The following is a 111,040-nucleotide window of genomic DNA, read 5'->3' on the forward strand; positions in this document are numbered from 1 at the left end:
AAAGTGGAACTACGCACTATTAGAAATGAAACCTGTATTACTTGTGTGAGACCTATTACCGAGATTGTACACCTGTTTACACCATCAAAAGAGTGACGTTAAGAAACGTCAGGCGGGGAGTGTGACGCCACCGGAATTCTCAGTGCCGTTTTTGGTTCGTCATTTATCTTGCGCTGTCTTCTTCCGGTTTACGTTAAACTGTCTGGGGTAGACATTTTTTCCCGTGCGACTGGGTCGCAGTCCATCGACATTTTCCCCCAACAGCGTCTGGGACGCTCACTGGTTCCGTGGTGCAAAGGCGCAACGATGTATGTGTTTTTTCTTATTTGTAGAGTTTGTTTGTATGTGTATAAAATTATTTTCTATCATTTTTCGGAAAACTTTGACTAGGATTTTTGGCATAGTGTGTAAGATATTGTATGAGTGTGAATTCTAAATTTTCTAATTATAAGTAAAATATTGTTTTGTTATTTCAGTTGTTACCGTAACATCGTATCGTCGTTATACGTCATCATGCTACAAATTTAATAAAGTATGAAAACTGCTGGGCGTTTTTCTTCAAATCCTGTGGCAGAACAAATAGCGTAACTTTCAGTTTACATTTTCGTATAGTATATCAAGTAAATCATTCAAATCATTAAAAATTCCATATTTTTTCTAAACATGGAAGCAACTTTGGAGGGAGTTTCAGGTCCAATGGCCTCTAAATAATGTTCTTTTTTTTTTTTTTTTTTTTACATAAATCACTAACAGCTTGCATTGCTAAATACTCGTACATGTATACAGGGACCATTTTTTCTCAAATTTTGCCCTGCGAGATACATGCTGGAATTTTATCCTGGAAAATCAGAATTCGTTAAGAAAATCATAAGCGATGAGTGAATAAACGGATGATGGCATGCATCTTCTTTATGACATTAGCCTTGCGTGAATACTGCAAATGATCATTTTATAGTATGTGGACAAGAGAAAGAACTATCTCGTACATAGATCAGTTCTACTCCAGTAAGACGCTCGATATATAATTGGGACTTTAGAATTTGTCCAACTGCACGCACTGTGTGAAATAGGGAATTTTCCTTACAGTGACTTTTTGGAGGCTATTAAAATAAAGATTTGATGTATATACATGTAAATAACACACCTAAATATAATATATATCTGATGTATTATTAACCGCAATATTTAATATAATTTTTTTAAACAAATGTTTCTCGACAAATCAGACTTGATTAATTTACATGAAAGTAAGATCTCAATGTGCATGCTATTTAGAAGAGAAATTACAAGTTTTTCAAGCCCTTTCCTCGTAAATAAAATTCCTTAAAGGAAAAAAAAAATAAGTTTGCAAATTGTATACTTTGTATCGTCTTTATATTCATGTGCGTGTAGCTTAAGTTAGTCACTAAAATTTTTGTTTTTACATACATAGATGTATTCATATGCGCAGTCGCTATTTTTGAGAATATCACCCGTCGTCAAGCCATGTTGACTGTTGCTACGCTGGATGGCGTGGCTTCATTATTCAGCAGGTAATAGTGTTTTTTAACAAATGTTTCAGATTCAACTAATTTACATGAAAGTATAATATTAACACATATCAACTGATAACTATCTCTCTCTCTCTCACACACACTAGTACTTTTACTTAAATAACTTTTTTACATTAAAATTATTATAAGCCATTAATGTGCGTTAAGTATGAACATTTACCGGATGACCCATCAGAACAGCGTTTCAGGTCATTCATGATGGCCAGTCTTATGTTGGCCTGTTCCAAGATTCTGGCTGATTCAATGTGTCCATGTATGCTGCATTTATTAGATTTGGTTGTCTCTAGAAACAAAGAACCCTCCTGCTTTTCCGTAAAATTCGTTACAAAATCTACATTATATTGAGCTGCAAAATAGAATTAATAAAAAAACATTCTCCCAAGTTTTGTCAATTTCAATGTTAATTTACTTATGAAAATAAGCATAAAAACATAATATGCAACTTGATAGAACTCCAATATTATAGTTTGCAGTTAAGTGTGAAGTTTTACGTTACGTCACGATCTAGTTGACAGTTGCGCTGAAGACAAACTATACATGCCTCTTAACGCAAGCTTTACGACTGGAACTTTCTTCTTATCCCTGATAGGTTGCTCGTGCAACAGACTATTTCCGTGTCAATGATAATAATATAAAATGTTTTGACCAATCACGCGAATTGTTTACGCTGGATGCATCTGACGAAAAAGATCGTGACGTAATGCAAAACTTCACACTCAACTGAAATCAATAATATCTTTTTTCATGTAGTCTGGAAAACGAACTAAGTGATGTACCGGTTATATTACTCGAAAATATTAATAATTACACCAATTAACCAGATGTAAGAAAAGAATGTGACTATGAAACACTATACCTCCTGACAAACACTCAAAATACAAAAAAAAACCGTATTCTGTAAAACGTTGTATGATCTCTGCAGCACCCACAGGATCTTGTGAATTCATCCACAGATTTATGGTAATCTCTGTAGGTCAAAACACATTCGCTCTTACGATTACATTTTTGGGATACGTTGAAATATGATGTAAAATCTGCTCCCTTTTCTGAAGGAAAAGAGCGAAAACATGTTGCTGAAGTGGAGTTCTGGCACTGCTTCTCATCTCTCCGGTTATATGACCCATCTTCATATTTTGTAAACTGTGTAGCAATGAATATCCTTTCATTCGAAGAACATGTTAAACTGTGCTCCTTATGTCCTAATAACTGGCTCGATAAGCATTCAGTGTGCCGCAGTTCTCTGCTTTGGCATACACATGCCAATCCTACAATATTTATATAAACGTAATTCATATTACCCGGTATATAATCACTAATATTCAATAATCTTATATATTTCTGTTTACTTAGACTATAAACACGTATATCATTAAAATACTTACCCAAGGAAATAAGTAAGATAAAAATCACTTCCATCTTTAGAAACAGCAGAGAGTACTAGGAAGTAGAGAATTACATGATAGGCAACTGAAGGGTGAAGTGAGCTTTTCCTGAGAAAATAGAGCTACTTTTCTGATATGCCTAAGAAGACGATACATGATAAAGATATGTGCATGTTTGAAGTACATGTAGCTCAATATGTTAATTGTTAGAAACACGTCTGTTTTCGTGAATTCCATGAATTTAAAAAAAATGTGACTTTGACATGTCTAATACTCACTACAAGTATTTTAAATGTTATAGTCTTAAAGATGAAAAACCAGTTATTTAGGATACAACCGAGTAAATAATAATAAATTATCAGTATTACTTTGATGACGAAGTTGAAGTACCGGAACTGACTATCAGCAAATATGGAATGAAATAAGCCGAATTACAATGTTTCCCAAAGGGTACAAGTATTTTGATTGTCCTCAAAAATATCTCTTTTAATAAAGGTTAATAAAGGTAAAAAAAAAAAGGGAAATCTGATCCACCTCATCGTGAAGATATAGGATTTCTATGGTGTGAGTTTAGCCAGTAAAATTTACACTTTACGACATGCTAACTAGATTGTATATTTTGCATTTACCCCTATACAATAAATGGAATTTTACACTCTGACATATTTGAAATTTTCTAGACCCCGAGCAATGTAATACCGTTTTGAACATCACAAAAAGAACTTGTCTGGATTAAACCTTTAGTGAATGTAAGATCGTTGCAGTTTCAAATTTATAAAAGGGACATAAATCTCTCGGCTATACTGGGATATTGGTAAACATGGATTTCATTCAAATTTGGATTAAAAGTATAATTTTAGAAAGTTTTGAATACATCATGTTTTCTAATTTTTATTGTTTTTTTTTTCATAGGTAAACTATTTTCTTGAAATTCAGTAGATTAAAAAAGATGTCTAAGATGCTTAGATTCTCATCAAGTAATCAAACTCTAAATTTCAAGAAGTTCATTTTGTTTTTGACGGCATGGAAACAGTCGTGTAGATGTCTCCTTTTGGACCTGTAATTCGACTGTCTTCCAGATTGTCTCTTTTACACACAGAGGCATAAACATCCCCCGTCACCTCTCCTATGATCTGATTTCTATCTGTGTTGACACTTTCATTCTGTTTCGTTATGTTCTCTTTATTTTCTTTGTCGAACAAATTGTCATCTTTCAGGATGTCACTTTTTTCTCCAAAATCTGAAGCATTGATTAAGGAATACATTCCTTCCTGTTCCAGAAGTGAGGTATCTGTCATATCCATTTTCCCATCTTTCACTCTGTCATTTTTTCCTTCAAAATCTGAAGCTTTGCTTAAGGAATAGACCCCATCCTGCCCATGATGTGATGTGTCTGTTGTACTTGTGTTGTCATCTTTCAATTTGTCATTTTGTTCTTCAAAATCTGAAACCTTGATTAAGGAATAATCCCCATCCTGTACCGGAAGTAATGTCTCTGTCTTATCAGTGTTTGAAACTGCACGATTTGATTTAAAAGCTATGCTTTGTTTTTCAGAGTCTTTATTCTGACGTGAATTTTTCTGGACGACATCCTGGTGATTAAAAGTGCTCGTAGGTCTGACTTTCTCGTTTATCTTATGTTTGTTTAAATCAGGTCTTCTACAAAATTTCCTATCAATTAAGATTTGATATATTATTCATTATTATCAATATTAATTTTTCTTTGTATGAATTACTGAAAATCTGAAACACATTTTATTGCTTATTTCAAACAATTTTCAAAAAATCAATTGTATTTATTAGTGATATTTTTTCCCTTACTTTTAAGACTTACATTTTGACGACCACGAAAACGCAAATAGCTCCAGCTATCAGTGCAATCCCCACTCCTCCAAGTATGAAGACGAGATTCCTGCTAGATTCCCCTGGCGCCGGAGGCATCTCAGAAAAATCCTCTTCCCTACAGTCTATTTTCAGACGATCCCCTGCATATGATGAGAGTTTATAAATTTATATATATATATACAACATTTAAAACTCATAAATATAGTGAATTTTAATAGATATAGATGTAACATATGCCAGGCACATTTCTTTTAACTACCTTTTATTTCAATCCAAGACTTGTTGATGCATTGGTTTTCTTGACATCCACGTAAATTAAAACATCATCTAGTCCTTTTATGCAGGAAAATTCTTATTGTAATAAAATGCCCCACTCCATTCTGATACAATAATAATAAGGTTTTGTATTCAGTTTTCATTATTAAAAGAATTGCTACATATTTTAAGCAATTTACAAACAATATGATATTACACAGTATTTGGATCTTGTTTTTTTTTTATTGGTTTATCGCTTCTTTCTTTTTATTTATGCATTTTTCTACAACTTTTGGTCCAGAAATAATTAAAAAAAAACCGGGGGGTTAACAAGCAGTGATCGGTCTCATAAAAGTTATAAATAATATACATTTAATAATCGTGAACAAGGCATAAACTGAAATTTTAGAGGTGGGATTTGATAATAGAATATTATTCTCTTTTAGATTTAAGAAATCTTTTAAAAAGGTCAGTTTTATGTTCATTTGGTTTACTTCGTTACCTAGTTTGATTAGGAAAATTTATTGCCGGATAAGTGGAAATTTTAGCGAGACGCAAATTCAGCGATTTGTCCTTAAAAACTGGTAATTTTTTTTTTAGCGAGATGTTATAGTGATTTTAAAATGCACATCAAAGAAGCTATTACAAATAAAACACAATTAATTTTTAGTGATATTCAATTTTAGTGATCTTGGAACCCTCGCTAATAATGCCAAAATTAAATCCTCGTTAAAAAAATCTTTATACGGTATTGAATCGTTCAAACCATCAACTAAAAAGATCTATTTTAATTTAATTTGGGTTACTTCTTTATCAAGTTTGATATAGGAACTACTGAATGAACATACACACTGAGAAAAAAAACCCTGCATAATGTTAGAAGACTATTAAAAGCAGGATTTTTACAATAGGGAAAACTGCTTCCCACACACTAAACAAGCATGATTCAGAAAAGAAAGCTTTCCAAAATATGTGTAGCTCTATTCAATGTTTCAAGTCAACCCTATGTGTAATCAAGTCGATTATGAAACTAATGAAAGAAAACTTTTTTATCAACACTTTGGGTTGATTATATAACTGCATATCAACCAAATGTTTGTAACACGAACTTAGTCTGAATGCTGAAAATTCTATATGTATATACAAATACATCATCTCAGGGATAATATTCTGCGTGAAAGATTGAAAAGTAACCAATAAGTATAGTCCTTTTTTCATTTACAATGTAGGTAAAATATTCAATAATGAAAATAACAAGAGAAGGAAGAGAAATTTTTTGAGATACTAGTGCTTAGAACTTATGTCTAACCCTATTGAATGTATTTATTGCAATTAGACCTAAATATTTCAAATCAAGATGATTACAGATTCCATATAACTAGAAAATGAAAACATGTCCCCTTAGCAATACATTATCTGCTTAATAATAGTACTTTCTTGGTAAGCATAAACTGTAATTCAAATAGAAAATAAAAATAAATCAATACTGTTTTACTTGATTCTGATATCGCACCAAAAATACAATCGCATATAGTGTCATGATCAAGAATATTAATAGCAAATTTTGTTTTGATAAAAAAAAATTGTACTATACAAATACTCAATTTACATCTGTATTACTGCTTTTCTGCATTTGCCAGTGATGGAAATCCAAAAGTGTGCTTCATTTGGGGAAAAACAATAGAAAACCGTGACAATAGAGAGAATCAGAAAAATCTTAGTTTATTTGTAACAAAACATTGCTAACACTGTATGACATATGAACAAAAATTATTTTGGAAATACTGTTAAAAACCTACTTCAAAACGAGCTTGTAACAACTTTGTTGTGTCAAAGAACCAATGTTACCTGTGCATATCTGGTTGCTGTCACGACTGATCCTTAGTTCTACGTGGGTCTGCTCCAAGATTCGTGATGCGTTAATCTTTCCTGTGACATGACACCATGTCTTTGTACTCACTATTAGATACACAGTCCCTTGTCTTGTGACTGTGATATTGCTTTTGACGTGAAAAACAGCTTTAGCTATGAATAAAAATTTTCTTTGAATTAAGTACTAGTATCACCTTTATATTTAAAAAAAAAATAAGAGGAAAAATTCATAATTGGAAATTCTCTTACTTGCTAAACATTCGTAGTTTGCCATATTGCGAACTTGTTCAAAATCGTACCTTCCCCCGAGTTCACATGAATCCAGAAATTTTCTTACTGAATTGTAGTAGTCGCTAAAAGTAAGGATGCACATCCTCATGCCATTACACTTTTGAGATATATTGAAATATGAGGTAAAATCTACATCAAAATCAGCAGGAATTGAACGAAAACATTCATTTTGGTTTCCATGCTTTTGGCATTCATGTTTGGCTGTTAATAACGGATTGACTGTACTTCCTTCGTATCTCATGTTTTGTTGAGCTATATAAATCATTTCACCAGGACTACATTCTATCTTTTGGTAGTTGACAGTGCGACGTAGAGTTCCCATAGGTATACAGTCTGTATGCTTTGTAGAATAGAGTTCACTAGGTTTGCAATGAAAGACACAGCCTACAATTGATATTTCACTAAAGTTTAAAGATTTTAAAATGGCGACAAAATATTATCTAAATAAATAAACTATGGGTACTTCGTCTTCGTGCAAAACTGACCCCCTCCATTCTCATATGAGTTATACGGTAAATTGCATTTCTTGGCATTCAGATGAGATTCTGCGAATATTCCGATGAATACCTTTAAGTTTACTGATAGGTTTAGGTGTACATGTAGTGTAATAAGTAATGAATAAGGCAATGGGCCTATATACCATTCAAACGTTGGTGTGACCTAGAATAATTGAACAGTCCAGGAGCCTCCACACCCCTGTTTGAATGGTATAGCCCTTGGCTATATAAACGGCTGCATACAGTGTGTACTTTTTCAGAAACCCGCAGAAGAAGTAAAAAGTTGAAAAGAAGATAATAGGTAATCTTAGAACAGAAGAATTAAAACAGTGAAATAAAATTAAGGCTAGGGTACAGAGCGCCGGTAAATGGTAAGCCAAGAAATTGTAGTGAAGTGCAAGGTATAGTAATCCTGAATAAGGGTGAGGTACCGAGTACTCATTACAATAAGAACTTGGTTTCAGAACCAGGTGCAGGGAGCCCAATCATACAGGTAGTTCTTGGTTACAAAGAACCTCTAATTGTATCCCGCTGTTTAAAAAAAGGGACAAGTGTCCCCTGAAAATAATAATCATTATTGTAAATAATTTTAGTTCCCAGTATGAATTATAGGCTCAGATAGAGCCAGAGGAAAAGTTCATATATATTTCAATAATATTAAGACTCCGTATCCCTGGAAAACGGACCCTTAGTTTACAGGCAGCTGGTAAAGGGATACAGGGTATATTTAATTGCTAAAATCTGCTGATTCAAGTTTATTTATTGGTGTGAACTGTGTTCTGTCACCGGGTTCTCGTGAATGCAGATCAGTTACTAGTACTTGGTTCAGCTACCAGGTACAGAGTTCTGTGTGCACTGTGTTAGGTAAGTGCACCACAGTAAGATTTAATATAGTTGAGTACCAAGTATTTTTTTTTTTTGGTTACTTGGTATATAGAAATTAAACATGAATAATGAACGAGAATCAGAACTTTGGGAAGATCTTGAAAAATTGACGTTAGACGACGACAATTTAGAGAAACGTTAGAAAAGTTAAAGTCTACGCCAAGCTCATTTAATGTTACTAGGCCCTCTCTAGTTACTGATTCCGGTGTAGACTTGAGGCAAAAGACTGATGACGACAGTATAGATGAGTTGATGGGTAAAGTTGACATAAACCCCACCACTAGAGCAAGTAATGTGAAAGGAGCTATGGGTGGATATGAAAAACATAACCCCAAGCTTATGATTTCCATGTTTCTGGAACCAAAGATATTTGGGACAGAGGCGATGTTTACACCACACCAAAGTCGGCGTACTCAGGAGTGTCACTGGGTAAATCAGCATAAACATCTCGAATTTCAATGCCGCATGTACACTGGAGTACGTTAGGTGTAAGCTCAATGTCAACACCCACAAGTGTTACATGGAGTCTTGCAAAGGACAGAGAACCTATGCCGACTGTACCAAGTACACCATTAGGTGCAGCGTTACCAGTGAATGAAAACAGTGGTTATTATCTTAGCACTAACACATTTGGTAAAACTGTGATGAAGCCTGCGACATTTGATGGTACGGGTCCTGGATTGATTACAAAGTTCATTTCGAGGCCTGCAGTAGCATCAACCTGTGGAATGATAGACAAAAGGACTTGTACCTGGCAGCATCATTAAGAGGCCAAGCACAGACAGTTCTTGTGAATTTGAAAACAGATAATGCTTGTGCATATAGAGATTTGTGTGAAGCGTTAGAGGCTAGATTTGCACCGACTAAAGACGGAACTATATCGAGCCATGTTAAAGGAAAAACATCAGTTGCCAAAGGAGACACTGCCAGAATTAGGGGGGGAAAGTATACGACGTGAGGACTAGCACATTTAGCGTACCCGACGGCACCACGTGAGGTTACAGAGATGATTGTTAAACAAAAAAAGACCAGAGGCCTGTTCAGTAAAGCAAACGTTCGCGAGCGCTCGCTAAAATTACTTATACCTCCAATAGTAATTTTGACGAGCGCTCGCGAACGTTCGCACTGCTGAACAGGCCTCAGTTCATCGACGCCTAAACGGACTTTGATATGCGTCTTAGAATTCAGCAGTCACTGACCAAATCTTTAAATGACGCAGTTCGGCTGGCCGTGGAGATTGAAGCTTTTTGAAGAGCTGAACGCCAGAGAAGACATGATGTTAGTTTTGCCAGAACAGCACATAGTGAATTAGAGGGACAATCGGAAGCTGATACAAAGGTACAGGAAGATTTGAGACAATTACGAGATGAACTTCGGTCGTCACTGCAAAACCTTGTGAACAAAATAGCCACTTTGTCAGAACGCAAAGAGACCAGTAGACAACAAGTTCGATACCAAGTTCCGATCAAACAAGGTTCCCTTTTTAAGTGCCATAACTGTGGTAGGCGAGGTCAAAGGGCTAAATACTGTTATCTTACAAGGAGAACAGAGATAAGTTGTAAAACGTGCAATGCATGCACGACATCCTCAAAGGAGACAGTAGAACAATCAAAGTACTGAAAGTACTGGGAAGCGCTAAGCATATTGAAATTTTAAATTCATCAGATTTTATTTAATTTAAATTGCCTGTTGTATTGGAATTTAAGCAATATCTAGGGCGAACACAGTTGTTTGATACATAATCAAACATGTGAGTCTTCCCGTTGGGATATGAAATTCAACATTGTCTTATGCTTTTTTATTTTAAGCATTTTACATTTTCTTCTTCTGTCAAAAGATCAAGCAATTTTTCAAACATGAAATTACAAGAAAATATTTCTTCGTTCCTTAAAAAAATATATATACAAATTAAATGACAGATATTAAGTCCAAAGAGCAATGCATTTCTCAAAACTATTTATAAAAAAAGAAAGAAAAAAACATATTTTCTTTCTCTATCGCATTACAGGAATCTATAAGAGGTATATTAGCGTATAAATCGCAATTTATTGAAAGGGGGATGGTCGACGAGTTTTCATAAATGTAGCCATAAATTTGCTGGAAAATGAACATGTCTGTGTATTTCTAAATTATTTTGAACACTTGAAAATGCCGCTGAAATTCCTTTCATTGATATGCAACAACGACAACTAAAATGTTCTGGTAATAATTTTTAATAATAATTAAATTCATTGCCTGTTTACGAGTGTTGCAAATTGGAGATTGGCTGTTGGTGACTGTACTTTAATTTGAGAAATTGCACTTGGAAAATAAAGATGTTATTTGTTTATTGCGTCGATGAAAAATTCATTATTGATATATTATTATTCATTACAGTTATGAATAAACAACTCAAAAATATCGAATACAAGTATTCTTACTAAATTAATTTTAGTATATCTCTTTTTATACATATTCAAAAGCGATGTATAAATTTACGATTTTCTAGAAAGAATTTTACAAGAAATACATCAATGGAGTGTGTAAGGTATGAGTGTGTAAGGTATTTACACAATCGCTACGAGCGTCCAGTATTTGAATAAAGATAAATAAAAATTAGACTATATGAAACATTTTGTTTTGAATGGCACCCGATCCTACCTCTGATGTTGTAGACACATCTTTACAGAATTAAACTATTTATTCCTAGTTTCCTAATACAAGTATCACCGTGTACACTATTGCTTACAATTTCATCGGCACCATTCCTGTCCAATGCTAAGAAAGTTTAATTATAGTTTTTGCATTTTTCTCCGTATTTTGCGCACTGTACACACAATTTTAAAGCACATTATTCTAACAACTACTTTGTTTGTCCCAATAACTTTCAGTATCTTTCATATATATAAATGTGTTTAAGAAATTAGTTTTTCTATTTGAGGGGATTCGTTGAAAACACAGCCACCACGTGCCCTACATTATATACCTACAGCCGCAAACTGCCCTTCATTGCGAATTATTTACATCATATTTCCTACCCATATTACAAGTATAGAGTATAACACAAAGTGTAGACAGTCCTTGAATGTATTCCCGTCTGTTATTAATTGATACTTGGATGCGAAAATCAACTTCATTGATAGCTCTCTGCAGGGTGCAAGGGTGATAACAGGAAGACTTGTTTTAGTTGCATTGGTTGAAATTAGGTTCTACGAGTAGAAGAAGAAATAATTGTTTATATGGACATACGTTATATAGAATGTACATATGTAAGCACATAGTTAATTAATTTTATGCGAAATTTTCTACAAAGTGACTCAATTCCAGTTCGAGTTTTAAATACTTTTCAAAATAAAATCTCAGTTTTAAAAATATCTACTTATTTGATCACTACATTAATATTGATCACTACATTGTACATGACATTTAATACACCATTTTTAATTCAGTATTTGCGTCATAGATGCAGCAATTGTTAGCTACATGGTACACATGTGATGAATGCCGACACGATTTAAAATGAAATACAATATAGAGATAAGCATGATAAGAACAGCCCTTACCTACTAACAGTGGGTTTTCATACAATGCACATGCATATCTTTACCTACTAATTAACTCTTATTATTAGAACTGCACGTAACTCAGTACTACACTTTAATAGCCGAAAGAGAGTCGGGGATTTCCAGTTGCATATTTTTAGAAAAACCAGAGGAGTTATCTAACTTGCTTAGTGGCGCTGGATCACGAACGGAAGTAGATTTACGGTGACAGAAAGTGCTTTGCGCTGCGCTTAGCGCTTAAAAAGAGGCAAACGAGGCTAAGCCTAAGAATAGGAAGTCTAATACAAGTTCAGTCACTCAAACAAGAGTTGATGTTCAGTCTGGTTTATTTATAACGGCTAGTGTTAATAAGGTGCCTTGTACATTGTTAGTGGATACCAGGGCTACACTGACGATTTTGTCAAATAAAGTATTTGAGACCATGCTTAACACTGAAACTATCAATCTGATTCCTGTAACAAAGAAAATACTAGTAATACTTGCCGATGGAACACTATTACAAGTGCAAGGTAAGTGCACATTCGACTTATTGTTGGGAAATCATGAGTTCACTTTTGAGGCAGTGGTAGCAGATTTTGGCAATGACAGCATCCTTGGTTTAGATTTTCTAAAATACTTTAAATGCTCCATAGACGTTTCTTCGGATAAAATGTATGTTGGAGGAATTGACCATGAGCTCCACCTTGAGTGACGTTTACCTAGGGTGTTTCAGAGTCTGTGTGAAAGAGACAAGAACGATTCCACCAAGGAATAGAAAGATATGTCCTAAGCAATTTCATGCATCTACGGACACGAATAAACGAAGATTCGAATGTGACAAGTGCGACAAGGCATTTGCTAAGCGTTCCCTTATAATAAGACAACAGAAAAGATTACACTCAACTACTGGTTTGCAAGATGGAGAAAGCAATGTACCATTGAACTCCAAGTCGGTAGTTGTAGATGGCCATGATAATGATTCTGACTGGCAAGAAGATCCAGCTGACCTTATTTATGAGACAGGCCTTAAAGTTGGTAAAACCATCAGGAAGAAAACTTCGCCCAGTCTCCCTGTAGTCAAGCGCAAGGCAGACGAACTTGTAGACAAGGTGCCTGACCAATGTGAAGACAAAGGTTCAACCCTGGTAGATGGTGGTAAGGATCATGAGGCGCCCATGGTTTTACATCACTTCCCCTGCTGTAAAGAACATGTTATTAGGTTGGATGTGAGCACTCAGACGGACAGAAGTCGCCACCAGAGAACAGTTAGAGTTGTGAGGAAGTACCAAAAGGATGGTGAATGTGTGGAGAGAGTTGAGGAAGACATTTGAAATGACTAATTATGGTGAAGTACTTATGAAAAGAAACAATGCACATGTACATAAGTCTATTGTTGTAAATACTTGAATAATTGTTTAACTAGGTATAAGAAAGGAATTCTTAACCTCGTTTTGTTGATCTTTTATATTGTCTAAAAAAACGTAACCAATGAACATGTGGGACGCAAGTATACAGAGGTGTGGGTAGTGTAATAAATATTTAATAAGACAATGGGCCTATACCATTTAAACGTTGGTGTGACCTAGAATAATTGAACAGTCCAGGAGCCTCCACACCCCTGTTTGAATGGTATAGCCCTTGGCTATATAAACAGCTGTACATACAGTGTCGACCTTTTCAGAAACCCGCAGAAGAAGTGTAAAGTTGAAAAGAAGATAATAGGTAATCTTAGAACAGAAGAATTAAAACAGTGAAATAAAATTAAGGCTAGGGTACAGAGCGCCGGTAAATGGTAAGCCAAGAAATTGTAGTGAAGTGCAAGGTATAGTAATCCTGAATAAGGGTGAGGTACCGAGTACTCATTACAATAAGAACTTGGTTTCAGAACCAGGTGCAGGGAGCCCAATCATACAGGTAGTTCTTGGTTACAAAGAACCTCTAATTGTATCCCGCTGTTTAAAAAAAGGGACAAGTGTCCCCTGAAAATAATAATCATTATTGTAAATAATTTTAGTTCCCAGTATGAATTATAGGCTCAGATAGAGCCAGAGGAAAAGTTCATATATATTTCGATAATATTAAGACTCCGTATCCCTGGAAAACGGACCCTTAGTTTACAGGCAGCTGGTAAAGGGATACAGGGTATATTTAATTGCTAAAATCTGCTGATTCAAGTTTATTTATTGGTGTGAACTGTGTTCTGTCACCGGGTTCTCGTGAATGCAGATCAGTTACTAGTACTTGGTTCAGCTACCAGGTACAGAGTTCTGTGTGCACTGTGTTAGGTAAGTGCACCACAGTAAGATTTAATATAGTTGAGTACCAAGTATTTTTTTTTTTTTGGTTACTTGGTATATAGAAATTAAACATGAATAATGAACGAGAATCAGAACTTTGGGAAGATCTTGAAAAATTGACGTTAGACGACGACAATTTAGAGAAACGTTAGAAAAGTTAAAGTCTACGCCAAGCTCATTTAATGTTACTAGGCCCTCTCTAGTTACTGATTCCGGTGTAGACTTGAGGCAAAAGACTGATGACGACAGTATAGATGAGTTGATGGGTAAAGTTGACATAAACCCCACCACTAGAGCAAGTAATGTGAAAGGAGCTATGGGTGGATATGAAAAACATAACCCCAAGCTTATGATTTCCATGTTTCTGGAACCAAAGATATTTGGGACAGAGGCGATGTTTACACCACACCAAAGTCGGCGTACTCAGGAGTGTCACTGGGTAAATCAGCATAAACATCTCGAATTTCAATGCCGCATGTACACTGGAGTACGTTAGGTGTAAGCTCAATGTCAACACCCACAAGTGTTACATGGAGTCTTGCAAAGGACAGAGAACCTATGCCGACTGTACCAAGTACACCATTAGGTGCAGCGTTACCAGTGAATGAAAACAGTGGTTATTATCTTAGCACTAACACATTTGGTAAAACTGTGATGAAGCCTGCGACATTTGATGGTACGGGTCCTGGATTGATTACAAAGTTCATTTCGAGGCCTGCAGTAGCATCAACCTGTGGAATGATAGACAAAAGGACTTGTACCTGGCAGCATCATTAAGAGGCCAAGCACAGACAGTTCTTGTGAATTTGAAAACAGATAATGCTTGTGCATATAGAGATTTGTGTGAAGCGTTAGAGGCTAGATTTGCACCGACTAAAGACGGAACTATATCGAGCCATGTTAAAGGAAAAACATCAGTTGCCAAAGGAGACACTGCCAGAATTAGACTAGGGAAAGTATACAGAGATGATTGTTAAAGACGACTAGCACATTTAGCGTACCCGACGGCACCACGTGAGGTTACAGAGATGATTGTTAAAGACCAGAGGCCTGTTCTGTGAAAGTAAAGCAAACGTTCGCGAGCGCTCGCTAAAATTACTTATACCTCCAATAGTAATTTTGTAACGAGCGCTCGCGAACGTTCGCACTGCTGAACAGGCCTCAGTTCATCGACGCCTAAACGGACTTTGATATGCGTCTTAGAATTCAGCAGTCACTGACCAAATCTTTAAATGACGCAGTTCGGCTGGCCGTGGAGATTGAAGCTTTTTGAAGAGCTGAACGCCAGAGAAGACATGATGTTAGTTTTGCCAGAACAGCACATAGTGAATTAGAGGGACAATCGGAAGCTGATACAAAGGTACAGGAAGATTTGAGACAATTACGAGATGAACTTCGGTCGTCACTGCAAAACCTTGTGAACAAAATAGCCACTTTGTCAGAACGCAAAGAGACCAGTAGACAACAAGTTCGATACCAAGTTCCGATCAAACAAGGTTCCCTTTTTAAGTGCCATAACTGTGGTAGGCGAGGTCAAAGGGCTAAATACTGTTATCTTACAAGGAGAACAGAGATAAGTTGTAAAACGTGCAATGCATGCACGACATCCTCAAAGGAGACAGTAGAACAATCAAAGTACTGAAAGTACTGGGAAGCGCTAAGCATATTGAAATTTTAAATTCATCAGATTTTATTTAATTTAAATTGCCTGTTGTATTGGAATTTAAGCAATATCTAGGGCGAACACAGTTGTTTGATACATAATCAAACATGTGAGTCTTCCCGTTGGGATATGAAATTCAACATTGTCTTATGCTTTTTTATTTTAAGCATTTTACATTTTCTTCTTCTGTCAAAAGATCAAGCAATTTTTCAAACATGAAATTACAAGAAAATATTTCTTCGTTCCTTAAAAAAATATATATACAAATTAAATGACAGATATTAAGTCCAAAGAGCAATGCATTTCTCAAAACTATTTATAAAAAAAGAAAGAAAAAAACATATTTTCTTTCTCTATCGCATTACAGGAATCTATAAGAGGTATATTAGCGTATAAATCGCAATTTATTGAAAGGGGGATGGTCGACGAGTTTTCATAAATGTAGCCATAAATTTGCTGGAAAATGAACATGTCTGTGTATTTCTAAATTATTTTGAACACTTGAAAATGCCGCTGAAATTCCTTTCATTGATATGCAACAACGACAACTAAAATGTTCTGGTAATAATTTTTAATAATAATTAAATTCATTGCCTGTTTACGAGTGTTGCAAATTGGAGATTGGCTGTTGGTGACTGTACTTTAATTTGAGAAATTGCACTTGGAAAATAAAGATGTTATTTGTTTATTGCGTCGATGAAAAATTCATTATTGATATATTATTATTCATTACAGTTATGAATAAACAACTCAAAAATATCGAATACAAGTATTCTTACTAAATTAATTTTAGTATATCTCTTTTTATACATATTCAAAAGCGATGTATAAATTTACGATTTTCTAGAAAGAATTTTACAAGAAATACATCAATGGAGTGTGTAAGGTATGAGTGTGTAAGGTATTTACACAATCGCTACGAGCGTCCAGTATTTGAATAAAGATAAATAAAAATTAGACTATATGAAACATTTTGTTTTGAATGGCACCCGATCCTACCTCTGATGTTGTAGACACATCTTTACAGAATTAAACTATTTATTCCTAGTTTCCTAATACAAGTATCACCGTGTACACTATTGCTTACAATTTCATCGGCACCATTCCTGTCCAATGCTAAGAAAGTTTAATTATAGTTTTTGCATTTTTCTCCGTATTTTGCGCACTGTACACACAATTTTAAAGCACATTATTCTAACAACTACTTTGTTTGTCCCAATAACTTTCAGTATCTTTCATATATATAAATGTGTTTAAGAAATTAGTTTTTCTATTTGAGGGGATTCGTTGAAAACACAGCCACCACGTGCCCTACATTATATACCTACAGCCGCAAACTGCCCTTCATTGCGAATTATTTACATCATATTTCCTACCCATATTACAAGTATAGAGTATAACACAAAGTGTAGACAGTCCTTGAATGTATTCCCGTCTGTTATTAATTGATACTGGGATGCGAAAATCAACTTCATTGATAGCTCTCTGCAGGGTGCAAGGGTGATAACAGGAAGACTTGTTTTAGTTGCATTGGTTGAAATTAGGTTCTACGAGTAGAAGAAGAAATAATTGTTTATATGGACATACGTTATATAGAATGTACATATGTAAGCACATAGTTAATTAATTTTATGCGAAATTTTCTACAAAGTGACTCAATTCCAGTTCGAGTTTTAAATACTTTTCAAAATAAAATCTCAGTTTTAAAAATATCTACTTATTTGATCACTACATTAATATTGATCACTACATTGTACATGACATTTAATACACCATTTTTAATTCAGTATTTGCGTCATAGATGCAGCAATTGTTAGCTACATGGTACACATGTGATGAATGCCGACACGATTTAAAATGAAATACAATATAGAGATAAGCATGATAAGAACAGCCCTTACCTACTAACAGTGGGTTTTCATACAATGCACATGCATATCTTTACCTACTAATTAACTCTTATTATTAGAACTGCACGTAACTCAGTACTACACTTTAATAGCCGAAAGAGAGTCGGGGATTTCCAGTTGCATATTTTTAGAAAAACCAGAGGAGTTATCTAACTTGCTTAGTGGCGCTGGATCACGAACGGAAGTAGATTTACGGTGACAGAAAGTGCTTTGCGCTGCGCTTAGCGCTTAAAAAGAGGCAAACGAGGCTAAGCCTAAGAATAGGAAGTCTAATACAAGTTCAGTCACTCAAACAAGAGTTGATGTTCAGTCTGGTTTATTTATAACGGCTAGTGTTAATAAGGTGCCTTGTACATTGTTAGTGGATACCAGGGCTACACTGACGATTTTGTCAAATAAAGTATTTGAGACCATGCTTAACACTGAAACTATCAATCTGATTCCTGTAACAAAGAAAATACTAGTAATACTTGCCGATGGAACACTATTACAAGTGCAAGGTAAGTGCACATTCGACTTATTGTTGGGAAATCATGAGTTCACTTTTGAGGCAGTGGTAGCAGATTTTGGCAATGACAGCATCCTTGGTTTAGATTTTCTAAAATACTTTAAATGCTCCATAGACGTTTCTTCGGATAAAATGTATGTTGGAGGAATTGACCATGAGCTCCACCTTGAGTGACGTTTACCTAGGGTGTTTCAGAGTCTGTGTGAAAGAGACAAGAACGATTCCACCAAGGAATAGAAAGATATGTCCTAAGCAATTTCATGCATCTACGGACACGAATAAACGAAGATTCGAATGTGACAAGTGCGACAAGGCATTTGCTAAGCGTTCCCTTATAATAAGACAACAGAAAAGATTACACTCAACTACTGGTTTGCAAGATGGAGAAAGCAATGTACCATTGAACTCCAAGTCGGTAGTTGTAGATGGCCATGATAATGATTCTGACTGGCAAGAAGATCCAGCTGACCTTATTTATGAGACAGGCCTTAAAGTTGGTAAAACCATCAGGAAGAAAACTTCGCCCAGTCTCCCTGTAGTCAAGCGCAAGGCAGACGAACTTGTAGACAAGGTGCCTGACCAATGTGAAGACAAAGGTTCAACCCTGGTAGATGGTGGTAAGGATCATGAGGCGCCCATGGTTTTACATCACTTCCCCTGCTGTAAAGAACATGTTATTAGGTTGGATGTGAGCACTCAGACGGACAGAAGTCGCCACCAGAGAACAGTTAGAGTTGTGAGGAAGTACCAAAAGGATGGTGAATGTGTGGAGAGAGTTGAGGAAGACATTTGAAATGACTAATTATGGTGAAGTACTTATGAAAAGAAACAATGCACATGTACATAAGTCTATTGTTGTAAATACTTGAATAATTGTTTAACTAGGTATAAGAAAGGAATTCTTAACCTCGTTTTGTTGATCTTTTATATTGTCTAAAAAAACGTAACCAATGAACATGTGGGACGCAAGTATACAGAGGTGTGGGTAGTGTAATAAATATTTAATAAGACAATGGGCCTATACCATTTAAACGTTGGTGTGACCTAGAATAATTGAACAGTCCAGGAGCCTCCACACCCCTGTTTGAATGGTATAGCCCTTGGCTATATAAACAGCTGTACATACAGTGTCGACCTTTTCAGAAACCCGCAGAAGAAGTGTAAAGTTGAAAAGAAGATAATAGGTAATCTTAGAACAGAAGAATTAAAACAGTGAAATAAAATTAAGGCTAGGGTACAGAGCGCCGGTAAATGGTAAGCCAAGAAATTGTAGTGAAGTGCAAGGTATAGTAATCCTGAATAAGGGTGAGGTACCGAGTACTCATTACAATAAGAACTTGGTTTCAGAACCAGGTGCAGGGAGCCCAATCATACAGGTAGTTCTTGGTTACAAAGAACCTCTAATTGTATCCCGCTGTTTAAAAAAAGGGACAAGTGTCCCCTGAAAATAATAATCATTATTGTAAATAATTTTAGTTCCCAGTATGAATTATAGGCTCAGATAGAGCCAGAGGAAAAGTTCATATATATTTCGATAATATTAAGACTCCGTATCCCTGGAAAACGGACCCTTAGTTTACAGGCAGCTGGTAAAGGGATACAGGGTATATTTAATTGCTAAAATCTGCTGATTCAAGTTTATTTATTGGTGTGAACTGTGTTCTGTCACCGGGTTCTCGTGAATGCAGATCAGTTACTAGTACTTGGTTCAGCTACCAGGTACAGAGTTCTGTGTGCACTGTGTTAGGTAAGTGCACCACAGTAAGATTTAATATAGTTGAGTACCAAGTATTTTTTTTTTTTTGGTTACTTGGTATATAGAAATTAAACATGAATAATGAACGAGAATCAGAACTTTGGGAAGATCTTGAAAAATTGACGTTAGACGACGACAATTTAGAGAAACGTTAGAAAAGTTAAAGTCTACGCCAAGCTCATTTAATGTTACTAGGCCCTCTCTAGTTACTGATTCCGGTGTAGACTTGAGGCAAAAGACTGATGACGACAGTATAGATGAGTTGATGGGTAAAGTTGACATAAACCCCACCACTAGAGCAAGTAATGTGAAAGGAGCTATGGGTGGATATGAAAAACATAACCCCAAGCTTATGATTTCCATGTTTCTGGAACCAAAGATATTTGGGACAGAGGCGATGTTTACACCACACCAAAGTCGGCGTACTCAGGAGTGTCACTGGGTAAATCAGCATAAACATCTCGAATTTCAATGCCGCATGTACACTGGAGTACGTTAGGTGTAAGCTCAATGTCAACACCCACAAGTGTTACATGGAGTCTTGCAAAGGACAGAGAACCTATGCCGACTGTACCAAGTACACCATTAGGTGCAGCGTTACCAGTGAATGAAAACAGTGGTTATTATCTTAGCACTAACACATTTGGTAAAACTGTGATGAAGCCTGCGACATTTGATGGTACGGGTCCTGGATTGATTACAAAGTTCATTTCGAGGCCTGCAGTAGCATCAACCTGTGGAATGATAGACAAAAGGACTTGTACCTGGCAGCATCATTAAGAGGCCAAGCACAGACAGTTCTTGTGAATTTGAAAACAGATAATGCTTGTGCATATAGAGATTTGTGTGAAGCGTTAGAGGCTAGATTTGCACCGACTAAAGACGGAACTATATCGAGCCATGTTAAAGGAAAAACATCAGTTGCCAAAGGAGACACTGCCAGAATTAGGGGAAAGTATACGACGACTAGCACATTTAGCGTACCCGACGGCACCACGTGAGGTTACAGAGATGATTGTTAAAGACCAGAGGCCTGTTCAGTAAAGCAAACGTTCGCGAGCGCTCGCTAAAATTACTTATACCTCCAATAGTAATTTTGACGAGCGCTCGCGAACGTTCGCACTGCTGAACAGGCCTCAGTTCATCGACGCCTAAACGGACTTTGATATGCGTCTTAGAATTCAGCAGTCACTGACCAAATCTTTAAATGACGCAGTTCGGCTGGCCGTGGAGATTGAAGCTTTTTGAAGAGCTGAACGCCAGAGAAGACATGATGTTAGTTTTGCCAGAACAGCACATAGTGAATTAGAGGGACAATCGGAAGCTGATACAAAGGTACAGGAAGATTTGAGACAATTACGAGATGAACTTCGGTCGTCACTGCAAAACCTTGTGAACAAAATAGCCACTTTGTCAGAACGCAAAGAGACCAGTAGACAACAAGTTCGATACCAAGTTCCGATCAAACAAGGTTCCCTTTTTAAGTGCCATAACTGTGGTAGGCGAGGTCAAAGGGCTAAATACTGTTATCTTACAAGGAGAACAGAGATATGTTGTAAAACGTGCAATGCATGCACGACATCCTCAAAGGAGACAGTAGAACAATCAAAGTACTGAAAGTACTGGGAAGCGCTAAGCATATTGAAATTTTAAATTCATCAGATTTTATTTAATTTAAATTGCCTGTTGTATTGGAATTTAAGCAATATCTAGGGCGAACACAGTTGTTTGATACATAATCAAACATGTGAGTCTTCCCGTTGGGATATGAAATTCAACATTGTCTTATGCTTTTTTATTTTAAGCATTTTACATTTTCTTCTTCTGTCAAAAGATCAAGCAATTTTTCAAACATGAAATTACAAGAAAATATTTCTTCGTTCCTTAAAAAAATATATATACAAATTAAATGACAGATATTAAGTCCAAAGAGCAATGCATTTCTCAAAACTATTTATAAAAAAAGAAAGAAAAAAACATATTTTCTTTCTCTATCGCATTACAGGAATCTATAAGAGGTATATTAGCGTATAAATCGCAATTTATTGAAAGGGGGATGGTCGACGAGTTTTCATAAATGTAGCCATAAATTTGCTGGAAAATGAACATGTCTGTGTATTTCTAAATTATTTTGAACACTTGAAAATGCCGCTGAAATTCCTTTCATTGATATGCAACAACGACAACTAAAATGTTCTGGTAATAATTTTTAATAATAATTAAATTCATTGCCTGTTTACGAGTGTTGCAAATTGGAGATTGGCTGTTGGTGACTGTACTTTAATTTGAGAAATTGCACTTGGAAAATAAAGATGTTATTTGTTTATTGCGTCGATGAAAAATTCATTATTGATATATTATTATTCATTACAGTTATGAATAAACAACTCAAAAATATCGAATACAAGTATTCTTACTAAATTAATTTTAGTATATCTCTTTTTATACATATTCAAAAGCGATGTATAAATTTACGATTTTCTAGAAAGAATTTTACAAGAAATACATCAATGGAGTGTGTAAGGTATGAGTGTGTAAGGTATTTACACAATCGCTACGAGCGTCCAGTATTTGAATAAAGATAAATAAAAATTAGACTATATGAAACATTTTGTTTTGAATGGCACCCGATCCTACCTCTGATGTTGTAGACACATCTTTACAGAATTAAACTATTTATTCCTAGTTTCCTAATACAAGTATCACCGTGTACACTATTGCTTACAATTTCATCGGCACCATTCCTGTCCAATGCTAAGAAAGTTTAATTATAGTTTTTGCATTTTTCTCCGTATTTTGCGCACTGTACACACAATTTTAAAGCACATTATTCTAACAACTACTTTGTTTGTCCCAATAACTTTCAGTATCTTTCATATATATAAATGTGTTTAAGAAATTAGTTTTTCTATTTGAGGGGATTCGTTGAAAACACAGCCACCACGTGCCCTACATTATATACCTACAGCCGCAAACTGCCCTTCATTGCGAATTATTTACATCATATTTCCTACCCATATTACAAGTATAGAGTATAACACAAAGTGTAGACAGTCCTTGAATGTATTCCCGTCTGTTATTAATTGATACTGGGATGCGAAAATCAACTTCATTGATAGCTCTCTGCAGGGTGCAAGGGTGATAACAGGAAGACTTGTTTTAGTTGCATTGGTTGAAATTAGGTTCTACGAGTAGAAGAAGAAATAATTGTTTATATGGACATACGTTATATAGAATGTACATATGTAAGCACATAGTTAATTAATTTTATGCGAAATTTTCTACAAAGTGACTCAATTCCAGTTCGAGTTTTAAATACTTTTCAAAATAAAATCTCAGTTTTAAAAATATCTACTTATTTGATCACTACATTAATATTGATCACTACATTGTACATGACATTTAATACACCATTTTTAATTCAGTATTTGCGTCATAGATGCAGCAATTGTTAGCTACATGGTACACATGTGATGAATGCCGACACGATTTAAAATGAAATACAATATAGAGATAAGCATGACAAGAACAGCCCTTATCTACTAACGGTGGGTTTTCATACAATGTACATGCATATCTTTACCTACTAATTAACTCCTATTATTAGAACTGCACGTAACTCAGTGCAAGTACTACACTTAAATAGCTGAAAAAGAGTCGGGGATTTCCAGTTGCATATTTTTAGAAAAACCAGAGGAGTTATCCAACTTGCTTAGTGGCGCTGGATCGCGAACGGAAGTAGATTTACTCTGACAGAAAGCGCTTTGCGCTGCGCTTAGCGCTTAAAAAGAGGCAAACGAGGCTAAGCCTAAGAATAGGAAGTCTAATACAAGTTCAGTCACTCAAACAAGAGTTGATGTTCAGTCTGGTTTATTTATAACGGCTAGTGTTAATAAGGTGCCTTGTACATTGTTAGTGGATACCAGGGCTACACTGACGATTTTGTCAAATAAAGTATTTGAGACCATGCTTAACACTGAAACTATCAATCTGATTCCTGTAACAAAGAAAATACTAGTAATACTTGCCGATGGAACACTATTACAAGTGCAAGGTAAGTGCACATTCGACTTATTGTTGGGAAATCATGAGTTCACTTTTGAGGCAGTGGTAGCAGATTTTGGCAATGACAGCATCCTTGGTTTAGATTTTCTAAAATACTTTAAATGCTCCATAGACGTTTCTTCGGATAAAATGTATGTTGGAGGAATTGACCATGAGCTCCACCTTGAGTGACGTTTACCTAGGGTGTTTCAGAGTCTGTGTGAAAGAGACAAGAACGATTCCACCAAGGAATAGAAAGATATGTCCTAAGCAATTTCATGCATCTACGGACACGAATAAACGAAGATTCGAATGTGACAAGTGCGACAAGGCATTTGCTAAGCGTTCCCTTATAATAAGACAACAGAAAAGATTACACTCAACTACTGGTTTGCAAGATGGAGAAAGCAATGTACCATTGAACACCAAGTCGGTAGTTGTAGATGGCCATGATAATGATTCTGACTGGCAAGAAGATCCAGCTGACCTTATTTATGAGACAGGCCTTAAAGTTGGTAAAACCATCAGGAAGAAAACTTCGCCCAGTCTCCCTGTAGTCAAGCGCAAGGCAGACGAACTTGTAGACAAGGTGCCTGACCAATGTGAAGACAAAGGTTCAACCCTGGTAGATGGTGGTAAGGATCATGAGGCGCCCATGGTTTTACATCACTTCCCCTGCTGTAAAGAACATGTTATTAGGTTGGATGTGAGCACTCAGACGGACAGAAGTCGCCACCAGAGAACAGTTAGAGTTGTGAGGAAGTACCAAAAGGATGGTGAATGTGTGGAGAGAGTTGAGGAAGACATTTGAAATGACTAATTATGGTGAAGTACTTATGAAAAGAAACAATGCACATGTACATAAGTCTATTGTTGTAAATACTTGAATAATTGTTTAACTAGGTATAAGAAAGGAATTCTTAACCTCGTTTTGTTGATCTTTTATATTGTCTAAAAAAACGTAACCAATGAACATGTGGGACGCAAGTATACAGAGGTGTGGGTAGTGTAATAAATATTTAATAAGACAATGGGCCTATACCATTTAAACGTTGGTGTGACCTAGAATAATTGAACAGTCCAGGAGCCTCCACACCCCTGTTTGAATGGTATAGCCCTTGGCTATATAAACAGCTGTACATACAGTGTCGACCTTTTCAGAAACCCGCAGAAGAAGTGTAAAGTTGAAAAGAAGATATTAGGTAATCTTAGAACAGAAGAATTAAAACAGTGAAATAAAATTAAGGCTAGGGTACAGAGCGCCGGTAAATGGTAAGCCAAGAAATTGTAGTGAAGTGCAAGGTATAGTAATCCTGAATAAGGGTGAGGTACCGAGTACTCATTACAATAAGAACTTGGTTTCGGAACCAGGTGCAGGGAGCCCAGTCATACAGGTAGTTCTTGGTTACAAAGAACTTTTAATTGTATTCCCCTGTTTTAAAAAAAAGGACAAGTGTCCCCTGAAAATCATAAATCATTATTGTATATAATATTGATTCCCCGTATTAATTATAGGCTCAGACAGAGCCAGAGGAAAAGTTTATATATATATATATATATATGGGTAATATTAAGACCCTGTATCTCCTGAAAACGGACCCTTAAATTAGGTTACACGTTACAGTAGTAATTTAAAAAAAAAATGATACCATATTCATTGAGTAAATGCAAAATTCCATGTTTAGCCGAGGGAAACTTAAAATATCTTTCCGATGGAAACGTGAAGTAGAAAGCGCATTGGCGTCGGAATCAAATTGAAAGGATGTAAATTGCAGTCGGTATTAAAATAGGAGTTGTGGATTAGAGATTGCTACACGTCACCCAAGAATGGTCAAGTGTATGGGAGGCCCCAACAAGTTGTGTACTCGAAACATAAAGCACGGTATGCATTATGTGCATGTTATAACAATTCTTCAAAAGTTGAAATGAAACATCGCATAAACATTTTCCTTATCAATGCCTACCTATAAAGAAGAAAATAATCCAGACAATAAATTTCATATTTGTGTAGATTTTATGGAGGATTAAATGATGTTCAACCAAACTACTCAGACGTACGTAATATAAATGGGTGACATCCCAGACCATAACAATAATTGAAAACGGAAGGAAATAAAAGGAAAGAGATACTTTGCTGAGAAGGGAAATTACGCATTGAATCCTAACAAATTCAACTGGAAAAAAGGAAACATTTCCTTTAACATCATTTATTTTAAGTTTTTAGGTCACCTGAGTAAACTCAGGTGACCTATTGCTATCCCTTTTCGTCCGTCGTCGTGCGTCGTTCGTCGTGTGTTAACATTTGAACATTTTCAGCTTCTTCCCTGCAACCACCCAACCAATTTCAACCAAATTTGGCATAAAGCATCTATGGGTGAAGGGAAACAAAAATTGTGAATTTCACGGTCCCTGCCCCCTCTGGGGCCTGAGGGGTGGGGCCAAAACCACAAAAATTAATGCAATCTTTTAAAATCTTCTTCTTTACTCCTGGACATCAAGCAGTCAAACTGTTAGCATGAATATAATGACCATTGAGTTCTCTACCAAAACTGTGAAATTCATGGCCCCAGGGTCAGGGGTTCTAGTGCTAGGGTGGGGCTCTATTGATTATATAGTGAAAATGCATTATTTCTTTAAAAATCTTCTTCTCTGCTCCCGGGTATTAAATAAACTAACTAAGTACATAGTTATGACGAGGAAGAATGCCTTTTGCAAAATTGTGAATTTTATGGCCCCAGGGTCAGGGGTTCTGGTGTTGGGGGGGTGGGGGCTTTATTGATTATATAGAGAAAATGCAGAATTTGTTTGAAAATCTTCTTCTCTGCTCCTGGGTATTCAACAAACTAACTAAGTATATAGTTATGATGGGCAATAATGCTTCTTCCGAAATTGTGAATTTTATGGCCCCAGGGTCAGGGGTTCTGGTGTTAGGGTAGGGCTCTATGGGTTATATATAGAAGAAATTGTTTGAAAATCCTCTTCTCTGCTGCTGGGTATTCAATGAATTAACTAAGTATATAGTTATGATGAGCAAGAATGCTTCTTCCAAAATTGTGAATTTTATGGCCCCAGGGTCAGGGGTTCTGGTGTTAGGGTGGGGCTCTATTGATTATATAGTGAAAATACATTAATTCTTTGAAAATCTTCTTCTCTGCTGCTGAGTATTAAATAAACTAACTAAGTACATAGTTATGATGAGCAAGAATGCCTCTTCCAAAATTGTGAATTTTTATGGCCCCAGGGTCAGGGGTTCTGGTGTTAGGGCGGGGCTCTATTGATTATATAGTGAAAATAGATTATTTCTTTAAAAATCTTTTTCTCTGTTCCTGGGTATTAAATAAATTAACGAAGTACATAGTTATGATGTTGAAGAATACCTTTGTGAATTTTATGACCCCAGGGTCAGGGGCTCTGTTGTTAGGGCGGGGCTCTATTGGTTATATAGAGAAAATGCAGAAATTGTTTGAAAATCGTCTTTTCTGCTCCTGGGTATTACGCAGATGATCTACCTATATAGCTATGATGAGCAAGGGCCATTCTTCCTGAATTGTGAATTTCAACGCCCCTGGGTCAGGGGTACCATAGAGGGGGGGGGGCTCTACTTATATACTGGAAATGAATTAATTGATTGAAATGTTCTTTGTATTAATCAATTTTTTTTTATATGCAAGGGTGCCTTTTCCAAAATTGTGAAATGTGTGGACCAAGGGTCAGGGGTTCATGTGTGGTAGTGGCACTATACTGATTATTGCTGAATATTACTGATAAGTCGAAATGCATTTTTTGTTCCCCTATTCTGTCTATGGGTATTCAGTAACCAAACTAACATGTAGTTATGACAAGCAATGGTGCCTCTTTCAAAATTGTGAATGCCATGACATCTAGTTTAAAACATGAACCAAAGTCAATCGTTGTAAAGTTGTTGCATGATGCTCAGGTGACTTATAAGGCCCATGGGCCTCTTGTTAATGCTCGCATCTTCAATGTTTCTTTTTAAACAGGAAGCTCTTTTCAAAAGGAAAAAATTTTGGTCCCGGACAGCTTTCGGTGTCTAAGTGAATGGGATGCTACATGTATTATTATCATTTTACAAACAGCGTGACAGTTTGCTTGATGGGGCGAGCTAAATCTTTGTGTGCTGGTTATCTTTTTACTCATCGATTGGATAAATGAAATCAATATTAATTTGCATAAAACTCGGAATACAACAATTCCCTGATAATACTGGCCAATCACATTGAAGGGTTGTTTACTAGTACAGCATTTGTAGTCACAAACAACACGTGGTCAGTCAAAGCCCGTTTCGTTTTCTGTCCTCAGAAAAGCATGTATTATATTTGTTGTGATTTGACCGTGTGGGTTTTTGAATACGTATAAGAAAATTTTAAGAATGGAATTAGTAAGGCTACTCTGCTTCTGTTGTACTATATATGTACGTAGCTCTATCAATATCATCATTATAGGAAGTATTGATAATACTTATGACAAATTGTGTCAAATATGAACGCCTTGTCATATGTCGTTCGAAAATAATCATTAAGGTTAATTTAAAAAAAAAAAAATAAGTAAAACATGAAGAACAAGGTTTAAACATCAGGGCATGATCGGAAACATCTTGTTAACTTACAGGTAATGCACATAGTATGTCAAATACCAGTATGAAAGCCCTATCTCTTCTAAATCAAAATCTATAAGGAAAGATATCATGTTTGAAAAGTGGGACAAACGTCAAGATCAAGGTCACAGGGTAAAAAATCATAGCATATTTAGAAGGGCCTTGTCACAGGTATTTTACATGTACATGAGTAATTTGGAAGCCCTAAGAAGCTCTACTGGTTTGTACTTATAACAATAAAGGAAGACAAAAGTAGTCCTTGATTGAGTTTCTTTTTGTGGCCAGATTGCAATAAGACAACAACTGTAGGAGTAGCTTTAAATAAAATTTTACAAAATTTACAACTTTAGCTACACTGGCAACATCATTCATTAAATCAAAGAACAAAACAAGGCACTTATGTATCTCATTGTACCAGTAGTCTATTTGTATGCCACATTATATTAAAGTCCGACTAAAACTGCATTTGGAGTAGCATTTTTAAAGTGTTTCAAAGAAATTTCTATTTTCGTAACCACGGCAACAATGTCCATTGAAATCGAAAACAGATAAATAGAATTATATATCTTTGTGTAGTCTACTTGTGTGCCAAGTTATATCGAAATTAGACCAAAACTGTAGGAGGAGTAGCATTTTGAAAGTATTTCACAGAAATTTCCATTTTTAGTAACCACGGCAACACCATTTATTGAAATCAAAAACCTATACAGACTTATGTATCTTAGTTTTGTCTAATTGTGTGCCAAGTTATATTAAAATCAGACTAAAACTGTAGGAGAAGTAGCATTTACCATTCATTGAAATCAAAAACCGATACACAGAATAAGTATGTATCTTAGTGTAGTCTACATGTGTGCCAAGTTATATTAAAATCAGACAAAAACTGTAAGAGAAGTAGCATTTTGAAAAATTGATTACAGAGAGACGGACAGACAGACGGACGCTGGACGCATTACTATCGCATAAGCTCTTCTGGTCTCTGAACAGTAGAGCTAAAAATGCCAACATTTTTTTAATAAAAGAAGGTCAAAGTCAAAATCACGAGGTAAAAATCGTAGGATACTTAATAAGTTTAATGTCCCCTAGCTTTTGCGAAAGCGGGGAGACAATAAAAGCAGTTTTGTTTTATGCCCCCGTAATCGAAGATTTGGGAGTACATGTATATAGTTTTTGCCCTGTATATATATTTTTCTCCGCAAAAACTTTAACCTTCCCCGTAACAGTGGCGGATCCAGGAATTTCGTAAGGGGGGGGGGGGGGGGCAGTAGAAGGCAGGGGATCTTGTGGCTTTACTGAAGCCCCCAGTGGGTCTAAGACAAGGTCCTTTTGGGGGGTTCGGGGGCGAAGCTCTCGGAAGGTGACAATTTATTACAAATAAGAGATGTTTTTCCTTGATTGTAGGATAATGGACATACAAGTTTTATATACAAAAATTTTCAAACGGGGGGGGGGGGGGGGGGGAGCCACCCGGCGCGCCTGCCCTGGATCCGCCTTTGCATAACTTTTGGCTGGGGGGACTATGACTTTTATATGTCACATGTGTACTCCTTTTGACAAGGTCTTTCTTTGGATACCACCAACTTTGACCCCCTTACCTTGTAGTTTGGCCCACTTTTACAAAATTAAACCAACTTCTGAACAGTTAGTGCTGGGGTTTTCATGCTTCACATGTATATTCATGAATTGTGACTTACTGCACACACTTGGAAATTTGGCATAAAAAATAAAATAACGTGTATACATGAACATGATAAAAATTCAAAATCCATATTTTGACGTTAACATGAAATAAGCGTTACGTCAGACCAGTCTGTGTGGCTTGCATATACCACAGGTGTTAAAAAAAAAAAAAAAAAAAAAAAAATCCGGAAAAAATTTCCCATCCTCAACAAAAAAATTCCCACCCTCAACTTAACAAAAAAATTGTCGATAAAAACTTCAGACTCCTGAGCATATACAAAGTATTCGCACATAATTTATAATGTAAAAGCCTTTGTATATTTACTAAATCTTGGTCTATATATATCAAGTTTGCGTCTTGCTATATTTCCAATTAAACGGTAATTTAACAAATTTGTTACAGCGTATTCTTGCCCAAAAACTATCATTTATATTCATGGAAATAATTAGGAAATGACAAAAGTAATGTTGCTATCATTACAAAGCAGATTATCATCAAACTTACAAATAAGGATGAAGCTCTGCTGTAGATTAATATTTTCCAAGGCATCATCCTGAGAAAAAGGGTGTGATCTCGAGGTCACTTCAAAGTTGACCAAAAATAATGTTTTCTAAAAACACTGACACAAGGCCCCTTTGCCTCCTGTTTTGAAATGTTTTTAATGCATTTTGCTAAAAATACCCATCCACCTTCTTCATTGATTTATTGATGTAATACTAGTACTCATTATGTGGAAAAAAACATTCTCATTCTGCTGAGAAGTAAATTATCAAAAAGTTTATCTATTTTCTGATACATAAAGATAAAATTATCTGAACTAACTGTTTACTACCGGCAACAAGTCAAGTCCTTATTCAAAGATATTTTATAAAAATAAAATGCAATATCCAAATTTTATACTTTATTGAACTTAAAATTGAGAAGAAAATATTAGATATATGTGGAATTCACAAAAGTATACAAGTCATGTATATTCCTAACATTTACAAGAGCATAACTTTTTAACTTGAAGAAATGAGTAATTACAGTAAATTAAATTTGCGTCACCACTCTTCATACTATATAGTTATTATACATGTACTTATTTACAAACTGATCAACTACATACAGTAAAACACATTTATAGTGAACATGTTTATAATGAATTGACGCTTATAGCAATATCATTTTCTTTCCCTTGGACTTGAAAATATATTGAATATTTTAATGGATATAATGAAATTAAGCTTGTAACGAAGCAATTTTTCCATCTTCAGCACTTCGTTATAAGTGTGTTTTACTGTAGAGTGGCATAACGGATAACAGGTATACTGTACAAGTATTTAACCAATATCAAGTTGCTGAAAAGTTTTAATACATATTGCAGTACATGTATGTGTACCCCTAAAAACTTAGATGATAAAGGAATGCAACCAGCAAATTACAAGCACTAGCAAATAAATAAACAGAATAATGTAATTCATAAACTCACAATCTAACTGGCATACCTTTTCTATCATTCACTGCCATAAAAGATTCACTTTAATACAACTGTATATAACAACTGGTCCCCATGCTGCAACAGAATTAAAATAAACATACATGTATGTGTATATACATTGGTTACAATTTGTATTATGTATATCCAGTATTAAAACCTAAATTATAAATATTCCCAGTCTGTACAGATATGTCACTTGATATTACACAAAACTGAAAATTTACACTTGGAATAGATCAATGGTATAACCTATTACATTTTCAAGAACTTAAAAATCAATACTATGAATAAATACAGATACACCATATTAAAACAATTTTTTTTCAGATGTCAAAGGTTTTCTAATTTTGCTACTATTACTTCACTCAAAATGTTTGAGTGCAAAGTGTGAAATTTCCCTCTAAATTGTTTAACAGTGTGAAGCAGATATTAAAAAATAACTTTTAGTGGTTTTAGCAAACACAAAATGAACTGTTTTAGAGACAAAGTTTACAATCTTCATGCTCTTATTTACTTTTTTTAATGAAAATTTTCAAACACAAACTGGACTTTCAGGGAAAACTTTTACAGTGTATATAGGAATTGAAAGCAGGAAGTCTCTACTGTATTTTGATGCTTTCTACTAGACATAAAGTGTGAGGCATATATTTACAACAAGCAATTTTACAGGCAATCAGAAACTTTATATTACAATTAACTTAACATTTTACTCCAAAGCAATGAATAAAGCATCACATGTACTTACTCAACAAAAGCTAAAAATGACAAATATCTAGAAAATAAATGACACCCAAATTAAATGAAAATGATAAATGTAATTATATATATAGCAGAAGTGCAAGTCATCACCCAGATAACATACACCTTGCTCGTTACTAAATTTATACAGCAAACCCTTGTTACACGTACAAATCAGAAATACCAAACACTCCAATAAACAACTCCTAGTCAATTAACTTAATTAATAAATACAAAACTATCTTTCCTTATTTTCCCTTGTCTGAAAAAGCATTCTACACAAGCAACAATCACAGTTGATCTTTCAGACACAGTCGAGCAATTTAAGTTCACAACTCTTGAGTTCCCAACTCTGCCTGTCTGGTGATACAAGAGCATCAAGATGAGGATGGCAATACAATTTTCTTGTTAACCGGTTCCATCAGAGATAATCACTGCATCTTGTTGACTTCATATCTGGTTGTCATCATTTCCTCATCTGAATCCAGGAGGCTAGGAAGAGCTCTGTTAATGTAAAAATAATTCTGGTTGCAACAAAACATCTGATTGGATAGAAAATAAATATTTATATCCTATCACTTGTGTTGCCTGCTTCACAATATAATTTGGACCCAAACTGTATCAAAACATGTATTACATCTTAATTTTGTACAACTTAAATTCATTTTTTAAAGACAATTGTTTTATATCCTTAATAACTTGTGTTGATAGAAAATTTAATCATACAAAATAAATGTTATAGTTATCAAAGATATACTTGTCATGTATTACCTGGGTATATATAGCTTATGCTACATGTATTTTATGAATAAAGAAAACTGAACTTTTTATGATTTATAAGGCATAAAATGGTCCTGAACCAAGTTATAAAGTAAATACATGTACATGTATATGGTAGCTGGTTAATACATGTACACTCTTACATGATAGAAAATGCAACTGCAATTCAATTTATTAGCAAATTTGACTGCAGTGTTCGGCTTTTCTCAAAGCATCACAATTATGAGCAATAAATCAGATTAGCCTGTCCTCAGTAGGAGATATTGAACACTCCTAAGAAATCTCCCTAAGCTTACTTGTCAGTGAGTGATGTTGGAATGTTCTCTTCAACCCACTTCAGGTCTTCATCCTGAAAAATCAGTACATCTGTATAAACAGTTTATGTTACAACTTACAGGATATTCTGTCTATGATGCTTTCAAGTCAGAAAGTCACTTAAAAAGATACAATTATGTTTAGTCAATGCATGTTAATTCAAACACTGGTGAACAACTCAATTTCAAATAGGAAAGAGAAATTGAGATTCCTTTCATTATTTACAATACCTACCACACTTTTTCGACTTTTAGGTGATCCATTTGCTGCTCCCTTCACTCCACGCATTTTCATTCCATCTATCATCAAAGAATTACATAAATTCAAGATGTTAAGGATTTTTTTCTTTTAATTTCTAGTCATTCATCCTCTCAAAGATGTTTTTCCCTAAAATTTCTTATTGGTAAATCAACCAGATATTTTTCTACCTATTTCTTTTAATGATAATGTACATGTAGCTCATATTCCCCATAACCAAAATCCAAGCATCTTTAATCATTATGAAGCATCAGTAATAAAATTTCAATCTAATTGCAAACTAGATATCATTGAGATGGTGGCCATCTCAAAGGGCCCCGCTTTCAACAATGAACATGAAAATGTAAGGTAGTTTAAAAGGGTTTATTTTGAAGAGGAACATTTGTGTACTACAGTAAAAGTAATTTAGTACGACTTCACGGATATTGCAAATTTACAGATATACATGTATATCGAAGTTATCTTGTATCCCCAGTTATATAAATTTACTGGAATTAAGGGGTATATAAAATTATGCACCAAACAAAGATTTAAAACAGAGAGGCTAATTCTGATTTATGACCTAAAACTTCGACCAAGGTCACTGCACATCCATTGACCAGTGGCACATTGTGAGTGAAGTATGAGTCAGATTGGTCCAAGGAGAGAGAAGATATGCTCCGGACAAGGATTTTTCATATAATTCTGCTATGACCTTGACCTTTGACCTAGAAATATCCGAAGGCATCTGTGGGTGAAGTATGAGCCAGATTTGGCCAAGGAGAGAGAAGATATACTCCGGACAAGGATTTTACATATAATTCTATGACCTTGACCTTTGACCTAGAAACATGGTTCAAAGTCACTGCACACCGGTTACCCAAAGGCACTCTGTGGGTGAAGTATGAGCCAGATTGGGCCAAGGAGAGAGAAGATATGATCCGGACAAGGATTTTTCATATCATTCTGCTATGACCTTGACCTTAGATCTAGAAACATGGTTCAAGGTCACTACACACTGGTTACCCAAAGGCACTCCGTGGGTGAAGTATGAGCCAGATTGGGCCAAGGAGAGAGAAGATATGCTCCGGACAAGGATTTTTCATATAATTCTACTATGACCTTGACTTTTGACCTAGAAACATGGTTCAAGGTCACTGCACACCGGTTATCCAAAGGCACTCTGTGGGTGAAGTATGAGCAAGGTTGGGCCAAGGAGAGAGAAGATATGCTCCGGACAAGGATTTTTCATATAATTCTGCTATGACCTTGACTTTCGACCTAGAAACATGGTTCAAGGTCACTGCACACCGGTTACCCAAAGGCACTCTGTGGGTGAAGTATGAGCCAGATTGGGCCAAGGAGAGAGAAGATATGCTCCGGACAAGGATTTTTCATATAATTCTACTATGACCTTGACTTTTGACCTAGAAACATGGTTCAAGGTCACTGCACACCAGTTACCCAAAGGCACTCTGTGGGTGAAGTATGAGCCAGATTGGGCCAAGGAGAGAGAAGATATGCTCCGGACAAGAGAAGGACGGACGTATATCGGTATATATACTCGACGGAAGGACGGACGGACGGATAGACTGATCACTATAGGGCGCCCGCCAAGTGGGGCCCTAATTAAGTATCTTTCCAAGAATTTATGCCATTTAAGCATTTTCAACCACTTTTCAAGAACCAAATCAAAATTCAAGAATTTTTCAGGGTTTGTACAAACTCAGAATTTTTAACACCTAGAGAAAGTATTAAAAATTTAGTAAACACTTTGAGTTGGAGCTTTTTATATTGCTTCTGTTTGTGGGGGGATTTAATAGAAAGGAAAAAAATCTTTTAAAATTTGTACAGTCTGTCCTTACCAAATGCATCGTTCATTAAGCTCTCTTCCTCTTCTTCATCAGCAGCATCCAACAAGGGAGAGAATGCATATCTAACCAGATATAAATACAAGGAAATGTTAAGCAAATTTCAAGATTCTGGTCATATTGAATTAAAAAATAAAGATAATATCTACCCAGTTAAACAAATGATGCAAGTGCTTGGCATAAATTACAACATGGTCATTATGAATTGATGAATAATAGTAATTTTATGCAGTAAAGGCCATTAATCATCTTGAAACTTTCTGCAGATCATACAACTGTAGCCTATGACACATGTAAATACACACTGCAGAGGGATGATAAACCCTACCTCTGATTGTTTGCTGAGGGTCTCCACAGAACCATTATGACACACAGAATCACAGAGAATAACAGGTGCCAGAAAGCCTCATCTACCCAGATTTCTCTCCAGTCCTACAAAACACAGTCTCAAATAAACCACAAAGATAAGACACACGACATATTGCACATGTGATGAAGGCTTTTCCCTCCAATTTTCCACAAAATTGAATTTCTTCCTCTTGTTGTATAGTGAGGCACAGAAGTTTTTCTAAAGTTGCACTGTAATTTACTGGTACTTACTGTTATGCATGTCTTCAATTTATACTGTGTAAATGACCAGATCATAAAAGCAATTGAAGCTGGAAAAAAAGAGATTTTTTTTGTCAACGTCATCATATTAACTACCATAAAGATTATTCTGTAAAAAAAAAAATGTACTGGTGCATGTACATCTACCACAGTTACATGTTACATGCAAAATTACAGCCAAGACAATGTAAATTCAAGCAAGTTTAACAATGAAGCAATGTGTTGAAAAACAAACATGATACATTTATCCTTTATATAAAGTAGATGAACAATTGAACATTATCTCAAGTATTAAATGTCTCAACACTTACCTAGAACAGCAAATATTAGAGTATTGGTAAAATGTCTATACAGTGAGAGCTTGACAACATTTCGTCGCAAGCGCAGGGTTCTGGTAGTTTGTATAAGGCTGGAGAATATGTGAGCTCCAGTTAAGGCAAAATACATGTAAATGTTAATATCTGTTTACTTTTGTTTTGTACAAATGATTATTTATCATACTGCTCAAACTAACTGAGGACAAGATTTTTAATGTGAAAGTTGGTTTAAAAAGGATATCCACCAGCATATTGAGGCATCAGTAACAGCCAATGGGACAAGTGCTAACATTGTGTCTGTTGAATTATCTTCCTTAGGCTGAAAAAGAAAGAACTCTTGCTTAAAAAATACTAATGAACTATTCATATAAGAAAGGTACAAATATGGTTTTCATTTTTTCCCCTGAATTTTTTCAAACCATCTGTATCAAAACACATGAATAATCAACTCACCTTCAACTGCCTCATACAACCCTCTATTGAGGCTAAAATGAAGAACACCGTCCCCATGGCTACAACTTTGTGGAAAGTGGTACCAAGTCGAGGTCTACAAGTCAAAATTTTACTATCCACTCAATTGTTCATATACAAAGATTCACAGCTTGAAATTTAGAGGCTAGACAACTCCTGATATTGCATGTAAAGAATTAACTACATGTATTGCAAAACATTTTTGCACGAAGTGACATACTTGACAATTCCAAATCCCAGGCTAACAATAATGATGAGGATTCTGGCCAGGGCTCTTTTGAGGCAAGAAACCAGCTCAGCAAAGATCACAGCTCCTCTCACTAAAAGGTGTACATGTGAGAATTGATAAACATGTACTACTATCATTATACATGCTCAGGCACATTTAATCTGAACATTGGAACTTATGGGGTCAGAAATAAGCCTACGTGGGTTTTGTATAAAGCTAGGTTTACATATCATTAAGCATGTTTGATCCTGTACATATTTCTCTGACAAACCTGAGTGGCCTTGAGTGGTGATACTTTGATATTCAGCATAAAACACAGCCTTCTCCAGCATGCCTAGCAAAAAGACAATAAAATCAAATGTTTGCCTGAGCATTCAATACACAGTTGACATTCAGAGTCTGGTTCACCCAGAGTCTATGACACTGATATGTCAGATACCATATGTTTGAAATGGAAGTCCCAACCATAATGTTAGATTGACAAGTACTTTACTGCCCATACTAAGTTCAAGACAATGGGTTTGAACTGTAAACATATAATATTAGTAAATTACCCAATACAATAACTCCTCCAATCCAGAACTGAATTCTCAGGAGGTCCTTCCAACTACAGGCCAACAGAACCAACCACACCAGTCCAAAGATGATGTATACAATTCCCATCACTCCGTAAAACTGAAATGAAATCATGTACATTTTATGAACATTGTAAAGAATTACTTCAAGTGAATTTTCTCCTTTCAATAAAATATGATATCATTTTTTTAAAGCACTGGAACATACTTACTATTAGGAGGGGCATATCCACAGCAGAAATGAATCCATATTCCCCATACATTTCCACATCCACTGTTAAAGAGATTAGGAATAAAATTATTTATTGTTTACACACAATGTTCACAGCAGCAAAAATTCCTTTATATTGTAATATTTCTGTACCAAATAAGTATTAATTTGATGAACCATTCAAAACTTATGGGCAAGGTTACAGTTTTTCAACAGAACCTACATCAAACTCTAAGGTCAGCACCAACAGACAAAAGGGAAAAAAAATTGTGCTCATGTGGAGGTCTTGTCACAAAGCATATGCATGTTAAAAATATGTTTAAAATACAGGTAAACTTCGTTATCTCGACATCGACGGGACAGTCGGAAAATGTCGAGTTATCCGAGGTGTCGAGATATCAGAGTTGAGACTCTACGTCCTTAATTTAACTGTAAAACCATAAGTTAACCTAAACTGGACATACGTGTAACTACAGGTACCTACATGTCTTCAATTAGACAGTAGCTCGTTTATTTCAGCCATCCCTCTTTATTTATTAATAGAAAATCTAAAAGTTATTCACAAATATCATTTACAAACTGCTTTCTTTTTTATCGAAATCTCATTTTTTAAAAACCGTTTTCCAACCAGGATTCGATCCGAGTGCCACTAGCTCTGTCAGAACAAGATACAAAATCCGCTCTGTAAACTCGAAACCGGAACGGTACAATGTCGACTTCCGAGATACGGAAAAAATCAAAGCGTATATTTTTAAAAATTATTTCATTTCACTTTTTTTTAAATTTCATAATCATTCATCATTTATTTTCCTTTCATTTTGAAACCAAATTTAATTCGAATTGCGCAAATAACAAGCTTTATGCATTCATATAGGCTGATGCAATAGTCGTGCATGTCGAAGATTTGATTGATTCCTGCCGATTCCTGTTGAATGCATTTTTACAATTTCTAATTTAATTTAAATTCAATGTGTATATTGTTCATTATAATTCAGTAACTTGTTCTTTTATAACATGTTTAAGTTTTGTCAGATTTCGACATAAATGAATTGACGGTTTTACATTTACATGGGACCTATATACTAGTGTATAGGTCCCTGCATTTATGCAGAATAGAAGAGAGTTATCAATGAAATAACCCAAGCTGAACATTAAATAATTAACGTATTAAAGACGCCGAGGGGGCTTGGGATTCCACTACAAACGCACAGAGCAGTATGTAGTCAAAACATGGGTGTGAAAGGTGTGAATTTCTGACGACGTCGAGATACACGGAGTCGTCCGTGCGTGACGAGCGACCATCTGACAAACAATTAGGTTACAGTAGAGCGGAAAATTGCCCCGATGTCGACATATACCAGGTAAATTTTGCTTTGGACCGTGAAATACGTCGAGAAAAGCGGGGTAGTCGACATTACCGAGGTCGACATATAGTTTTTGCAAATCATTTAAATATAGTAAATAATGCCGGGAAGGGATGTCGACATATCCCAGGTTGTCGACATATCCGATGTCGAGATACCGAAGTTTACCTGTAAGATGATTTAGTCAAGGTTCATATTGTAAAATTTTGCAAAAGTGTGGAAAATATTCAAATCCAACACCAAGAGGTCAAATATGTTGATACCAAAAGGAAAGTCTTGTCACAAAAAATACACAGATGAAATATGAAAGCTGCAGCACCAAGAAATTAGAAGGTAGGGGCAAGGTATACAGTTAAAGATGTTAACTTATCTAAATATGACAGAATATGCCACTGCAGCAAGCAAGATAAGAAAGAGTTCTCTTAACATCTATTATCTTTTTCTGCTACAACTGTAATCAAAGCTGGGAGTCTACCCAATCACCCAAGTCCCCTTTTGGATGCATTTCTATCATGTCCTCTAACTTTGTACTATGAAAAATATTTTATTTACCTTCTGCTTGGAAATTTTCCGTTTTTGAATTTGTAATGCTCATAATAAAGATAAAGTAGCCATCTCTCCATGTTTTCTGGAATGCTGGTCTTTCCTGAAAAATAGGGCAAGAAAAGGGCAATGATTATCATGAAGTGTGTGAAAATTTTTCATAACCACAAGAATAATGAACAGAAATAATCTACATAATGAATGAAGATACATAGACCTTTTATATAGACAGGGCTTAACATGTATGCCTTCTACCCCCCCCCCCCCTTTCCAGGTGACCCGTTGATCTAACTACTCTTACCTTCTCCCCAGGAGGTGGTGGTGGGGCTGCTGTAGTGACAGTGGTAGCTTTTGTTGTTGTTGTTGTTGTAGATACTGTAGTCTTCTTTGGCTGCAAGAATGAGACCCAAATATTAGGCAGTAAAACAAAGGACATTCACCAGGGGTGGCTCAATGAATATAGCATGACTAATGATGCAGGGATTCTGAGTTCTTTTCCTAGTCCAGTCATACACCATGTACACCTTTCCCCTTACACACAATAATTGACCAAGTTTGATGACTCTAGGTCTGTATTTTTTTTTCCAGGTATGACCTGGCCAAGATTTTGCCATAATTGGCAGTACAGGTAAACTTCGTTATCTCGACATCGACGGGACAGTCGGAAAATGTCGAGATATCCGAGGTGTCGAGATATCAGAGTTGAGACTCGACGTCCTTAATTTTACTGCATAGCAAAACCATAGACCTAAACTGAACAGACGTATAACTACAGGTACCTACATGTCTTCAATTAGACTGTAGCTCATTTGTTTCAGCTATCCCTTAATATTTATTAGAAAATTTAGACTGAAGTTTTTCACAAATGTTATTTATGAAATGCTTTCTTTTTAATATCATTTTACTAAAAACCGTTTTCCATCCAGCATTTGATCCGCGTGCCACTAGCTCTGTCAGAACAGGATACGAAATGCGCTCTATAAACTCCAAACCGGAACGTTACAAAGTCGACTTCCCACATACGGAAAAAAAAATTAATGCGTATATTTTTAAAAATTATTTCATTTCACTTTTTTAAAATTTCATAATCATTTATCATTAATTTTCATTTCATTTTCAAACCAACATTTAATTGGAAGTGAGCATTTAACAAACTTCATGATGTTACACATGCATCCATATTACGATGCAATAGTCGTGCATGTCGTAGATTTGATTGATTCCTGTTGAATGCATTTTTACCACAATTTTTAAGTTAAATTAAATTCAATGTGTATATTGTTCATTGTTATTGAGTTACTTTTTTTTTTAAAATAAAATGTTTAAGTTTTGTTAGATTTCAAAATTTTTTATGTAAATAAACGGTTTTACATTTACGCAGAATCGAGAAGATTTATCAATTATAATACCCAAGCTAAACATTAAAAAATTAACTTATTAGAGACGCCGAGGGGGGCTTGGGATTCCTCTAGAAACACATTTCTACAGAGCAGTATGTAGTCAAAACATGGGTGTGAAAGGTGTGAATTTCTAACGACTTCGAGATACACGGAGTCGTCCGTGCGTGACGAGCGACCAGCTGACAAACAATTAGGTTAGGTAGAGCAGAAAATTGCCCCGATGTCGACATATACCAGGTAAATCTTGCTCTTGGAACTGTGAAATACGTCGAGATAAGCGGGGTAGTCGACATTACCGAGGTCGACATATCAGAGTTTATGCAAATCATTTATATAGTAAATAATGCCGGGACCACGGACAAACGTCGACATATCCCAGGTTGTCGACATATCCGATGTCGAGATACCGAAGTTTACCTGTACATTGTTTTATCTTAACCTACTTCTACCAAAGATGCATCAGCTGGCAAAGTTTGACTATTCCGTTCCTCATAGTATTTAACTTATGACCCAGAACAAGCTAACAGACAGACAGACAAGTGGACTGAACACCATACCATAATATGTCCCTTTTAAAACAGGCGTACAAAAATATTTCCTTCTCATTTTTGTTACTCACAGTTGTTGGTTTTTTTTCTGCTTCTCTTTTGGATTTTTTCTCACTCTTTGCAGTCTCTGTTTTTGTCGAATTCTGAGGCTAAAATTAAGTGAACACTTCACAGGTTTAGCAGCTAGCAATTAAAACAGATATCATAATACAAATGTTCTTTAAGCCTAATAGAAAAGGTTTTTATCTCATTCCAGACAAAGTTTAGTTTATAGCACTGACCATTTTTACCAATGTTGTTTTTTTTCCCACTGAAGATCTAATTTTTTGTTCTTGTTCAAAAAGGCAAAATTTAATAAAAATTTTAAATTTAACGAGGCCGAGTCTAATTATTTCTACCCTAGGGATTTTGATAATTTTTCATTAAATAAAATTTACTGTTATATTTATTGTTTTAAGATTAAAAATTCGAATGTTTACCACCCCGATTTCCTAGAGGAGCATCTCAAGAGTTGTCAAATTTTATTATTGGACCCTACGGGAATTTGCTGGAAAAGCGCAAATTTATCACATTTTTTTTCAATACTTTTTTGCATTTCTGCCCTAGAGATTTCTTTTTTAGTTAAGCTGATGAAAGTTATTGTAAAAAGTCACCAAATTGTGAAATTTCAAAAAAGTTGACCATCTAGGTTGGTCTAGAAATAAATTACAAAGTTTATTTTATCAATGTCCGATACCTCTAAAATTGCCAAATTGCGATAAAAATAAATATCGGTGCAGATGAATTTTCGGTACATATGAATTTATTTGATAAAAATATCAATATTTAGATTGCTAGCATATTTCTTTTGAAGTTCTGTCATCAGTTTTTAGTGTAATATCCATGGACGTCGTGAAAATGCAAGCGAGTCATGTGTCATTCTTCAGGGTCATACATTGCTTACAAAATCGGAAAACAGTGACGTTGTTAGAGCTATTTCAGCATTTTTTCCTAATAATTGTCGTAAAATCACATTTTCAGACCAGAAGGCATTACAGATAATGTTAATTTTGTATTAAAAGTCACAATATTTGGCACAGGTTTACTGCCGCACATACGACTGCATGAAATTCAAAAGCTGCGCAAAGTCATGCGCACGCGAATTAGACTCGGCCTCGTTAAATCAAAGTTACAAAAATGCTTTAATCACTCTTTTTTTCATCAATGAAACCATTGTTGGGTGAAGAACAGAAAAAAAATTTTAAAAAAGAAAAAAGAGATTCACTTGAGAATAACTTTATTTCATATTAAAATGACGTAATTACTGTTCATATGTTGATACAAACCTGTACAAATGCATCCACTGTCTTTTGTTCACTGGGTTGAAACTACAAAGAAATTTCACAATAAAATATTTTTTGTAGAAACGTAAAATGCTTTTAAACTGAGTTGGAATTTAACAATCGATAAAAGGAAGTGATGTTTCAATGAATTTTTAATACCAAGTAGAAAAGTTGTGAACATGGTAAAAACAAGCATATACTTCTATATAAAAAAAAAATATATTAACCCTTATGTAGCCATGTGTTATAAAGTAAAAGTTGTCAATAATGCCATGCTACAGTGTTCTTTGTATTCCCTTCAATATATGATTTCTTTCATATTGAATTGCCATAATACTACTACACAGCTTGTGCACTTATTGAACAATTATCTATTGATCACCTGAACACACAGAACCTGTGCATGACAGGATGTGTATACTATCCATGGAGCACCCAGTTTATCTACTGAACTTCATCTTCAGAGGAGAAAACTATCCTTATTTAGTGACAGCACATGATCTTATCACTCTGAGATATCTGGGGTATTCAATGCTAACAGCTCTGACATAAAGGAGTTTAATTTAATCATTTATACATCAATTTTCATCTTCCTCTCAGATTAACTTTGACTTTTTATCTAGGGTATTTGAGATTTCTGTATCTAAGACTTCAAAGTTTAACTGTAATAAGACTCTAAAAGCTATAGCATTATAATTTATTCTTTTGTAAATTTATTCATTTTATGTGAAATACTGTATACAGGGTTATTTTCATCCCCTGTTATTTTTGCCCTTTTCCACTTGCAAACAATTTTTCCCCGTTTTAAATTCGCCCTGTCAAAGTTCTGTTTCAGAAATTCTACAGCGTTCTTTGAATTCCCCCAATTTTAAATTCGCCCAGTTGTGTCAAGGTTGAAAGGGGCGAAAATAAAGCTGGGGCAAAAATTTCACTGTTTAAGTTTACAAATGTACCTACCGGCAACCAAAAGAAAGCACTGTCACAGTCATGTGAGGTGGCGTTTTTCATGTACTCTACTTTTGTATATGGGTTGCTTTGGATCTGCTGGGCTTCAGGCATGTTTAAATACATCCATTGTCTATTCTGAAAAACATTATAAAAGGTGCCCATTTAGCCCTGGTAGTCTTATGTAAAACATGAGTTTCTCAATATTTTACCAACTTATCCACACTTGATACTTAGACTGGAGTTCATTACTACAGGGATTATGACTTAAACCAGAGATTTCATTGGAGACTTAATCAGTCACCATGCACCATAGTGCCTTAAATTTTCAACTGATGCCTAAAAACTCTTTAGAGTTTCTCTTAGAAAGATGCAATTCTGTAACATCCCATATTTTCTAGGGGTAAAATTTTTGAGGAAAATATATTAGTTCATGAGAATTTGATTTCCTGGTTGAAGAATTGTTCAGTAGTAATATATATGTAAAACTGAGTTTCATGTTGGAAATAAATTTGTGGGTTTCTTGATACCTCCAAAACCAAGAAAATTAACTCCTCATGAAAATGAGTGATTTCACAGTAAGTAATAACTAAAAAAAAAAATTAAAATTCCAGTTTGAATATTGATAGTGTTCATAGGATACAATACACAAAGGTCACGAGAAGGTCACAAAAACTGTCAATTTCCAAATTTTCATGTTGAACAATGTTTTGTTTCAGAATTTAAAACACAAGGCCAAAGCTTGCCTATTTATCAATATTTATTTATATTTTATATCAAATATCAGTTAAGTATACAAAAAATCTATTGTGGGAAAATATCAGACACATTTGTCCTTAATGTTTCTCAAAAATTATGAAATTCTAAAATAATTGAGAAAATTCGTTAAAATATCCTTATTTGTTGCCCTCTTGTAGCCTCTGTGCATGCTTTGAAATAAAGTCAATGCGTTTTAAAGAAAAAAAAAATATTTGAACTTCTATCCAACCATCACAATTCAAATTGTATTAAGTTTATTTTTTAATAATTTAATTTAATTCTGGTTGTAACGCTGAATTTGATTGGATAAAAAATTTATTTTATATCGTATAAAATGGGTTGCCTACGTCACAATGACTTAAGTCAAATATGTATCAATCCGCCTGACGTTACATTCAAATTTTGTACAAACTGAAGTCATTTTGTTATAACAATCATCTTTTTTTCTTACATAAAATGAATGAAAATTAAATTATATGCCTAAGCAATGAATTTATTAGCTACCCATTTTTTACGGTATAAACTGGGTTGGAACAGTTAATGCTTTTTTAATAAACTGCAGCTTCGCAATTTATAAAGCGTAAACTGCCCCAACCCAGGTTATACAGTATAAAATGGGTAGCTATTAAATTCATTCCTTAATTAAACAAGAGGCCCAGGGGCCACATCACTCACCTGAGCACATTGGCTAGGAAAAAAAATATTATCAGATCAGAACTGAAAGTTTAATGAGGTGAGGGGGGGGGGGGGGGGGCTTCAATTTAATACTATTTGAGAATGCCTTCATATCAATACAGCATATGACTTTGCTGTTATTGATAAAAAGATTTCTTTTTTAAACATTTTGTTCCTATACATGTATATTATTTCGTAATAATTTGAATTTGATTCCCCATTGTTTCCCTCCCTATCATAAAGGGCCATGATTTGAACAAATTCAAATCTTCAATACATGAGGATGCTTACATGCCAATATGACTAAACATAGCTTTTCAGTTCTTGGGATTTTTTCCTTTATTTGATCCACCATAGTGGCCCTACCCTTCCCTTTGGGGTTATGATTTGAAAAATTTAATTCTACACTACCTGGGAATGCTTCATTATAAATACTAGTACCACTAATCATGGCTTTGCTATTCTTGATAAGAAGACTTTTAAATATATTTTAATGTAAAACTTGGATCCCCCATTTTAGCCCCACCCTACCCCCAGGGGTCATAATTTGAACAAACTAGAATCTACACTACCTGAGGATGATTCCATATAAATATCTCTAATCATGGCTTTAAAGTACTTGAAAAGAAGATTTTAAAAGTTTTCCGTATATATTCCTATGTTAAACTTTGATCGGCCATTTTGGCCCCACCCTACCCCTGGGGGACACGATTTAAATAAACTTGAATCTACACTACCTGAGGATAATTTCACATGACTTTCATCTTTCCTGTTTTAATGGTTCTTGAAAAGAAGATTTTAAAAGATTTTTCCTATATATTCCTATGTAAAACTTTGATCAGCCATTTTGGCCCCACCCTACCCCCTGGGGTCATGGTTTGAACAAACTTGAATCTACACTACCTGAGGCTAATTTCATATGAGTTTCATCTTTCCTGGCCCAGTGGTTCTTGAGAAGAAGATTTTAAAAAGATTTTTCCTATATATTCCTATGTAAAACTTTGATCAGCCATTTTGGCCCCACCCTATTCCCGGGGGTCATGATTTGAAGAAACTTGAATCTACACTACCTGAGAATAATTTCACATAAGTTTCATCTTTCCTGTCTCTATGGTACTTGAGAAAAAGATTTAAATGATTTTTCCTATATATTCCTATGTAAAACTTTGATCGGCCATTTTGGCTCCACCCTACCCCAGGGGGTCATGATTTGAACAAACTTGAATCTACACTACCTGAGGCTAATTTCAAATGAGTTTCATCTTTCCTAGCCCAGTGGTTCTTGAGAAGATGATTTTTTAAAGATTTTTCCTATATATTCCTATGTAAAACTTTGATCGGCCATTTTGGCCCCATCCTACCCCCGGGGGTCATGATTTGAACAAACTTGAATCTACACTACCCAAGGATGGTTCCACATGAGTTTCATCTTTCCTGGCCCAGTGGTTCTTGAGAAGAAGATTTGTAAAGATTTTTCCTATATATTCCTATGTTAAACAAACTTGAATCTACACTACCTGAGGCTAATTTCAAATGAGTTTCATCTTTCCTAGCCCAGTGGTTCTTGAGAAGATGATTTTTTAAAGATTTTTCCTATATATTCCTATGTAAAACTTTGATCGGCCATTTTGGCCCCATTCTACCCCCGGGGGTCATGATTTGAACAAACTTGAATCTACACTGCCCAAGGATGGTTCCACATGAGTTTCATCTTTCCTGGCAAAGTGGTTCTTGAGAAGAAGATTTGTAAAGATTTTTCCTATATATTCCTATGTTAAACTTTGATCGGCCATTTTGGCCCCACCCTACCCCCGGGGTTATGATTTGAACAAACTTGAATCTACACTACCTGAGGATGATTCCACATGAGTTTCATCTTTCCTGGCCCAGTGGTTCTTTAGAAGAAGATTTTTTAAAAATGCCATTAATTTTTCTCAAATTTATGATTATCTCCCCTTGGAAAAGGGCGTGGCCCTTCATTTGAACAAACTTCAATCCCCTTTACCCAAGGATACTTTGCGGCAAGTTTGGTTGAAATTGGCCCAGTGGTTCTTGAGAAGAAGATGAAAATGTAAAAAGTTTACGACGACAACGCCAATGACAACAACAACTACAACGACAACGACAGACAACGGACAAATTTTGATCAGAAAAGCTCACTTGAGCCTTCGGCTCAGGTGAGCTAATAATGGACATAACAAGGCTGTAAACATACCTTATCCTTTGAAAACTGTACACCAAAATGAATACAAAAGTGTATGTGACAACACCCAGTCATAAAATACAATGAAACAAAATATAATTTGAATATTACCACATCATCCTCCACGCCAGTAAACTCCTCAGCACAAGGGGAGTAACGTATCACCCATTCTACTGTCAACACTGTCTTTTCTTTATTCTTTACAACTTGTGGACAGTCAACTTTTGAGGAAAATGAAAAAATAAAGATTATCACCTAAAACAAAATATCAAACATCAGTATACAAGACTACCTATTGGATTTTTCTGGCCCAGTGGTCCTATTTTTTGTGCTGTACATTTTCTTGACTGCCTTTGGGAGAGATCATGACAACTACTGTAGCTTATTTTTTGTGAGTACTTATTTTCAAGAATTAGATCTTCAACGTCAATACCCATAAATAATAATTCGCGAATGGATGCTTAATCAAAGGATTTTTTCCCTCAAAAGAATACTGATTGAGTTTGAGATAACAAGGTTTGACTGTTTATCATATGTAAGGAAGCTAATACATGCCCATAAATTTGATTATCTACTTTTTCATCTTTCTTACCTTTTACAGCTATGTTGGTTCCCTTGTACATGCTTTTATGAAAAGCATAAATAGTATGTTCCTACAAAAATAAAAAAGAGGAAGACTATGAAATATGTTTCATTTCAGTTGTCAATAAATGAAAAAGCAGTTTTCGGTGAACGAAAAAGCAAATTACCTCTCATTTATCAAAATTGAACAAAGATTGGTAGAAAGCCGATTAACATTGTTAATTTTATTTTTCATTTTTAGACTTTATTTCATGAAGTAGGTGAATGTTATAAAGGACAAGGAACAAGATTCATGGAAACAGCAAAACACACGTAGTAACACCTCCCCCCTTTCTCAACCGAAAACTGTCATAAGTTAAATGTGCGCCTTCTCCAGTGAATAAGTAGAGAAAAGTTAGCAAATATATAAATATTCTCACTTTATCATACTGAACTTTCCAAACCCCTGGCTCCGATATGGAAAATACGCCAGAGACGCAGAGAGCGACAGTCAACAAGTTCAGCATCACTTCCGGCTCTTTTATGATCTAGGGAAGTCTTACTGAAAATATTCGAAAAATTGCTGATCATTTTTATCTTACATATATAAACTCAAATTTATTTGAAATATGTGTAATAATATGACATGTAAAATAAAATTTAGAACGCACAATATTCAATTCCTTAATAACACGAAAATATTAGTCAAGATATTTTAAAATTCTCCATCGGCAGAAAACTTTTAGCTTACCTGGCACAGTGTTTTCATTCTGTCTGTGTTGAGCAATATGAGGAAAACTCTTCTAAATACTAGAAATTATAATTTACTTCCGTAATTTTATCAGTTCCGTTTAAAAGGAAGGCCAAAGATATAAATCATTTTATTTTCCTCGATTTCTCTTCAAGATAAACGGAGTAAACTTCCCGTTTAAATTGGACGAAAACTTATGTATGAGTATCATTGCAAGTAAATATATGAAAAATGTAAAGATAACAAACAGTGGTTGATAAAAAAAAATCCATTAACAATAGAAATATGTGAATTTTATATAAGAGGAAAAAATGCGGATCGACCCCTGAAACTCCAGAACTGAGAAGTAGGATCAGGTGCCTAGGAGGAGTAAGCATCCCCTGTTGACTGATCACACCCATCGTGAGCCCTATTCTCAGGTAGACGGTTTTTAGTGCAGTTAATTCAGTGTAAAACATTGGTATGAAACAAATCAGCCAAAATACGACGCAACATATGTAGTATATGGATTATATTTGTTAAAATATTTTGGACGACCGTAAAATTTATCAAATGCGGGCTTCAAACGAAAAATTGGAAAAATCCCTCTAAAACATATAAGTGTGTAGTATGCCTTGCTTACAAAGTCTATCATAATCGTACTCTGAGCATATAAGGAATTTTCACCTATTCTTCAGCACTCTCTACCATCGGCTCATATATTCACACTTGAAAATTCCCTTATTGAATGTGTTAACAAATATCAATACTTAGGTATTATTTTAACCTCATGTGGATCCTTCAAAGAAGCAAGATCTCATCTATATTATAAAGCACTTAAAGCTTCTTTCAAATTATACTTTAAATTTTCAATCCCATCAAAAACTCCTCATCTTTTTATAAATAAAGGTTGCATTATATGGCTGTGAAATTTGGGGAACCCTTACTTTCAAGATAAAAACAAACATTTATACGATATTTTTAAAGAGTGGGAGGCAGAAAGCTTAAATATCAAATTTTGTAAATATCTATTGGAAGCTGGGAAGAAAAGTACTAATATTGCAATAATTTCTGAACTGGGAAGATTGTCCTATGTATTTTTCAATTATTCAAAACATCTTATTATAACATGTTGCAATCAATGAGGCCTGTTACATAAAGCATATACAGAAAATATTAACCTTAGTCAACAATATTAACTGCTTACAAAAATGTAATTTATTATAGTAAGAAAATTAATCTCTCATTACCAGAATGTAAAACATAAAATACACATTTTTAAAAAAACAAGTTAAGAAACATTTTTGCTACAATATTGGAAAATGAAACTGAAGATATGAATCTGGAGAAACTTACTACTTATTTTAGGTTTAAAGAAAATTTTACAATGGAAAACTATATGTACAACAAATCTCATGAAATAAGAAAATCCATATGCAGATTTAGAATAAGTGCTCATGACCTATATTTTTGAAAAAGGCAGATATGAATCTGTAAAAAATAATGCTGGTCAAAGAATCCCCTTAGATAGAAACAAAAGAATATGTTTAATGTGTAACCAAAACAATATAGAAGATGAATACCATTTTCTTACTGAATGCCCATTATATACTGAGGAGAGAGATAAATTTTTCCGTGATATCTCATTTAAACAAAAATTTCAATTATTATCAAAAGGTGACAAATTTCTCTTTAATAATAGATAATCTAATTATTACAAAGTTAAGTGAATATCTTGTCAAAGCCTTCAAAAGCCTTCAAAATAAGGCATAATGCCACGAGTTTTCATAAATAATGTTATAGACACATATTTATTTATAAACTGGTATATGTATATTGATAATATTGATTTTGATGGCATGTTAATTAACAATTTGATAACCCCAACTGCTGCATCTACATGTCCAGTTACTTGTAATATTATATCAGATATTTACATGTGTGTGTGTGTGTGTTTATGTTTGTATATGTTTACTATAACCTTTCTTTTAGAACTTTCTATCTTGTTATTGTAAGAAACCTTTATGCCTTCTGGGCCCAAAATTGGAAATAAAATTATCTTATCTTATCTTATCTTATCTATATTCACTGTGTCTGAGAGAGGAACGAACTCTGCATAGGAGATTGATTCATCAGTGGCGATTCTGTGCGTCATATTTTCACTAACTCACATCTTTCTACTTTATATTTTGAATCAATTCTGTATATAAAAAAGGTTATTATTGCTGGTTCTTGAAGTACTTTCATGGATAAAATAATAAAGTACAAATTTAAGTTAGATTGTCCTGTAACAGCTAGCACCTGTTTGAAACATGTTAGCTAATGAGGCCTTAGGTCATGTACATTAACGAACGAGTTAATGTTACAACAAATGTTACACCGGGCCAAATAAATGACGTGTAAAAATGCTTTTTTAAATAATATTTTGCAAATAGTCTGGTATATGTTTAGAGAAAACATAATACAGCAAAATTTCTTTGTCCTGATCTTTTTTATCAATCCTTAATTTTATTTTTGCCAATGAAAATCGTATACGTTTCCGATAGTTTTGTACGGAGCTAAAATATGGCGTCCTCCTTCATGTAAACCAATCGGCAATCCTCGGCTGACTCCGCTACGCTCCATTCAAAAGTTATGTGCGAGGTACGAGTCATCCGAGGAACTCCGAGTGCATGTAAACGTCAAACCAGAACGATAAATTGATCGCCTTTTCGTTTAATATGTGTATGTGATGTTCTTTATATAGTCTGAACTTTTCCAAACATGAAGAATTCCCTATTTTATCACTTTTGCTACAGTGCTTTTTGGACACTGCATACAAATGCATTTAATCCGTTCATGGACCATGATCTTCATACAATCGACTGGGTCGGGCCGAGCGATCTGGACAAAATTTCGGTATGCATGATTAGGAGCTTTTACTACTTCTTTTTATTGAAGGAATCGCGACTAAACAGTGATTTTTCATTGAAGCAGATTCTTTTCATCTTGTAACTAATAAGAGAGAAAAAGCCTTTAGGAAACAGGTCCAGGAAAATCACTATATTTAGCTATATAGCTTAATTTACCTATATAGCTTTATTTACCTATATAATATAGCTTTATTTAGCTATTTTGGAATAAGTTTTGTTTTATGGAAAGCAGACAAAAAGTTGCATGTAAATTATGGCTGATATATTTTTTTAAAGGTTTGATAAAAACAACCTAGGGCATAGATAGTAAACACATTGCCTCTTTTAAACACTTTTTAACCAAAAAATACACCTCTATTGTTTGGATAGCTGGAAGTGCGGTGAGGCATGACTAAGTGTGATTGCCTTGCATTGTGCTCAATTATTACCAATCAATTATCTTGTTCTCAAAACTGCTTTTCTTTGTAAAGGTATAGCTGCTTATTACAGATTAATGTTTACATAGCCCCAAAACTTTTCTCTTTGATTGCATATTGCACAAAAAAGAAACATTTTTGCGGGTTTTTCGCACATTGTTTTCAGTCCATTTCCAAGTTGAAAACTAATATTGCCTCATTATGCGACTTTTTGTCTGCTTTTCATAAAACAGAAACTTATTCCAGAATAGCTAAATATTAAAATAAAGCTATATTATATAGGTAAATAAAGCTATATAGGTCAATTAAGCTATATAGCTAAATATAGTGATTGATTGATTTTCCTAAGAGAGAAAAAGGAAATTCAACTTTGTCAGACATCTGTATCTTTGATATGCCTTAATAAACTTGAAACTATAAAAGACACAGTCTAAACTGTGATGTGGCACTTATGTTGCAAATCTCAGAATCCTTGAGCCAAAGAATTAATATGTTCTACGGAGTGATCGTTTTGGCGAGCAAAGTCCTTTACACATTCGATTCTATAGCTAAGCTTGTCATTAAATTACAAATTTTTTTTATAAAAATGATAAGGAACCCTATTCAATTTTTCAGCCAGGAGAAAATGTAATAGTGTTGAAAACAAAAGCCAACGAAAGGTATAGCTGTGTTTTACCTGAGAGTGCGGATGCAATAGAGGAGGTAATAATATGTTTAATTTTAAAGAGGAGGGACAAATTCTTGTAGATCCTGTATTGTTTTACTAGAATCATGTTTTTTTCTGAATTATATCATCATATTTATTAAATGATCAGCATTATTGATTCTATCAGTCTCTGATTAGTCCAGAGAATATTTAATATTAAGCTCAGACTGGAGATTTCTTCGGGATTCAGGGCTCGACATTAACTTTTTTTTTGTATATTCGGACAATATAGATATTTACTTGTCCAAACTTCAACTTCACTTGTCCGAAAATTTTTCAATGAATGTCTTGTTATGTCAACTTGAAAACAATTAAAAGATTAAATGTGCTTGATTTATAAGTGTTGTTATTGATAAATAAGAAAAACACATATAAAACAAAATTTTATCTAGACTTCCTGTCCTGACAACAGCATAAATGTTCGCAAGTGAATCTGTAATATCAATCAAATATATTCTTCACAAACGTCGTAAGATCCATGCCATGCAATGTTATGTTTGGCTGCAGTTTGAACATCGTGGGGAAACAAAAACTTACATAGTGATTGATATTGGGATGAAATTTTTGGATTATGTACTGCTTATTTTTATTCGATAAACTTTACAATAGTTGTTTTCTATGATTATTATTATTTGAAGACTTCTTTACATAGAAAAATCACTTGTCCAATCGGACAAGTGCCTAGCAATATTCACTTGTCCGAATTTTTTTTCATTAGTACCGAACAAGCGGACAAACGTTAATGTCGAGCCCTGGGATTTTCCCCTTGATCAACTTTAGATTTCTTTTATAGTATAGTACATAGTATATAGTTCAGTTGTCCATTCAATGGTGGTAAATAAAAATTCTGATTCAACACTTCAGCTTAGTCACCTTGAACCTATGAATTAAAACAAAAGCTTCAAAATATGTATAATATATTGGGAAGTTATGTGACTATTTTTTTTTGTACAGGAGCTGAGGAAACACTATGATGGACCGAGTCCAGATGCACTGATTAGCAGTTTGTTTCAACAGAATTCTTGTTCATATAGGGTAAACAACTGACTTTGAAGTAATTTTTCATCTTGTTAATGGGAATCTATTGTGGATTCAATGTAATGTTCAATGTTTGTTTAATGTTTTTAGTTTAATGTTACTTGTTCGCTTGGATGAAATTTTTGGGTTTATCATTTATGTGGTAGATTCAGTGAATAAAGAATGAGTTTTCAAGGTAAAAAATCATGGGAACATAAATTTGTGGGTATTGTAAGTTGTGTAATCAATGAAATCCACAAACGTAAGTCCCCCATAAACAATGTTATGATTCCACAGTGTTAACAATAAATAGCTTTCAGATAAATGCATGCTTAATTGAATATTCATGAAAACTTATCCTCACTGTTATATGATAAGGATTTTATTGTAGAATGTCACTGTAATGATAATGATTTATGAATAGGTATTTTATGATACCTATTTTTTTACCTTTAGATTGAAAGTTACTGGACCTATGAGTTATGTCATGGTAGATATCTACGGCAGTATCATGAAGATAAGGAACTGAGTGCTGTACGTTTATATAGATACATTTATAATTTCCTTGTGTAATTTTTATGAATGTGTAATTATACTTTGGGGTACATTTGATCTATTTATGGTAAATACCAATAAGTAGAAAGTAAATTTACTCCCTGTACTTAAAATCACAATGAATCAAAATCACAATGAATCTCCAGATGTGTACAGAACAGTATACAAATTCTTGAAACCAATCAATGATACTATTATTGCATATTGTTTGAGAAGATAAAAATCCATGAAATGATTGGTATTTGATAAATAAAATGATTGTTTTTTGATTTTCAGAAAAAGCCTAAAGTACAAGAATACTACCTTGGATATTTTGGGCAATATAGACCTTCAAAAGGCAAAGGTAAATATTTTTATCTTTGTTGAGTATTAACACCTGCTTCAGGTCTTAACCTTAGTTTTCTAAGATCACATGAAACCTTTTTAACTATAAAATTTTGTGTTGTATAAAATTATTTATTTTTTTAGATTTAACAAAAGAGTTAGAAGAGAAATTGAAACCACAGGAAGTAAGTATCTTATTCTGTAGTATTGGGTACTTTGTTTATAAAAAGAGAGAGAGAGAGAGATGTATAACTTTAATATATTGGTCTGAAACACCCTGGCAACATAAAGCTACAAAATCTGCAGAAAAATTGGATGGATATAAAAAAATTCAATGTCATGTTTTTGTTCCCCAGTTAAAGTATTCCTTTGCAACATTTTATTCATCTTTAAGTGAATTTTAATGTTTGACAGTAGGATGATCAATCGACTTCTTTGTCTTGCTATCGTTTTAGGCTATCTTAAAATTCACCCTCAAATGTTTAGATATGTAACCTTGGTGACCTGCTGCAGCTTCAATTGCATTTGTACATGTATTGGTAAATCTGAGACTGAGAAGTGATACAATATGTCACTTATGTTTACAAGACTTACAATTGCTTGCACTCACAAACAAACAAAGCGGCTTGAAACTTTTTGTTGCAAAGGGATGAAATTCCTGTAAATCAACTTTTATTCACGACGACTTTATTTCATGATTTATTAAGGGTAAACTACTTCGCGACTATTAATTTTTGGCGATTAAGCTTTTTTTTTATCTGTTGTTCATATATATAGACACAGAGACTTGAAGGACCAGTTCATGGCGAGAAATATTTGTGATTATGAGGCTCTCGCAAACTTTGCAAAAATTTCTCTCATGCGAATTAAAGTTGGTTTTCAGTAGTCAAACTGGTGAAAATACTTGTTTTGTTGTTTTTATTCATGGAACACCTTAATTTATGATCTATAATAATACTTTCAGATCAAAAGTAAAAGGATAGATGACATAGAACTACCTTACTATGAAGTGAACATGACGGAGGGCACAGAATGTGATCTAAACCAGAAACCACGACAAGTACGAATTCTGTACATCTGTCAGCCTGATGGACGAGGAGAAATCTACGAGATGAAGGAAACGTCTACCTGTGAATATGAAGTCCTGGTGCTGACATCTGTTCTCTGTGCAAATCCAAAGTTTAAGTAAGTTTTTCTTTGAAAATTTTCTTATCTTTCTGCTATATATTTTACACATTTATGTATTTTATAAGTATGTCATCACATGGAGGGAAAAATGTGCATTTTTTAAAATAATCTGCATACATGAATATATTTACTATAGAGCTTTTATACATTGTAGACCAAAAAACCCACCTGTCAGTAAAATAGCCTGTCATGCGATGGATGGCTCACCTGTAAGACCCACTGGTCTGGACCAAGAGTTTCAGATACATCCCAATGCTAAAGCATACACTGTATGTAATCTAAATTTATCTTATAATGTATCAGCCATTTTTCATTGTAATTTGATTTATCTTTTATCAAATTCTTATTTGTGACCACTGTTTCAGATAAACAGTCAGTGCAATATCTGATTGCAAAGTCATGATTATTTATCAAGTTTGTCTGTCTAAGCAGTATATATGTATTTGATGACAGTTAAAGCTGTGACATACATGTACCTTATAAACTTTCCATCAATCAGGAATTTGGTGGCTCTCTCTTTTGAGTTTGAAAGAAAATTTGCTTTTAGAAGATTAGTTTGATAATGAAAAAGAAATATCTGCTTGAGATCAAAATGACTAATTCCTCATTTTTATCTGAGATTGAGAGTTTAATTGACAGGTTAAGACTTTGATGGACATGTTGAGAATTTGATTGACAAGTCAAGACTGATTGACAGGTTAGGACTTTGATTGACAGGTTAAGATAAAACTTTGATTGACAGGTGCAGATTCATCCTGAGGAGGAAGAGGAGGAGCAGGAGGAGGAAGAAGAGGAGACAACTCCAGCAAGTCAACCTCCCAAAAAAGAGCCAGCCCCTCCCAAACCAGTAGACAACACTTTAACATCTACCACAGACAACCAGGTTTTGCGGGACTTCCTGTCTGGAGATCACTGTCTCCAAGGAGTGAGTAACAAATGGAGACATCTTTCCAGAACGAAAAATTATTGTTTTAGTGCTAGATGGTTATCTGGATACAGTAAAACTCGGCTGTAGTAAAGTCCCTTGGACCTGTGAATTTACTTTGCTTTATCCATAATTGGTTAAGCTGTATGTACGGTAAAAATTGCCTAATCTGGACATCTCTGGTTCCAAAGAAACTCGTCATATAGGACAACATTTTGGATAAGAAAAAATTTAACAATTGAAATTTTTTAAAGGGGGCTTAAAGTTTACATCGTTTTAGGAAAGACTTGGGAATACAACATCTGAATTAGGCAAGTTTCACTGTATTCATCTTTTTTGTACAGTTGGCCATCAGTCTCTGTTCTGCTTTTCAGGGAACTGGTTGGTGGAAACATGAATTTTGTTTTGGAAAGTATGCAAGGCAGTTTCATGATGTAAGTACCTACTTCAATGAATTTCATTGTTTGGAATATATAAGGCCTAGCAATTCTGGAAAAAAAATGTCCACAATTTGAAGTTGAAATCAATTTTAAATATTCTAAAATTTGAGCATTTTTTAATTTCCATGTTTTATTTTATAGATGCTATTGGTGTTTTATTTACTTGTAATATGCTAGATCCTTGAAATTCAGATTTTAGGGTAAATCTTTAAAAGTAATTTATATTTGACAGGATCCAGAGGGGAGAACAGTTATATACCTTGGACAGTGGCATGAACTGAAACATTTAGAATGGGTTTCTAAAAATCCATCAAAAATGCCAAAAGATAAAGGCAAAAGAAAGTAAGAATAGTAAACAATAATTCAAAGCAAATTCTCAGAGTAAGATCAAAGTGGAATATTTGTGATTTGATTCAGTATAATCTGAGTTATTGGTAATTGTTATAGCTTTTGACAGACATTCATTGTATGAACACCAGTAGTAGAACATTTTATATATATTCTTAGAATAAAGAAGCAAAAATTCAATTTCAGTAGATGTGCATATAAAAAAATTTGCTTTGCTTGTGATGAGTGTGTTTCAGTAAAATTTTGGGATTTTTAGTTTATAGTGTTGTTTTTTAGGTCATTATCCTTGCTATACACTGGAGGTGATCAGTGCGATATTACAGGGAAAAGAAGATTAGCAGAAGTTAGATTAAAGTAGGTTTATTTCTGTTTTCCCAAGACTATCTGGAATATACAATTTTAAAATAAGCTATACAATAAGTAATTTCTGCTATACAATTTTAGCTAAGTTTGTGTTTGGGAATTTTGTGTGTGTGTGTGGGGGGTGGGGGGGTGGGGGGGGGGGGGAGTTAAAAAATTAATGTGAGCATAAACTTTTGGTATTGCTATATAGAACATAATTACATGTACAGTGTACTTAATTTCCCAACAAAGGAAATAATAATGCTATCTTTGACAGTTTACTCTATAAAATACTTGACCATTGTTAAATGTTGTAAATTTCTTATATTCTTATAATTTGGTATAATGACAATCACATATATTTTGATTTCCATTTCATACGAAAACACAGTATGTGCAGTTTCCTTAACATCTTATGAGCAGTAATTTTATGTGCCAATATTCAGTCTGAAATGTGGTTGCATCTTTTATTCTTACTTTTCAGATGTGTAGAAAATGCCCAAGCACCACACTCTGTCTCCATTTATTTAATAGAACCCAAGACGTGTGAATATATAATGGGAGTAAGTATAGAGTACATGTATATCTGTGTATATCAGCCTAAACTTTAGATATTTACAATATGAAAAAGAAAAATTGAATTTCAGAGCTAGTTACATATACATGTATTTATCCCCCGCTGAAAGTGGGGGATATTAATGTCAGTCTGTCTGTATTTCTCTCTGTTGGTAACACCTTTGTTTCCACCCAATATATATCAAGAAGCATGTAAGCTTTTGAAATGAAATTTTACAAAACAACTTCCTATGGCCAAAGGAAATTCCTTATTGATTTAGAGGACAAAATAAGTCAAGGTCATAAATTCAAAAGTTCTGTCTGTATTAACACTTTTGATTCTGTATGATATCTCAAGAAGTCTTTGAGTTACAATTGTATATGTCTTTTTTCACAGATTGAATCTCCATTATTTTGTTCCATATTGGACAGAGCAGATGAATATGGCATTATCAAAGACACAAAAGTGTAGCAATAACTACAAGCAGAAATGAAATCCCTAGTCTTTCATCTGATATCCATGTTTGTGTGAAATAGTGAGTTCCCCAAATGATAAAGAGTGAAAAAAATTTACACATGTCCATTGTTTTTAAAATCACAAAAAAAATTGTAGTATGTACCGGTACATGTGATTAATATTGGAGAATGGTGCTTTTTAAAATGCATGTACATATACATGTAGTGGTTATCAATATTACCATTCCTTTTTAGGTCACCTGAGTAAACTCAGGTGACCTATTGCTATCCGTTTTCGTCCGTCGTCGTCCGTCGTTCGTCGTCCGTCGTCCGTCGTTCGTCGTCCGTCGTGTGTTAACATTTGAACATTTTCAGCTTCTTCTCTGCAACCACTGAACCAATTTCAACCAAATTTGGCACAAAGCATCTATGGGTGAAGGGGAACAAAAATTGTGAATTTCATGATCCCTGCCCCCCTGGGGCCTGAGGGGTGGGGCCAAAACCACTAAAATTAATGCAATCTTTAAAAATCTTCTTCTGTACTCCTGGACATCAAGCAGTCAAACTGTTTGCATGATTGTAATCAGCATTGAGTCCTTTACCAAAATTGTGAAATTCATGGCCCTGGGGTCAGGGGTTCTAGTGCTAGGGCGGGGCTAAATAAGTATATAGTGAAAATGCATTATTTCTTTGGAAATCTTCTTCTCTACTCCTGGGTATTAAATAAACCAACTAAGTACATAGTTATGATGAGCAAGAGTGCCTCTACCAAAATTGTGAATTTTATGGCCCCAGGGTCAGGGGTTCTGGTGTTAGGGCGGGGCTCTATTAATTATATATAGTGAAAATACATGATTTCTTTGAAAATCTTCTTCTCTGCCCCTGGGTATTAAATAAACTAACTAAGTGCATAGTTATGATGAGCATGAGTGCCTCTACCAAAATTGTGAATTTTATGGCCCCAGGGTCAGGGGTTCTGGTATTAGGGCGGGGCTCTATTGATTATATATAGTGAAAATACATGACTTCTTTGAAAATCTTCTTCTCTACCCCTGGGTATTAAATATACTAACTAAGTGCATAGTTATGATGAGCAAGAGTTCCTCTACCAAAATTGTGAATTTTATGGCCCCAGGGTCAGGGGTTCTGGTGTTAGGGCAGGGCTCTATTGATTATATATAGTGAAAATACATGTAAATGATTTCTTTGAAAATCTTCTTCTCTGCCCCTGGTAATTAAATATACTAACTAAGTGCATAGTTATGATGAGCATGAGTGCCTCTACAAAAATTGTGAATTTTATGGCCCCAGGGTCAAGGATTCTGGTGTTGGGGGGGGGCTCTATTGTTTATATAGCGAAAATACATGAATTCTTTGAAAATCTTCTACTCTGCTCCTAGGTATTAAATAAACCAACTAAGTGCATAGTTATGATGAGCAAGAGTGCCTCAACCAAAATTGTGAATTTTATGGCCCCAGGGTCAAGGGTTCTGGTGTTAGGGCGGGGCTCTATAGATTATATATAGTAAAAATACATGAATTCTTTGAAAATCTTCTTCTCTGCTCCTAGGTATTAGATAAACTAACTAAGTGCATAGTTATGATGAACAAGAGTGCTTTTACCAAAATTGTGAATTTTATGGTCCCAGGGTCAGGGTTTCTGGTGTTAGGATGGGGCTCTATTGATTATATATTGAAAATACATGAATTCTTTGAAAATCTTCTTCTCTGCTCCTAGAAATTAAATAAACTAAGTACATAGTTATGATGAGCAAGAATGCCTCTTTTAAAATTATGAATTTTATGGCCCCAGGGTCAGGGGTTCTGGTGTTAGGGGGGCGGGGCTCAATTGATTATATTATGAAAATACATTAAATCTTTGAAATTTTTTTTTTGTCTCTGGGTATAAAGCAGATGAACTACCTTTATAGTTATGATGAGCAAGGACCCTAATCTTGCAGAATTGTGAATTTCAAAGCCCCAGGGTCAGGGGTGGGGTGGGGGCTCTACTTATATACTGAAAATGAATTTATTGTTTGAAATCTGCTCTTTTGTATTTATAAAACATTTATTTATTTTTTGATATTAAGGGTGCCTTTGTGAAATTTGTGCAATGTGTGGACCTAGGGTCAAGGGTTTATGTCACAGTGTTAGGGGCACTACTGGTTAGTTGGAATGCATTTTTGTTCCCCTACCCTGCATATGGGTATTCAGTAACCAAGCTAAGCAACTGCTAAGTGTATTGTTATGATGATCAATGGTGCCTCTTTCAAAATTGTGAATGTCATATAGCATCTGGCTTAAAACATGAATCAAAGTCAATAACTGGAAAATTGTTGCATAATGCTCAGGTGACCTATAAGGCCCGTGGGCCTCTTGTTTCCAGTTTGTAATTAATTTTTTTTAACCCAAATTGCACAGAATTTTAAGTATTTACTGAAAATTCAAGTGGCACTTTTTAGTTGACAGCTTTATTCAGTTCATCAATGATTGTGAAAACATGTACTACAATATTGTAAACTTGTAAATTTTTATCAAACAAAGCATTAATTAAAGCATTAGTGTAGAGTGTAGTTTTGCAGAAGTCGAAGAATTTCCATTTATTTTATTGTAGTATGTTGTTTATTTTGAAACTTTTGAGTGATTATCAATTTTGGGATACTTTATTCATCAAAAAGTTAGCGAAATTATTGCCTATGCAAACATTTCCACATTTCCAATGCTGTACCAGGTATGTTCCATTCAAAGTGTTCACAGTCTTCTAACATATGTTCAAGTTCAAATTTCTTTTTCAGTACATGTATCATTTTCTGTTCATATGTAGAATGTAGATGTTAATAATGTGCAAAAAGTATCAGGTAATATGCATAATAAAGCAAATTTCATGTATTTTGTACAGCTTTAAATTCAAGGATGTGTCATTTTTGTTCAACATTTGAATAATACAAATATTGTATGAAGACAAAAGCATTTCTTTAATTTTGTAAAATAATGTTTTCACACAAATATTGCTCAATGTTCATGAATTCAGTTTTATTGAATGATTATGTGCAAATGTGGTAAAAATATTTTTCGCCTTGATAGTTTAAAGCTGCGAATAGCAAGTCATTTTTAACAGAGACTAAAAATGACAGTGATACATAATTTTTTTTCTTCAAATTTAATATTGTATTTAATTCTGTTCATCTTTAATATATGTATTAAGTATTGAATGTTGGTTAGATGCTCATTTCATTGCAACTGTTTGCTGTCTTCAAATGATATTCCAGTTACTTTGCATGGTGTATCCTAGTCTTGTAATCAGTGGTCTTCTGGGTGCATTTAAGTTGGAAATTCAAAGGATTAAAATGTTACAATCACTAATCAAACAATCTGAGTTTTTTTTCCGTGTTGGAAATAGTACCAGTAATTAGAGTGTAATAGTGGAAAAAGGCCTGGACCAGATGTGAATGAATGAAATATTTAAAAAAAACATGTTTATTTTCTTTGCATCTAGATCTAGTGTGTTGCCTTTGGAAAAATATTATGGATTTTTTGTGTTTGAAACAAAACGGGCAAAACTGCAATAGTTATAGATGACAAAATAAGGAAACAGTTTCATTCTTAATTTTATTTATTTCACGAGACTTGTCCAACTTTAAAAATCTTCAACAATATAAACAGTAATAACCATAAATACTAGGCAATTCTTACCACTTGTCCCTAATCTCTGATTACATGTATATATATTGTATATGAAAATGTCATTCACTGGAAAAAAATAATTTTAACTTCATTGCTTTCTTTTGATTCTTCTGTCATGCAATACACATTAAACATTTACAAATCACATTTCATAGGAACTGAATGAGAGATTGCTCTCTAGGTATATTAACATAGCAATGTAAATCAACTTATGCTGAAGGTCCACCTATCACATCTTTGTTGGCTATGATTGTCATTTCATTAACTGTCTGATCTTCAAGGGTCAGCTACATGGACTAGTTGTTTACCAATGTTTCCTCCATTCATCATAGACACAAAGGCCTTCCCTGTGTTTTCTAAGCCCTCCATGATTGTCTCCCTTACCTGGAGAAAACATTTCTACACTTTTAAATGGCTACTAGTGTTTTTTTTCATACTTTTCCCATTATTTGTAAAAATAGAATGGACACAAAACCTGTGGCTTGTGATAATGATACAGAGTCATATGTGGCAGTGACAAAATATCACTTTTAGAACATTTCACATTGAATAATGGATTAAAAATAAAAATGATCCTGATTTATACCTTTAGTTTGCCAGATAAAACCAGTTCAGCAAGTTTCTTCAAGGATTCCTCAAATTTCTCAACATAATTTAACACCAAGAATCTAGTTCTACAACAAGCATAAAAGAATTTAAAAAAAAAAAAAAAGGATGGGAAAAAGTATCAATTCAGTCTATTCTGACTGAAATGTAATACATGTACGATAAAACAGTTAATTTTTTATTAAACAGTTGTCAGAACTTTTGAAATGTCCCTCTCAGATAAAGTAATTCTAGGTAAGAAGACCTGCTAATGTTTTGCTCCTTGAGTCTGGATTCAATGCTTTCTGGTATAGGAGGGGGATAGGGTAGATCTTTGTTATACACTGCTATCTGTCCACACAATATAACATTAGAATCCTTGTTCATCTGAAAATTAAAGGAAAAGTTTTATGAAATCCATCACTAAAACTCATATTCAAACAGAAGGCATGGTTATGAATTGGAGTGGGGATGGGTAAATATGATAAATGTAAGAAGTAAATATGACCATAATTATATCTCTGGTCCTTTGGACTGACTGGGTCAAAATTACTACATACATTCCTCCATGAGGCTTTTGCCATCTAAGGTGAATTCATTGTGTTTATGATTGGATACAAAGTCTGAAACAAAATTTATGGGGAAATTTATCTGGTGTTACCAAGTGTTATTCAGTTACCTGGTTTATCACTATGTTGCTGATTTCTCCACCCACATTATCAAAGTAAACATCCACTCCATTTGGACAGAGTTCTGACAGCCTCTCTTTGACATTCTCTGTCTTGTAGTTAATGGCGGCGTCAAACCCGAGCTCTTCTGTCAAGAACTTACACTTAGTGTCTGAGCCGCATATTCCCACCACTCTGGTACATCCTTCCAGTCTCCCTAGCTATAGAAAGAAAATGATGCACATTTAAACCAGAAGTCTCTGTCGAGACTGAAGCTCTACTGGTTTGTACTTATAGCAAAGGAAGAGGAAATTTTCCTCTTCCTTTGCTATAAGTACAAACCAGTAGAGCTTCAGTCCTGGAAAGTACTTAAGCAGTTGGGAATTGAAACTTTACACTAGCAAAAATAGAATAATGATCCTTGAATAAGTTTCTTTATGTTCTTAGTGTAGTCTACTTGCATGCCACATTATATTATAATCAGACTAAAACTGTATTTGAAGTAGCATTTTGAGAGTAACAGAAATTGCTATCTTTATTAACCAAGGTAATAATGTTCATTGAAGTCAAAAACGGATAAAAAGAATTATGTACCTTAGTGTAGTCTACTTGTGTGCCAAGTTATATTGAAATCAGACCAAAACTGTAGGAGGAGTAGCATTTTGAAAGAATTTCACAGAAATTTCTATTTTTAGTAACAACGCCTACACCATTCATCGAAATCAAAAACCGATACACAGAATTAGTTTACTTGTGTGCCAAGTTATATTGAAATCAGACCAAAACGAAGAGGAGTAGCATTTTGAAAGAATTTCATAGAAATTTCTATTTTTAGTAACAACGCCAAGACTGTTTCAAAATCAAAAACCGATACACAGAATTATGTAAGTGTAGTCTACTTGTGTGCCAAGTTATATTGAAATCAGACCAAAACTGTAGGAGAAGTAGCATTTTGAAAGAATTTCACAGAAATATCTATTTTTAGTAACAACGCCAACACCGTTCGTTCAAAATTACACAGAATTATGTATCTTAGTGTAGTCTACTTATATGCCAAGTTATATTGAAATCAGATTAAAACTGTAGGAGGAGTAGCATTTTGAAAAATTGTTTACAGACAGACAGACAGACAGACAGACGGACGGACGGCGGACGCATTACTATCGCATAAGCTCTTCTGGTCTCTGACCAGTAGAGCTAAAAATCACATTCAGAGAAAGATTAATTTTAAATCTTGGAAGTAATAGTGTATATTACATTTTGAAGTGTACAGTCATTGAAAAGTCTTTTTTTTTAATTAAATGTTGTACTTTGAGGTTAATTTAAATTTGTATGTACAAACCTGCCCAGCTAAGGAGCCGCATGCCCCGGCAGCACCACTTATTACCATAGTCTGGTTACCACCTGGCTTTATCCCACCTTTTTCTTTTATTCCAAGGTATGAGGTCAAGCCAATCATACCTAGAACTGTGAGTGGTAGAGTAAGATTCCCTCCCAATAAAGATTTATCTATCTGAAATAAGGTACATAGCAATAAAAAAAAGTCATTATTGTGGAAAGTGAAAAGCCAATATATTTCATGTCAAATATTTAGCATTAGATTTGAAGATATACATTGGTATACATTCTGTATGGACTTTCAGTGAATATTTTACATATATCACACCGCCCGTCCATTACGCTTTGGAGTACCCATCTCTTATCCATAACTACTATAATTAATGAAACTTTCACAGAATCATTGTTACATAGTGGTATAGTGCCATTGTGCACCTCCTATTTTACTGTTTGATCTGACACTTATTTCCAGTTTCCCAACTGGCAAAATATAGACTTACAGCAATTATAATCATATGGGAGGCAAGGGGTATCATTTAGTGAGTTCATTCTCAAAGTATCTCTAGTTTTAACTAGGTAGCAAGGACTTATGTGCCCACAAGAACAAAGAAGACTAAGTAAGTAATCTTTGCTAGGCAAAGGTTTCCCATCCAAAATCTGCTTTACAAGTTACAACTCTGCCAAGGGTTTTAGAGTAGATTTCGGTTCGGAAATCTTGGATAGGAAAGATGATAAATGACAATTATGAGGTTATAGGTTCATCTCAATACAAACCTTCCTGAGTGGATTTTGTTCATTCTGTTTTCTTTTGAAGTAACCAACCCAAGGCCACCCATTCTGACTCTCCACAAAATCTCCGGGGGTAAACTCAGGGTCAGCACTCTTAATGACTTGTCCTATTCCCCCAAATCCCCCTAATTCTTGACCAATCTCCCATGGGGACATATAATGTACTCCTGTGTCCTCATTCATTCTGCACCTCTGAAAAAAACATAAACATTCATAAATTAACTCTGTAAGGGGAAGGAGAAAAATGCAGTGTACCAAACTCAGGGATTCAAACCCAGGCCCTCTGATTCTCTGATGAGGTGATCTACTGACTGAGTCACTGGCGATTGAACCTATCTGACCACCACATTCCTCCCTCCAAAGACACTTGCAACTCTGCATAGTGAGGCTCTTCCCTGGCACGACTTTTGCCTGCACTTCCAGGGCATGTCACAGCACCAAATGTAATGGGAGAGGGAAAAATGCAGTGAACCAAACGGATTCAAACCTGGGCCCCCTGAATCTCAAGTCAGGTAATCTAGCTATATGTCTGGTAATTGGTGATCTAACCCGTCCCGTCTGAAAGCCTCAATTGTAAACATTATCTTTTCTCAAGGATATAAAGTGTAGTACTGAAAATTACATATTTATGCATGTGATACATTACCAGAGCAGGGTCTACTGACAAGTAAAGGGTTTTAATGAGGATTTCTCCTGGGTCAGGGTCTGGGGGGTAAGGACATTCCTCAAACCCAAAATTGTCCTCCGTGGGGACACCATTGACACCTGTAAATGAAATCAGGAGGACATTATTAATTCCTTGCATCTAATTATAGCTTACTATGGACAAAGAAAAGCATATGCAAATCTTGAAAGACAATTGACTTACTTTGCATATACATGTACCATACAAAGTCCAACCAATTAAACTACATAGTTCATTTTCATTTTTTCTTTTCTTAGTGGATGAAAAATATATATATATTTGTTGAGTTTTTTGCATCAACTCAAAATTTTAGAGATCTATGAATTGAAAGTATACTTACCGGGTCTTTTAATAAGAATCACATGTGCATTTGTTGACATTTTGTTTATTGGAACTCTCCTGTCAGGAGAGGTAAGATTACTAAAAAATGGAAGCCAACGTGCCTCGAAAGAAATCGCGAATTGCTAAAAACAAGAAAAAGGCATGGAGAAAGGTAGATATTACCGATGTAGAAGAATTTTTAGAGGATGAACGACTTCAAGAAAGGACTGGGTATGACATTTTAATTTCCTTTCTCATATTTATTGATTGTTCTTTAACATCTTGACACATCACATTAACCAGAATTTACTCCGCAAAATAGATAATTACTTACCTTTCTCAAAACCTCCTTATAATGATACAGAATCGTTCGTTCTTGAAACTTCGTTATAAACGTGTTAAACTGTATGAGTAAAAGTACTGCACATATAATTGTCAAGTTCATTTTGATTCAATGTTTGTAATACATAATGTTTATTTCTTAAAGATATGTTATTCTGTCTTGACATTGTGTTTATTGTTGTTTTCCCTGAATAGAGGCCTGGTAGCTGAAAAGACTGATGCAGAACTTTTTACATTGGAAAAGAAGGCACCAGTAATTGATGAGGGTAAAGTATATATCATTTTTCTATTACTGTAAAGAACTGTTATTGTGTACAAAATTTTCATAATCAGAACTTGGTGCTGAAATTTGTTGCAAATTTCCACTTGTTCTACATGAAACTTTGTTCATGTTCAGATGTAAGACTTGGAAATAAGTGATAGGCATGAGCTCAATGCAGCTTCTTCATTAATGAATGAACTGAGGTTGACATGTCCTAGAAGGTTAGAGCAAAAGAAACCTTAATTGTAAAACTTAAACAGGCACATAAAAACACTCGCTGCACAGATAAGATAAAAAACTTATCATTATTCTTGAAAGCTTTAGACTGAACTGAAGTTATGCATGCCCCAAAAATTTACGAAATTTATACCACCTACAAAAGAGAATTACAATATTTTTTTAAAGCGATATGCGAGCTATGCTTAGTATATTGGATTCTGAAACAAGTCCATCAGAAAAGGCTTCTAAATCAATTCAATGCATACATTTCATAACAATTAAGTGTTTTATTACCCATTTTTAAGTTTTTGTGTCATTGTCTTTAAAAATAACACTTCAATTAAAATTTTTGATGACAGTAAAATCAACATGTTCAAAAAAATTCCTCTTTGTATTTTGTAATAATAATAAAAACTGTGTTATTTCCTTAGAAATTATATAATTATTGAAGGTTTTAATTCAAAAAAGTAAAATATAATCTTTGGTGATTGAAATTCCCATCTTTTAAACAGAATTTGAAGAAAAAATGCCTGTCCGATACGTATTGGAAGTTACTTTTCGATACGATATTTTTCTTGAATATCGATACGTATCGATATATTGATACAGCCCTACTGCACACAAGTGAAAATAAAACCAAGGCTGTTTGATTTTATACTTAAGTTGTAAAATGAGTTTATATTTTCTGTCTTTCAGAGGAACTTGCAGTTCCTAAGAAGAAAAGGAGAAAGGAACCCAAGGAGTTAAAATGTTATTCTCATCTTTTACCAGATCCCAAAATTAAGTTAGCACGCAAGTAAGCTATATTTTTTGGTAATTTGCATATTTCAAAGTGGCACAAGGAACTGTTACAAGATACAAAACTGACTGCAAATTTGAAAGTCATTCTTTCTGCAAAATTAAATTTGTTCACATAATTCTATAAAATATAATAGAATTTCATATTAAAAGTACAGTTTTAAAAAAAGAGAGAACATTTTTCATCTGACATTCTTCCTTTTTTGTTTGACAACCTTGCAGACCACAACCTGTCAGGAATCTAAGGGATAGAAGACCTCCACATGTGAAAGAGAAGTTAAACAGTGGTATAAAAACCCAGAAAGAGATCAGGGCAGAGGAACAGAGAAAACTAGTCAAAGAGAGAAAACAGAAAAAGGACAGAACTAAGGGCTCCATACAGGTGGCTTCTTACGATCTGTGGGGAGGTGAGTGGTACATGAACCTTATTTTGATCATAAGGGAGGGAAATAGTGGCTTATAATGATCTGTAAAGAGGTGAACCTTACTTTATTTTGATTCATGGGGAGGGGAGTGGTGGCTACATTTGATCATTGAGGAACATAGTGGAACCTTCTTTTGATCTGTTGGAAGGGGAGTGGTGGCTTTGTTTGAACAGTGGGAAAGTGAGTGCTGGCCTCTCAATTTTATCATTGCCAGCTATTCTTGGTGAATATAGGTAATCAATGTGGAAAATTTTGATACATTTTTAAAAAGAAAATAACTGTTTTATTTTTTATACTTGATATACATGTTGAAGAAATAAGAGATAATCTTGTGATTTGGAGACCATAAGATAAATGAAAGTAACATGTTATCATTTTGAATTCTGTTTGCCTATTCATTTTCAATATATTTTTTTCTTCAGTTTTCTGTTAGGCCTAAATAACATATTTGATTAATGATATCTGTAAACAGAACTTGGTCTTAGATTTTCTTTTTTACATTTTGCAGATGAACCACTGAAAAAAGAAGATCCATTTGCTAAACCACCTGTAAAAGTTAGTATTTTGTAAAATTCTTTCCGGATAAGCAGGAATATATCACAATTTTATAGATCATTGAAATTCCATATGTATCTTTGGGGAATATTTTATCATTAACGAAACACATGTTTATTGTAATCAGCTGTAATGTTTGTTGACGAATATTTATTACAGAGACCTAAGAGAAAAGCCACCTCAGATTTGCCAGCAGTCCAAGTTCCCCATTCTGGGGCCTCCTATAATCCAGATTATGAGGACTACCAGGTAAATTTAGCCCCCTCCCCAATTTTAGGACATCTTTTAATCCAGCTTATGGGGACTATATGGTAATTTGGTAATTTTAAGTTGCAAATTCTGAGGCCTCTTATTATCCAGATTATTAGGACTTGTAGGTTATTTCAAGGAAATAACATGAAATTGCTAGTAGTTAACCTACATGAAGTTTAGTTTTAATAAGTATTAAGTTAAAAGAAAGATGCAAATATCATTAATGGTAATGTTACATTCATAACAACATCTTCATGTGGATTTAAAACATACTCAAGGTGATATTTCACTAAACTAGCAGAAATGGCTTAATATTTTTCTGAAATATACTGAAAGGAAAAAGAAACGCATATTAAACTTTTGAGTTAAATTAAAACAATCTTTTCTCAGATATGTTTTCCAGCATTGTTATCATACATTTAAATTCATCTTTAATGAACAAGTTACCAAAATCTTGTGTGATTTTGTATTTATATTTCTCCTGAGTTATAAATCAACAAATTATGTCTATACCCCCCAAAAATAAAACTAAAAATTCTCAATTTAATATCCCTTGCACATCAGTAATACATGTACATACTATTTTCCTTGCATTGAGTTTACAAATAGCATTTATCTTTTTCATAGGATTATTATTCAACCCTTCCAACGGTAGTCTAAATGGCTGTGAGTTGCTGTATTATTCCAAATCCAATAAATCCCCCCGACCAATGAATTCCACGAATTTCGATTTTGGATAGAATGTACAGAATCCAGCTTGTTTGGTACACCTGAATGTTTGTAAAAAGTCTCGACAAACGCTAGCTATATTTTAAAAGTGTAAACACCCTAAAAACACTAGGCATACTAAAGTGTGTTCAAGAGTCAACAACCGACGTAAAGTTGCCAAGCTCGCGGCCCAAATTAGAGCCGAGAGTTTCTGTTCATTTTTGGTGGAAAAAATGAGTATGATTGTCTCCTGTTTAAATATCAGTTTCAGTGATAATGCGTGGACAATAACCGAGGTGGCATGATGAAAAGCCCTGTCTTGATGTGACGCTGTTACGCGCCAATGTCACCGTCATGGTTGGTTGGAAACATTTTAAGTTAGCTCTACATGCAACCGAATAAACTTATTTTTGGAGAAAAAGTTTAGGAAAACAATCTTCACAGCAACATGCTGTTGCCTTTTTATTCACTTCTGCAATATTGAATTCAATTATAGACCCAGTGTAACTTCCGTCAGCCATACCATGATTGCAAGAAATTTATACTGACTACAAATATGCAAAAACGATGTCTATAACTCAAATGCATCGTATGGCACTATAAAATGTAATCACAAAAATATCGTCATCAACATGCACGTGTTTTTGACTTTTTATTACTTCCTCTACGTGACGCCATACATTTCATGGTTGAGTAGTTTTGACCAGCGATTTTAGTGCAAAGTAACCAAAATACACATCTAACAAATTTTTGTAATTTTTGGTCACATAGTCAAAAAATTTTTGCATTTTATGTTCTTATGCGTTTCTTTTTCCTTTCAGTATATAAGGATTTGTTTTTTATTAACTGTTATTGAACATTTTAGCTGTAAACAGTCTTAAAGAAGTTATGCTTTGTTTTCAGGAACTTTTATTAAAAGCTCATGAGATAGAAGAAAAGAAGCTAGAGAAGGAGCTAAAGTTACAGAAATTTGTGCAGGAGATTCAGAACGTGGACACAAAGATTCTGGAGGTATGTCTCATAACCTGGATTTCCAATCAAAGTTTTACACTTTTGTTCAGGACTCTGATGCAAGTTTTTACAAAGTATTCCTAAAATCAATTAACCTACAAAAAGTTTTTAATTATTGAACAAGATGTGCTAAAATTTGATTATGACTGAAATAAATACATTTATGGAATTTCTTGTTGATTTTTTTTTTATGTAGAAAAGATGGCTGTCAGAAATGTCAGAGGGGCTGAAAAACCAAGAAGAAGACATTGTGAAGGAGGAGGAAGAAGATGTAATGAACACAGAGGACTCGGACAGGATATCCGTCAATCCTCCTGTCCGCCGGGAATCCAAGAAAACAAAAACCCAGAGGAATAAAGAGAAAAGGAAAAAGAACCTGGTTTGTGTGGAATGCAGCAGTTTTATCTCTCCTCTGATGAAATATTCTTGTTTTCTGTTTCAGGTGTCTGTTATGGAAACATGTGTAAGAAGAGAAACTCAGAGAGATTAATATCTCTGCAAATTATATTTTCAGGAGAAGTTAAAAGCTCAGGAGAAATCAGAAAAAACAAAAGCAAATGAAATTTTTAGGTAACAATTATATTTTGAAATTCTTTGACCAAAGCTGTATTACTTATGAAGCAATAAATGTTCTGAGAAAAATTGTAGATTGTTTGCTTCGAAGATCAGAATGTTAGAATATGCATTATGATTTTTACTAAGAATTTAAGTCTTTTAATAAATAATTATTTAAAGTCTTTAAATAATTATTTAAAAAATGCATTCTTTTGGGAGGCTTATCTAAAAATTGCTGGTCTCTGTTTATTTTTAGATTAAAGTCAATGAAGGCCGAAATAGATGAAAGAGAGGCAGATCTACAGAGAAGAAAACAAATCAGGAGGCAGAAATGGCGGGCACAAGGACTGAAAACCAGGAAACTCGGCCGACTCAAGTATCCTTCTATCAAAAGTTCTTTTGTACGAAAGGATGCAATTTCAATTTCGATTTTAAATGTTTGAAAAATTATTTTTCATAAGAAATTTAATTTGTTAAATCTGTAGTACTGGAATTAGGGCCAAAAGAAAGTCACAGGTTTTACTTTAATAGTAATTATGTAAGAAAAATTGAGGAAGTGATCAAATAAGATGCTTTCAGCCTTTTACAGTTATCATTCAAATCTGCATAAGTCATTTCCCTAAGGCTATATTGTGGCCACATTATATGTATTTTGGTCACAAGTTTTTCTTAGAAATATTTGAGAAAAAGTTGCATATAAATATGGAATTGTTTTATTCAAGTTTTTTTTTTTCCAGATACTAATTCATAAATTACCAGGTGTTTTCATGAAGTACTTGTATTTACTGTATATGTACCCAAACATTAAGAAATATTTTAAAAATGGTGGTTTCGTAATTATACATTTCCAACTATTCAGTGTTTTTCCTCCAGAACAAGCTTGACTTCAAAAGCCCTAGTATGCAGGGTTTGTTCCCATCTCACCTTAACTGTAAAATATAGCATTCCCATTTCGCCTTAGTAAGCTCTCAGGTGAATTAAGGTGATGAAGATTTAATATATTTAGCATAAGGTATTTTTGGTATTACACGTATTATTCCATTCACAGTATTTATATAAATTCCCATTAATTGCTAAATTCAATATAAAAAATTTTATCATTTAAATTTTTATATCAACCTAGTAATAATATTTACAAATACTAAAATTCCCATTTCGCCTTAGTACTTTTTAACTTTTTCTTACCTGTATTTCACAATTAAGGCCATATTGTTAATTAAATATTTCAGTGGCAATCAAATGGTTTGCAGTCCTCTCATCATCTATACATGTACTAGTATTTGATTTAGCTGATACATTTTCGTACCGATACACACATTGCAATCTTTAGCATCTATCACTGTATTGCTTTGCCTTAACATGATAAAGATTTGAGGAGCCATTGTTGGAAATAAAACTGAGTGATGAATTGGAGGGATCTCTACGAAGACTCAAGGTAAAAGATATTTATTGTATTAAATTGCTGTATATTTTGATATTTTATTTAGGATTTATTCATACATATATGGATGTTAAATAATATGTTTCATTTAAAATGCACCTTGTTTTGATTTGAATTAACAAATCCAGTAAAAGATGTTATATGCTTCTTTTTGTAGCCAGAGGGAAACTTATTTGTTGATAGAATGAAGAGCCTTGAAAAGAGAAACATAATGGAGCCCAGACAAGAAGCCAAGTAAGACAGCGTTGGTTGTTGTTTGTACAAAGTCAGAGATTTGACTCTGCTAATCATTTCTGATGGCTGTTTTGTGATATTATTAAGAAAATATAAACTTAGTTTTCTTATCAGAAACATTTTTTTACAGAAATAAACTGTATTTCAAGTATATTTGATTTTATATTTATTTTGTAGGAAATACAGAAAATATAAAAGGAAAACGGTTATCAAAAGAAGTCACAAAGTGTAAGTATATATTGATTATAATTTTTTTAACTCACCTGAGCCTAAGGCTCAAGTGAGCTTTTCTGATCACATTTTGTCCGGCGTCCATCTGTCTGTAAACTTTTCACATTTTCGACTTCTTCTCAAGAACCACTGGGCCAATTTCAACCAAACTTGCCACAAAGTATCCTTAGCTGAAGGGGTTTCAAGTTTGTTCAAATGAAGAGCCATGCCCTCATTCAATGGGAGATAATTGGGACTTTGTGAAAATTTGGTGGTATGTTTTAAAAATCATCTTCTCAAGAACCACTATGCCAGGAAAGATGAAACTTATGGGGAAACATCCTCAGGTAGTGTAGAATCAAGTTTGTTCAAATCATGACCCCCGGGGTAGGGCGGGGCCAAAATGGCCGATCAAAGTTTTACATAGAAATATACAGGAAAATTCTTTAAAAATCTCCTTCTCAAGAAGAGCAAAGCCATAATTGTTCATATTTATATGGAAGCATCCTCAGTTAGTGTAGATTCAATTTTGTTCAAATCATGACCCTCAGGGGTAGGGTGGCGCCAAAATGGCCGATCAAAGTTTTACATAGAAATATACAGGAAAACTATTTAAAAATCTTCTTCTCAAGAATAGCAAAGCCATAATTGTTCATATTTATATGGAAGCATCCTCAGTTAGTGTAGATTCAAGTTTGTTCAAATCATCACCCTTGGGGGTGGGGGGGGGGGGCAAAATATCCGATCAAAGTTTTACATAGAAATATACAGGAAAATTCTTTAAAACATTTTTCTCAAGAATAGCAAAGCCATAATTGATCATATTTATATGAAAGCATCCTCAGGTAGTGTAGATTCAAATTTGTTTAAATCATGACCCCTCGGGTAGAGCAGGGCCAAAATGGCCGATCAAAGTTTTACATAGAAATATATAGGAAAATTATTTTAAAATCTTCTTCTCAAGAATAGCAAAGCCACAATTTATCATATTTAAATTGAAGCTTCCTCAGATAGTGTTGATTCAAATTTGTTCAAAATCATGACCCCTTGGGTAGGGCGGGGCCAAAGTGGCCGATCAAAGTTTTACATAGAAATATATAGGAAAATTCTTTAAAAATCTTCTTCTTAAGAATAGCAAAGCCATAATTGATCATATTTATATGGAAGCATCCTCAGGTAGTGTAGATTCAAATTTGTTCAAATCATGACCCCCGGGGGTAGGACAGGGCCACAATGGCTGATCAAAGTTTTACATAGACATATATAGGAAAATTCTTTAAAAATCATCTTCTCAAGAATAGCAAAGCCCTGATTAGTCAAGGGACTACTTTTTAGCTCACCTGAGCCGAAGGCTCAAGTGAGCTTTTCTGATCAAAATTTGTCCGTTGTCTGTCGTCGTTGGCGATGTCGGCGTCGTAAACTTTTCACATTTTCATCTTCTTCTCAAGAACCACTAGGCCAATTTCAACCAAATTTGCCACAAAGTATTCTTAGGTAAAGGGGATTCAAGTTTGTTCAAATGAAAGACCACGCCGTCTTCCAAGGGGAGATATTGATGAATTAGTGAAAAATTAATGGCATTGTAAAAAAATCTTATTCTCAAGAACCACTGGGCTAGGAAAGATGAAACTCATGTGAAAGCATCCTCAGGTAGTGTAGATTCAAGTTTGTTCAAATTATGACCCCCGGGGGTAAGGTGGGGCCACCATGGCCGACCAAAGTTTTACATAGGAGTATATAGGGAAAATCTTTAAAAGTCTTCTTCCCAAGAACCACTAGGCCAGGAAAGATGAAACTCATATGGAATCATCCTCAGATAGTGTAGATTCAAGTTTGTTCAAATCATGACCCCTGGGGGTAGGGTGGGGCCACAATGGCGACCAAAGTTTTAAATAGGAGTATAACGTGAAAACCTTTAATAATCTTCTTTTCGAGAATCACTGGGCGAGGAAAGATGTGGAAGCATCCTCAGGTAGTGTAGATTCAAGTTTGTTCAAATTATGACCCCCGGGGGTAGGATGGGGCCAAAATGGCTGATGAAAGTTTTACATAGGACTTGAAAGGGAAATCTTTTAAGATCGTCTTCTCAAGTACTTCAAAGCCATGATTAGTGATATTTATATGGAATCATTCTCAGGTAGTGTTGATTCTAGTTTGTTCAAATTATGACTCCCTAGGGTAGGGTGGGGTCACAATGGGGGATCCAAGATTTACGTTAAATATACAGCTTACTCCACTTATATTGAACTCACTTATTTTGAAATTCCGCTTATTTTGAAGTAAAAATAAATCCCCAGTTTTTGACTCTCATATTCTTTGCATTAAAATACCGGTTATATTGAAATCGGCTATATTGAAATTTCGCTTATATTGAAGCCACTGATTGGTCCCCACAGGTGATAATGAGTTGTTTTCATAACGGTTATATTGAAGTACTCCCTGGTGGCTGTCGTTACGGTTGGTGACAGAAATTATGCCTGACTGACCAGTTGATATAAAATGGTGTGAATAATTAAGTTTTCACCTTATGTGTTTTTATACTGCATGCTCTTACGAAATAAAATTATTCACTGCTAAATTCTTTGTTTCCTGGTATATATAATAAGGAAGTATTTAGGCTAAAAGCAACATAGTAACCCCCACAGATCTAGAATAAACTTAACTTCAAATTAAATACGTACTGTTAGTGGCTAATGATAAACCTTAATTCGAAATAGCTAAGAGATCAACCCGAGTACACTTACGATGAAATACATGCAGCGTTCAGCAGTACTCAACAGTTTGACATCGATAATTTTTTCTCCAAAATATAAATAAATGCGATCAGGGAATAATAATGAAGTTGAAGATTGTCTTATCGATAAAAAAGGAAGAAACAATTTTATTTAAACTTTCAAGGACTAATAGTCCATGTAATCTGTACACTGTTATAGGTAAACGATGACAAAATTAATTTGTTTGGGTTTGTTCTTTATTTTAAGATCGGGATTGAGCTTTTAATAAAAAAAATGGCGTCTTCACGATTTCGCCTATATTGAATTACGGATATATTGAAATAATTTGCATGGTCCCCTGAATTTATATCCGGAGTAGGCTGTATTTTAAAAAATCTTCTCAAGAATAGCAAAGCCATGATTAGTGATACTAGAATTTATATGGAAGCATTTACGGGTAGTGTAGAATTAAGTTTGTTCAAATCCTGATTTAAATTTATTCAAATCATGGCCCTTTGGGGTAGGGAGGGAAACAATGGGGAATCAAATTCAAATTTTTATGAAGTTATATATAGGAAGAAAATGTTTTTTAAATATCTTTTTATTAAGAACAGCGAAGTCATATGCTGTATTAACATGAAAGCATTCCCAAGTAGTATTAAATTCAACACCCCCCCCCCCTTTCTGATTTTTGCTTTTTCTTAGCCGATTTGCTCAGGTGAGCAATGTGGCCACTGGGCCTCTTGTTGATCTAAACTATTCAATAATATACCAATTTTGACTTTCCTAGCCACAATGCTTAGGTGAGCGATGTGGACCATGGGCCTCTTGTTTTTAATTTAATCTGAAAAATTGAAAATTATTATAGTGGATCATAGTGGTAGAGACACTAATTTTTGTTTTCTCTCTTTTTAGATGACAGAAGATTTCCTGTTGTATTTGTTGATTTATTAAACTCTTTTATTCTATCAAAACAAGTCTTCATTTTCTCTTTGCTGGTACGTAATCAAATTAATTAAATGATGAAACTATTCTTCTTAAAAGTTGAAGTCAGGATAATGATAGATTGTATTTGCTGACAAGGTCGTATCGACCATAGAACTTACGAAATGATGACTTTTATACTTGTTTCATCAACTTGTTTGTCAGTTACTTACCTTGTTTTTGAAATTAGGTAGAGCATGCTTTTGCATATTGAATCAACAGATATAAACCCTGACAGTGATAAGGGTATGTTGCTGCATAATAAGGGATGACTTTTATACTTGTTTCATCAACTTGTTTGTCAGTTACTTACCTTGTTGACTTATGAATGGAAATATTGTTAACTGAGTATATGTCATCAATATATCTTAAAGGTAGCATTGAAGGTCACAGCAAGTGTTTTCTTTCTCATGTAAAATTCTGAGCAAAATGAATGAATACAAAATTAAGTATGCTAATAATGGGGGGTACAATTGTTATCTATGGGAATTCCAACAGATTGCTGGAAGACCTGGTCTCCAAAAACCATGTAGATATTGTCAATCAGAAACTCAAGCATCTTTTTAATATCAATTTCGGAGTACTTGTTAGTACAATCAGAATGTTTATGTACAAAATAATTTTGCAAATGATGACCAATGACAAGGATTTAAAAGTTCCAGTTTTATTGACAAAGCAGCTGTCAATGATTTCAAATCGCCTGGACTTTAATCTATTGAGGGGAATAGTTGTATATAGAGTTGAAAAGTCATTAGATTTTTAGCTATTGATTGTGGTGAAATTATGTGATTTCAAATTTTCCAAAAGTTTGGAATTTTTAAGCATCCACATTGCACAGTACTCCCAATTTAAAATTCTTTATTTTCAAGAGTAGCAGGGCCAATATGACTTGGGTGAGATTGTGGCCTATAGACCTCTTGCTCACATTTGACAGCAAGGCCAAAGTTATTTTATCTTTAGGGGATTTTTTATATTAATAAAAATAAAAATAATTTGAAATGAAGATTTAAAAAAAAAAACAAAAAACACCACCACCCTTCTTTTGAATTGTTATTAAAAATTAGAAACATTTCCTGAAATTTGAAAAAAAATATTTGTTGTAAAATGAGAATCAAATAAAAGGAACTACAAAAGATTTTACTGCAGGTTTACTTCAGATCTTATTTGAAATCTTTAAAAAAAACATTAAAAATAAAGATGTTGATCATAGAATATGACATATTCATTTTTTTTTACAAAAAAAAATCAAAACAACTAATATACTTTGATTAGATTCATAATCTTGTAAACTGTACATAGTACATAAATTAATATAATTATGAAGACTCACAGATTATCTTTAAATCTTTAATGAAACCCTACACTTGCCTATTTCCTTTTATTAGCAGGACCTTTTGCTACATGTACCAATGGCGGTCAAAGTAAAATGTCAACAATAAAATTATCTGGCACACATTGTTTCATACACTTATCACAAAATTTAGTAGTTTTTGTTAACAAAAATCAGTCTTTGTGTGCAATTTCTACAATTTTTATGTTTACATATAATTCCTTACTTTTGAAAGAGAAAAAATATTACCATGGGAAAAAATAAGTTACCATGAAACAGCTGAAATTTGGTGGTTATTTTTATTTCAATAATTACAAAAATAACAAAAAATGAAAATCAACCAATATCGAGGAAATGAAACATATTGTAACTTTTAACAAAACACATATAAAAAAGAAATCTTTCAGATCTATTGATTATACAGTAAAAAAAATACATGGCAGATTCATGTATATTACATGTACTTTATAAAGTTGAGCATTTGACATGCACCTTACTAATCTTGTAAATTCTGATAAGTTTTACTATCTATTTTCAAGGGTACAAAAATCACCAAATGCTATTTATGAGCAGCCTATTTTGTGATGTGAGTTTGTGTATTGCACTCCAAAAATGTTCACCGTAATGCTTTTTACTTGAGCCTATAAACACCAAAAATTTACATATTGCACCTTTCTGGAAAATATTATCTGATGATGTGAAAGGCACATCAAGAATGAAAATTTTGGGAATTCACAAAATTGAATGCACCAGTTTGATCTTCTTGAAACTCCATGTACATGTATTGAGAAGGAAATTGACAAAATGATTTCTAATCTTGACTACTATTTACAGTTCAAAAGCACTAAACCATGACTTTGTAATGATTGCATTAATGTAAGGTGAACCAATTGAATTTATATGTATGTCCAGTACAGTGAAGTACTTTGTTGGAACATGTCAAGAAGAGATGGCAAATTTTACTTTTATTGCTAGAGAACTCACAACTAAGGAATTAAAGCAAGGACCTAGGAATTGTTTTTAAATGTAAAAATAAATGTTATTGTTTGGAAGAGCTGTTATCAATTACATGTATGTTTGTGGCAGTCTTTTTCAGCTAATGAAATGAAAATTCAAACAATATGAAATAAGTTATGAATAAGAGTTACATTGTATAATAAATACATTCTTCTAAAAAATATTAAGTTGGTATAATGTAAAATTTAAAATATATTAAGTCTATATATAAAGTTTTTGCACAGCAAATTACTGGCAAATTCATTACAGTGTTTTAACTAATTTAAACAAAATTTAACTTTAATTAACACAAAAATTGATAGCTTTAGTTACAACATAGATTACACACTTTTCTACAGCATTTAGATCAACAAATACCGCATACCTACCTCATCAAATCTGAAATTCCACTTTGATGAGATGAAGAAGGTAGCTGATTCTCAACAGATGAATACAATAAAGGTTATGGAGTATATAAGTAGAGTTTACAATGAATATGCATGTACAATACAACCCCTTAGTTTATGTTTACAATATCATATAAGATGCGGTTTACTTAATGTAAAACTTAGTATGGGAGCCATAAAAAGTACAGAAAAAATGTTTATCACACAATCTATTACATGTACAATTTAAATTGGACCTGCAATTCTGCAATTTAAAAAGGATTTAGAAAAGAAGTAAATATAACTAAGAGCCAAAAAATCAATTTTGTGTTTAATGTTCTTTAGTTGAGCAATATTGTAAACTTTTTGATAGATAAACAAATACTACTTTGTTGCTTAATAAATAACAAATAGTTTTATATTATTCCAGACAATTTATTACATGTAACAAGTACACTCTAAATTATATAAAAATTTACCGTACTCGCCTATAAGTCGGTCCGTCTGTAAGTCCAATGCATTTTTTAAGCTTATATTAGAGGGACTAACCTTCTTAAATACCAGTCTCACCTTTAAGTCGGACTTAGAGTTTTAGACCAAAGTTTAACTCCCAAAAATCCAACTTACAGGCAAGTATATACAGTACAGTAATGTTACCAAAGAAAAAATATATATTTTAGAAAAAATAATATTGCACCTTGTATAAAATTTGACAGCAGCAAAAAAAAAAAAAATTTACAGCACTTTATGTTTAATAATCACATATTATAATACAACCAAGTCGAGTGGACTGTATATGCTTATGGAATCTGCATATCGTGAACAATACAAACCTTAATTCTCATACAACATGCACAGTCAGTAAATTGGAATGGTCATGTGAAAAGTGATAGATAAAAGAATTAAACCAGCTTTGATTAGGAAAAAAAAATCAGCTGGAACACACATTTCATGTAGTGCATTATATCACCATTTTCTCCACATTAAAGACAATCATATCAACTTCTAACATAATGATGCTTTAAGCACTTGACAACATTATAATGCAAAACAAAATCTTTCATCTAATACAAGTTAGACTTGATTTCTACTACAAAGGGACTATTTCTAATACTGTATAGCAGCAAGTCAAGTCTTGTATTTTCCTGTTCTTTCTAACTTAATGTATCAGTTCTGACCTCCTTCATTTAATGCTGATTATAGAAATAAAGTCACAAGTGCTTTAAATTCACAACACCTTGAAGTTTTTATCCTTCTCTAATGTAGAAACATATAACTGCCATGACAATTGTCTACTATACAGTGAACATAAATACACTTGAAGATCACAGTTTACCTCCCCTTTCTCTACCATTCACAACATTACCCCCGCCTCGCTTTCTGTTCCTCCTCATTTTCACAAGATCTTCCCCAAACACGTCACCAGTCCGCAGGGCCGATATAAGTTCATCAAATTCACCTAGAATTCAAACAGCAAATTGTACATAGAAATTGCCTACTTTCAATCATATGCATTTAATTTATTTACTAATTTCAAAAATCCTTTTTTAAGCCAAGAAAGCTCAAAAAACTGTTAAATGCATAGCATTAATTTCCAGGTATATTGATTACACTTAGTGTAAAAAACTTGGCCCACGGTAAATTACGCAAAAATAAAGTCCACAAAGTAGCCCTGTGAGAATAACCCTTTGTGTGCTGACTAGTTTTACGTGCGCTGTAACCTCAGGCCTGAGTTGTTTTGTAATATCAACAAAATTATCACAATGGTGCACTAAAATGCAAATATCTAAAATTGTTGACAACCAATTGCTTGAAATTTGGCAAATATAAAGCAAATGTTGTGTTTTTTAATCTAAACAATTTTTTTTTAAAAATCTTATATTTTATGTTGCCATGGAAACCAAAATTTCAAAAAAATTATTTTTAAAATGACTTTTTAGCATTTTAACTATATTTTTCAGAGAAAATATTGCACTTTGATGAAAAAAAAATAAATCAATTGCTTTAAAAATTCAATTTTAGTTTAATATTATGCAAAAAAAAATTAATTTAAACAATAACTCAATTATAAAGTCAATGTTATATATACCGTTATGTTGTGAAAAGTCATATTGTATACTTATCTGAGTAAGGGATAAATTCATGTAGGTTAAAGTGAATTCTGATTCAAGTTAATGGATTTTTTTTCAGATTTTAACTAAAAAGAGTATAAATTGAAGATTCAATTAGCCTGTAAATATAAAACCAGTGATTATTTTAAGAAATATCGGCAATCATATAAGAAAGTATGATCCTCAAAGAATATGCAGTTTTTTGAGGTTGGGAAATCTTGGAGCAAATTGGCACAACAATGAACTAATTGCTGTTACTAGTATTCATTTTCAAATTAAAGCAGTCAATATGTTAAATAAATTTTAAAAAAAAAATAATAAAATAACATTTACACTAAGTTATAGAGGTCTTATTTTCTAATGACTGGTATCTAACAGCCCTAAATATACTCTAGTAATTCTCAAATCTTTTTTTTAATTTTGCTTTTATTGAAGAAAATGCATTTCTCGGTGGTATTTGTAAAGTTTACATATTCATCAACTTTCCTCCCACAGTACTTCTCTCTCTCTGTAAGAAATGTGGCATTTATTTTAGAAGTTTTATTCCTGGCTGGCAACAATAACTACAGCAGGAAAACTAGTACTTTAAATTTTAGAAATTTAAGCACCTTTAACAGTCATTTATAATGTTTTCAAAAATGACTTCATTCAATGTGGTCACTGGTGAATAACAGTTTTGATTTTTTTCAATTGATTTTAGTTAATGATGGTTGACAGATATGTACCATAATATCAATCAATATATTATGAAATACTTTTAAGTTTATCCAAGTCTAATGGTATGGGTCATGGATATAGGCCAAGTAAGCTCAGTCAGTAGAACATCTGACCGGTGATGCAGGGGCCCCTTCTTAGATTCACGGTCCAGCCGTGCATTTTCTCCTTCCTTGTTACATATTTGATGCTATTGACCCCTCTGGATTTGCAAGTGAAAGTCCTGTCAGGGGCTAATAAGAATTTGGGTTGTGTCTGCAAGGATAAAGATAACTTTAAGGAGGGATATGTAATGGTTGTGCTATGGGTATCAACCTGGGTAGCTCATTCGGTAGAGCACCTGACTAGTGAAGCAGCCTGCTGCAGGGTTCCTAAGTTCAATTCCTGGTCGAATCATAGTTACCATACATTTTCTCCTTTCCTATTACACAAGTTTTAAATGTGCCTGAATTTTTACTTCAACAAAAAATATTATTCCTAATACTGTATGCAGGGAAATTTTCGCCCCTGTTTTATTTTTGCCCCTTTCACCCTCTCCTTGATTGGGCGAATTCAAATTACACCTCATAATTTCCTAAAAAGAACTATGACTGGGTGAATTTAAAACAGGGCAAAATTGTTCACAATTTCAAAAGGGCGAAAATAACACGGGGCGAAAATAACCCTGTATATAGTAATGAAATTTATATTTTATTTCCACTATGGGATTTCTTTGTATTCTTAGTAACTATTCATATTTTCATATTTAAAAATAGACATATCTTTGGAGACCAAAATGCAATTTTGACCATCATTAAAAAAAATTCTCACAGCAAATCTTAGCCTTTTTTCTGTATTCATTTACTGTTACATATCTAGAAGGGATGGAATGCAGAAGCTTCTTGGGCCTTATAAATTTTTAAACTAGAGGACATATTACATATTACTAGGTGAAAACTTGTACAGTGTGTACTTTTGAGTTTGAGAAGTACAATTCCAACAGTAAAACTCAGTTATAACGAAGTCACTGGGACCTATGAAATTACTTCACTATATCTGTAATTAGTTATAACTGTATAAGAAATCAATTAAATTTATTTAGCTTGGTATCCAAATTGACTTCGCTATATCTATATGGGCCATGGCAAGCGGTATATCTAGTCTTCCCGACTCCCGACAGTCCCGGATTTTGATTTTTATGCGATTTCTCGTTTCAAGGTGCATAGAAACTATTCAAACTTTTCAGGCATGTTTACTAGGTTTAAATGAATTCATGAGTACATAAAAACTTTTACAAATTTATGTATTTATTTATGACTGAACCAGATGTTTCACCTGCCAAAAAGCGGTAAATCTAGTACTCTGTTATAAGTGTTAAAACCAAAAACGGACACAGAAGTTTTCGTAGAATTGCAATTAAAAACAAGAAAATGAAGTATAATTTTTCAACAAATAAGCGGAAAGCCTCATTTATATGCCAGATAAATTACTTGCCCTAAAAACACCCACATATTTTCTTTTTTTTCCGTGTATAGTACTCATTGTCACATTATGTTCACAGGCTCTTCGTACCTCGGAGCCCCCCCCCCCCCCCTTTTATTTATTTATTCTTTTTTTTTTAATTGAATTTACTTTACTACCTACGTTAACCTTTTCTTAGCCGCCATTTTTATTTACAATAACAACGCTTTGAACGGAATCGCGTGCCCAATTTTCATATTACGCCTCGATGGAGACGTAATATGAAAATGGAGACGTAATACGGAAAATTTCAGGGTGTCATGTGATCAGCTTTTATCCAATCAGTAATCGACAAATTTGTCTGAAGCGGGATAAATTGGGTTCCCGCACACAAAGGGTTAATAAAATCAAAATCATGTGGCTGGTGTAGCTCAGATTAGCATTTCATCGAAAGAAAACAACACATACCATTACATTTTTAATTGATCAACACTGACACTTATTTTTTCTGCCAAGTATATTTTTTTATATGGTAATGGACATTGTGCAAAATATATTTTTTAGCATGCCTGGGGGCTCAAATAGCAAAGAGTTTTAAAGAGATAGTCCACATTATCGAAATAGCATCATTCCTCAAAATGTTTTTGACTGACAAACAAGCACATTAACAATTTATAAAATTGTTTTAGAGATTAAGGACAGACGAGACGTTCCTTAATAACAGATAATTTTTTCTAAGAGTTTGTCTTTGAAGTATTGCTACTTAAACATGTTTACTCACAAAAAATTGAGGTACCTTACCGGGCATTTCTGCAAGATACCATGGGTAGTTTTTCTTATATAATCCATTGGGGGAGAAAAATAATTTTCCAATTTCAAATGTTTAAGTCTTTGAATTAAAAAAAAACGTATAGAAACTGGTTTAGAAATCAGAATGTTCTTAAAATTTGAATATTTTTCATACATTACGAAGATATAGAAAACAGATTTTGAGGAACGTCTCGTCTGACCTTAAATATCACGTACCACATGCAGCATTGCAAAAAATGTTTTGTTTTGAAATTCCATACACAAGTACTAAGTATTCATTGTACTTAACTTAAGTACTAAGAGAGAGAGAAAGAAAGAATAAGAAAGTTATATATTTAAAAATTTGATGCGGCACTATTCTTTTGGAAAGAATACAGAAGTTATTTTTCTTTTATATTATTTTTCTTTTCATTAAAATAATATGAAGTGTGTGTTTTCATGAACAAGTAGAATTACTTTATTTAGTGTTGATTTTCCACACAGAACCTACAAAAATTGAAAAAATTCTGGATTTTACTTATTTTTTTCAAAAAAAAAATTTTAATTGGTTTTCACAAGTGCACAGAGCAAACTTGATATATATAAAATGTATTAACACACATATATAAATATATGCTAAATATATAAACACATATAAATGATAAATCCCTGATAATTTAAAAAAGAGGGTAGGGGGAAGGATTCTGGATTTTGGGAGGGAGTACATGTACATCTCAAAGATCCTCCTCGCATTCCTCTTTCCAAAAAACAACGGTGTAATCCTCGATTAGTTTAAACATGTTCTTTTTGTTTACTTTTCTGAATATTTTTGATATACCATGCTGAATAGTTCCCAGAAGCCATTATAACTAGCTATTACATGTACATGTTTTCAATCGAACGAAGAAATGCTCCGCCTGCTCCAAATATTTATGAGACACAATTAAAACCCAACTCAGACAAGCGCAACATTGCAGAATTAGAACCCACCGGTCGGTATTTTTAATTACCTTTAATAAGACTAGAGCGCCGTCTTCAAGGTTTATATTTGGAAGTAATGTACCACACAGATAACAAAATATGGGTAAGATGTAAAATAATTCAGATTTGAGTTAATTAAATGATGTTGGAGAGGTCCGAAAAAGGGGCCACAGCAATATGCTTAGGTGGAAACATTCTTTGTTACAATTTACAACTCAACCCTGCATCTAATTATGGCCAATGCCTATACTTTCTAATTTGTTCCTGAAGTGTTATACCTGTTTAAATTTAAAATCTATGCCAATGTACAGCTGACAGCATCGGAAGCATTATTTAGATTAAAGCTAAAGCTTGAAGTCTCTGAAGCTCAAGCCCGTACCCATTTAACAGCATGTTAAACTAAAAGAAAATATGCTGTATAAATGCCTGCTCCACAAACCATAGAATTTTTCATTCACTCATACCCATTGTGCCACTGAGCCTTGCCCCATACCTAAGCTTTACTATCGGTACCTATCAAAAAAATACCATTGTTTTCATACTTCAAAAAATGTGGCAAATAATACTTTTCATCTTTAATTTGATCCATCGACCAGTACATGTATTCCTAGATACCTTTGTTAGATAGTTCCTTCTTATCTCCCTTGGTGGCAGGACTAGAACTTCTCTTACTTCGTAATCTCTCACGTTCTCTCTTCAGCTGATAAAAAAAATATTTCATGTCAATTCTTAAAGTCAGTAATATTTAACACATATACTGCCATGTATATTTCTTCCCTTTTTAAACCCCATTAATATAAATCAACAATTTTTTGCATGCTAAAATTTCATTCTCACTCTCTTATATGTACTATTCAAGATTACATAGGCCAATCATTAAACTTTCTGAAAACTTTGTTTTAGATCTGTGAAACAATCTGGCAAAAATAAGGTGTCACAACAAATTACAACTCAACAGTTTGACCGAGATAAAAATAGCCCTAACCGATTCTTCCAGAGCCTGTCTCTTCTCCTCTTCCTCTTTCTGTCGCTTTATTCTCTCGTTCTCGGCTTTGGCATCAGACATGGCGGCCAGGAAGGAGTCTAGGATTCCGAAGAAGTCCTCTGGTTTGTTCTGAGCTGGGTCCTCACCAAAGAATTCACATACAGAATCAAACTGGAGAGGAAATGAAACACAGTTTTATACAAGCCTTATGAATGATAACAATGGAACAATACATAGTTATCTTGACTGATGCTTTATAAAAAAAACTTTCTGCTTTAAAACTAGTTTAACTGCACTGTAATACAATTATAGAAAGGTTACAAATACAATTTATTTCTCTGTACACCTTTGATTTTATAATTTATTTCTGTTTAAGGATGTACAACACACCTACCCCCAAAAATTCCTGTCGTTTAATTTTCGTTATTTTTGTATATTTAGTACATGACTATATCTACTGCATGTATGCATATTTTGGACAAAATCGTTCGAGTGGTTTTTGGACAGGAACTTCCGAAAGTTACCCCCCTTTAGTTGTTTACAAGGAGAGAAAATTTTTAATCAATGAACTACTTAAACCTTGATTTTCAAAAAAACCAGGTTAGATATAAATATCAAATTACATTGGCTTATTCCTTTAACCATTTAACACAAAAACATAGTCATCTTTTTGATATACACATCATCAAAACAATTTTTAAAGACCTTAAACTGAAAAACTATGAATTTTCCAAGCCTTGAAAATTGAGTATTTTTCAAATTCAAAATTTTTTTGTGAAAAAACCTGTCGTTTAATTTTGGTAAAAAACTTTCTTTAGGTAGCTGGTAGTAAAAATAATCTTCATAATTTTTTGTATAATTTTTGTACGACCAGTTTTGATTTAATAGCGGAAAATTACCCCCTCCCCCTTTCTCAATAAATCACGTTCCTGCGCGTCTTTCAGACGGGGGTCGATCACTTTGTCATATGAATCTACAAATACACATTAAAAAAATTAAATTGGAATATTGCTTTTGCTTGAAAAATATATTAACTTATAAATTTAAAAGTTCTCATATGTAAAGCGTATTTAAATGTAGATTTTTAGGCAATTTTTGAATGCCCCTATCACCCCCACCCCTTCCTATTTTGCATCGCAGACCATTAGCATTTGATTAGCGTTTGACGAAACGTCGTTTACAGTGCAAATATACTGGTATTTCGTCAAGAATCCCGGAGGTATGCATTAGTTTTGAAATTCATGAATGCAGAATAAATATTGACTACTCTTTTTAAATGTATCAGGAAAAAATTACTGAAAAAAATTTAGTGTTTAGTCCATATACGTATATATGCGTTATGCATTCCATATCACATGAAACCTGGATACGAATTCAAGTTTTGTTGAACCTGAATATGTTGATTTTTAATTTTATTTCTTTAATTTTATTCATTAAAAAATGGTGTTTGTTCAACTCTCCTGTGATATAAATGGAATAATTGTAGTTTCTTTCATGTCATTATTTCAAACGAGACAGTATTTGGCCGTGGGGATACATCGACATTTGCATTAGATACATACATACACCCCTCATGATATTGTACGCATTTCTTTCAATGTCGTCGCTTCTAAAGTTAAAATGAAAATTCCGTATTCGTCCACATTAACTTCAATATATCAAAATATCAAAATATCAAACATTAAACTCTTCATCTATTTCATTTTATATCAAATCGCACATTGATATTTTTTAAAATCGTATAGGCTACGTTTTGTTTTGATTCGAGGAAATGCGAACCGACATTGTTGACAGAAAGTCAAAGTTACGATTTGCTGCAATAGAATATTCATAAATGCAGATAATTTCAGTACAAGTGAACAATTCTTTTCAATTCTATACTTACATTGTGTATATGAGGTCAATAGTATTCAATTCCCGGATTTATCAGGTCTTGCTGTAAATGTATCTGATTCTGTGGAAAACCGTAAATAAAGGGAGGAAAATAAACATCTCCTACATTTTCAGAGTTGTTCCTCTTTGATCAGTAAGGGTCTGAGAAGAACATCGATTTTACATTGTAAAAAGTTTTTTGTTTATTTATTGTTGTTTTATTTAAATTAAACAAGAAAAACAATACGTGTATTTATATCGTGTATGCACAAATTGTAATGAAGGTCATTAATCGGAATGTTATATAGCCAATTGTACATAATGAGAATTTCGGCAATGTAAAATAAAATTTTCAGAATAAAAGAAAATTCTGCGCTTTGATAAAAAATACAATTTATTGTATATGAAATGAAATGAAATAAACATTAAGGGATGGTATTTTATGTCTTGCTTTTTACGGAGTTTAATCGGGTTAATTAAAAAAATACTTATTGATTGAGTATGGAACGCACAATCACAGCCAAGCACCATATCCCAATTTTCTTTCATGATTGATATACATCGGGATCGTTTTACTCGTCGTTTTGACGCTTTATTTTTGACGTTTAATTTAACGTCACGTCAAACGTTCAATTGAAATCGCAAGAGTTATCTCCCCCAGTGTGTTGTACGTCTTTAAGTAATGTACCTTTTTCTTGATTTCTCCCTTTGCTTCCTCCATCTCTGAGAAATTGTAGGATGCTAAATTGTGGAAGTTTGTCATAACAGACACAAATTTTCTGCTGTTCATCTCTCCTGTATTGTCAAAGAACTTCAGCTCCTAAAATTCATACCTGATCTTGTGAATTACTTTGAACACTAACTACTATATATAATCAGGGGTTCAAAATTTTTTTTGTCATGGTCAAGTCCGGGACTTAAAGAGCAAATTTTAGGCAAGTCCGAGGATGAAATTTCAAAGTCCATATTTACCTATACATCATTAAATTTATGTTACTTATAATTTATTTTCATTTGTTGCATTGAATGAATAAAGACTATATGTATTAATATATGTTTTATTTTTTTCTCCATAAACTGTCATATAGTCATACATGAGTATTTCAACACAATACCAGACTGATAGGTTACTGGTACATTACAATAACTTTTACAAATACTCACTACTGAATAAACCATCTGTTACAATAAATAGAAATTAGAATGTGCTGTAAGTCACAGCTAAAACGAAAATTTAACAAACTCATTTCCGTTTGTCATATAGGAGGAAACACGAGAAATTGCGTAAGAGCAAGAGTCTAACCGCAACGGAAAATAAAAAGACGGATTGTATTTTCGAAATGTTCGTAATGTTTTATGAGTATTTTAACGCCCACAAACCCACATTTTTACTGAATACATTTGAGAATTTGCTTTATTTTTAGCTTTACGATCATTGTTTTTAACTTATAAAAAAAGATTAACAAGAAACATAGCCAAGTCCCAGGACTTTGGTGAATTCTAAATGCCGAGTCCGGATCCGGAATTTGTTAGTCCGGGACGTCGGGCTTGAGGAATTTTGAACCCCTGATAATAAATTTTATCTAATACCATGTCAAATAAATCATAGAGATTGAATAATGTATTGTAGTAAGAAAGGAGAAATGCATGAAGAAAACAGTTGGCTGGATGGGGAATCAAGCCTGGGACCCCTAACCACTGAGCTATCCAGATTGATATCCATGGTCCGTAGAGCCCAAGCTTCTACATTATAAAAAGATCTTCCAAATTTTAATGTTTTACACATGTAAATGGAAAGATTTTTACCTTTTCTATGCTGTCCAGACCTGACTTGATGTCTCCAATATCTTTGTCTAACTCTGACATACTGAAACGGAAAATTAAACTTTTAATTTATATGTCCTAATGGTGATCTGTACATCTGCAAGCACAATTTCACTTCAGTGATATACATGTACAGTAAAACTTGTTTAGAACAAACATGGATTTTGCGAATTCATGAATAAAGAGAAGTTTTCTTTGATCCCCAATGGAAATAAATCAAGAGTTCCTTATACGGATATAAAGAATTACAGATATGGCAAAGTCATTCCACAGGTCCCAGTGACTTTGTTATAACTAAGTTTTACTGTATAAGCATATGGTAATAAAGAATGTCCATAAATGCTCCTCACCTGACTTTGGCAGCCATTCTGACATTGGCTAGTTCAGTATCAATTTTCAGGATGCTTGGAAACTGCAAGAAAGAAAAGACAAAGCCATAAACTTACAAGTTTACCAGTACAAAGTCATTAAACTACAGTTTACCAACAAATATGAGTTTTGATGGAATTTGTACTGCATATGTGTCCTTTGTGATGAATCAATATCCTGTTGTAAAAACTGTAACCTAGCTATTATTACATGTACTTTTTTCTAAGTAAGCTCTACATGATTTTGATAACTTGTCCTCACCTTTTTCTCCACGAGATCTACCAGATAGTGAAGTAGCGTGACGTGTTTACTGGTGCTGGACTTAGTGTCTATCAGATTTCCCAGGCTACTGATTCTATAACCAGAGGCGTTCCCGCGCTGACCTCTGTTCATGAAGTTTCCCAGGGCCAGGATTATCTCCAGGATCTGTCTCAGGCTTCTACTCTTCATCAGTTCAGTGGAGGCTCCTTTTATTGCTATCAAATGATAATTAAGGAATGTCATGATTATGGGTACTTTATTTTATACATGTAACATATTTCAATTCAGAAATTAACTAGCAGTTTTACTAGGTTTTGTAGATCACTAAATTTTTGCGACATCATTTTTCCAAGAGATAGTCACTATCACTCTTGATAAGCAAGACAGAATTTTCATGAATTGTGGTTATTGCTCTATTTAATCTCAATGAATACCCCTGGTACACAAGAATTAAATTCTCACGAGCACACCGTCTCGCATTATTACATGAAAATGAAGTTCACGTGAATAAAAAGTGATTTACAATATTATATCTTACCTTCAACTTTGGGTCTAATATCCGACATTTTTTCGGGGAATTTCTTTTTGAAAAATAAAGCACTAAGTCTTCCTTCATAATGATTAATCCTTCCAAAAATAAGGAGAAAAATTATAGCAATATGCAGGTAAAAGTTAAAGATTTTTTTTCATGGCAAAGTAAGAGTTTACAAAACTTTAAAAAAATATTTTTCTTCAATAATAAATGTATACTTGAAGATTTCTGGTCCATTACCTGCTGGCTTCATACAGGAATCGGTCAGCCCTGGCCATGTGTTCTATCTCCTTACTGTACTCTAGTAACATCTGAGTCTCCTCTGATGTTGGTACAAACTTCAGCAGCTGAAATATTTCAATATACCCTTCAGTAAAATTACTTATCCTGTTCAAGTTTTAAAGACAAAATTCCATAGTCAAAGTTTTCACTTGCACTTCATAATTGAGTTATTAACTTCATAGGAAATACTGTTAGCACAGTTAAAGTGAAAATGCTAAAAATTAATTCACACTTCCTGGACAGATTTTCATTGTTTGTAATCATAATGTATTATGAACTTATCAAATATAGTGGATTATATTAATAACAAATTCAAAGTGTGCTTTACTGAAAATGAAGGAAGTTCAGATACCTGTTCTAACATATCCTTAGGTAGGTCTTCCCCACTATCCATGGTCAGTATGGCTGATATGACCTCCTCATTGGTCATCTTGAGTTTGGACAGCAGGATTGTACAGTTCTGAGCTCGGCGGCCATCGATGACTGACAGCTCCTTATTAGCCTTAGATTTATTGGATTCTCCTTCCTCCCCCTCCTGATTCTGCTGTTTCTGATATGCTGAGAAAGTCTTTTCAAAATCCTCCAGGTCTAACTGCCTGTATAACTATCAATAATAATTTTTTTTCCCATAAATGGATTGGATTGAAAATGGCATAAAAGCTCATTTTAAAGGGAGAAAACTCTGTTATGAGAAAAAATTTTGCGAAGTTTATATATAAAGTAACTGAATATTGAACCATTTCTTACTTTTACTGGATCAAGTCTAGACCACACTGTGCCAGCAATTTTTGCCTGAAAAAAGTCAGTTTTCCTCTTTATCCTCTGTATTTCATCAAATTGAATTTATCACATCATTTAAAATGAAAATAATTTTGTTAAGAAAGTACACATGTATTTCTCACCTCTGAGAGTTTAGACCAGTTGAGGGATTTCATGGGATTTTTTGGACGAGGTATATTGGAGAATTTCTGAGTGCTGCTACCACCACCTATTGGAGGAGGTGGAGGGGCACCTGCAAGAAGTGAACATTCTTCATAACTCTTCAACTCATCATTTCAATCAAATTGAATGCTTCTAGCTTCCAAACATTAAACTTCATGTTAATAAAATGTGTAAAAGATATTAGATCATGAAAAACTTCAATAATGACTGGACATACAAAAATTTGGAATTATGCTTCATGTGAGATTATTTTCCTTGAATTAACGACGTTCGATCCTGATATTTAAAGTCTTAAACTTTTTTTGCCAAGTATATTTTTAGTTTCTACATACATAGCTTAATTAGAATTTAAATCAAACCAGAAGTCTCTGTCGAGACTGAAGCTCTACTGGTTTGTACTTAAAGCAAAGGAAGAGAAAAGTTCTTAAGCAGTTGGAAATTGAAACTTTACCAGAACAATAAAAAAAGAATAATGATCCTTGATTAAGTTTCTTTATGTTCTTAGTATAGTTTACTTGCATGCCACATTATATTATATTCAGACTTAAACTGTATTTGGAGTAGCATTTTGAGAGTATTTAACAGAAATTTCTATTTTTAGTAACCAAAGCAATATATAATGTTCATAAAAGTCAAAAACTGATACATGTATATAGAATTTTGTATCTTAGTGTAGTCTACTTGTGTGCCAAGTTATATTGAAATCAGACCAAAACTGTAGGAGGAGTAGCATTTTGAAAGAATTTCATAGAAATTTCTATTTTTAGTAACAATAGCAACACCGCTTATCAAAATCAAAAACCAATATACAGAATTATGTATCTTAGTGTAGTCTACTTGTGTGCCAAGTTATATTGAAATCAGACCAAAACTGTAGAAGTAGCATTTTAAAAGAATTTCACAGAAATTTCTATTTTTAGTAACCACGGTAACACCGTTCATCGAAATCAAAAACCGATACACAGAATTATGTATCTTAGTGTAGTCTACTTGTGTGCCAAGTTATATTGAAATCAGACCAAAACTGTAGGAGGAGTAGCATTTTGAAAGAATTTCACAGAAAATTCTATTTTTAGTAACCACGGTAACACCGTTCATTGAAATCAAAAACCGATACACAGAATTATGTATCTTAGTGTAGTCTACTTGTGTGCCAAGTTATATTGAAATCAGACCAAAACTGTAAGAGGAGTAGCATTTTGAAAGAATTTCACAGAAATTTCTATTTTTAGTAACCACAGCAACACCGTTCATCGAAATCAAAAACTGATACACAGAATTAAGTATCTTAGTGTAGTCTACTTGTGTGCCAAGTTATATTGAAATCAGACCAAAACTGTAGGAGGAGTAGCATTTTGAAAGAATTTCACAGAAAATTCTATTTTTAGTAACCAGGGCAACACCGCTTATCAAAATCAAAAACCGATACACAGAATTATGTATCTTAGTGTATTCTACTTGTGTGCCAAGTTATATTGAAATCAGATCAAAACTGTAGGAGGAGTAGCATTTTAAAAGAATTTCACAGAAATTTCTATTTTTAGTAACCACGGTAACACCCTTCATCGAAATCAAAAACCGATACACAGAATTATGTATCTTAGTGTAGTCTACTTGTGTGCCAAGTTATATTGAAATCAGACCAAAACTGTAGGAGGAGTAGCATTTTGAAAGAATTTCACAGAAATTTCTATTTTTAGTAACCACGGCAACACCGTTCATCGAAATCAAAAACCGATACACAGAATTATGTATCTTTGTGTAGTCTACTTGTGTGCCAAGTTATATTGAAATCAGACCAAAACTGTAGGAGGAGTAGCATTTTGAAAAATTGTTTACAGACAGACAGACAGACAGACAGACAGACAGACAGACGGACAGACAGACAGACGGACAGACAGACAGACGGACAAACAGACGGACGGACGACGGACGCATTACTATCGCATAAGCTCTTCTGGTCTCTGACCAGTAGAGCTAAAAATGGGGGTCAATATGCTTCTTTTAGCGCTACAGTACATTTAATATGACCTTTCTGCACTGAAACTTATGTCTTAATTAAACATTACATCTTCGACGTTTTCCCTCCAATATTTTTATCCAATTAAAGCATGAAACTAAATGAACTCTTAAGTCTGTTTAAAAAAAAGACACTTAAAAATTGTGACTAAGAAAAGGTTTCAAATTTCTTCGCATAATCAATTATTTGACCTTTCTGCACTAATAAAATGTTATTTTTCCGGCATTGAAAATATAATAAGCAAGAAAATTATTTTAAAGTCTTACACTTTTTCTGATTTTAAGCAAATAGGTCAAAGTTATCTTGAATATTTAGAAAAGAACATCAAAAGTGGGGGTATATGATGTACATTTTCAGATATTACTAAAAAAGTGTGAATTTTACGTTAAAATTGGCTGAATTTTTTCCCGGATTTTCAGAACATATTTACTATATTTGTCACACTTTGTGTTGATAGAATTTATAAGAAATAATTTAATAGATATTTCAGAACCAGCATAACATATTTCACTGCAAAAAACAGCTTTGTGTGCAACCAGCATGGAAAAATAGACATCCAAAATTAACAGTACTGTTATAGTTCAAATGGAAACCAGAAGTCTCTGTCGAGACTGAAGCTCTACTGGTTTGTACTTATGGCAAAGGAAGAGGAAAGTACTTAAGCAGTTGGGAATTGAAATTTACACTAGCAAAAAGGAGAATAATGATCCTTGAATAAGTCTCTTTATGTTCTTAGTTTAGTCTTCTTGCATGCCACATTATATTATAATCAGACTAAAACTGTATTTGAAGTAGCATTTTGAGAGTAACAGAAATTGATATCTTTATTAACCAAGGTAATAATGTTCATTGAAGTCAAATACCAATACACAGAATTATGTATCTTAGTGTAGTCTACTTGTGTGCCAAGTTATATTGAAATCAGACCAAAACTGTAGGAGGACTAGCATTTCGAAAGAATTTTACAGAAATTTCTATTTTTAGTAACAACGCCAACACCGTTCGTCGAAATCAAAAACCGATATACAGAATTATGTATCTTAGTGTAGTCTACTTGTGTGCCAAGTTATGTTGAAATCAGACCAAAACTGTAGGAGGAGTAGCATTTCGAAAGAATTTCAAAGAAATTTCTATTTTTAGTAACAACGCCAACACCGTTTGTCGAAATCAAAAACCGATACACAGAATTATGTATATTAGTGTAGTCTACTTATATGCCAAGTTACATTGAAATCAGATCAAAACTGTAGGAGGAGTAGCATTTTGAAAAATTGTTTACAGACAGACAGACGGACAGACGGACGGACGCCGGACGCATTACTATCGCATAAGCTCTTCTGGTCTCTGACCAGTAGAGCTAAAAAAACTGATCATTTTCGTCTAAAAAACCTTCCGCCACAAAATATAGTCCCTATCTTAATTCTACTTGAATGGAATTTAATCGTGGTTTTTTCATTGAATATAGTTTAATTTGCATTGTAGAATTCAGTTTTATTGTAAGAACCTAAAAATGATGTTTAATTTTATGAATAAAGGACCTGCGCGAAATACGCTCAAAATATCAGGATCGAACGTCCTTAAGAAAGTTTGCAGGTAAAATTTTGTGTCCTTAGCGTAAGCTGTGGACCAAAATCAAGTGAAGGATATAAGGTGATGTGATGACAAGCTGATAAATTACTTATGTGTGTCCTTAAATTATAACATTGAATGGTAAGGTGGCTCCCTATCTCACCTGGGGCAGGTGGTGGAGGGGGAGGAGGTGGTGCCCCGATAGGGGGTGGGGGTGGAGGTACGTTAGGTCTGATCACAGGAGAATTGACACCGAGCTCTATCACGGAGGGAGTGGACAGTCCAACCTTGGCGTCGTCAGGTAGACTGCCTGTCTGGACTAGATGTGTAAGCTTCTGTCTCTCTCCACGCTCACTGCAAAGCTGAAAAACACGAAATATCAAACTTTTTTTCTATAATCAAAAATTCAACGTGATCCATATTTCAAATGAGATGTACCATTTTGCCATCAATGATTCTAAAATATTGCACAGGATACATGTAATTCATATTTACAAACCTGGGAAGACAGATTTTGGATTTGCTGATTAAGTTCATTTATTGTTTGTTTTAATTCATTTTGAGCTGCATTCTCCTGATCCAATTTAGCCTTCATTCTGGTCACTGTCTCTGCAAGCTCATCCTGAAAAATACAAAAAATCAAAAATTAGATTTAAAAATAGTTTAGAGCCACATAAAGACATACAGTCAGTAAATGAGCAGGTCCTTACCTTTTCCTGTTCCTTTATTTCACAGTCTCTCTCTTTCTTGGCCACTTTGCTCTGTAAATCTTCTTGACTTTTCTCCATCTCTCTCAGCTTTTGTTGCAAGCTTTTAATGTCCTCACCACTTGTCATTCTTAGAAGTAAAATATATACATTTGAGATTTTTTAAATTATTTTGGAAGTATGAATGCCCAATATTATTTGGATTCATTACTTTTAAATATTCAATTAATGCCAAATTTGAATTTCAAAATTTAAGCACTAACTGTCTGATCATCTGTTTGACATTCATTTCTACTGGAGCACAGTCAGGATCCTGGCCATTCTTCTGCTGCAGCGCCACCTGCTGGACAAGTCTGTCAGTCAAGTTCCACATCCCGGCAATATGGCTGTCATTCCCAACTAAGGGGAGACAATTCATACAGTTTTACTTTTAAAAATAAAGCATGGCATAATATTGCTTGTGATTCAAATATTGTTGAATCTCAATAAAACACATTTCAAAAATATAGGAATCATCTTGCTTCACAAATTATGAAAATCATGATAAAAAAGTTCAACAGACAAGTTAATGTCAGGCCTGAAACTCACATGGCATTAGAAGTAGATGCTGTAGTATGGACATAAGATGCTGGTAGCTGCTAGTCATGGTTAACTTCTTCCTCAGTAAGTCAAACATGGAATAAGCACTCTTAGTGTCTACATGGACCTAGATTCAAAACGTGACAAAACATTCACTAAAATTGATAATCATTTCAGTGAAATCTACTGGGATGTGAGTTTAAATGCTTAACAAAGGGTTGTCTTGCCTGGTGTAAATAATTAACTTGCTGCTTGTTAGCAAGTCAAATGCATATTATCTGTTAAATGTGTTTTTTTAAAATACAAACTAACTCTTACATTTTCAAATCTCTTTGAAATCTCTCTTTCATCTTCATTCCTTTTCATCTCAAAGAAATCCAAATGTCTGAAAAATAAAGCAATAAACGTTCAGACTGTGTCTTCCTATGCACCATTAATTTCATTTCTCTTGTTTGTGACAGTGTATACAAATCTTATTATTGTTACCTATCTAAGGTGGCATTTTCGTGCTGCTTTCTCATCTTATCAATCACAGGCTGAATACCTAACATGAGAAACTCATAACGGAGATGAAGACGAAACTCTAGATGTTCCTATAAAATGAAGAGGACACAATTCAATATTTCTTTTCTTTCCTTTTTCTTTTGCAAACTCTATATCGTAAACTTTATGTATTAAATTTCAGCAAAATCACATCGAGAACTATATAAAAACTCTTATATTAGTGCCTTCAGTATACATTTATACAATATTTCCTGAAAATTGGAGTTTGGCAGTTTTCACAAAATCCACCCTATTTATAGTTGCATCAACAATTGGCAAACATATATTGCAGAAAACATGTACTAGTACCCAAAAAGGACTTCTTATAAATTAAACCAAGTAATCCCTTGTAAAGATGAACACTGGAACTCACCTTTCCCGGTCCGTATCTAAGGGCAGCATTAATGAATGACATTATGGCAGTTTTCAAGTTGACCTCTTCCTTGTAAATTCCTGTACTTCTGTCAAGGTCATTGATCAAGGTCTATATTAAAGCAAAGCAATAAGCCAGTCATTTATTGGAGTTCACATTTAATTAATTACTGAATATCAAAAAACTAATCATATCATTTTAAAGAACTCAACTGCCTATACTAAAAAAATGCTTTTTTTCAAAAGTTCATTTTTGAATTCTCTTTAGGGGAAATTTTACCTGGAATCTGGTCCTCTCAGCAGCAAACTTCTGGTAATGCAGCATGGCCTCCAGTACCTTCTTGTGACCCCCAGGAACCAGGCACATGGCACCGAGAATTTCCAGGACTGCTACCTTGGTCCTTATGTTCTCCGTTGCTAGGCTTTGAGCGATGATGTTGATGCAGTTTGGATGAGCAAGCACATGAGCTCTTCCTTGCTATTTGTTAAAAAAAAATTTAAAAAATTATATATACAAGGGTTGTCCCAAAATTTCATAGACTGAGCTCATATCTTTTAAAGAAATTAATGTATCTTTATAAATTTTTTAGGGTGGATAAAGCATGCACTTGGCAGATAAATTACGAAGTTTTATCATGTTAACTTGAAAACTTTTCGAGTATAACATTTAAAGTGATATAGTTCTCTAACACCCGGAGCAATCTGCTACGTCAAAAAATACAAATGTCAATTGTTCAAATTTTTGGAGAAAATATTTCAATTACCAAAATCAAATTCTGAAATTAAAAGAAACGGTTATAGTTATAAATGTAAAATATCTTAATTACTATGATATGATAAAACATTAAAATATGTAAACAAATTTAATATATGCATGTACAGGTATGAAATAGTAATAATTTGAAAACGCTATATTTCTACGGGCTTTTCGTCTGTTTTCTCTTATGGATATGCACAATTGAACTCTTGCCCATTTCTTAGCCCTGTCTTTTATTTTAGTTTCTGTTATTCACATATACATAGAGAAGCTGTTTTATTCATTTTAAATACTAAGGAAGTGAAAAAGTTTCCTAGTCTACCAAACATTTATGACTGGTACATTTCTGTAAGAATGAATTCATGAACAAAACACTTGATCACAGTCCAGTGTGCCGCCTGGGCCAACGCAGCCGCCATTTTAAAAAAAATTCGGACTTCAACCCCATGTATATAAAGCGTTATAAAATTCATATTTATCAAAGCATAAACACCAAAATTTGAGGAAATATAGTTAATAAAACAGTAATGAGAATTTTCATTTCCATTAAAAAAAAGGTAGTAAATACTTTTCCGCAGGATTTTAAATATTATATACCAAATTCTCATTGCAACTTTTGGTATTGCGCTGCCTTCCTACACCAGACAATGAAATGTGTCTTTTAAATTGGAATAATTTGTGTAGTTACTCCATATTTTTCCATAAATTTATTAGATAGTGTTTGTTTAATCTATATACGAAGTTTCATTAATGTATGACGTAGGGTTCCTACAAAACAACGCTTGTCTACGGAATTTTGGGACAACCCTCGTATACAGTTAAGAATACAAAAGTATCCAGGCAAAATATGAACTACTAAAATCACATGTGGATTTTTTTTTTCAGCTTGAAGTGAGGAATTTTAAAATAAGAATTCTATTTACAAAAATATGGGATTCTGAATACCAGATATATCTCTGATGAATATTTGTCAAATAAGAAAATTTTATTTAATTTAAAAAAAATCAAACATGTCTTACGGAATTGTTCATGAGAGCCTTGAGACATCCTATGACAGAGGTGTGGATAGAACTTTGACACGTTTTATAATCCATCGTCTCCAGGAACTTCAGCAGGCTCTGAAGACCTTCTTGTTCGCTGAATCGTGTAACAAAGCTGTAGAATATAGGACAGTATTGAACATATTAAGATTACACAAGATTTTTTGAAAACATGTTTGATCATGTCTCATTCCTCTTATAAGTTTTCATAATTTCTTGAACTCATATTCACCAATCTCACACTAAAGTAAATACTTTTTGAAAAAAAAAATTTGCATATAAAGTAGAATTTGATGTAAAATTTGAAATATGCATGTAAATTCATCCACAGACCTCATTGGTTGTGTTCTAAGGGCTGTCTTTAAGTTGTCCACTGTTTTGGTTCTCAGCTCTTCCTCTTCAGTGTTGTAACTTAGGAATATCTACAATACAAAAGTTTTTTCTATGTTTTGCATGCCTTTAATTGAATAATACTACAGCATTGGCAATTTATCAATTTTAATATATCACAATTTAGAATTGTTCAGTATGTTTCACAAATTCATGAATTCAAAAAAATCACCTTACAGTCATTAACATTATTATTAAACTTTTGGTAAGAGTTATTGCCCATAAAATCTGTTACATTATGTACAATATGTAGTCATATTACTTCATGTAATAAATTTTTATGCACTGAAAGTCAGCACATTTTATTTTTTTAAATTTTCAAATACTTTGATAAAAAGAAATGGAGTGGACTGCATTATTGTATCTAACTATTTACATGTCATTTGCAAATGAAAATCAAACTTACAGATGAAATTCACAATTTTTGTTCCCCTCTCATAAATGCTATATGCCAAATCTGGCCAGTGGTCTCAGAGAACAAAAATGTTCTACAAAACCAAAAGACCAGTACAAATAATGTGAGAATGTAATGGATTTATTCATAGAATATTCAGTGTGAATTGATTTTTTGGCATAAGATATCATCTAGAAAATTAGATCTTAATCCATTATAGCTTAGAGTTGAGTGTGTACATGTATGTGTTGTGAACATTTAATATATTCATAATTTAGTGCAGTTGTATGTATTATGTTGTATGTTGCACCACCTGACTCATGAATAAAGTGCACTCTGTGTTTATGTTTATTAGGCTTAGTTCATCAATGTTTATTTTGATCGAGTTCATAAGTAAGTGCACAAATGACTGCGTAAAAGATGCCAAAATATGAATCCAGCTGGAATAAGTTTACAAACACAATATCATATCACAAATTCAAAACTGCATCTCTTTCCATGTTTTATGCTCAGTCTATCTAAAACACAGCACAGTCTCATGTATCTTTAATTTCAAACTCTGTTGATGAAGTTTCAGTCATCTTAAATTATTCCAACCCTGGACTCATGATTACATACGTATTTACCTGTACATGTATATCCACATGCCATACCTATTTAGTTATCATGGTCATTTAATTCATCAACATTGATTGATTGAATCTCAGAACAATGTACTTTATCTCTGTGAATATTTGCAAGAGTTATGGTTTACCTGGATCTTACTACAATAAAGCTGCCATTTTTTCTCGGGTGGAAGATTAAACAAAGCATCTCTATGTGGCTTATCCACATCCAGCTCTTCCTGCAATATGGATGTGACAAAAATTAAAAAAATCTGTATAGATCAGTGAAATTTATTTTTATAATTTATGTACCCTCTCTAATTTTCATAAAATATGTCAGTCTCTTATAAATATATTGCAGACTCATTGATCAATGTATCAAATGATTAAATGTTTATAAATGGTCAATTTTAACCTCTTTTAATCTGATAATTTGAACATTTACTGAACCAAATTGAAGAATTAATCCATACTATAAATCACATGTTGATTTTATGCAAGAATATTCAATTACCACAATTTCTGCAAATTTTTCGTCGATTTCTTTTTCGTCACTTGGCATGGGCACCTCCACCTCCATAGCCTTGAGGGGCGTGTCTCCGTCGATGCCATAAGTTATTTCTGGCGGTCTTCCTCCAAAACACCAACACATGCTTTTCTTTGGTGCCGGCATCGTGGCTGACACTGGTTAATTCACCATAGGACACACTGTAATCAATAAAACAGGATAACATTGAGCAGAGAGCTCATAATGACAAAACACTAGGTCTGCACTCTGTACAACATTCCCTCTCTGTTAATAAAAAAAATAATTCGCAATGCTCCTCTTAAAGTAAAACAATATAAACTGATCTGCTGACTTGAAGCAAGGATGTGTACTCATTACCAGTCATTGTCATGGGTGAACAATTATGTGAATTATTCATCAGATGCTTCCTTATTTAATACAACATCGATTGAAATATATATTACAATAAGTACTCTGTATCTTTTCCACATTCATAATTAATGATCTAGTCTAGATATAAATCTGGTTTTTAATTATCAATTATATTCAATAAAAACGCTTCAAGTTCTCACGAGTTATTATTAATCAGTGAAATTATTTTTTTTTTAATGTTCATGACATAGAATTTATAATTTTCTGCTTTTTTCTAAAATATTTTGCGATCAGACAGTTTTTTAATTGTTCAATGTGAAGAACCCAGAACCTTGACAGAAGGCTATTTTTCTGCATCTACAATCACAACATTGTGTTTGTTATACGTACCAGACCCCACAAACTCTCAATTTTCAGCCGAGAATTCAGAAAAAGACCAATGTTCATTGTACATACAATGTCCATAAAATTCACACTGGATTAACTTTAATGACTGTTTTTAAAATAAACTTTGCCTGATATTTGGGCAGTTTCTCATGATAACATATACCGGTATTGTGATCAGGTGAAAGCTCTTTGTGGAAGAGGTATCCATTTACTTCTAGGTGCAAAAACATTTTTTATAATCACTATTACAATCTGTCAAAGATCTTAAACTGATATATGGGTGATGAAGTCTCTAATTATATTTTCATTCTTAGTTATTTTCAGCCACTATGACACCTGGTTTCTAAATGTACAGTATGCTCTGTATCATCCAGCCCTTTACCCTTTTTCACCTGACCAAAAAGAAATTGAGATAAAAATCTAAATAATGTCCAAATATATGATTGTAAAGAAAGGCCACCATCAAAAGACAGCAATATTTTATAGTTTTATGCATTTTTAAAATAAAATTTATATTTAAAGTTGAAGGGAAAAAAAAAAGAATCTTGTAAAGAAACATTTGCAGTCACCAACCTTCATAAGAAACATTTATTTGCAGTCACTGACCTATTAGAAGAATATATACAAAAAAAAGGATGTATATGTTTCTTACCAGTAAAAATAATAAACTTCCTGAAAGCCTTGATACAATGAATCAGCTGAGAGCACCCTTTCAAGATTTTAATAAAGCTGTAGGAGCTCTTGTAAAACAGTAACTTTATCTGAATCATATCATCATTTATTTCAACAGAGCATGATAGCATCTACAGAGGTTATCCCTAAAATATAGATAAAATTAGATAAAATCCGATAAATTAAAACTTACATACGTTCGGTCACCTGCAGGAATTATAAGACCCTTGGATCTAAAATTATCAACAGGGGGGCATAAAAAATGAATTTCCGCTTGTTATGAGAAGCACCTGATCGCAATTGGTCATTATTTTACGATCCCGATTTTTTATGCCAGTAGAGTTCTCCTGTATAATCTAACAAGTCCATCCATCACAAATTAATCAATTTATACTCCAGTGGTCAAGGAGTTCTGCCATGCTTAATTCCATTCCCTGAACCATAAGGCACAAACAAGAAAATAACAATATCCAAATGTATCTGGGAAGTATACTACTCCATGCACCTTTAACACCTTAGCATATATATAAATACTTATATTTCTACATGTTACACGGGCACTGACAGAAGGTAATCAGCTGTTTTCCTGCTTTGCTTGTCACGATGCCCTTAGCCTTCATCAGATAAAATCCTTTATATATACACTTTGCTGCTTTTAAAAAAAGCTCTTCGAAGTTGAATACCCCCTTTATCTCAGTCAGAAATACACAAATATATATAAAAACTCTTTGTGGATATTTGACTCATGACATAAAAAAGGACACAAAAAAGTAACTTGTGGTCTTAAGAAAAAATTGTCTGACATCATTAAAGTACATCCTGGGTTTAAAGAGGGACGTACTCCACTGCTGTTAAAATTAATTTGCCCCATGAAGTTCACAATGCATTAAGATTGGACTATAATTCTAATTAATTTATACTTGAGAAGGATCAAATTATATCCTGCATCCCTTCCTGGGCAAAGAAAAGCAGGGGGTCCCCTTTTATCTGTGTCACTGTGTATATAGATGTGTTATGTAGTCTGGTGCAATACTGTAAAAAGATATGTTCTAAGTGGCAGTTTTTCTTTAGTCATAGTCATTTTTTTTCTTCACATGATTAAAGTGTGTGTCTAAATGTATCATCAAAATTTATTACATTGGTTACTTAATATGATAACAGCTGCATGAAGAAAAGAAGGCCCCCAGACAAACATTTATAGATACACAACTAGTAATTCAAAAAAATTATTGTGCTTTGAGAAATAAAAGCTAAATTTCAACAATCGAAGTTATATTAAACAAAGAATAAGTTACAGTAGACATTAATTTTGGCCCATTACATGACAAAATAAAAAACAGAGATTAAAATTGTGATTCATGTCATGAACAGAGACCACAAAAGGTGGGGGTGATAAATTACAATCATTTTTAAATTTCCTAAAGTCTTGTGATTTTTTGAGTATCAAATTTTATTACTTTTCATTTTGGAATTCACAGAGCTATAAAGCTATTCTATCTGCAAATGTTCATACACAAAACAGTGCATAAACTATTATTAAAAATGTGGGAAAAAGCATGTCCCACCAGTACTTTTTTAATTAAGAGATCTTGATGCCAAAAATAATGTATGGTATGATAAAAAAGGCCATTAACCTTGACCTTGCTCTTTGTATTTTTAATCTACATAAAATGTTCTTAATGAATTAGGGACTATTTCTCTTGGATTATATTTTTCTACATTTATTTAAAGGACAATCAAAAACATTGTTAATTTATGAAAAAATATAATTTACTTCCCAATATCAGCACAATATTTTTAACACTTTAACATCATAAAACTTTATGGTAACATTTGAGGATCTACTAGCCAATTCCTTTCCTGGTATATAGATGCATGAAATATACATATCATAAACATAAGAGTCAACCTGTCTGGACAAACAATTACGAGCTGACCGTCCGTCAATCATCGTTTGTCATGCAGGTCCAGAGGTGTTAGAACACAATCATGTCTAACATGACCATCACAGACGCCCCCCAAAAAATGTCCATTTAATGACTCCTCAGTGCAGTCATTCAAAGTATGCACATAATCTGTACCATGATTTAATGAGTAATGTAATCAAACACCATTGGTGATTATCAAAGTATTACTGAACACATGATTCTGACAAAATGAAGCAATATTCACAGATATATTATGGAATTATTAGAATTACTTGATTGTATATAGAATCATTGATATATGTCAGAAAAAAATACATCTTTGGTATTATTAACTGTGATGAAAATTACAGTGTACTTACATGCTAGATCATAACTGTTCACAATTTCCCACTAATTCCCACAATTTACAATTAAAAATTAACAAAAATCCACCACAAAAATCACCACTAAATGATAAGGACCCTCCACACACTATCCTCCTGACCTAATTCCTATCAGCTGATTCAGAGATGTCAGTTGCACACACACCTGTAAAAAAAGGTCGAAAAATCTCCCTCCACCTGGTGTAAATATCACACCTGCAATGACCCCAACCCTAATTGGGCCACCTCATAAATCAATCAGCCAATACACAAATACCATTGCTCATCCTTAGGTGGAACTATACAACAGGTAACCCTATAATCTGCTGTAAGCTCCACTAATGGTTATATATGACCCAGATGATTTTTTTCCTCCTCTCTCTTTACCTTAGTTCTGTCAATGAAATACCTGTGTTCTTAACCTAGATAATTGCTATTTTAACACACCTTGTGGTCAAGAATAATTATCTATGACACAGCATCATTTTGTTATGAAACATAAACAATTATTACTTGCAAAAATTTTTTTTCAAAAATTTCAAGAATATTTTGTTACATTGCAAATAACACAAAATTGAATACATGTATCAATTAAATGTTAAAACTTTGTTAAATTCTTAGAATATGCCCAAATTTTAAGGAAAATTAATTAAAATAAATTGGAATAGAGTTAGCATAATTTATAAATAAAGCAAAAAAATAATCATAGCATTGATTATTGATTACAAATTTTCTCAGATTTTTTTTAATTACCTTTAAGACATGAACAGAAGGAAAACAATGAACAATTACTCCAACAGAGTAACAATGAAACGACTCATACAAGTAATTTTTTACAAACTGATCATTTTCAGTATAATTGGGTCTGTCAAAACTCCATCCACCAATCCATGATGTAATTATGATTTACATTATGTTAGTGCAGACAAGTAACTCAATACCCCCTCTCAGCTGAAAAGAATTTCGATTTCTTGGTCACATACACACTGAGCAAGTCAATTGGTCATGCTTTTTGTTCCCTCAGTCCAGAAAACAAAAAAACCAAAGGATGGTGACAGGTGTCAGTTTTAGGTGTAGTGCGGGATTAATTACAAAACAGTCCTCCACTTATTTCAACTCGAGCACTGGGCTCTTGCCGAGCGGAGCAGCAGGGAAATAAACAACATTAAGCAGACTACTTATCTATATACCCAGACACAACCCTGGGTATACATAAACTACCTGGCCTAAATCTTAAGTTCCCCCTTTTTGAAGTTAATGGACTTTGATGATTTAATTGTGTTCTTGTGAACCAGATCGTAAAAGCATGTCTTTTTTTTTTTTTTGCGATGAGGAGATTAAAAAAGTTTTGCATGCGATCCTAAGTGTTTTAGGTGAAAATTTAAATGTCAAAATGTTTGCATAAACTTTCCCTAGGACATGCCATTTGTATATTTTATGTTTCACTGAAACGATAAATAAAATTTTGAATGGCAGAAAAATACCCGTTGGGACTTCATATTCATCTCAATAGCAAAGACAACCCACTTATTCATTCAACTTTACTTGATTTACTTGATTTCAATTTTTAAGAAAATATTTTCTTTTAACAGACAACAGTTTGATTTGCTACAATATTTAGTCAGCATATTCAATTTGAAAGGAAATACTTCCTGTAATTTAACTGCACTCTAACAATAAAAAAAATATTTTACCTCAGAACTCTATTATACTAATGAATTTCAGGTGAAAGTAAACTTCCTTGAATTCTACATGTTCTTCTCTTTTTCTTTCCCTCCTTGACAATTTATAATAATACGATAGAATCAACAAATGATCAATTGTTAAATCGTACTCCAGTGAGAAATACCCCAAAATTCTGTGAGCGTAAATTTAATTTTCCTGTTTACCTAAAAACACTCATATCACCAACACAGAAACACTTCATAAAGTGCAAAAAATTAACCTATATATTTGCTGGCTAACAATTAAATTACATGCAAATTTACTTTATGGTGAAAAAAATTATGATTCCTGAAAAAATAACGAGCAACGTTTCTTAATTGGCAAAACACCTCCTGTACAATTTCACTTTTTTTATGAACATCAAAGTTAAGCAAATGAAAGGTTAAATGCAGGATTCTGTCCAAAACCCTTCACCTTCAACTATTACATGAAATGGTCTAATGGTTCATTAAAGACAATACCTGTTTCTTATTTTCAAGCAACCAAAGCAACAGATGGTTTATTAAATCCTTGTTCAATCATACATCTTTTATACTCTTAGCTAGACCTCAGATTCTGTTCTGAGATGTACAGTCTTAGATCAAGAAAATGGACTTCATCAGGTCTGCTGATCAATTATTAATGTAACAGAAGTGCTCAATATGTCTCTTTCTTTTTTCAGATAGAGTGCTAACACATAATATGAGAAATTTTCAACTGAATTCAATACGTTTATGGTTTACAGGTTCTAGAAGAGTTAAGAGTAATGTTATAAAATTGCAGTTACTTAATTAGTAAGGTCTTATTCCCACCATCAATGATACATAATTCCAACTGTGAACCCACTAGAGTGGAAAAATTATTATATGTATCGTCTTTTCTCCAATAAATTGATAGACAGGGGAACCAAAATATTGACTCCATTGATCACCTTGCTGTCACAATAAAAAAAAAATAGAAATGAAAAGAAGAGATCCGAGAAAAACACCTGCCAGTGCTGGTTATTGGTTTCCCATAGTAGATGCAGGTCTTCTTTCATTCAAAAATGGAAAATTCATTATTGATTTTTGTTGGTTCCAAAATGTTAATCATCTATTTAGCATTGTTTAGGTTAAAATACAAAATTGGACAAACCTGCACAGGAAAAAAACTTCCACCTCTCCACACAGAAGCCTGATACCAGTAATTAAACAGATTATGTTCAGTTTAAAAATGAGAAGATAATGATTAAAATCCACAGGTAGATCTAACCCAGAAGCCCTGGGCCTTGTGACCTAATACCCTAGGAACAGTACCATGGCGTATCAGACTAGTATCTGTGAATTTCCTTCATAACCAAGCTCTGTTTAATTGGCATGAAAGAAACCTTGTGCTCCACCAAACTCTGTGTTTCCACACCATGCTGCCTCTGGACAAATATTGTCTGATTAAGAGATAAATCAATACATTTCAACATAAATTATGTTCTACGATCCAGGGCGGTCTGATACACACACAGGGATAAAAATAGCATGGTACTCATTGGTTTTATTGACTTTCCCCCTTTGAATGGATATACAATAGGAGTTACCTGAATTAAGTTCACAGGCTCAGATTTTAGTTTATATTTTTAATGCAACAATGGGTATTTAAATTAATGCGTTTTTGAAATTTAATCTTCATTCTTTAAACTACAGTGACATAATACAAGAATGCTTCACGAATATAAGGAAAATATGAAAGCTGTGTAGGAAATATTTATTTTGCAAAGTTGTATGATAAATGAAATGTATTTTCTATTAAGAAGTTAAGAGGGACACAAAGCATGAAAACGCGGAGAAAATTATTTTATCATAAAATTTATGTACCATCATATGCGTACTTTGTCTTAATGTTAGCAAATGCAAAATAATGCA

At 33.7% G+C, this 111,040-nt stretch overlaps 8 protein-coding genes and 1 long non-coding RNA gene across 10 annotated transcripts; 3 read left to right on the forward strand and 6 right to left on the reverse strand.

Moving 5' to 3' along the window:
- Positions 1–1,675: 1,675 nt before the first annotated feature.
- On the reverse strand, positions 1,676–3,015 carry LOC134278381 (uncharacterized). Its single transcript, XM_062760703.1, has 3 exons — positions 2,936–3,015; positions 2,555–2,818; positions 1,676–1,899 (listed from the first exon to the last, which is right to left on the reverse strand). The coding sequence occupies exons 1-3, from the start codon at positions 2,967–2,969 to the stop codon at positions 1,676–1,678; spliced, it is 522 nt and encodes a 173-aa protein (XP_062616687.1). The 5' UTR covers positions 2,970–3,015.
- Positions 3,016–3,707: 692 nt separating this feature from the next.
- On the reverse strand, positions 3,708–26,337 carry LOC134278360 (uncharacterized). Of its 2 annotated transcripts, none has more exons than XM_062760683.1 (5): positions 26,244–26,337; positions 7,157–7,582; positions 6,884–7,054; positions 4,770–4,920; positions 3,708–4,606 (listed from the first exon to the last, which is right to left on the reverse strand). In XM_062760683.1, exons 1-5 carry the CDS (start codon positions 26,278–26,280, stop codon positions 3,940–3,942), a joined length of 1,452 nt encoding a protein of 483 aa, XP_062616667.1. In that variant the 5' UTR covers positions 26,281–26,337; the 3' UTR covers positions 3,708–3,939. The 2 variants fall into 2 exon arrangements, with proteins under 2 accessions (XP_062616667.1, XP_062616666.1); XM_062760682.1 differs by having other exon boundaries at positions 3,710–4,606; positions 6,884–7,060.
- A 5,124-nt stretch (positions 26,338–31,461) lies between these two features.
- LOC134278364 (transmembrane protein 87A-like) lies at positions 31,462–49,297 on the reverse strand. The gene is made up of 21 exons (XM_062760686.1): positions 49,169–49,297; positions 48,760–48,820; positions 48,279–48,388; positions 44,543–44,668; positions 43,589–43,630; positions 42,335–42,412; positions 40,617–40,706; positions 40,325–40,418; positions 38,410–38,471; positions 38,177–38,297; positions 37,894–37,956; positions 37,614–37,713; positions 37,376–37,469; positions 37,160–37,241; positions 36,917–37,021; positions 36,597–36,655; positions 36,325–36,428; positions 35,991–36,061; positions 34,123–34,187; positions 33,870–33,922; positions 31,462–33,297 (listed from the first exon to the last, which is right to left on the reverse strand). The coding sequence occupies exons 1-21, from the start codon at positions 49,253–49,255 to the stop codon at positions 33,225–33,227; spliced, it is 1,740 nt and encodes a 579-aa protein (XP_062616670.1). The 5' UTR covers positions 49,256–49,297; the 3' UTR covers positions 31,462–33,224.
- A 2,838-nt stretch (positions 49,298–52,135) lies between these two features.
- LOC134278367 (endoplasmic reticulum lectin 1-like) lies at positions 52,136–59,886 on the forward strand. Its single transcript, XM_062760687.1, has 14 exons — positions 52,136–52,356; positions 53,402–53,488; positions 54,447–54,527; positions 54,966–55,043; positions 55,341–55,407; positions 55,533–55,573; positions 56,353–56,573; positions 56,731–56,845; positions 57,319–57,501; positions 57,876–57,935; positions 58,174–58,283; positions 58,566–58,643; positions 59,116–59,194; positions 59,584–59,886. Exons 1-14 carry the CDS (start codon positions 52,222–52,224, stop codon positions 59,656–59,658), a joined length of 1,410 nt encoding a protein of 469 aa, XP_062616671.1. The 5' UTR covers positions 52,136–52,221; the 3' UTR covers positions 59,659–59,886.
- Positions 59,887–60,934: 1,048 nt separating this feature from the next.
- LOC134278361 (uncharacterized) lies at positions 60,935–63,013 on the forward strand. Its single transcript, XR_009994420.1, has 2 exons — positions 60,935–61,639; positions 61,777–63,013. It is a non-coding gene; the product is annotated as an uncharacterized LOC134278361 (long non-coding RNA).
- A 224-nt stretch (positions 63,014–63,237) lies between these two features.
- LOC134278369 (prostaglandin reductase 2-like) lies at positions 63,238–67,836 on the reverse strand. Its single transcript, XM_062760689.1, has 8 exons — positions 67,732–67,836; positions 67,353–67,471; positions 66,692–66,898; positions 65,922–66,092; positions 64,591–64,800; positions 64,177–64,298; positions 63,913–64,000; positions 63,238–63,710 (listed from the first exon to the last, which is right to left on the reverse strand). The coding sequence occupies exons 1-8, from the start codon at positions 67,769–67,771 to the stop codon at positions 63,603–63,605; spliced, it is 1,065 nt and encodes a 354-aa protein (XP_062616673.1). The 5' UTR covers positions 67,772–67,836; the 3' UTR covers positions 63,238–63,602.
- On the forward strand, positions 67,796–78,415 carry LOC134278368 (ribosome biogenesis protein NOP53-like). Its single transcript, XM_062760688.1, has 14 exons — positions 67,796–67,943; positions 68,250–68,320; positions 69,232–69,331; positions 69,556–69,740; positions 70,267–70,313; positions 70,473–70,562; positions 72,177–72,284; positions 72,481–72,663; positions 72,799–72,854; positions 73,096–73,215; positions 74,208–74,274; positions 74,438–74,514; positions 74,692–74,742; positions 78,354–78,415. The coding sequence occupies exons 1-14, from the start codon at positions 67,819–67,821 to the stop codon at positions 78,355–78,357; spliced, it is 1,284 nt and encodes a 427-aa protein (XP_062616672.1). The 5' UTR covers positions 67,796–67,818; the 3' UTR covers positions 78,358–78,415.
- A 1,647-nt stretch (positions 78,416–80,062) lies between these two features.
- LOC134278355 (disheveled-associated activator of morphogenesis 1-like) lies at positions 80,063–102,402 on the reverse strand. Its single transcript, XM_062760678.1, has 24 exons — positions 102,391–102,402; positions 102,157–102,245; positions 101,803–101,938; positions 100,307–100,504; positions 100,028–100,138; positions 99,598–99,704; positions 99,430–99,496; positions 99,121–99,238; positions 98,796–98,931; positions 98,536–98,662; positions 98,325–98,447; positions 97,989–98,187; positions 94,197–94,306; positions 94,042–94,086; positions 93,647–93,898; positions 93,253–93,359; positions 93,019–93,107; positions 92,481–92,695; positions 92,201–92,262; positions 91,833–91,893; positions 90,715–90,846; positions 88,155–88,325; positions 87,785–87,869; positions 80,063–82,593 (listed from the first exon to the last, which is right to left on the reverse strand). Exons 1-24 carry the CDS (start codon positions 102,400–102,402, stop codon positions 82,460–82,462), a joined length of 2,886 nt encoding a protein of 961 aa, XP_062616662.1. The 3' UTR covers positions 80,063–82,459.
- A 714-nt stretch (positions 102,403–103,116) lies between these two features.
- On the reverse strand, positions 103,117–105,309 carry LOC134278356 (disheveled-associated activator of morphogenesis 1-like). The gene is made up of 4 exons (XM_062760679.1): positions 105,132–105,309; positions 103,727–103,920; positions 103,362–103,451; positions 103,117–103,125 (listed from the first exon to the last, which is right to left on the reverse strand). The coding sequence occupies exons 2-4, from the start codon at positions 103,883–103,885 to the stop codon at positions 103,117–103,119; spliced, it is 258 nt and encodes an 85-aa protein (XP_062616663.1). The 5' UTR covers positions 103,886–103,920; positions 105,132–105,309.
- Between the last annotated feature and the right edge of the window lie 5,731 nt (positions 105,310–111,040).

This window comes from Saccostrea cucullata, unplaced genomic scaffold (genome assembly GCF_032062105.1).
Source record: "Saccostrea cucullata isolate Sc308-1 unplaced genomic scaffold, CSIRO_AGI_Scuc_v1 ctg303, whole genome shotgun sequence".
Classification (NCBI taxonomy): domain Eukaryota; kingdom Metazoa; phylum Mollusca; class Bivalvia; order Ostreida; family Ostreidae; genus Saccostrea; species Saccostrea cuccullata.

What these genes read in the sequence shown, in the direction of transcription:
- LOC134278381 (XM_062760703.1), bottom strand. Translation starts at nt 2,969, where the DNA reads ATGGAAGTGATTTTTATCTTACTTATTTCCTTGG. An exon ending in TATCTTACTTATTTCCTTGG is followed by an intron (nt 2,819 to 2,935) that starts GTAAGTATTTTA and finishes TAAATATTGTAG; the next exon opens with GATTGGCATGTGTATGCCAA. An exon ending in TTTCAACGTATCCCAAAAAT is followed by an intron (nt 1,900 to 2,554) that starts GTAATCGTAAGA and finishes TCTATTTTGCAG; the next exon opens with CTCAATATAATGTAGATTTT.
- LOC134278360 (XM_062760682.1), bottom strand. Translation starts at nt 26,280, where the DNA reads ATGAAATTTATTGTCTGGATTATTTTCTTCTTTATAG. An exon ending in AAACTACGAATGTTTAGCAA is followed by an intron (nt 7,061 to 7,156) that starts GTAAGAGAATTT and finishes TTTTATTCATAG; the next exon opens with CTAAAGCTGTTTTTCACGTC. An exon ending in CAGCAACCAGATATGCACAG is followed by an intron (nt 4,921 to 6,883) that starts GTAACATTGGTT and finishes CATCATATGCAG; the next exon opens with GGGATCGTCTGAAAATAGAC.
- LOC134278364 (XM_062760686.1), bottom strand. Translation starts at nt 49,255, where the DNA reads ATGCTGAACTTGTTGACTGTCGCTCTCTGCGTCTCTGGCGTATTTTCC. An exon ending in CAGAAAAAAAACCAACAACT is followed by an intron (nt 40,707 to 42,334) that starts GTGAGTAACAAA and finishes TCATTCTTGCAG; the next exon opens with CCAAAGAAGACTACAGTATC. An exon ending in CTTAATGAACGATGCATTTG is followed by an intron (nt 34,188 to 35,990) that starts GTAAGGACAGAC and finishes CTTTGATGATAG; the next exon opens with ATGGAATGAAAATGCGTGGA.
- LOC134278367 (XM_062760687.1), top strand. Translation starts at nt 52,222, where the DNA reads ATGAAGAATTCCCTATTTTATCACTTTTGCTACAGTGCTTTTTGGACA. An exon ending in GTGCGGATGCAATAGAGGAG is followed by an intron (nt 53,489 to 54,446) that starts GTAATAATATGT and finishes TTTTTTGTACAG; the next exon opens with GAGCTGAGGAAACACTATGA. An exon ending in TAGACCTTCAAAAGGCAAAG is followed by an intron (nt 55,408 to 55,532) that starts GTAAATATTTTT and finishes TTATTTTTTTAG; the next exon opens with ATTTAACAAAAGAGTTAGAA.
- LOC134278369 (XM_062760689.1), bottom strand. Translation starts at nt 67,771, where the DNA reads ATGTCAACAAATGCACATGTGATTCTTATTAAAAGACCCG. An exon ending in TGTCAGTAGACCCTGCTCTG is followed by an intron (nt 66,899 to 67,352) that starts GTAATGTATCAC and finishes TGTTTTTTTCAG; the next exon opens with AGGTGCAGAATGAATGAGGA. An exon ending in AAGGAGCAAAACATTAGCAG is followed by an intron (nt 64,001 to 64,176) that starts GTCTTCTTACCT and finishes TGCTTGTTGTAG; the next exon opens with AACTAGATTCTTGGTGTTAA.
- LOC134278368 (XM_062760688.1), top strand. Translation starts at nt 67,819, where the DNA reads ATGGAAGCCAACGTGCCTCGAAAGAAATCGCGAATTGCTAAAAACAAG. An exon ending in GGCACCAGTAATTGATGAGG is followed by an intron (nt 68,321 to 69,231) that starts GTAAAGTATATA and finishes TCTGTCTTTCAG; the next exon opens with AGGAACTTGCAGTTCCTAAG. An exon ending in GAGCCCAGACAAGAAGCCAA is followed by an intron (nt 74,515 to 74,691) that starts GTAAGACAGCGT and finishes TTTATTTTGTAG; the next exon opens with GAAATACAGAAAATATAAAA.
- LOC134278355 (XM_062760678.1), bottom strand. An exon ending in AGGCTCTCATGAACAATTCC is followed by an intron (nt 100,505 to 101,802) that starts GTAAGACATGTT and finishes TTTAACAAATAG; the next exon opens with CAAGGAAGAGCTCATGTGCT. An exon ending in TATTAGACCCAAAGTTGAAG is followed by an intron (nt 92,696 to 93,018) that starts GTAAGATATAAT and finishes ATCATTTGATAG; the next exon opens with CAATAAAAGGAGCCTCCACT.
- LOC134278356 (XM_062760679.1), bottom strand. Translation starts at nt 103,885, where the DNA reads ATGCCGGCACCAAAGAAAAGCATGTGTTGGTGTTTTGGAGGAAGACCG. An exon ending in AAAAATTTGCAGAAATTGTG is followed by an intron (nt 103,452 to 103,726) that starts GTAATTGAATAT and finishes TCCATATTGCAG; the next exon opens with GAAGAGCTGGATGTGGATAA.